The 144,179-nt window shown below is 38.0% G+C and overlaps 1 protein-coding gene and 1 long non-coding RNA gene across 6 annotated transcripts; both read left to right on the forward strand.

Moving 5' to 3' along the window:
- Nucleotides 1-3,883: 3,883 nt before the first annotated feature.
- Nucleotides 3,884-64,112, forward strand: LOC125784871 (protein NLRC3-like). Of its 5 annotated transcripts, XM_049468914.1 has the most exons (7): nucleotides 3,884-3,994; nucleotides 4,431-4,491; nucleotides 52,765-53,067; nucleotides 54,807-54,872; nucleotides 56,745-58,509; nucleotides 59,307-59,480; nucleotides 63,878-64,109. In XM_049468914.1, exons 2-7 carry the CDS (start codon nucleotides 4,446-4,448, stop codon nucleotides 64,068-64,070), a joined length of 2,547 nt encoding a protein of 848 aa, XP_049324871.1. In that variant the 5' UTR covers nucleotides 3,884-3,994; nucleotides 4,431-4,445; the 3' UTR covers nucleotides 64,071-64,109. The 5 variants fall into 5 exon arrangements, with proteins under 5 accessions (XP_049324871.1, XP_049324885.1, XP_049324878.1 ...); XM_049468928.1 differs by lacking the exons at nucleotides 3,884-3,994; nucleotides 4,431-4,491; nucleotides 52,765-53,067; ... (1 more) ...; nucleotides 56,745-58,509; nucleotides 59,307-59,480 and adding exons at nucleotides 7,993-8,055; nucleotides 9,932-11,690; nucleotides 12,537-12,710 and having other exon boundaries at nucleotides 63,878-64,112; XM_049468921.1 differs by lacking the exons at nucleotides 3,884-3,994; nucleotides 4,431-4,491; nucleotides 52,765-53,067; nucleotides 54,807-54,872 and adding an exon at nucleotides 7,993-8,055 and having other exon boundaries at nucleotides 63,878-64,110.
- Nucleotides 64,113-91,899: 27,787 nt separating this feature from the next.
- On the forward strand, nucleotides 91,900-93,721 carry LOC125785749 (uncharacterized). Its single transcript, XR_007428095.1, has 2 exons — nucleotides 91,900-92,073; nucleotides 93,501-93,721. It is a non-coding gene; the product is annotated as an uncharacterized LOC125785749 (long non-coding RNA).
- Nucleotides 93,722-144,179: the final 50,458 nt, after the last annotated feature.

Genomic DNA, 144,179 nt, shown 5'->3' on the forward strand with positions numbered 1-144,179 from the left:
AACTGGTTTTCTCTTTCTGAACAAAAGGAAAATACAGACCCTTCCTCATTCCTCAGCCCTTCTATAAAAGTGCAGCTAAAAAACAGAAGAAAATAAAGTCAATTCCAGCTGCTGGCTTTAATAGACTGTAGATAGTTCCATGGAAATGAGGTCCAGTAGAGTTATGATCCAGACTCTTCTGTACAGTGTACAGGTGGGATCCATCGATTATCCAGTATGAGTTCTGCAGCTGTAAAAGCAGACAGTAGTAGATTTCACTGCTATGATGATAAATCAAGGTTTGAAATGTTGTTTAAAGGTATAGATCTGGAGTTATCCGTAATCTTTTCTCTCTCAGTGTTGATCTATCAGAATTAAACTGTCTCCAGAACACTGAGAGTGATGGACAGAACCAGAAATAACACATAAAAATCCCTGATTCTCCTAGAAAACATAAATCACAGAGGGGAGAGATCATCAAGTGCATATAGAGTTAAATAAATCTATATCTACATCTCCAGAACACCATCTGGTGGATCAGAGTTTTAGAAGATATAAAAGTCAGACTGCAGAAATGATCAGAAAGAAGATCCTGTAAATCAGAGTCTGTATATTTGATCAGGAATCTGGATGTTCAGAGTTGAGTTGAGTTTATTTACAGAAACGTATGAGAACAGCTCAGTCTATCATAACCAGTCTGTCAGGTTCAGGAGTTCAGAATCGTTCCTTCTCTCGCTCTGACTGAATAGAACATTTAGGGTTAAACTCTCACTGGGGTAAAGGGGAGGATAAGAGTGAAAGAAGAAGAGGATAAAGGAGTGAGGAGAGGATGATATTATCAGTGTAATGGGAAAAAGGGGGGGATTTAATTAACAGAAAAAACACATTCTACAAGAGACAGTTTGTTGTAGAGAGAATCTCTCAATGGATATTTAAACTTGTGGATATTAAATATGATATTATTGGTCTGAAATTATAGCCTCTTCAATGGTGAACCATGATGTGCGAAGGCTTGGATTGAGCCACACTGCCAGTGGATGAAGGACAAAAGCTTGGGTATATAATTTAAATGATGGAAAAAGAGACCTCCTTTATTTTACTACACTGTGTAGTGGATAACTTTCCAAATGTAGAAAAAGAACTTGGATTTAAGCTCGTCTCAGATAACAACTGGTGGGGGAAGAGAGATTTTGAATTAGGGAATTAGAGAAATTAAACCAGTTAGTGTGTTTTCACACCTGTAGTCTGTTTCTCAGGTCCGAATCAGTTCATTTATTTTGGTTGTTTTCCCCATAGATTTGGTTTGTTTTCACACAGGCACAAACCTAAAAGCACAAAAATGCTCCCCAACAAACCAAACAAGTACAATGTCTTCTCTGATTGGTCAGAGCTGTCTGGACTGCACTGGCAGTGAGCAGGGAATGCTACGTATACCATGTTCACTGTAAAACAGATTAACATGGAGGGGCAGCAGAGCTGGCATTATTTACTAACTGTATTAATTATCTGGGTAATTAGTAAGCTGTTTAGCTCAAACCTTAGGGGTATATTTAATAGTCAGTTCACATTGAGATTACATTCTTACCGTGAACAGAACCGAAACCAAACCAAGATCCACCTCCTTTTGTGGGTCTAGGTTTGATTGTTTTGATCCAAATACGAGTGCAGTTACTGTTTTCACACCTATAGTTTTGTTTTGTTTGTATTTATATATTATTGTATTTATTCTTTGACCATGCTAGATACTTATCTTGATGATACAGCATTGTTTTATTTATATCTTATAAGATATAGATCATTTTTCAAGCCTCAGTTAGCACAGTCTTATATTTCTTACTGTGTTTTCTTGTTCTGTTCTGGTTGTTTGCTCTACTGTGTTGTTTTGTGTAGTTGCTACTGGCTGCTAAATTCTCTTCAGGATCAATAAAGTATCTATCTATCTCTCTACCTGTCAAAACCACAGCAAGCGCGGAAACAAAGAGTCCATTTTAACCAGATCAAATAGTGCTGGTGTAAAAATGAGACAATTTAAGATAAAATTCCATTTAAATTTTGGTCACTATATCATTTAGAGGGGAAAATATACCAGGATACTTAATGAAATTAACAACAGGGACGATGCTAGAAAGCTTTTAGTACTAGGGTCATAACTAAGAGGAAGAAATCTGAATTTATTTCAGTTCATCTTATAACCTTATAACCAGAGAAAAGCATAAAATGATCAAAAAGTGTTCAAATATGATTAATTTATCAATGAACAATGGAATATGGTCTGCAGAAAGAGATATAAAATGAGCTGTATTGTTAATTACTGTGGGGAAAATCAGTGTTGATTGATGGACAGCTTGTGCCAGAAGTTCTAGAGATGAAGTAAAGAGCAAAGGAGAAACTGTTGCTAAAATAACTGATGTTGTATTGGAATATAGAACTTTAATCATATCAATAAAATTAGACTAGACTAACATTAATAACTCTATTTGATTGAATAAAATTCTTTCACAGCATCTGAGGGAAAACTGCATTGTGGGAATGAGTCTGGATGAAGAGAACATTGTGAAACTTTACTGATGCTCCACTCATCAGTTCTTCCCTGATAAAAATGCAGCAAATCTGAAATGTGGCCACCAGGGGCGGCACTGGTCTAACAATAACTACCAGAACACAGAACACTGAACATTCATTCATTCATTGGTTCATTCATTTATCTTTAGTTTTCTGCAAAAGTTTGAGGACCCCTGGTTTAACTCTGTTTATCTCTATTTCTATTTAAAAAAATACATATTTGTTATAACAACATATTCTGGATATATGTAATTATACGTTTATGACAAAAATACGTATAAAAATGTGTATCGGTACATATATTATAAATAAGTTTTAGGATTTATTTTCATATTGTAATATATGTGGAATTCATACAAATGTTAGGCATATATACTTGATCATATATAAAAGTTTATTAAAATCTTATAAACAGCAGTGGGCAGATTTCTATCCCAGCATGCACTGCTGTCTCTCTCTGAAGCTTTCTGCTGCAGTTATTGGGTCATGTCCTTGTCCTGTCCCTTTGTCATCTTCCATGTTTTCCTCTCCTTTGTTTTTTGTCAGAGCACATGACCCCCCATGTCTCTGCATGTTCAGTTTTAGCTCCGCCCCCTCATCAGCAGTCTCAGCTGTTTCCTGTTCTCCATTTGTGTATTTAAAGCCCCTGTGTTTTAGTGTTAGGTTGTGTGGTCTTGTTTTCTGTAGTGTTGGTTTTTTCAGTGGTAATTCTAGTAGTCTGTTCTTGTATCTTGTTTTGAGTTTTGGTTTCGCATCCTCCGTGCTGCAGTTCTGACATATTGTTGTATTTACTTTTGTAATGTTGAGTTATGACTCTTACTAACTAGTAATCGAGGTTTGGTGTGTGTGATGAGTTGGTTTCATCTAGTAGTTTTTAGCTCTGTAAGTTTTACAATTATCCATAAAAGAGCATTTTAATTAATAAACATGTCTCTCTGTGTATTTTACTAACTTTATATATGTTATATTTAAAAAAGGATTAAGGTTTAGAGAAGTTCTCTTTGGAAATTCTATTTAAATGTATTTGATGCACCAAATAATTTCTAAGTAGCACAAATAAAAGAAAAAGAACACTCTATGGGCTGGACACAGTTTTCAAATAAATTATATATAGATATCATAATGTATGTGTGTGAAGTGCAGGGGTATGTATAGTGTGTGAAACAGGTCAATATTCAAGTCAGTATTCAGGTGATTGTGGTCGGGGAGGTGTCATGTGATGTGTCATATGAGGGACTGAATGGGTGATGTCTTAATGTGGTGCATTCTGGGTATTGGAGTCCGGGTCTGCACTGAAGCTTATCTTTAAAAGCTGAAGAAGTTTTATATGGAAAGTTTATGGTCAGAATGATCTAAAAGCTAAATTCTATCCTCTGTTCCAGATCTAAAAGTACAGGAGTTTAGAAGCTGAGGACTAAAAGCTCATGGACTGATACAGCTCTGCTCACAGCAGGTAAGATCATTTCATTTAATTACACTCTTTATTTTTACTCTTTCTCTCTGGATTCTACAGGATACATGAACAATGTCTTTTAATATGAACTTTCTGATCTTTATTTTTAACACTCCTCTGCTACAGTTTCAATATGTACAGTTAATATTATCCTAAACTGGAGAATTATTTTATTAAAATGTAATGAAAATTACTGTACTGTGTGATTTCTTTGTGTTTCTTTATGTTGTTTGTTTGACCTAATTCTCCTCAAACTCCCACTTCACTCCTGACCATCACTGATCCAGTAAAGCTTCTTAAAGAAGGAGCGGTTGGTGTTTTGTAGATGTTACTAATAACATTAAAACATGGGTTCTGTCCTCCTTCAGAAATCCAGGAACTTCTACATCTTTACCAGAAATCCTCCACTAAACCTGAATCTACTGTTATTCTACAGGAGCAGTCCTACAGGATGGAAGGTGATCCACAAGTGTTGGAGGACGATCCAGATCAAAAAGGTGATGTAGCAGATGCTCCTCCCCCATTTTCTTTCCTTTCTCTTTCTTTCTTGGACAAGATCATCCATTTTTAACTAATGTCTTATATAGTTTCTTATATTTAGATAAAATAAATAAATACTAATGAACAAATATTGGAAATCATAAGGTAACATGAATTAAGTTTTCTCTAGCGCTTCTTCCAGGTCCACTCTCACACATTTTGTCTAAAACATGAAAAGAAAAGTGTTTTTAAAGAAATTTGCTGACAGAGAATAATTGATTGGTAGGTGGGTAGTAACATGCTACGTTTACTTAATTACATTATATTTTTTAACACTTTTACTTGAGTATATTTGTGATGTCGGAAATCTTTTACTCCATTATATTCACCTTTGTTCCTCACGTTACACATTACAACTATAAGTAATGAGTCATTTTTAATTCAATGCACATTTTCTGTTGCTTAATTCAAACACATCTCTGAAAGCATCCTTCAGGACCTTGTACAAGTCCGTTCACCAGGAGCAACATCTGTCCTGGGCTGAACGATTTTTAATGAGCCCCGAACCCGAATGCAATGTTTAGAGAAAAGACACCTAGTTTTCCTCACGTTTACATCGTCCTCTTGTTATAACGCATAGTTCTAAGTGCTCTTCACACATCAGAGTTTACAGATCCGTCCCACATCACTCCCTACACCCTGCACTAAATCTACTCTCTGGAGAGGTCAACAACACACAGTGCTAAAGGTCACAGGGTTTTTAACAGTCATGGGTTTACAGCCCCACCCCCTGGTTCACTAAACACTGCAAGAAATTTGATACAAAAAATTCTGTCCATCTGTAATTTCAGAACGACAGCAGTATTTATAGTAATAAAGCTGCAGATTAACAGTATAACATTATTGAATTAACTATGTTAGACTAATTACAGCTTATTGTTGTCAGCAGGGCCAGGAACCACGAGAGACAAGTGCTGATTAGAAAACACAGGTTTATTATAAACACAGATCCAAAGCATCATACTAGAACGTAGTCAGTACACGGTAAAACATGCAGGTTAAACAGGGAAAGGCAAGATAGTAGTCAGAGGAGGAAACAAGGTCAGTAACAAAAATCCACAACAAAACCAGAGGGCTAGGCAAGAGAGAAAACTAAGAGCAGAAAAGGGTCGATAACAAGAATTCAAGAAAGTCAGGAAAACGCGTCATAACAGTGCTAGAAAACTAGTTAATACTCGGCGAGGAACAAAGGGAACAGAGGGCTATTTATACAGGTGCAAACAGGTGTGGGAAATGTGTAATCAGAATGTGAGAAAGGCTGAACGCTGCAGAGTCACGTGTTCAGCCGAGTCATTGTAGTCCATGGGCTGAGATTGCTGGGAAATGTAGTCTTTGGGGGGGACAATTGTCCTGAATAGGCAGACTGACAAAGTCAGGACTGACAATTATTCAGTTATTTAACAAAATAATCTTACTGATAAATATATCGACTCATCGTTTTGATAACTAGTAGCCAGCAAATACATCATATAAATCTCTTTGGGAAAGAAAAGAAACTCACTACTTGAATCGTTTTGTTAATCAATATTTTCTTACTTTTACTGAGGTGATAATTCAAATGAGCAGTTTTACTTCTACTTAAATAAAGATTATTTTGAAGTAACAGCACTTTTACATAAGTTCTGCCTTTGGCTACTACTCCACCTTTGGTTGATTCTGATTTTTGACTGTGGAAATTTTGATACACTTGGAACTCAGACTTTTGCTTTCATGTGAACACAGATCAAACCAGTCCTGTCCAGAACACCACAACCCAGAACCCCACAGCTCCCAGTGAACTGGTCCAGACCACCACAACCCAGAACCCCACAGCTCCCAGTGAACTGGTCCAGAACACCACAACCCAGAACCCCACAGCTCCCAGTGAACTGGTCCAGAACACCACAACCCAGAACCCCACAGCTCCCAGTGAACTGGTCCAGAACACCACAACCCAGAACCCCACAGCTCCCAGTGAACTGGTCCAGAACACCACAACCCAGAACCCCACAGCTCCCAGTGAACTGGTCCAGAACACCACAACCCAGAACCCCACAGCTCAGACTGGAGGGAATGTCATTGCACCTGTTCTACAAGGAAATGTGTTTCATGGCTCAGTTCATTTTCACTCTGTAGCTGAATCTCAGCATGAAGGTAAATGAAAAATAAAAAAGAAGAAAAGATAAAAAAACTTAACTGTCTTTATCAGACACTGATTGTACACAAATGCCATTTTTAGTTTCTGTATAATTTTATCACACTGAGGTCACAGTTTTATTAATATCTGTGTGATAAAAAAAATAGAATTATCATAAAGATGCAAAGCATATGAACCCTTAAACACATGCACTACTGTAGAGAGACAGAACTAATTTAACTCTTAACTTTACTCATTTCAGAGTAATACCAAGACTTTATTAATACAAGACCACACACATACACCTATCAGCCATTACATTAAAACCACTGCTAGATAAACTGAGTAACACTGATGAACTGGTTCCATTCAGTAACACAAAAATGAAAGTGTGTTAAAGAAAGTTTAAACTATATTAGATTTAACACCCTTTTCTCTTTAAAGTCAGTCTTTAGTGTGTGTGTGTAATGGAGAATGGAGGTAGTGCAGTTGAACACAATAGACAGTGAACACCAGTTGATGTGCATAAAGTGAGGATAACTGATGTCAGCCAAACAAAGTGGAAATAGAGTTATATAATTATTTAAATTCAGCAGTGCAAAATATATGTAAACAGTAGATGAATGAACTACTAGTGCAAAATAGGGTAGAACTATAAAAATAGTGTTATAGGCATCAGCAAGTCTGAGAGTGTGACCATAGATGGGGGTGTGTCCATGGTGTGGCCAGAGTTGCCAGAATGAAAAAGTGTCACAGAGTCTTCAGTTTGCTGTGCTGAGAGGAGTTGAACAGTCTTATGGCCTGAGGGACAAATTAATATGCATTATTAATCTAAGACATGCAGCTTCTCCATCAGCAGCCAGAATCTGAGAGAGAGAGAGAGCACAGTACCTAATGCTGTTTCTACATCAGCAGCCAGAGTCTGAGAGAGAGAGAGAGAGAGAGAGAGAGAGCACAGTACCTAATGCTGTTTCTACATCAGCAGCCAGAGTCTGAGAGAGAGAGAGAGCACAGTACCTAATGCTGTTTCTACATCAGCAGCCAGAGTCTGAGAGAGAGAGAGTACAGTACCTAATGCTGTTTCTACATCAGCAGCCGGAGTCTGAGAGAGAGAGAGAGTACAGTAGGTCATGCTGCTTCTCCATCAGCAGCCAGAGTCTGAGAGAGAGAGAGTACAGTAGGTCATGCTGCTTCTCCATCAGCAGCCGGAGTCTGAGAGCGAGTAGAGTAGGTTGTCCTGTTTCTATTTTAGTAATAAAGAATAGAGCTCAGTTCAGTGTTTTTGTGCTTGAATTATCTGATATTGTTTCTTATTCTGTACTGCTGTGCTCTCTCTCAGGTGGAGCAGGTGGAGGACAGGTAATGAGTGAGAGTTCAGCAGCCTCTTCTACTACACTGACTGCAGGTAAACTCATTAAATAATCGCTGTTATTCTGTGTTAATACATGAACATTATCAATGACCATGAAACATTAGCAATTAACACTGTGGTCTTCACAATATACTGAGTCTCTATAGTGATATACACTTTCACTTTGCATTTGGGGTGTAATGCAGTTTGTGAATTATCATTACATGCAAAAGATTAGCCACATTTTAATAATATAATTTTGATTGTATTAAACCTTAATCTCTTTTTCATAACATAAAAATACAAAAATATGCATTTACATTATAAAATCAATGTTTGGGCGTTTTGCAAAAATCTCAGCCTGTATCATTCCAGGTTGTATTTTAATTTTTATTTCGATTTTTTTGCTGGTTGTGTTATAAAGTTTTAGTTTTTCTTTATCTGTCCACAAAACAATTTACCCAATTTCCTAAAATGAATTGGGCCTAAAATTGTGAAATGTGAAGGCAGCTTTGTAGAACTTCAACTGACATTTGGGCATAAGTTACTTTCTTTCATTGTTTAATTCATTTAGAAAATTGTTGAGAGGGGCCCATGTTTTCAAATATTAGTACAAACCATAATTTATGAGGCTTGGAAATTGAATTCAGATGATTTGCATATGAGTGTGTGTTTAGCCCAAATCTTTACTCTTTACTCTTTAATCTGATCAGGCAATGGGACGAGCAGATGGAGGTGAGACTTCTTAGTTATAAGACGTTTCATTTGAGATTGTTTGCAGATTTTCTGCTGATAAAAATTTGAGCTATGTAGCTGCCTGGTAAAGGTATAGATTTACTGCTGCTAGAGATAGTGTGCTGGTGACCACTACTGCTTGGCTGGTATTGTGTTTTTAGGCTAATATGCCAAACCCTAGCTCACTTTACTGAACTTTTTTTACTGCTGGTAGTTCTGTAACTCTGTGTTCTGGTATAATATTAATATTAGAATTTTGTTGTATATTTTTCATTTTTGAGTGAACAGTATAGCAATCTCATATCAACAATTGCTGGCAGTTTCCACAGATAACAAGCTAGGTGGATAGTGAAAGTGAAACTGAGGGAGAAGATGGAGAAAAAAACACGTATTTTCTCCTCTGGCTCAGAACACTGTTGTTAAAAAAAAATTGTGCCAAACGTACAGTATAACATGTTGAAAATACTCTTAAAGTCTATTTCAAAGACTGAAGTCTGATACTCTTTCACATCTGAAGGCACTGAATGTACGGCAATTGAAAATATTCAGCCGAAATATTTCTCATGGTAATTCTGTTTTCCTCTGCTGCATTATACGATCTAAGTTTATTGTTATTATGTGTGTGTGTGTATTTGTTGTAAATAATCATTCAAATAATAAATACAAAATCTTTACCTATAACTCGACACTATGTGAGCATGCTTTGACAAGATAGCATGACAAGATGGTGGTAATTTATTAGGAAATGTTGAACAATGTGGCACAAAGAGACTGCATATACCAAACGATTATTTTGATTTATACTTATATTCGTCTGCAATTGTAAAACATTCTGCGTTAAGGTATTATATTTGTTGCACAGGCTACATTACAGGTTTAAAGTTTTTTATCCTGTCATGATAAACAGATTAAGAATTAAACAGTGTTCATAAGAATTGTTTTTATGTTTGAATAGCTTTAAATGAGCTTTACATTACAAAATGTGTAAATACAGGTGCTCAAGGGTGCTCATAATTTTGAAGACTTACAGTATTATAAAGTATTTCAGAACATTGTCTTTTAGTTGAGATGTTATTGAGAAACAATTGATACTGACATCGGTGTTTTTTACATTTCAATTTTTTTTCTTCAAATTGTTTGTTTACTAATGTAAAATAAAAACTGATTAAAAGCACTTTCTCTTCTCTGTCAAAAGATGAACAACACTGCATCAAGTTGAAGGACACTCTGAAATTGAACTATGAGCGTTTAATTGGGAGCTCACAGACAGGTCATCAGGAGTTCCTGGAAGATATCTACACTGATCTCGTTATAGTGCAGAATAAAAGTGGAGGAGTCATTAATGAGCATGAAGTGATGCAAATAGAGATGTCTCCCAATAAAGCTGGCAGTGAGGAAGAGTGTATAAAATGCTGTGATATTTTTAAAGTCCAGCCGGGTACAGGTCGACGGAACAGAAAAGTGATGACAATGGGAATTGCAGGAGTCGGGAAAACTGTGTCCGTCAACAAATTCATACTGGACTGGGCAGAAGGAAAGGAGAACCAGGACATTCAGTACATTTTCCCTCTGCCCTTCCGTGAACTTAATCTGAAGAAAGAGAAGGAGTTCAGTTTGATTGGACTACTGAATAACTGCTTTTTCTCCTCAAAGCCTGCACTGAAGTCTCTTCCAGAAGAAGATGGTAAAGTGCTGTTTATTTTTGATGGGCTGGATGAGTATCGTTACCCACTGGAGTTTAAAGATGGAAAGGAAGTAAAAGATGTGAATAAGACGAGTACAGTAGGCTCACTGATCACAAATCTCATCAACAGAAATTTGCTTTCCTTTTCTCTAGTCTGGGTAACTTGTCGACCAGCAGCAGCGCATCTGATTCCCCAGCAATACATCAATCTGGTGACAGAAGTACGAGGATTTAATGATGAACAGAAGAAGGAGTACTTCACCAAATACTGCAAAACAGAGGATGTAGCAGAGAAAATAAGTTCACACATAAAGAAGTTAAAGAGTCTCCACATCATGTGTCAAATCCCAGTCTTCTGCTGGATCTCTGCCACTGTGCTTCAGCCACTGATGGATAAAGAGAGTGAGAAGAACATCCCCACAACCCTGACAGAAATGTACATGAGCTTCCTACTGCAGCAGAAAAACCTGATGAAGGAGAAATACAGTCAGAAGACTGACCCTGAGCGCATCATTCTGAAGCTCGGTGAACTGGCCTTGAGTAATCTTGAGAGTGGAGAGCTGAACTTCTATGAGGATAATCTTAAGGAATGTGGGATTGATGTTACTGATGGTACAGTGTTCTCAGGAATGTGTACACAGATTTTCAGCCAGCAGAAGGGAATTTCTGAGAGGAACATTTTCAGCTTTGTGCATCTGAGTGTTCAGGAAAGCCTTGCGGCTGTATATGTGCATCACTCCCACTGCAATAAGAAGAAGAATGTTTTCAAAAAGAAAGTTTTCAACAAACTTTTGTGGATTAATAAGAAGATAACAGATCTCCATAAGAGTGCAGTGGACAGAGCTTTGCAGAGTGAAAATGGACACCTGGACCTTTTCCTCCGCTTCCTCCTCGGCCTCTCTGTGGAGGACAGTCAGAAGGTTCTGACCGAACTTCTGCCAAACCTGAAGATTAAAGCAGAGAGCGTTAGCAACACAGCTGTCTACATTAAGGAGAAACTAAAAGAGGAAATGCACTCTGAAAGAAGCCTGAATCTCCTCCACTGCCTGAGTGAACTGAAGGACAACTCACTCACAGCTGAAATCCAGAACTTCCTGAACTCAGGAACTCTCTCAAAACAGGAACTCTCATCCCCACAGTGGTCAGCTCTGATCTTTGTGCTGATGATGTCAGAGGAGACTCAGGAGAAGTTTGAACTGAAGAAATACAGTGCGTCAGAAGAAGGACTGAGGAGATTACTGCCTGTGGTGAAAAACACGCAGCGAGCTCTGTAAGTACTATTTTTTGTTAATAGATATTATTATATTATTCAGTATGATCTCTCTACATATCATTATATTTAAACATTTTTAAAATAAAATTAACTAAAAATTTTAGAGCATAAAAATTCATAACAGCAGATATACAAAGTGTAATAAAAATTATATTGAATCTGACATACCTCTATTAAAGGATATACAGAGTATCCCCAGAGGGATCTCGCTGACGAGGGATACATTTTCAAGGGATACATGATTGTTTTAAGTTTTAAAATCTTATTAGACTAGGTACACTATCCTACAAATATAATAAATAATATTCAAAGGTAGTGGTAGTAATAGTTGCAATAGTATAAATATTTGCACTGATAATTAAATTGACTAATTGGAAATTTGCCAAGAAGATGACTAATGTGTTGAGCTCATATGCTAATGAGTACAGTTACAAATAAGTTATTTTTTACTATCAAAGTTACTGATCAGGAAATAAAGTCAAAGTCAGGACTGTAAGTGGAAGTGGAAGCAAAAAACAATATAAAATCCAACAACATATTAGTACTCTATCTTGAGTACTGTATCCTATATGTTCCAGAAGAATTAATATGACTTTATAGTTGTAAATCTTATTTCTCTTATATTTCTATTAAAGAAATATTGAATTAACTTAGAGTTACTGTATTAAATATGATAAACTATTAATAATTGCTTACATAAGCAGATTATCATTGATTTAAGAAGATAATTAAATAAATAAACACTAGTCTTCAGAAGAACACTGTATTTCACAATGTAATTCTGTTTCAAGCAGACCTTTCCCACTGAGCTTGTTATAAAATCAGTTGCTCCTTGTCTTGCAGACTAGCTTCATGTAATCTTGGAGTAAGGTCATGTGAAAGTCTGAAATCAGTGCTAAAACTGGAAAACTCCTCCCTGATAGAACTGGACCTCAGTAACAATAACCTGGAGGATTCAGGAGTGGAGCTGCTCTCTGCTGGACTGAAGAGTTCACACTGTAAACTGCAGACTCTCAGGTCAGTTGGTTCTTTTTAAAATAATAAATGTGAAGATATGTGTATTCACAGCAAACAGACCTAATTAAGCTTTTAGGAGGTCAGTTTACACCAACCATTTAAAAGTGATCTTTTTGTTGGATACTAAGTCTTTTTTCACTTATGTACACAATAATGAGAATCTTTTAGAAACATAATGGTAACACTTTACTTGGATGGTCCATTTGATGATGCTCAACTGACATTCAACTAACATTCAACGGCATGTCTAATAAATGCAACTAAACTGAAAGGTGAAGGTAAATGATTCTCTATTGAATGTCAACATCCAACTCTTACCCAAACTCTAATCTTAACATTTTAGCATTGGGTTTAGAGTTAGATTAAAAGGTTAGGTTAGGGTTAAGGTTAGGGATAGGTGTAGGGTTAGATTTTAGGGTTGATTAAGGGTTAAGGTTAGGGTTAGGTGTAGGGTTATGTTCTATTTTTAATTATTTACATTCAACATAGGTTTAAGTTGCAGTTAATAGACATTCAGTTGAATGTTAGTTGAATGTCAGTTAAGCCTCAACAAAGCCATCAAATGGACCATCCAAGTAAAGTGTTACCAAAATCATTGATGAAACTGTAAATGCTCCCAATTAAATTCAATTTACATCTACTCTGTAGCAATTGTTAAAATAGATAAATATAGATAAAATAAAAAATAATACAAGAAGAACACAATAAAATAGAATAGAACAAAATAGATATCAAGATAAATACACAAAAATATGGAGAGTAGCCAGGTAGAAGCAACATGAAGTCCAGAGTGCAAGTTTGCTGTAGCAGCATGATAATGTGAATAAAGAGCAGTTGTTTTGCACTTGATGCTCCGCAGCCTCCTGCCTAAGGGGAGCGGGACAGGAAGTGCATGTGCTGGGTGGGTGGGATCCTTCCTGATGCAGGTGGCTCTTTTTTACATCTGGAGGTGTAGATGTCCCTGGTGCTGGGGAAGGCTGACTCCAACATCAGCCAGTGCTGAGGATTATGGAGAGGGAGGAGATGTTGTGAATCCTCACAGACTGCGGCCTGTTGGTCAGGAAGTCTAGGACCCAGTTGCACAGGGAAGAGCTCAGTCCAAGTGAGGAGAGTTTGGTTATCAGTGTCTGAGGAATCATGGTGTTGAAAGCAGATGTGAAGTCCACAAAGAGCATACAGACGTAGAATTCCTTCTTCTCCAGGTGGGTGAGGGCAGTGTGGACCACGGAGGAAATGACATCCTCTGTGGATCGGTTCTTCCTGTATGCGTACTGGTGTGGATCCACAGTGACGGTGGCTTTGATGTGGGTCTGAAACAGTCTTTCAAAACACTTTGTGACTATCGGAGTGAGGGCTACTGGCCGGAAGTCATTCAGACCATTCACTGCGGAGCTCTTGGGGACCGGGATGATGTTAGTAGTCTTCAAGCAAGTAGGGACAGCTGCCTGGATGAGGTAGGCGTTGAGATGTCTGCCAGGACGTCCGAGAGCTGGTCGGCACAGTCTCTTAGCACCCGTCTGGTGTTGTTGTCCTCCTTACTTCTGCTGGTGTCATGCTGAGGGGCTTTTGTGAGTCACGTGTGTGTCTGGTGCTGGTACTATACTACTATAGTAGTAGTAGTAGAAGTGATAAGCTTTGTTTGGCAATACACTAAAAGGATTATTAAAATGTTGACCTGATATCCTAATAAAAAAAGTTTTTCTTCCAAATTGACCACTGTTCAAGATCAGTAAATAAATAAAGATATGGTCCTATCTGATCAACAAGCATTAATATGACCATTGATTTTATTTAATATACCATTTTTTTCTTAAACATTATTTACTATAAGAAAGTAACAGTTTTAACCACAAAGTCTCATAGCACAACATAATTAATAATTGATCATTAACCCCAGAATATTGTAAATTTTACATTCTAAATATAAAAAATCTTGTGTAATAAGTAATTGTTTGTTTATAGTTTGTGTTAGGGAAAATAATAGGTTACCACTGGTCCTAAAAAGATGTTGATAAATATTAATGCTACATTATTTGTAAACTATTCCAGCTGAAAAGAACTGAAATGCAAACACAAAAAAACATTCAAAACAAATTTACAATTTATTTATATAAACCTGCATTAAATGGTAAACATATTTACTTCTAACTAAAATTGATTATTGTGGATTTCCATGCTTGTTTTGTCTGTAGACTGTGTTTCTGCATTTATATGTTTTAAAGCTAAACACGGTGATTGCGATGGTTGAAATGGACATCTCATACAGATTTCTTTTGTTTTTGCTTTTATGTCATACTTAAATTTTTCACATTATCAAACAAACTTTAACATTAGACATATAATCTCAGTAAATATATAAAACACTGTCGCGCCCACCACTGAAACTGTGCTATTCTCACCCACACTCAGTTATACCTGTGACTTCCAGTCACTAGACTACATGACCTAGAACGCACCAGCCTGTGACTCTCACGTGACCCCTTCAGGCAGTCACTGAGTACTAGCACCTGTGGAGCCAGGTATAAAAGACTGCTTTGAACTCAGCTTCAGTGCTGAGCATTGTTTTGGTTCGTCCAGCATTACAACATGTTTCTCTTTGCCTTTGTTTGTATCCTTGAGTATTACCGTTTTTACGGGTACCCCGACTCAGATTTTTGCCTGCCCTTTGTCTGTGTACCAAAGCCTGGACTGTTTATTGTGACCCTGGTATGTTTTCTCCTGTTGGCTCCTGGGGGCTGTTCCACGAAGCGAGCTTAAAAAAAAATTGAGTAAGCCTTGCTTGAGTTAGCCACACAAGGTTAAATGTGCAATTCCTTTTGGTTAGTTAAACTACATATTTTAGTGTATATTATTATATTATAAATTTACTGCATGAAATATTTTAGCAACCAGAAAGAAAACAGCTATTGCTGATACTGGTGGTGGCCCTACTCTTTTAATAGCCTACATTTTTGCTAATTTATATCACCTGTAAGAAAATATTGGTAAGATAGTTGTCTGTATCCATTCCCTTTTTTGCATCATTAAGTTAACCAAACATATTATTTGTATTTAGCAAATATGATCACATATATGAATTGATATCATGTGTAAAAACACTTGAATGAATCTGAACAAGAATTATGGGATAACAAATATACTTAAAAGTAACTTACTCTAAATTACCAGGCATCATTAATACGAATAAAAGTGTTTTCGTGATATAGAGTTGATGCAAATTTATCTTTGTGGAAAATAACTGCAATTAAATGCTGTATTTCATTTTACACTAACCTGAAGATTGAACCAATAAATTGCAATGTGCAGACACATTTAAAATACAGTACAATACTCAATTAAATGTATACAAACCGATAAACCTGTGGCGGAACCTTGTTCCTTGATTTGTTTCCCACCCGCAAGGCTATGACATCACACAGCTCATCCAATAGAAGTTCTGCAGCTATACTAAGCGTCAACTCTAGCCTGGTACAGAGCAGGTTTGTACAAACGTATATGTTGCTGTAGTAACTGAACATGGCTTAGTTCGAGCCTCTTTCGTGGAACCAAAATTTGATCAAAATGAGCCAGGCTCGTCTTAAAAAGCCTGGCTTACTGAGTTAGCTTACTTCATGGAACAGCCCCCTGTTCTCTGGTAGTGACCCTGCCTGTTCTGACTACTCTCTGTATTACTCATTTTGTTAATAAAGCCTTGATTTCTGCCCCACTATGACAAACCCTTTTTAAACTAGTTCATTTATTAACAAAAAAAATCTCCAGACCAGTCCAACCCTTTGTGAAAAAGTATTTACCCCCCATGAGTTACCTGTAATTAGTTACATTTTTTAGAAACCTGGGCTCATTTTCATTACTAACCACCACCAGGCCTGTAGAGTCAAGAAATCCCTTAAACAGATCCTGTCTGACAACATGAAGCAGACAAAAGATCTCTTATGTCTATTCTTAAGTAAAATCTGCTGTGCTTTCCTCATTTTGTAGACTATCTTCATGTAATCTTGGAGAAAAGACATGTAAAAATCTGGGATCAGATTTGAAGCTGGACATCTTCTCCATAACAGATCTGGACCTCAGTAACAATGACCTGCAGGATTCAGGAGTGGAGCTGCTTTCTGCTGGACTGAGGAGTTCACAATGTAAGCTGCAGATTCTCAGGTCAGTTGTTTCATTTTAAAATTATAAATGTGAAGAAATATTAATCGCTTTACCAAGATTTTTATCTATAAAAACACCAGGACTGTATTGAAAAATGTAAATAATCTACATTGTCTGCTATTAATATGGGTTGATGCAGATGCATTGTGTGCTGGAATGATTACATGGATTGTTGTGGGGAATCTCCGCCAGATGTGGCCGCAACCATGACACCTCTCCTTTACCAGCTTGAGTATCTCCTTCTCTCACCTCCCTAGCTCCCTGTGGGTGTTCTTTCTTCGCACCATTTCTCCAAATCTCTCCTTGCCTTCTTCGTAAATGATGTTACCGAAGAGGTTCAGCTTGGTGCTTGCACTGCCTTGTAGAGATTTTTTAAGGATGATGTGCAGATCTTGATCAAGACTTCTCCATGCCACTTTGTCATTGGCTTTGGGCCACTTGACCTTGGGTTGTCAGATCGGTCTCTCACTTCTTACTTGTGTCGGGGGTTCTCTGCTAGGGGTCTCTTCCTGATGCTCATTCTGTGGGGTGGGCACTAGGTGTTGTCTGTGCTCCTGCTGCTGGGAAAGGCGCTCTTCTTCTCCCTGGTCATCTGCAAGATTGGAAACAGCAGCACTTTGGTGCTCAACCGAGCTCTGTCTCCTGCTTGTCTGATCTGCTGGCACAGTGCAAGATTGATACCATGTTGTCCGTCCTGTTTGTTCTATCTTCCATCCCGCCTCTCGGTGGACCTTTGAGCAGTTTTTCTTTATTTGTGCTCGTAGTCGATTAGGGTGTTCATCTTGAAGTGGGCTTGTGGAGAGGGTAACTAGCCCGTCCACACCCAGTGCAGTCTTTCCTGCTTCCAGTCAGTCTTCCCTGACCGCCTCTAGTCTTTCCTGGATGCCAACTGACCTGTTTGCAGTGGTCACTGGAGTTTCAGCAAAACTAGATATAAGCACAGGTAAGGGCTACCTGCAGGGCATTTCCGCCTGACACACCTCCGACAGTGCCAAAGGGGGGTAGTTTCAGGGTCATCGGCCGGGAGCCACCCTTCATTGATGTTTCGCTCCATTAATCCCGGAACATCTCACGGAGGTGGAGCAACCACGGTATCCCTGCCGCCCCTGCAGCTACCCCTAGGACCCCTGTTTCCCCTACGACGTGTCCTTCCTTCTCAGCCACAGCCAGAAGCTGGCTCTTTCCGCCTCCTCTACCAAGTCCTTGGATGCCTTCTTCAGCTTTGGCCCTTTCACTCCTACGTTACTCAAGAGGCGCTGGATGGATGTTCCGATAAACCCCCTGCAGCCAACCTCCACAGGGCAGATAACGATCGACCAACCTGCCTCTCGACACTCAGCTGCCAGCTTGGTGTATTTCTCCTTCTTCCTTTCGAATGCTGCCTCCATTCCTCCCTCCCAAGGGACCGTGAGCTCTGCCAGGATCACTGTTTTGACTGAAGGGGACCACAGGATGATGTCTGGTCTCAGAGAGGTCGTGGTTATCTCTGGAGGGTCCACTCTTAAGCTTCAGTCACATCCAGGTGTTAACAGTGATCTTCTCTCCCTCTGGGTGATGTTCTGAGCCCCTCTCCCTTTTCCAACAAAATGGATCAGCTTTCGTGCTGTTGAAAGGTGGTCTTTGGCTGCTTCCAGCCGTCGTACCTCAAGGACTTCTGCCAGCTTCAGCAGGACCTGATCATGTGGCCACCTGTACCAACCCTGAGCCAGAGCTGTCTTGCAACTGGACAGGATGTGCTGAAGACTTGGGTTTGGGGCATTGCACAGATGACAGTTTTCCTCGGAGCCGTACCACCGACTCAGATTGCTGGGGCTGGGAAGGGTGTCGTAGGTGGCCCGAGTGACCTTGTACAGCTCTTCCTCACTCCTGACAATTTCTTCAATTACCAGGTCTTTTCTCTTCATTCTTGTAGCTTTTGACCAAAACTTAGGGGGAGCTGATCCCCACCCCAAGCTAGCTCTCCCTGACTGTGTCCTGCCAACAATCTCTCTGTGCATCAACCTGCTGATGGCGTGGTCAACAGCCTCTTCAGCCTTCCACTTAATTGGAAAACTTAATTGCCTACCCCTGGTTTATGGCTTTACAGAGCCAGCATGCCTGCCATAGCACTGATTACTACTACAGGTTTATGAGTCAGGGTCAGTTAAGCAGCTGCACATGGCTAAGTCTGAGTTTTACACATCTGAGCATTTTTAATAGTCAACACCATATCAAATCTCTAAACAGACAATAAACCAGCTGTAACTCACCTTTATTCTGGAGGAGAAAAAAAACATCTGGTATGCCCCTCAGTCCAGTAGCAGCACCCTGAACCCCCCACAGCTATCACAGAGAGATATTTTCATATTACTACGTTAAACTACTAATTTACACTGCTGACATCCTCATTCATGATCATTTAAATAAATGCTCAAATTATTCATGTTTATGTAGAGTATTACATATGTATACTTTTTAGAATCTGTAATGCTTCTAATAATATGCATTTTAATTTTTGGGTTAATATAGGTACATCAGACTATCAAAATGTCCTGCGAAATCAAAAAGTCTAAAAGTGCACCTGTCAGATGCAGTATTTGATCAGAAGCCTCACCAGTAGTATACAAACATGATTGTATTTTTAGTGATGTATATGATACTTAGGACTTTAAATTTATTTAATCCTAATAAAGAAAAACCTTTAGCAGTCCTCCATTTCCTCAGTATAATCTGGTGAGTGTAAAATGGATCAGATTGTGGAACTGGAGCTGTAAGAACCAACCAAGGTGATTTGGATGCAAATGCAGGCAGGCTTTATTAATCCAAAAACGTAAGATAAAATCGTAATCCAAAAATACAGGCAAAGTTCAAAACCAGGAGTAAATCACAAGGCAAAATCGTGGTCTAAGACAGGCAAGGATCAAAAAACAGAAATAACAAATCACAGAAGTAAATCGCTCGATAAGAAACTAGTGTGTCAATATCTCGCAACTAGACTCAGTAATTGTCCCAGTATATATGAAGAGTTTGGTTCCAAAACGCTATAAATTAATTTTTTTAATTTGAGTGAAAAAGGGTTTTCTTTAGCGAGAAAGTGGTAGGCTGAAAACCACCGTTTTCTGTTTCAAACTATCAAATACCATACTAAGGTTAAAATAACACAACAAAATCAAATCAAGATTTTAATATTTAAAGATTTATTTTTAAAAATAATTCGTTTTTTCGCAAAACGCAATAAATCCATGCCAAGTTTTTTTTTCAAAATGTCTTATATATCCTTTGGCATCAATAGATTTTTTTTACTGAAAATGTGCAAAATACAATAATAAATAACAGTAAATTGTACATCTGAATCTAAAAACACAAATTTTAAAACATTTCTTTTCGATGAAGTGCAAAATTTCATTAACGAACAAGACATTAAGACAATAAAATCCCCAAAATCACGTTAAATTCATGTGCTGTAGTGTAGTGTAGTGTGTTGTAGTATAGTGCATATTGTGTGTGTGTGTGTGAACTGCAGATGCAGCCGGCATTTTCCCCCTCCTGAATGCATCATTTTCTTTACCTTTTCACGTACACGAGACTCTTTTGATGGCTTTCTCTTTTTTTCAATAACTGCTGCACGAACAGGCTCCTCTATACCATCAAAACCGCTCATTTTCGCGGACTTTGAGAGTGAAAAACGAAAGTGAAAGTAGGCTACACGAAATGCCGGCCGGCTCAACAGGGCGCGTGCTATGATGTTTACATTAGATAGCTCGTGGAATGCTGCCCTGTGATTGGATGAGTGGAGACGTGGCGTTCTGCGGGAAATCAAGACTGGCGTTTGTCGCGTTTTGGAAAGAAAGAGAGAAAACAGGGCAGTATTACACGGCGGATGTGGCGTTTTGATGAAAATTGAATATTGGCTTTTCAAGAGTGGTCACATAACATTCAGATTCTGGCTCTAACTCATTTTTTTTTTAAATGGCGTTTATCGTGTTTTGGAATCAAACTCTTCATATAGTCCTAGTAATAAACTGATGTCCGACAGGTGTGTGGGAGGGGCGGAGTCAGCTTATTAGTACTCCGCTGAGGCTGATCTTAAAGGTGCAGGTGTGACAGGAGCTTTTTGTTTATAAGTGAGTGTTTTTTTATATCACGATAGTATAATACGTGTTTTAACTCATTCTTCTAGCAATAATCTGGTCATTTAATTCATATCTTTATAACTGCACTGTCCATGTCACGTCCTGGTCCTGTTCTGTTTCTGTCCTCCTTTCTGTGTTCGTGTTTATCCCTGTTTTTTTACCTCTCTCTGTGTCTGTCATTTGTCCTCTACTCCTGTGCCGTCCTCCACGTGCTTAAGTGTTTTCCCCCAGTGCCTCCTCCTTCAGTCTTTCCACCTGTGTCTCGTTTGTAGCTCTGCGCCCTGGTTACCTGTCGTCAGGTGTTTCCTGTGGTCCCTCTGTATGTATAGTCCGTGTGTTTCCGTTCTTTTTGTGGGTTCTTGTACATTTATAGGTTTTTAAAGTTTTTGCAATTTTCCGAACTGACTGACCTTCATTTCTTGAAGTAATGATGGACACTCATTTTTATTTAGTTAGCTGATTGGTTCTTGCCATAATATGAATTTTAACAGTTGTCCAATAGGGCTGTCGGCTGTGTAGTAACCTGACTTCTGCACAACACAACTGATGGTCCCAACCCCATTGATAAAGCAAGAAATTCCACTAATTAACCCTAATAAAGCACACCTGAAAACCATTTCAGGTGACTACCTCTTGAAGCTCAGAAGCAATAATCAGAGCAAAGGGTGGCTATTTTGAAGAAACTACAATATAAAACATGTTTTCAGTTATTTCACCTTTTTTGTTAAGTACATAACTCCACATGTGTTCATTCGTCGTTTTGATGCCTTCAGTGAGAATATACAATGTAAATATTCATGAAAATGAAGAAAACGCAATGAAAGAGAAGGGGTGTCCAAACTTTTGGCCTGTACTTCCTAAATCAATCATCTGAACAGACATGTAATATGTACTAAGGTTAAGACCTAATTATGTAGTAATCAGTAGCCATTTAATAACCAGCAGCTGCATTTATAAGACAAGTAAGGGGTTCCTGTGGCATTTTAATGTTTAAACTGAAAATTTTATTTATTTTTAAGGAGACTGTCCTTAGAGAAAACTTTACTTTTTTCATTCATTAGAAAAGAGAAAGAGTACAATTTCTGAGAGCTTAAGTATTCTTGCTAATTGCTTTCCAGTGCCACCAATTAAAACCCACACCACGCTAACTGCCCTTGGTCCAACCTCCGGGACAAACCATTCCATGCTCAAAGTGGGAGGGGGTCTTCACAGTAGTTTAGCTAGTTTATGATTATTGTTAAGCTTTGTACTAACAATATTTTTTGTTGGAAGGTTAAACCAGAACACTGCCAATCACTGATTGTTTGCTGTATTTTATACTTTGAGATTGTTGGATGTTCTAATAAACCTAAAATGGATTATTAATAAAATAAGACTCATTTTCAGCCATTTCTTATTGTTACATTATCATAAATGCTATGGATTTACTTTATAATAAAAAAAAACTTTCATTATGCCTATTCTTAAGTAAAATCTGCTGTGCTTTCCTCATTTTGTAGACTAGCTTCATGTAATCTTGGAGAAAAGACATGTGAAAGTCTGGGATCAGTTTTGAAGCTGGAAAACGTCTCCATAAAGGAAATAGATCTCAGTAACAATGACCTGCAGGATTCAGGAGTGGAGCTGCTTTCTGCTGGACTGAGGAGTTTACACTGTAAACTGCAGATTCTCAGGTTAGTTGGTTCATTATAAAATGATAAATGTGAAGAAATATTCAGTGCTTTACCAAGATCTTTATCTATAAAATATACACCAGGACCGTATTGAAAAGTGTACATAATCTACATCGTCCGCTATTAATATGGGTTGATGCAGATTTTTTTGTCAGATTTTGTCGTGCTGGAACGATTACATGGATTGTTGTGTGGAATCTCTGTGGAGGGTTTATGGCAGGGGTCGGCAAAAGGCGGCCCTCGGGCCAAATGTGGCCCGCAAGCATGACAAATCTGGCACATGAGGCTGTATGAACTTTTTCCTTTCTCTCTGCCGCACTCGGCTTGACTTCAGTTTCTGCCCGTTTTGGGTTCCCTATCTCCTTAAGGGTGGTTCTTCCTGGCTGCATCCCAATTCAGTAGTCGGGGCAGTGGTAGTTTATTATACAATATTATAATTCACAGGCAACATTGAAACAATTTCAGGCGAGAGGAACTCAAACCAAATTATTACAATGTGCCTGTACTCCGTCAATAACACTTCTGTTTCCAAAGTTTAAGAGGTGCATACTGGTATGGTGTGGGTTTCATGACATGATAATCTGTGTTCCTAGAGAGTAGAGTATATCAGACATTAAATACATTTGAACGTGTGATTTATCAATGGAAATTTTACAATTACTTTTTTATTTTAATTAGGATTTCTGAATGTATTTTTTACATTGAGATGCTATTTTTTCTTAGAGATTCAGCTATTATAGTGTTAATCATGTTACTCGTATCTCTCAGTCTGCCACTGTCACTCTTTCTCTCTCTGTTAATAACTTACTTTAATTTTCTTTCTCTCTAGATTATCTGGGTGTATGATCACAGAAAAAGGCTGTTCTTCTCTGTCTTCAGCTCTGAGTTCAAACCCCTCCCACCTGAAAGAGCTGCATCTGACCTACAACCACCCAGGAGAGTCTGGAGAGAAGCTGCTTTCTGCCAGACTGGAGGATCCACACTGCTCACTGGAGACACTCAGGTATGAAGAAGTACTCAGGGGGAAGATTGCTGCAGATGTTAGATAGAGTGATGAGGGTCAGTTAGAGATAAAAGAAGAGTGATCAACTGTTTAGAGAGTCCAGTGTTACCCTTTGTTAGAATGAGCTACATTTTCTCAGTTAAATTAATATAGTTTTAATAATAAAGTGCACAGTGCATATACATATGTGGTGTATTCAGCCTTTTGTTGTGGATTTTGTATTTTAAACTGAAATAATATTTTAAGCTGAAAGCAAATCATATTATCCAGCTTCAGATCAACACAGGAATAATAATAATCCAAGTTCAGGATCAGAGTTTGCCCATAGACAGAACGTAAAGATTAGAGTTCTGGACTACAGATTTCGTAGCGTGATGAACCCTCAATGTACGTTATTCATAAATCACAGTGTTTCAGGTGTTAATAAAATGGATTGAGCTCATCAGAGTTTAGAGTAAAGTGAAGTCCACATGTTTGTTGGTTAAAAGTTGAACAGTCCATGTTTCCTTTGTAGCTGGATCTTTATGGTTCAGCCTTTACTTCTTCACCTGTTCTAAACAGAGACCCTATAATTCTCCCTCACGCCCCTTGGAGGCTGGGAATAAAAGAAGAAGCTAAAGTGTGACAGCATATTGAATCTGTTATTAGATATTAAAATTTAAATCTGAGGCTCTGGTTTCCTCTAATTGTGTTAATGGTGTTATAAAGGAGTGGGTGTTTCTTCTTAAGGATTAACGTTAATTATTGTGTATCAGGAAAATCCAGAACTTCATATTCCTTCACCATGTTCACTAATATAAACCCAGAGAGAGAAACTCTGCATTTCACTCTCACACCCTGCTGATCTGTGTGTGTCTGTGTGTGTGTGTGTGTGTGTGTGTGTGTCTGTGTGTGTGTGTGTCTGTGTGTGTGTGTGTGTGTGTTTAGAATGGAACATGGAGGCGAAATAAGAATCAAACCTGGATTAAAGAAATGTAAGTTTTCTCTCACACACACACAACACTCACACACACACACACACACTACACTCACACACACACTACACACACACACTACACTCACACACACTACACTCACACACACACAACACTCACACACACACTACACACACACACAACACTCACACACACACTACACACACACACTACACTCACACACACACACACTACACTCACACACTACACTCAAACACACACACTATACGTACATTACATTACATTTCACTTTTAAATGATGGAATCAGCAAAAGCTCATCCTCTTCTAAAACTGTACAATGAGAGAGAGAATGAGTGAGAATGAGCTTCAGCTGCATCTGTCGCTGTTCAAACACAACAAACCATTCAAACGTGCAGTGTGAGTTATCCACAACGCTCTCCATTAAAATAATCACACAGTGTACGGTAGAGTTAAGATCAGACCCAAAGATTCCAGCCCGACCCATAAACTGTCATTATGAACCCGAGCCTGATTTAAACCCCACATTTCTTCATGAGTAAAAAGTTAAAACTGAGCGTTTTAAAAACTTTTTCAGGCTTTTTAAATGAGCGAAATCTGTTCAGAATTATGTAAATTAACATTACAACACTGAAGAAGCAAAGACCTATTATTAAATAACAATATTTATTAATAACATACACACACTACACACTACACACTACACACACTACACACTCACATACACACACTCACATACACACACTCACATACACACACTACACACACTACACACTCACATACACACACTACACACAGTACACACTCACATACACACACTCACATACACACACTACACACTCACACACACTACACACTCACATAAACACACTACACACTCACATACACACACTACACACTACACACTCACATACACACAGTACACACAGTACACACTCACATACACACACACATACACACTACACACAGTACACACAGTACACACTCACATACACACACTACACACACTACACACAGTACACACAGTACACACTCACATACACACACTACACACTCACATACACACACTACACACTCACATACACACACTACACACTCACATACACACACTACACACTCACATACACACACTACACACACTACACACTCACATACACACATTACACACACTACACACACTACACACTCACATACACACACTACACACAGTACACACTCACATACACACACTACACACACTACACACAGTACACACACTACACACTCATATACACACACTACACACACTACACACAGTACACACACTACACACTCACATACACACACTACACACTCACATACACACAGTACACACACTACACAGTACACACTCACATACACACAGTACACACTCACATACACACAGTACACACACTACACACTCACATACACACAGTACACACACTACACACTCACATACACACAGTACACACTCACATACACACAGTACACACTAGGGCTGCACGATATATCGTTTAAGCATCAACATAGCGATGTGCGCATGTGCAATAGTCACATGGCGGGATCTGTGATGTCACGTAAGGCAATAAAAACTCATGTTGCAGTGTTTTGATTCTTGACACAAGAAGTAGATACACAGCGTTCTGAGTGAACAGCGCCGCCTCTGGCTGCTGCTGAAAAAGGCGGGGGGATTGATGGTGAGGGGAGGTGGAGGGGGAGGGGGAGGGGGTGTAAACACGAGGTAACCGCAGGGTTCATACGGTCATGAAACCTGGAAAAGTCACGGAATTTGAAAACAGCAAATCTGAGCGGAGCTTCAGCTGCTGCACTGTAACTGTAATTCACTCAGTGAGAGAAACATGCTGATTTAATGCTGTCCGGCTTCATTCAGACTAAAGAAAGGCAGAGACGCGAGGACCCCAACTGCAGAAATGGGATATTTGTAACGTTACACAGGAGAAGCAGCACGGAGCTAGCTAGCGTTAGCTAACTAAACACGCCCCGGTGTTTACCTCCGGGAACAGCATGGTTACCCTGCAGCGCTAAAGCGCAGAAATCTCTCTGTTCCTTTAAACTGTGATACAGACTGTCCGGATTTAACTTCTCCAAAACACAGCGAGACCCCGCGCGCCCGCCGCTGCCTATAGCACTGAGACTGAGAGATATCAGAGGTGTGTTTGAAGGAGGGTTATCTTATTCAGTGTAGATCAGTTTCCATCGTGTACATTAAAAAATAAATGTTCAAATTAAAAGGAAATGACTAGTTCTGTTTTAGTTTCTGTTACAACATAACCTGAGAGCTCGATGCAACAGTGTAGTTTTCTTTACTAATATTTTAGAGTGGCTCTAAAAGTAAGTGACATTTGATTACTTTTGCTTCATTCTACTAATTGATAAGTGAGGTTTTATATTAAACGTATTACATGTTAAATAGTTCAATAGAAAAAAAAAATCTCTGTGACCAAAAAAATCTGCTTTAATATTTTATTTTTGTGCCCATTTTAAAAGGAAAAATAAATAAATTATTAGCTGGTTGCTTCTAATAGTGATTATTATACTGTAAACTGTTCAGTTCTCCTGGTGTTGGAATCAGCTCAGAGTTAACTCAGTTGTACACAATAGAGCTCTCAGGATTTAACACACATTTTATTATAGAAAATTGTCAGCATTGCTGAAAGAAATGTTTTTTTATTTAAATACATTTTAAGTAAGATATAGGCCTACTATAATCAGTTTTGACATTTTTAGTTTTATTGTTCATGTCTGCACTGATATTTTAAAGACGGTCATGGAAACTGTTGGGTTTTTTGTTTTCCTTCTTTCCAACAGTAGGTATCTCAAAAACTAGTCTTTACCAAACAAAAAGTAAGCAGACTTCAGGAACAAAGAGATGCAGGCTTTATTGCAGTGAGCACGTAACCCCTGACCGTCTGTTACCAACTAACTCGTCTCCTCGGACCTACATATCAGTGGGCTTAGTCTGTTGGTTTTACTGTCACTCTTGTGAGGGTGTCAATGATGTTCAGGTCCACACCCCAATGTAGTGCTGTTGACGTGTTGTGCAGGTACACATGAACTTTAATCAGGATGGCAATAACTTTCCTGGTTACATGATAATGTAATCTAATTGTAAACATTATGACTAGATTTTTATAGAAATCTATTATGGCATGGTTAAAAATCAGCTTTTAGAATGTGTACCTATTGTATCCTCTACCCTTCTAGTCTCAATTTAGTGTTAAAGCCAATTTCTTCACCTGTAAGACGACGAGGGCCTCTATAATAGACCAACCCCATTTTATCAGGACTGTTGAGAGGGGGACTTATGAGGAAGGTATCTTTATTTTAAGATCTGATTCTTATAAAATGTGTAAATGTTCCTAGAGGGATGTGATGAAAGGCTAAGCCCCTTAATGATAATTTTCACTTGCAGGTACCAAATGCTTTGAACTCTGCAATGAAATAATGTACATTGTTACAGGTATTCAAGAAGTAATGTAGTTTTACATGTATTTAGTTTGGAATAGTGTACATCTACCTGCATTACTATTTAAATCACTGAAGTCAATTCTTGGGACAGCATTAACCTTATTTTTTTAAAGACTGTGAGTCCTATAATGTTTATTGTGATAAACAAATAATTTAATGTGGAAACTAGCTAGTTTGACCACTCTTAACTATGACTAGGTCACTAACTTCTGAGACTCGGAGTGTGTAAGTGTGTGTCTAAGGGTGTGTGTGAGTGAATGTGTTCTTGATTGTGTATGAGTGTGTGTGTGTGAGTGTGTGTGTCGTTCGTTATTGACCCCCCCTTTTCTTAATCTAAATGCTTAATGACCCCGTGGTGATGGGTAACACTATTTTTATATATTAAAAATGCTCTTGCATATGTGTGTGGTTTATCAAGATATTTCAATACTGAATAAAGCAGTATGACTACTCTGATTATGTGTGTATGCACACCGAAAAGGATCTTTTCTATGATTTGTTGTTTTCATACTATGCCTCACTAGAGTCTTCAATCCTTACAAAATATGCGATTACGATGGATCTACTGTGCTCTCACCAACCATATTGTGGTTAGTTAGTATACAGCAGATATTCAGGGTAGTCATGTTCATAGTTTGCATAATATTCCAATACCAAATGAATTCTTAATTGTATGATCTTCAAAGTAAAAACAAATGTCCACGTGGCATATAATGGGATTACATAAATAGCAACAGCATGAATAAATCGATTTGTTAAAACACTTTAATTTAAGTCAATTACCCTATCAGATCATCATGTGGGCAATTAGAACCATATATGACCTGTCTGTAGATTGTGCTCTGTGAGTGTTTTAACACCCAGTTTACAATACATAATCATTCATCATGGTTAGTAACTGTAAATTAAGACTTGGTTAATGAACCCACTGGCACCCCAATTTAGAACTGTATTCTACTTGTATTGCTATGCTTCTCGTACATTTATATACATACATATTTTTATCTGTTTTTTTAAGGCCAAACTTATTCCTTTTTAGTTTAATTTCAGTTTCTTTTGATTGGATTTGCATTTTTACCTGGGTTTTCTAGATTTATCCTGATCATATTCCCTTACTTTATATTAACTTCTTATCTTCTTCTGTTCACAATATTAATTCTTCATTTTATGCTTATTTTCCCTTAATGGTTTTAGGTACTTATTTTCTTCTGTTGTTGCACTCAAGATGGTAAATTCATTACCGTAACTTCCAGAGATCTCATATGTCAGTAGAGTGACCGAATGTGTTCGGAATCGCTCATTCTCGATTATCAGCGGCCGCCTATTGTTTGATCCTGACGTATGAGAAATCCCTAGAAGATCACTGGTCTCTTGTACACCCTCAAGTGTTGATCATTTTTTTAAAGATATTTATGGACACTCAACACCAAACCTTATGAGTCAATACTAGTTCAATTTAAATAAACTGTCTTAAAGGCAACTGTTGAATTAAGCTCAACTTAGTCTTTATTCGATGAGCATGAGTTGAATAGTTTATTTCTATATCTTTTCATTTTATTTTAATTAACACCTATCTATAGCCTATTCATTTATCTATTGTCTTCTTATATCATTTTGGTTGGCTGTTATAAACATGGAAGACTGAGGTTTTGAGCACGTTGGACTAAAACCTCTCGCAGACAGAGAACAGGTAACATAAATAAACACACAGCTGACAACTGAACAGGAGGTGGCCAGCCCCTTTCACAATCAAGCACATTTACACTCATTGCACTCACACAGACACTGCAAGGGACTGAAGTTTACCAGGTTTTACTTTATTCTTCTCTAATCAGAATTTTTACTAATTATTATAAGTGTACGGTTATTTTTATTAGTTTAGGAGTAATTATTTTATCCTGTCTTACTTAAAATTCTCAACCTTTACCATTTAACCTCAGAGTACGCAGAAAACATTCTGAATTTTGGAGTTAAGCTGTAAATAAGGATTTTCTTATTGAAGACTTACTTTACTTACTTTGAGACTCTGTGATTGCTTATTTTAGGAGTCTTACTATGACACATTAGCTCACCCCATGTGGAGATTTGTCATTTAACATTTACTCACTTTACATATGTTTTGTCTGTTTTTTTCAAATAAGTTTATTCAGTTCAGCCACACAGATACACAGTCGACACAGACTAAGACCTCCTCCCCGGTGATGCTGCAGTCACGCCGGAGCTGGATTGGGTCCCTGTACGGGCCACCAAAAACTGTTGTTTTTTTGTTTTCCTTCTTTCCAACAGTAGGTATCTCAAAAACTAGTCTTTACCAAACAAAAAGTAAGCTGACTTCAGGAACAAAGAGATGCAGGCTTTATTGCAGTGAGCACGTAACCCCTGACCGTCTGTTACCAACTAACTCGTCTCCTCGGACAAGGAACATTTCTACAATCTTGTACAGCATAGTACGTACATACCTGGTGATTTGAATGCACAAATCTATCTTTACCTTTTGACTCTACTTCTACGTTAGGACAGACCCTTTTGTTTTTTTCCTTATAAGGACTGACCATGTTGTTTCTCCATAGTTAGATCACCTAGGTCATAGGTCAGCTTTGTTTACTCACTCGGCCGTCTCTGCTGCTTTGTGACAGCTGTGTCTGTACACCGAGAATTCTTTGTCTCTGGCAGATCTTCATACACTAGTGTATTTTTGTACATGTTTAAATTCCAACAAAACGTTTGGAAAAGTCGTGGAAATGTTTTAGTTGAAAAGCGTATGAACCCTGTAACGGCCTGAGACAGCGAGTATAAAGCTGTGCACCTCAGTTCCGCACAGTTTAGCAGTGCAGATATTTCCAGTTAAAGCTGAATTCATGCTTTTAATCCCAGAAAAATAAACGCTCTTATTTACCTTTTAAAAGGCCATTTAAATGCTTAGTTATGGCTGTTCTGCTGTTTTTCTCGGGTTTTGAGTGATTAGCTGACTCTAAAGCGCTGACTCAGCTCTCGGTCGGTCCGGTTCTTGTCAGTACTTGTGTTCTTGTGGACTCGGGAAACGTCATCAGTCGCAGCCCAAGAACTGTTCCAATTCAGAAGATCACAGTTAGCCAAGCACACAACTAATACCCGGATGTGTTCTTGCTCCGCCCACTTCATAGAGGATGCATGGAAGGTGACTTGTGTGAACTTGTCACAGCCCGATATCCCAGAATGCACCTCTCAGCAGTATCAGTGTAATGCAGGAGGAGAAGCACCTGTATGTTTTTAAAACAGTACTGCTGTGTGGTAAAATAATGTTTGAAGTTATTTTTAGGGAGAATGTAGGGCTTTAGACTTCAGATATGTGTTTATTTGTTAAGAAAGCGGCTAGGTGAAAATGTGCTCCTGTGTTTTCAGCTCCTCCCGTCCTCGGAGTACACACTCGCCATCCCAACTTCCCAAGTCCGTACTCACCAAGTACAGGAGTCCAGACTTGTGTTCTTGTGTATTGGGAAACGGTCCGGGTCTCTGTGGTGAGACAGCGTGCGGGTGGGGGCGGGGCCGGTGACATCACGGGTCCTGCATTGTGTAATATCACAATATACATCTCAGAAAACTAAAACAATACAATGTAACATTTTACATATCGTGCAGCCCTAGTACACACACTACACACACTACACACACTACACACACTACACACACACTACACACACTACACACACACTACACACACTACACACACACACACACACTCACATACACACTACACACACTACACACACACTACACACACACACACACACTACACACTCACACACACACTGCACACACACTACACACTCACATACACACTGCACACACACTACACACACTACACACTACACACACACTACACACACTACACACTCACATACACACACTACACACACACTACACACACTACACACACTACACACTCACATACACACACTAAACACAATACACACTCACATACACACACTATACACTCACATACACACACTGCACACACTCACATACACACACTATACACTCACATACACACACTACACACATACACACACACACACACTACACACTCACATACACACACTACACACACTACACACTCACATACACACACTACACACACACACTACACACTCACATACACACACTACACACACTACACACATACACACACACACACTACACACACACACACACTACACACACACACTACACACACACTACACACTCACTACACACTCACATACACACACTACACACACTACACACTCACATAAACACACTACACACTCTACACACACTACACACTCACATACACACACTACACACACACATACACACACTACACACACTACACACTCTCATACACACACTACACACACACTACACACTCACATACACACACTACACACTCTACATACACACACTACACACACTACACACTCACATACACTCTACACACTCACATACACACTCTACACACACTACACACTCACATACACACACTACACACTCACATACACACACTACACACTCACATACACACACTACACACACACTACACACTCACATACACACACTACACTCACATACACACTCACATACACACACTGCACACACTCACATACACACACTACACACTCACATACACACACTACACACACTACACACTCACATACACACACTGCACACACTCACATACACACACTACACACTCACATACACACACTACACACACTCACATACACACACTGCACACACTCACATACACACACTACACACTCACATACACACACTATACACTCACATACACACTACACACATACACACACACACTACACACACACTACACACTCACATACACACACTACACACATACACACACACACTACACACACACTACACACTCACAGACACACACTACACACTCACATACACACACTACACACACACACACACACTAACATACACACACTACACACACTACACACATACACACACTACACACACACACACACACTACACACACACTACACACACACACTACACACTCACATACACACACTACACACACTACACACTCACATAAACACAATACACACTCACCTACACACACTACACACTCACATACACACACTACACACACTACACACTCTCATACACACACTACACACACACTACACACTCACATACACACACTACACTCACATACACACACTACACACTCTACATACTCACACTACACACACTACACACTCACATACACTCTACACACTCACATACACACTCTACACACACTACACACTCACATACACACTGTACACACTCACATACACACACTACACACACTACACACTCTACACACACTACACACTCACATACACACACTACACACTCACATACACACAATACACACTCTACACACTACACACTCACATACACACACTACACACTCACCTACACACAATACACACTCACATACACACACTACACACTCACATACACACACTACACACTCTACATACACACACTACACACACTACACACTCACATACACACACTGCACACACTCACATACACACACTACACACTCACATACACACACTACACACACTGCACACACTCACATACACACACTGCACACACTCACATACACACACTACACACTCACATACACACACTACACACTCTACACACACTACACACTCACATACACACACTACACACACACTACACACACACACACACTAACATACACACACTACACACACTACACACATACACACACACACACTACACACACACTACACACACACACACTACACACTCACATACACACACTACACACTCACATAAACACACTACACACTCACCTACACACACTACACACTCACATACACACACTACACACACTACACACTCTCATACACACACTACAGACACACTACACACTCACATACACACACACACTACACACACATTAAACACACACTACACACACATCACACACACATTACACACACTACACACACTACACACTATACACACAATACACACACATTACACACACACTACACACACTACACACATTACACACTACAGACATCAAACACACATTACACACAGACGACACACATTAAACACACACATTACACACACACACAGAGTGTGTGTATGTGAGTGTGTAGTGTGTGTGTAATGTGTGTAGTGTGTGTATGTGAGTGTGTAGTGTGTGTAGTGTGTGTATGTGAGTGTGTAGTGTGTGTATGTGAGTGTGTGCAGTGTGTGTATGTGAGTGTGTAGTGTGTGTATGTGAGTGTGTGCAGTGTGTGTATGTGAGTGTGTAGTGTGTGTATGTGAGTGTAGTGTGTGTATGTGTGTAGTGTGTGTGTATGTGAGTGTGTAGTGTGTGTATGTGAGTGTGTAGTGTGTGTAGAGTGTGTATGTGAGTGTGTAGAGTGTGTATGTGAGTGTGTAGTGTGTGTATGAGTGTGTAGTGTGTGTAGTGTGTGTATGTGAGTGTGTAGTGTGTGTAGGTGAGTGTGTAGTGTGTGTATGAGTGTGTAGTGTGTGTAGTTTGTGTATGTGAGTGTGTAGTGTGTGTAGTGTGTGTATGTAAGTGTGTACAGTGTGTATGTGAGTGTGTAGTGTGTGTAGAGTGTGTATGTGAGTGTGTAGAGTGTGTATGTGAGTGTGTTGTGTGTGTATGAGTGTGTAGTGTGTGTGTGTGTGGTTTGTGTATGTGAGTGTGTAGTGTGTAGAGTGTGTAGTGTGTGTATGTGAGTGTGTAGTGTGTGTGTGTGTGTAGTGTGTGTATGTGAGTGTGTAGTGTGTGTATGTGAGTGTGTAGTGTGTATGTGAGTGTGTAGTGTGTGTATGTGAGTGTGTAGTGTGTATGTGAGTGTGTAGTGTGTGTATGAGTGTGTAGTGTGTGTAGTGTGTGTGTAGTGTGTGTATGTGAGTGTGTAGTGTGTGTGTGTGTGTGTAGTGCGTGTATGTGAGTGTGTAGTGTGTGTAGTGTGTGTAATGTGTGTGTTTGTAATGTTTGTGTAGTGTGTGTAATGTGTGTGTAATGTGTGTGTAGTGTGTGTGTAATGTGTGTGTAGTGTGTGTGTAATGTGTGTGTAGTGTGTGTGTAGTGTGTGTGTAGTCTGTGTAATGTGTGTGTAGTGTGTGTGTAGTGTGTGTAGTGTGTGTAATGTGTGTGTAGTGTGTGTAATGTGTGTGTAGTGTGTGTGTGTGTAATGTGTGTGTAGTGTGTGTAATGTGTGTAGTGAGTGTGTAATGTGTGTAATGTGTGTGTAGTGTGTGTGTAATGTGTGTGTAATGTGTGTGTAGTGTGTGTGTAATGTGTGTGTTCTTGTTTTCAGACGGCTGTGATTTCACACTGGATCTAAACACAGTAAACCCTGGTCTCTCTCTGAGTGAGGAGAACAGGAGGGTGGAGAGGAGAGAGGAGCTGCAGTCGTATCCTGATCATCCAGAGAGATTTGATAAGTGTCCACAGGTTCTGAGTAGAGAGAGAGTAACTGGTGATACTGGTGTAACTGGTGATACTGGTGATACTGGTGATACTGGTGTAACTGGTGTAACTGGTGATACTGGTGATACTGGTGTAACTGGTGTAACTGGTGTAACTGGACGCTGTTACTGGGAGGCTGAGTGGAGAGATGGAGGAGGAGGAGTTGTTGTAGCTCTGAGTTATAAAACCATCAGCAGGAAAGGAGACGGATCAGACTGTGTGTTTGGATGGAATATAAACTCCTGGAGACTGATCTGCACTGATGACGTTTACTATGTTGAACACAATAATAACAGAACTGAAATCTCCACTCCTCCCTCCGACTGTAGGAGAGTAGGAGTGTATGTGGACTGTCCCTCCGGCACTCTGTCCTTCTACAGAGTCTCCTCTGATACACACTCACACACTCTCACACACTTACACACACTCTACACCACCTTTACTCAGCCCCTCTATGCAGGGATTGGGGTTCGTTATTATGGCTCAGTGACTCTGTGTAAAATAGAATAACCCTGTGTGTGTGTGTGTGTGTGTATAGTGTGTATAGTGTGTGTAGTGTGTGTAGTGTGTGTAGTGTGTGTGTGTGTGTGTATAGTGTGTGTAGTGTGTGTGTATAGTGTGTATAGTGTGTATTGTGTGTGTGTGTAGTGTGTGTAGTGTGTGTGTATAGTGTGTGTGTAGTGTGTGTGTGTGTGTGTGTGTGTGATGTCACCATTGCTGTGGGTTAAATTTTAAACGTCACTTTTTGTTTTTTTGTTTTTCTCTTTTGCTCTTCTTAATTTTTAACCGCTTTGTTTCATCTATTCTTTATCTGTATATGATAAACTGTATTTTACATTCTTTCAATAATAAATATATATAATCACAAAAAAGTCCTTATTCCTTTATCATTCAGCACACTGTTAGTGATTATTGTAATATATATATATATATCACGATTCTCTAAATCCTCGATTCCATTTTATTTCTGATTTTAGGGTCACGATTCGATTCGATTCTCGATTTTCTTTCATTATTTTTTTTACAGCAGAGAGGCCTATGCCAGTTTTAGATTAGTCTATGGTCAGTCATTGGTTTGATTCATCAAATTTACAACATCTTATTTCAAAAGGTGGGCTTGATATAAGTGATGCAAAGTGATACAAGTGACCTGTAATACACCACATTAGGCACTAATGATCAAATTTAAATAATTTAATTAAGATATATATGTAATGCAATCTAGTGGCTTTTTTTGGTAGCAGCAGTGTGCACTATTAAAACAGCAATGTGCAACATAATAAAATAAATAATACAAAAATACAGGAACAGTCATGTACAAAATAATAGAACAATTAGAGCCTTAACAAACTGAACTCTATCCTACTATAACAGTTAAACATGAAAAATAAGACTTTAAGACTTTTTCTTTAATAAAGATATATTATTAACTTTATCTGAGAGAAAGATGCTCCTTAAGGTACCAAAACTATTAACATATTTGAGGCTAGACAAAACAGCTGTTATTTTTATATATTTTTTTAAGTTTTTCTTTAAGAAGATGAGAATGTTCACATTCTCTGGAGAAAGAGCTGCTCTTTGAGCAGTCACAATGTCCGCGGCGTCGGCTACAGTGTGCTGCACCATTAGCGTAGCTTAGAGGGAGGGATCGTCCATCCTCTTTTTCACTTCGAGGCTCGAGACCATGACATCATTTCCATCCATTTCGATGAAATATCGAAATCGTGACACCCCTAATATATATATATATATATATATATATATATATATATATATATATATATATATATATATATATTGTAATATGTACTATATATATATATATATCGTTTATGGTATGTTGATTTTCTCTGGCTGCTGTTTACTGGTGTTGAATCTGCTCGTTTAGAGAACCCACTGTACCCCTATGTATTTAATAAAGTATTTGAGTTGCAGTATTTGAGTCCTGAGTCTTTTTTTTTTACTTGATTTATACATTTTCAGGTCTGAATTTACAAATACATGCAACAATACAATGCATGAATTTTACACAATTACATAAAGAAGAAGAAATAACAAAAAGTAAATAAAATGACTGAATACAGGGATAAACACAGAACTTTCCAAACATACATGTTCTAATTTCATAGAGCTTTATAACACCTATTACAAGATTATCAACACTTAGATAAAAGTAAGCTGTTCTGTTTCTACTGAAATGTAAACAGTGATGGACCTTTTCACAGTGCATGATTCCACTCTTCTTCTGAAAGTTCTAATCCAGGTTCTTCCTTCCACACAGCTCTTAGATGCTCTGAGGTCCTGATGTTTATGAACATCATTGATGAGTAGATTAGTGATGCGAGACCCTGTGAGTGAAAGGGAACTCAGCATTATCAACACTAAAAATCACAGTTAGTAAACTTTCTGATCACTTTAAAATTTCTCTGTGCCTATTTTTTTAAACATCAGGGCTCTCTGAATTCTACTCATGAAGTGTGAAACAGCTTTAGGCTTATTAATGGTGTAAAAATAGTGATTTCTTTCCACAGGTAACTTTATGCTCCTAGCATTGTGGCCTGTTGGGAGCTTTGGCTAAAAGCGCTGTATTATTTAATTTCACACCAGAGTTCCCCTTTAGAATAAAGAAGAGTCTGAGATCCAGCCAGCAAATTGTGGGGTGATGATCTCAGAGATCTAAGAGAGTAAATCAGAGGAGATCAACCAATCACTGCTTTAGAATCAGTGTTCATTTCGTTGAGGAATAATTTTCGTCATAGTCTTCGTCAACTAAGCTGTTTTTCAAGACAAAAACGAGACGATAACTAAATAAAAACAGTATTAAAAAAATAAAAACGAGACGAAAATGTTTGTCAGGGACGAAATCCAATCAGAACTGATTTAGTTCTGTAAAAAGGTAGTGACAAGTAAGGAGGAGATCCAATCACTGCTTACTTTACACTCTAAGAAATATAAGTACAGATTTGTACTTAAAAGAGTACAAAGCTTGTCGCTGGGGCTGTACCTTATATTGAGGCACAAAAAAGTACCTTTCAGTGAAAGTCCTTTTTTGTACCCATGGTTTTTGTGGCAGTAAAGATCATAAAGATTATAAACATTATCATCAACTAAATATGGCTTAAAAACTTGATGATACAAAATTGTCTGGCTTTCAAATAAAAAATGTGCAATTTAAATATATATTGTTCATTAGTACAGTGATGCAGAATACTGAATGTACCCTTTGGCTGGTTAAATGGTACAAATTTGTACTTATTGCTGTTAGAAATGACTTTGTACTTCAGAGGGAACAAATCTGACCCTGTAAAGACCAATATTGTACCTTTGAGGGTACAATTATAAAGAGTGTACCTTCGAGTACAAAAAAGTACTCATATCGTACCTCTGTTTTTTAGAGTGTAGCGAAGGTCGAGAGGCGGGACAAGCGGGGTAGTCATCCAATCAGTACCCGTCTCTCCTGCAGCAGCGCAGTGCGGTTAAATACAAAACCCGGGAATTAACCTGTCGTTACTTATGGAGCTCGACTGGAAGTTAACTCCACAGTGTTCAGCAGGGAGAGAGAGGCTGCGTCCAGAAACCCCAAAAGTGTCTCCTTTTTCCTACCGATCCTCCTCCTCTCCTCCGTGACCCGGAAACTGATTTTGTGAGGCCATCTTGCCGCCTGTCCGAATACCGTAGGAGACGAAAGAAGCCGCTTAAAATCCACCTGTAGTAGGCTTCCAACGGAGGTTACATCAGTGTATCCTACTCCGGAAGACTTTTAAGGATTTTTAATGACATCACTGCATCCACGCCCACAGAGCACGCGAAAATGGGGAAGGCAACGCCCAAATATACGTCATAAACACATTAATTAACTAGGTTCCTTATCTAACTAAACAGCCAGTAAAGCAGTAATATAATTTATAGTTTAGATAAACTGTATGCTCAGTAAAACTATATTTATGACCCTATGTGTATCATGTTATACATATAAAAACATATATTATTTATAATATATATATATAATTTTAATTAATTCATTTATTTACTTATTTATTTTAACTTAGGGACTGATGAGGAAACTGAATCCCTCATAAGGCTGAGGTCAGACAGGGCTGCCAGAGTCAATGGTCAGAGATGCGGCCAAAAATGTGGCTGGGAGTAAACAGGATTTTATTGGAATATCTGAATTTTTGGCTGTGTGTGATAGTAATGTTCTGAAACGTGCTCAAAGTGAGCGTTGTGATTGGCTCAGTTCAACGGTAGTCAACATCCTATCAAAAAGGGATCAGCTGTCCCATTTCCCCAATTAAAGCTCCTTCCCTCCATTCCTCCTCCTCCTCTCCTCTCCTCGATTCCTCCACCTTCTTCCGGGGTAGGAGAGGAGGAGTAGGAAAGGAGGAGTAGGAGAGGAGGAGTAGCAAAAGTTTCTGGACGCAGCCAGAGAGAGAGAGAGAGAGGAGAGAGGTGATATATTTCTCCTCTGACGTCGAAAAATAAGATAACGTGTAAACCGTGTGGAGCGACTCCATCTCCGGTAAAAACACCACAAATCTTTCAGCTTCTGCAGAGTCTCACAGATCTCCATGCAGAGATCAGCGTTTTAATACTGATGTTATTTCATGAGCTGATAATGTGTTTAACTCGGCAGTGCACTAAAAGACTCCACTGCTGATCTGTAAAGCTAAAGTTACTGATACAGATTAACTCACTCATTACAGCTTTTTTCAACTGTTTACACACTAAATCTTTACTTGTCACACAATTCTCTAAACATGCCCTTCAAACACCATAACCCCACACCAAATCTGCAAAACCACACACTAATTCTCAGTGTCTGACTCAGTTTTCAATCTCCAAACACACATTTTGCAAAACTCTACACACAAGTTTCTACCTAACACACAAAGATCAAACAGGAAGTTACTTGATTTCATCTTTTAAACACAACCTATCAAAATCCCACACTAAATCACCAGGGCTTCACTCCCACCCCTCACATGTGTAAACACTCATTACTGTATTGAACACCAACGAATCATTGGCTAAGTATATGCCTATAAATAGATCAAATATCAAGATGTCTGTTTTGAACAATGAATGACAACAAAGTGAGAGCCGGGAGAGTTGGTAGAGGCAGAGGACGTCCACGAGGAGTTCGGGTTCGAGGAGGAGGAGTTGGAAGGGGAGGAAGAGGACAAAGGCAAAGAAGGGAAGCAAGGAGAGCTGTCTCAGATGACATCACATGATCAACATTGGTTGATCATGTGATCAATCATGGGTTGACCATGAGAGAGGCTGGACTGTGGGTCCGATTCACGGTGGCAGCCATAATCCAAACATTGATTTGGAAAAAATAAATATTTAGGGTTTGAAAACTGTTTGTGTGTGTTGTGAGTATTTCACCTTCTCTCTGCACTTCTGTATGGAAATAAACACAGAATCCCTGAATGAAAGAAGAGCTTTAGGTTTTGATCAACAGTGTATACACCATGAATCCAAAATGTCATATTATGATAAAGGTGTTGGCAGTGTGAGGTCAGTGCTTGCTTTTGAGATGTGTTGATGACATTTTGAATGTTGTGTGTCATTTTGCTGGAGATTTGAGGCATTTTGTGTGAGCAATTGTGGGTTTTGTGTGTAGAGTTTTGAAAAATAGACACAGAGCTTGGAAAATGTGTGTAAACAGTTGTAAAAAAACTGTAATATCATCTGTTTAATCCCACAGTGGGAAACATATAGCTAGTGTTACAGCAGGAACAGGTCAGAAAGGAAAAAGATGTAGCAAAAATAATACAATACAAAGAGTGAATATATTAAACCCAAAGGTCTGTGTCAAGTTCCTTACAGCACTTTATCAGTTTCTTACTTTAACTCATAAAGTCTCTCAGTACATCCTGAGATCATCTCTACAGGACAGTGTGTGAATGTGTGTTTAATCTCATGTATTGAATGGAGCTACAGTAGGTGTGCTGGATTAGTGTTGGATATAAAACTAGATCCTTTAAAAACTGTGTTTTTACATCTACAGCTCTGTTCAAACTATAATATATCTATTCAAATGTTTTATGACCTGATTCCTAGAACAAACTTTTAAATGTAAAATATTTATAGTCACATACCTACAAAAATAATGTACATTAAATCATATATAAATATAAATATATTTCACTTTCAAACATTAACCGTATTACTCAACTTGTTAACTTGCTCTAATCATACAGAAGATCAGATTATTATAATATTAAAAAAAAGTATTGGAACAGAAGCTGATTGGCTGTATCTTCTGTAATTTTGCTAGTATTTCCCATTTCCTTGGTCTGGAATGAGAAGGAAAGGAATGAACTCAGAGGATTTCGGCTGGAGTTTGGGGCAGTTTTGCAGGAAAAGTGTGAAACTGAAGTCCCAAAAGTTTAATCAGAAGTTCGACTACAGCAAGAAGATTTGTGAGGAGGTCTGTTGCTAACGTAGGCTTGGGACCTCTAGTGTTTGAGAATTTGGCATGAGTGATCAGGTAGTCACAGTGAATTTTCTGTGTATGATTTTTTTTTTTTATAATTTTATTTCTTATGTTTGCATTTTCTCCCCAAATTACATGGCCAATTACTCCCCCTATCACTAGTGATGCCCCAACACACCAGGAGAGTGAAGACTAGCACACGCTGAAGCCACTGAGCAGCCAGCGCGCTCGGAGGAAAGTGCACCGACTCAATTCCGATACATCAGCTCACAGATGCCCTGTGGTGCAGACATCACCCTAGGAGTGATGCTGGAGAGAGCACCATCTACTGTACCCACCCAGAGGGAGCAGGGCCAATTGTGCTCCCTCTGAGCGCCGACAGCTTGATGGCAAAGCTGCATGAGCTGGGGTTCAAACCTGCAACCTCCTGCTAATAGTGGCAGCGCTTTAGACCGCTGGACCAATTAGTCATCTGTGGCATATCAACTCTCAGAATCAGAAACGATTACATTCATTCAATTAATAAAGAATTATTAAACATGTTTAATATTAGTGCATTAGTAGTAATATGTTTGTTGTTGAAGCTAATATTCGTAGTAGTGAGTAGTATCAGTAGTTATTTTTAAACTTAATTGATTAATTTATTTATCTTTTAAAATATACAAAACAAAATCCTAATAGACATAGTTTGCTTATATGGATAAATTAAACATTATTTTACGTGTCTTTTTTAAAATAAAAATACATCTCAAATAGATGAAATTAAATAGTATATAATATTATCATTTCTTCTGAAATCCTTAATATTTTTATGTTTTCGTTGCAATACAAAATCCAAAACCTGTAATCGTGTCTTAGTGCATTACAAGTCCATTATTAATGGCTATATATGATAATTTTCGTGTTGGGTTCTTTTATATAACATTAATCGACACCACAATAATATAATAATTTATTTTTCTATTTAATAAAAACATATTTTGTAAACCAATTTACTTTAGCTAAATAATTAAAGGGTATAATTCTGGCACTAACACACAGATTACAGGTTTTGGATTTAATATTGCACTTAAATCAGTGCACTACATTTCCCGGCGGAAGGATCAGCGAGTTTGATCACTAATAATTCGGTTATTTCAGCGTTTGTAGATCAGTACTCCTCCTGGGTGTTTCTAGAAGCAGCGAGACAGGTGAGTTCAGGCGATTTTATGTGAGTATTTGGGTGAGTTCAGGTTATTTCAGGTGATTTTAGGTAATTTTATGTAAGTTTCAGTGGTTTTAAAGCAGTAGTTTATATTAGCGCTGCCCTCACGCGCTCTTTATGCGCGCTGTGATTCGGCGCGAGACGCTCTCCTGTCAGATTCCTGTCACATTAGCCTGTTAGCAGCTAACAGAGTTAGCAGTGAATTAGCCCCGTTTCTCTTAAACTGTTTAATAAACGGAGGAAACACTAATAATTTATGGGTAAGTTGATGAGATTAAAGAAGTTTAGACTAATCTAGACTAATTAAATGCTGGTTTTAGGCGCAGTTTAAGTTCAGAAGCGGGTAAATTACTGGCTGTAGCTAAACGCTGCTGAAGTTTCTGAGGAGAAAGAGCATTTATTAGCTGCTGTACCTGAATAAGAAGAGTTTTAAGTGTTTAGATTAAACTAATTACCACTATTCTCACTGTTCTTCTCACTGCTATCTGTTATTTTAATTAATTTACCCCAGTAAAGTATAGTACAGTAAGTTATCCTCCAGTTTTACCTCAGTTTAAGAGCCAGTTTAACAGATTTTTAAACTAATATTTCTCCTCCATCAGCCGGAGATTCCAGAGAGTTTACGCTGGAAACTCCTTAAACCTTCCTGCTGATTATATTTTATGGTAAATTCTGATGTAATAGTGTTTAAACTAATTAAATAATAAAATACTGTTATTCTACTGCTGGTTTTCAGTGAACAGTAAACACTGTTATTGATGGTTCTCTTCATGGACAGGCTCCTTCCCATCATTTATTTATCTGCAGAATATGTATGTTTTATTTTACTGATACAGTAATTTACAGTAATGTCTGTTACTGAAATGGCTCATGCTCTGAATTAAGTAGTTATTTCAATATTTGTGTTTTATGTTAGAAAAATGCAATATACAGCTGAGGAAAGTGTTGGTTTAATGTGCAACAAATAACACACATTTGTATTTGAGTCGGCCATAACATTAAAACCACTGTTAGGTGATGTGAATAACTTTAAATAATAAATTACCTTTACTCCTGTTGAGCGGTGGATAGTTATATTAGGCAGCGAGTGAACAGTCAGTTCTTGGGCGAGAGTAAGAATCTAAAACATTTAAAGAGAACCAAACTGTAATATCCTTTAATTTACCTCAAACATTAAACACTGACTTTTTCTTTTAATCAAATTATTATTTTGTGTCTCAGTCATAAATAATAGGCAGATATTTTTAATAATAAATAATGATATAATTATCATCTCATTTAAACTATTACATGCAGGTATTGACATAAAAATACTTATATTTAATACCATGATATTGTTCAAGTTGATGAAGATAACTATGCTTTAGTGCTGTATAATAGATAAAACTGATTTATGAGTCTTTATGAGTTATTGATTAGTTAAATGTGTTTTCTCCCTCAGATTGCAGCATTTAACATCAAGAATGAACGCATCATCCACAGTAAGTTATATATTTTTTCACATTTACACTATCAGTGTGGTGTTTGTTACATATATAAATCTTAAAACGATGTAAATAAATAATTGATCAAAAGTAAATAAATAAAACCACAGATGTAGTTAATCAGCCAGTCTTGGTTGAAAGTCTTTCTACTATTAATCGCAAAAACACCTTCAGAGCTTATAAAGAGAATATTAGTGATCACAATGTTCAGATCTATATTTCATTAGACTTAATCTTATTAAAACTGTTATTATCTCTCTGAATAAAATACGTAATAACTCGCTATATGCTCCAGTACAGCTGCACTCTTCCATATTATTAGTACCACTATCAGCATTTTCCTCAATCTATCAGTCTGAATTAATGTTGTCTCATATTCACATAGTACAATTTTTAAATCACACATCAAAGCATTCATGTAAAAATGATATTTAGAGGAATATCAGAGTGAATCTGAGGAGCTGAATAAAGTGTAATAAAAGTATTTTATTCACTGTAATCCAGCAGCCTGATACTTCATATAGTGAACATAGTGCAGCAGCTGTGTGTTAAATTAACCCTGTTTACTCTGGTAACACAAGCACCAGTTCACCTGACCCACAACTAAACTCCCACTAAACTGGATCTACTATCAAATTAAACCACGATCAGATCAACTGAAACACATTTAATTCACATTTTAATTATTTAACTATGATTTTCTTTTTCTATATCATCTATCAGCTGTGTTTTAACTGATAAAACTGAGTTCAGACTGAGCTTCGATTAGAACAAGAGTTTCCCAGAGTAAGATCAGTACCTCAACTATATACTTATATTTATAAAATGCATATATTATATATTTTAAACTTTACCATAATAATAAACTTTCTGCACAATTAACACACTTTTTGTATTGAGATATAATCTACTTTTGGTAGATGTTTAATAAAAATTAAGAATAGTGTAAATTTTACCTTTTGTATCAATCAGTAAAAATAATGTAACTATTTATTTCAACTTTACACAGTGTGATAATAAAGCTGAAATAATAAGAATTATAGATTTGTAAACTCTTCTATGTAAAATAGAGAAAGGTGCACTGTCTCTATCTAGTGTCCTTGGAATGAACTACATCTTATATAAATGCGCTTATAAAATTAAGCTTAAACATTATGACCATCTGTCTAGTGTTACTAAACATTAGGTAACTGGTTTATTCTGTCTGGTATCTGGGTGAGGTAATAATGGTACCAGTGTAAATAAGTGATTCTGGCTCTTCACTCTCTAGCTCATTATTCCACACTGATTTTGTAGCAGAAATTGTTCGCTTCTATTAAAACTGATCAGAATGTTTTCCCCCACGAAGGGGTGTGGTTTTCCCCACGATGATGTGATGTTCTCTATTTCTATTGGCTCTGAGAGAAGGAGGTGCTTAAGATTCTCCATAAAGCAATTCTACAAATGTACTTCTTCTTTTGTTCAATTTTATTTCTATAGCGATTTTACAACCGAAGTTTTTACAAAGCAGCTTTACAGAGAAAAACAGGTCCACACCTCTTATGAGCAGCATCACATAGATGCTGATTATTGTGGAAAAACTCCCTTAAATTAAGAGAAAGAAACTTTAGGAGGAACAGAGTACAGTACAGAGAGATAATGTGGAGCTATAGCTAATGTAACAGTACAGAGAGATAATGTGGAGCTATAACTAATGTAACAATACAGAGAGAAAATGTGGAGCTATAACTAATGTAACAGTACAGAGAGATAATGTAGAGCTATAGCTAATGTAACAGTACAGAGAGATAATGTGGAGCTATAACTAATGTAACAGTACAGAGAGATAATGTGGAGCTATAACTAATGTAACAGTACAGAGAGATAATGTAGAGCTATAGCTAATGTAACAGTACAGATATATAATGTGCAGCTATAACTAATGTAACAGTTAAGAGAGATAATGTAGAGCTATAGCTAATGTAACAGTACAGAGAGATAATGTGGAGCTATAGCTAATGTAACAATACAGAGAGATAATGTGGAGCTATAACTAATGTAACAGTACAGAGAGATAAAGTAGAGCTATAGCTAATGTAACAGTACAGAGAGAAAATGTGGAGCTATAGCTAATGTAACAGTACAGAGTGAAAATGTGGAGCTATAGCTAATGTAACAGTACAGAGAGAAAATGTAGAGCTATAGCTAATGTAACAGTACAGAGAGATAATGTGGAGCTATAGCTAATGTAACAGTACAGAGAGATAATGTGGAGCTATAGCTAATGTAACAGTACAGAGAGATAATGTAGAGCTATAGCTAATGTAACAGTACAGAGAGATAATGTAGAGCTATAGCTAATGTAACAGTACAGAGAGATAATGTAGAGCTATAGCTAATGTAACAGTACAGAGAGATAATGTGGAGCTATAACTAATGTAACAGTACAGAGAGATAATGTGGAGCTATAACTAATGTAACAGTACAGAGAGATAATGTGGAGCTATAGCTAATGTAACAGTACAGAGAGATAATGTGGAGCTATAGCTAATGTAACAGTACAGAGAGAAAATGTAGAGCTATAGCTAATGTAACAGTACAGAGAGATAATGTGGAGCTATAGCTAATGTAACAGTACAGAGAGATAATGTGACAGTACAGAGAGATAATGTAGAGCTATAGCTAATGTAACAGTACAGAGAGATAATGTGGAGCTATAGCTAATGTAACATTACAGAGAGATAATGTGGAGCTATAGCTAATGTAACAGTACAGAGAGATAATGTAGAGCTATAGCTAATGTAACAGTACAGAGAGATAATGTAGAGCTATAACTAATGTAACAGTACAGAGAGATAATGTAGAGCTATAACTAATGTAACAGTACAGAGAGATAATGTAGAGCTATAGCTAATGTAACATTACAGAGATATAATGTGGAGCTATAGCTAATGTAACAGTACAGAGAGATAATGTAGAGCTATAGCTAATGTAACAGTACAGAGAGATAATGTAGAGCTATAACTAATGTAACAGTACAGAGAGATAACTCAGTTACAGAGTATTAAACAATGTAGCCAACTACGCTACTTTAGGAATTGCACCCAAATATGTTAAATAGAGACAGGTTTGCTGGTACCCAAAAGAACAGCAAAGACAACAAACAAGTTTATTTAGTAAAATTCAAGCAATACCAAGTAGAAATACATTTAATATTAAAAACAACAAGCTGCTTATTGGCACTTAACAGCACCTGTAGCTCATCTAGTAAAGTAAAAAATCACAACGACAAAAAAGTCTCAAAAAATAAATAAAAACCCAACACAAACTTATACTACAATTCAACTCAGCAATAACATTTTGCTCTGGATTCACTTGAAGTTTCTGTTTCATCCTTTCCTAAATTGCACAAGTTCTGTCTGACAGCTGAGCTTTTCACAAGAATTCACTCAAATTAGAAAAAGAGAGAAAACAGCAGCTTTATTTCACCAATAAATGCAGATAGAAACCATATCAGTTTTACTGCACCCATTTAATCAACACGGATGGAAGCGCCAAAAAGAAGCTTCTCAAATGATCAGACGCCAACAATTCCCACTGAGTAATAAAACTGAAGAACTGGAATAAGCTGATCTCTACTTTTATTAAACCATTACATTAATTAACTAAACAAATCATCAACCCTCTAAACAACAGATTAATTGTCTAAAAATCTAACAATTAATACTACTAATAAAATAGTGCTTTAATAAGAAATAATACTAATAATAATTCATCCTGTCACACATGATTGTGTATATATCTATTTAAGGTTAATGTATATTTATAATAATACAATAAATCTGCTCTTAATTTTATAAAAGAAGTGCTGATTTAAGTTTGGAGCTGTAGATCTGGTTGAGTGTGGTTTCTCAGAAGTGATCATGTGACTGAAGGAAACTAAAATCCTTCATAAGCGGAAGTGAAATCGACCACAGTAGCCCTGTCCTTTGCTGAGCTGTGGGTTTTATTTCTGCACTGGTTTCCATCTTTCATAACTTCCTGTTTACAACATTTCTCCCAGGTTACAAATACAAATATTGCCATTCAGAGCATTTATTTGCAGATGCTCAAAATAATGAAAACGGTACAGTGTTTTTAAACCTTAAACAATGCAAAGTTCATATTCATATAGAAACAACAATGCTAATGTGTCTAGAGTTCAGAAATCTATATTTGGTGAAATGATCCATTTTCTTTATCACAGCTTGCATGAAGTCTTTCACACTGCTTTTGGAAAACCTTATTCAACTCCTGGCCCAAAAACACAAGCAGTTCAGCTTTGTTTGATGGCTTGTTACCATCTTACATCTTACATGATTACATTCAGAGTTTTTTAATGGGGTTCAGGTCTGGAGATTGACCATCAATTTACCTAAATATCAGTTAGCAACTGCAGGACTACATCAAGTGACCTTTTTCAATGGGAAGCAAAGAAAAGCCAGGATGAACCTCGTAAAACATCATAAGACTTGGACTATAGAGGACTGGAGTAAGATCATCTTCTCTGATGAGCCTCAAGGCTTTGCTCAAAGACCTGGCCATCAAATGTTTAGATGGAGATCTGCAGAGGTGTACCTGCACCCACTGTGAAACATGGTGGAGGATCGTGATGATCTGGAGATGCAAGGCTGGAATTGGGCAGTTTAGTCTTTGTGAATGACATGTGAATCAAGTTGCATACAAGATTATCCTGGAATAAAACTTGCTTTATTCCGTTCTAGTAATGTTTCCCAACTCTGTTTTTCCAGCAGGACAATGTTCAATTCCACACAGATCAATTAAGGTGTGGAAGAAGGACCACCAGATCAAGATCCTGTCATTACAGCACAATCTCCAGCCCTGAACCCCATTAAAAACCTCTGGAATATAATCAAGAGGAAGACGGATGATCACAAGCCATCAAACCACCAAACTGAACTACTTGAATTTTTACACCAGGAGTAAAGCAGCATAAAGTTATCCAAAAGCAGTGTGTAAGACTGGTGGAGAGCATGCTGAGACAGATGAAAGCTATAATTAAAAAACACCATTTATTGATTCTGAACTCTTCTTATTAAAATTATCATTCATTTGATAAACCACTCAACAACCGAAGCAAACAAACCACAACAATAAACTAATTATTATAATAATACTAAACATACTAAACAATTCTGCAGGGGTTTTTACCTGATGGTGGTCGTGACGATATTTGCTTTGGTACTTTGGGCGTCCCCTCCCACCGTCAGTGTGTAGTCATTCTCCACAGGCTGCTGCTGCTTCTCTTGGGATTTATATATATATATATATATATATATATATGTGTGTGTGTGAGTGTGTTATATAATAGTGAACTGCCTGGCCTCAGTGTCGAAGGAGCTACAGGAAAGTCAGCAGAATTTATACAATAAACATTTCATAGAATTTAATCAGACTTAAACGAAAAATGTAAAGAGATTTTTTTTAAACATAAAAATAATTCTCTGAACTAAATATTTCTAGTCAGCACAACTTCTAGTGGATTTCTTCAAAAGTTAAAATTTTCACAAAACACTACAAATCTATTATAGTAAATCTCCTTGTAAATTTGCGTATTCTAAACTTCACCAGTTTCCCCCACTTCACTGGATTTCTGTAGATCTGCTTCTGTAACTCTACTGTTCTCTTCTATTTCTACTCTGATCTAATACCTTCAGAGTCTCTAAAAGATACAGAACTGAATGTAGCTGTGTCTGAGTTTGAGTTGTGAAACTGTTTCCTGTTACGCAGATCTGCTTGCTCTCTTTACTCATCAGTTTTATAACGGAGCTGCACTGAAGTCTGGCTTTAAAAGCTTCCTCTACAGATCAGAAGAAGATTTATATGGAAAGTTTATGGTCAGAATGATCTAAAAGCTAAATTCTATCCTCTGTTCCAGATCTAAAAGTACAGGAGTTTAGAAGCTGAGGACTAAAAGCTCATGGACTGATACAGCTCTGCTCACAGCAGGTAAGATCATTTCATTTAATTACACTCTTTATTTTTACTCTTTCTCTCTGGATTCTACAGGATACATGAACAATGTCTTTTAATCTAAACTTTCTGATCTTTACTTTTAACACTCCTCTGCTACAGTTTCAATATGTACAGTAAATATTATCCTAAACTGGAGAATTATTTTATTAAAATGTAATGTAAAGTACTGTGTTGTCTGATTTCTTTGTGTTTCTTTATGTTGTTTGTTTGACCTAATTCTCCTCAAACTCCCACTTCACTCCTGACCATCACTGATCCAGTAAAGCTTCTTAAAGAAGGAGCGGTTGGTGTTTTGTAGATGTTACTAATAACATTAAAACATGGGTTCTGTCCTCCTTCAGAAATCCAGGAACTTCTACATCTTTACCAGAAAATCCTCCCCCATTTTCTTTCCTTTCTCTTTCTTTCTTGGACAAGATCAATCATTTTTTTAACTAATGTCTTATATAGTTTCTTATATTTAGATAAAATAAAGAAATACTGATGAACAAATATTGGAAATCATAAGGTAACATGATTTAAGTTTTCTCTAGCGCTTCTTCCAGGTCCACTCTCACACATTTTGTCCAAAACATGTAAAGAAAAGTGTTTTTAAAGAAATTTGCTGACAGAGAATAATTGATTGGTAGGTGGGTAGTAACACGCTACGTTTACTTAATTACATTATATTTTTAACACTTTTACTTGAGTACATTTGTGATGTCAGAAATCTTTTACTCCATTATATTCACCTTTGTTCCTCACGTTACACATTACAACTATAAGTAATGAGTCATTTTTAATTCAATGCACATTTTCTGTTGCTTAATTCAAACACATCTCTGAAAGCTTCCTTCAGGACCTTGTACAAGTCCGTTCACCAGGAGCAACATCTGTCCTGGGCTGAACGATTTTTAATGAGCCCCGAACCCGAATGCAATGTTTAGAGAAAAGACACCTAGTTTTCCTCACGTTTACATCGTCCTCTTGTTATAACGCATAGTTATAAGTGCTCTTCACACATCAGAGTTTACAGATCCGTCCCACATCACTCCTTACACCCTGCACTAAATCTACTCTCTGGAGAGGTCAACAACACACAGTGCTAAAGGTCACAGGGTTTTAAACAGTCATGGGTTTACAGCCCCACCCCCTGGTTCACTGAACACTGCAAGAAATTTGATACAAAAAATTCTGTCCATCTGTAATTTCGGAACAACAGCAGTATTTATAGTAATAAAGCTGCAGATTAACAGTATAACATTATTGAATTAACTATGTTAGACTAATTACAGCTTATTGCAGGTTAAACAGGGAAAGGCAAGATAGTAGTCAGAGGAGGAAACAAGGTCAGTAACAAAAAATCCACAACAAAACCAGAGGGCTAGGCAAGAGAGAAAACTAAGAGCAGAAAAGGGTCGATAACAAGAATTCAAGAAAGTCAGGAAAACGCGTCATAACAGAGCTAGAAAACTAGTTAATACTCAGCGAGGAACAAAGGGAACAGAGGGCTATTAATACAGGTGCAAACAGGTGTGGGAAATGTGTAATCAGAAGGTGAGAAAGGCTGAACGCTGCAGAGTCACGTGTTCAGCCGAGTCATTGTAGTCCATGGGCTGAGATTGCTGGGAAATGGAGTCTTTGGGGGGGACAATTGTCCTGAATAGGCAGACTGACAAAGTCAGGACTGACAATTATTCAGTTATTTAACAAAATAATCTTACTGATAAATATATCGACTCATCGTTTTGATAACTAGTAGCCAGCAAATACATCATATAAATCTCTTTGGGAAAGAAAAGAAACTCACTACTTGAATCGTTTTGTTAATCAATATTTTCTTACTTTTACTGAGGTGATAATTCAAATGAGCAGTTTTACTTTTACTTAAATAAAGATTATTTTGAAGTAATAGTACTTTTACAAAAGTTCTGCCTTTGGCTACTACTCCACCTTTGGTTGATTCTGATTTTTGACTGTGGAAATTTCGATACACTTGGAACTCAGACTTTTGCTCTCATGTGAACACAGATCAAACCAGTCCTGTCCAGAACACCACAACCCAGAACCCCACAGCTTCCAGTGAACTGGTCCAGAACACCACAACCCAGAACCCCACAGCTTCCAGTGAACTGGTCCAGAACACCACAACCCAGAACCCCACAGCTCCCAGTGAACTGGTCCAGAACACCACAACCCAGAACCCCACAGCTCCCAGTGAACTGGTCCAGAACATCACAGCTCAGACTGGAGGGAATGTCATTGCACCTGTTCTACAAGGAATTTTTTATGGCTCAGTTCATATTCACTCTGTAGCTGAATCTCAGCATGAAGGTAAATGAAAAATAAAAAAGAAGAAAAGATAAAAAAAAAACTTAACTGTCTTTATCAGACACTGATTGTACACAAATGCTATTTTTTGTTTCTGTATAATTTTATCACACTGAGGTCACAGTTTTATTAAGATCTGTGTGATAAAAAAAATAGAATTATCATAAAGATGCAAAGCATATGAACCCTTAAACACATGCACTACTGCAGAGAGACAGAACTAATTTAACTCTTAACTTTACTCATTTCAGAGTAATACCAAGACTTTATTAATACAAGACCACACACATACACCTATCAGCCATTACATTAAAACCACTGCTAGATAAACTGAGTAACACTGATGAACTGGTTCCATTCAGTAACACAAAAATGAAAGTGTGTTAAAGAAAGTTTAAACTATATTAGATTTAACACCCTTTTCTCATTAAAGTCAGTCTTTAGTGTGTGTGTGTGTAATGTCGAATGGAGGTAGTGCAGTTGAACACAATAGACAGTGAACACCAGTTGATGTGCATAAAGTGAGGATAACTGATGTCAGCCATACACAAAGTGGAAATAGAGTTATATAATTATTTAAATTCAGCAGTGCAAAATATATGTAAACAGTAGATGAATGAACTACTAGTGCAAAATAGGGTAGAACTATTAAAATAGTGTTATAGGCATCAGCAAATCTGAGAGTGTGACCATAGATGGGGGTGTGTCCATGGTGTGGCCAGAGTTGCCAGAATGAAAAAGTGTCACAGAGTCTTCAGTTTGCTGTGCTGAGAGGAGTTGAACAGTCTTATGGCCTGAGGGACAAATTAATATGCATTATTAATCTAAGACATGCAGCTTCTCCATCAGCAGCCAGAGTCTGAGAGAGAGAGAGAGCACAGTACCTAATGCTGTTTCTACATCAGCAGCCGGAGTCTGAGAGAGAGAGAGAGCACAGTACCTAATTCTGTTTCTACATCAGCAGCCAGAGTCTGAGAGAGAGAGAGCACAGTACCTAATGCTGTTTCTACATCAGCAGCCAGAGTCTGAGAGAGAGAGAGCACAGTACCTAATGCTGTTTCTACATCAGCAGCCAGAGTCTGAGAGAGAGAGAGCACAGTACCTAATGCTGTTTCTACATCAGCAGCCAGAGTCTGAGAGAGAGAGAGTACAGTAGGTCATGCTGCTTCTCCATCAGCAGCCAGAGTCTGAGAGAGAGAGTACAGTAGGTCATGCTGCTTCTCCATCAGCAGCCAGAGTCTGAGAAAGAGAGAGTACAGTAGGTCATGCTGCTTCTCCATCAGCAGCCGGAGTCTGAGAGAGAGAGTACAGTAGGTCATGCTGCTTCTCCATCAGCAGCCAGAGTCTGAGAGAGAGAGAGTACAGTAGGTCATGCTGCTTCTCCATCAGCAGCCAGAGTCTGAGAGAGAGAGAGTACAGTAGGTCATGCTGCTTCTCCATCAGCAGCCAGAGTCTGAGAGAGAGAGAGTACAGTAGGTCATGCTGCTTCTCCATCAGCAGCCAGAGTCTGAGAGAGAGAGAGTACAGTAGGTCATGCTGCTTCTCCATCAGCAGCCAGAGTCTGAGAGAGAGAGAGTACAGTAGGTCATGCTGCTTCTCCATCAGCAGCCGGAGTCTGAGAGCGAGTAGAGTAGGTTGTCCTGTTTCTATTTTAGTAATAAAGAATAGAGCTCAGTTCAGTGTTTTTGTGATTTAATTATCTGATATTGTTTCTTATTCTGTACTGCTGTGCTCTCTCTCAGGTGCAGCAGGTGGAGGACAGGTAATGAGTGAGAGTTCAGCAGCCTCTTCTACTACACTGACTGCAGGTAAACTCATTAAATAATCTCTGCTATTCTGTGTTAATACATGAACATTATCAATGACCATGAAACATTAGCAATTAACACTGTGGTCTTCCCAATATACTGAGTCTCTATATTGATATACACTTTCACTTTGCATTTGGGGTGTAATGCAGTTTGTGAATTACCGTTACATGCAAAAGATTAGCCACATTTTAATAATATAATTTTGATTGTATTAAACCTTAATCTCTTTTTCATAACATAAAAATACAAAAATATGCATTTACATTATAAAATCAATGTTTGGGCGTTTTGCAAAAATCTCAGCCTGTATCATTCCAGGTTGTAGTTTAATTTATAGTTAGATTTTTTTGCTGGTTGTGTTATAAAGTTTTAGTTTTTCTTTATCTGCCCACAAAACAATTTACCCAATTTCCTAAAACGAATTGGGCCTAAAATTGTGAAATGTGAAGGCAGCTTTGTAGAACTTCAACTGACATTTGGGCATAAGTTACTTTCTTTCATTGTTTAATTCATTTAGAAAATTGTTGAGAGGGGCCCATGTTTTCAAATATTAGTACAAACCATAATTTATGAGGCTTGGAAATTGAATTCAGATGATTTGCATATGAGTGTGTGTTTATCCCAAATCTTTACTCTTTACTCTTTAATCTGATCAGGCAATGGGACGAGCAGATGGAGGTGAGACTTCTTAGTTATAAGACGTTTCATTTGAGATTGTTGGCAGATTTTCTGCTGATAAAAAATTGAGCTATGTAGCTGCCTGGTAAAAGGTGTAGATAGTGTGCTGGTGACCACTACTGCTTGGCTGGTATTGTGTTTTTAGGCTAATATGCCTAACCCTAGCTCACTTTACTGAACTTTTTTTACTGCTGGTAGTTCTGTAACTCTCTTCTAGTATAATATTAATATTGGAATTTTGTTGTATATTTTTCATTTTTGAGTGAACAGTATAGCAATCTCATATCAACAATTGCTGGCAGTTTCCACAGATAACAAGCTAGGTGGATAGTGAAAGTGAAACTGAGGGAGAAGATGGAGGAAAAAAACATGTATTTTCTCCTCTGGCTCAGAACACTGTTGTTAAAAAAAATGTTGTGCCAAACATACAGTATAACATGTTGAAAATACTCTTAAAGTCTATTTCAAAGACTGAAGTCTGATACTCTTTCACATCTGAAGGCACTGAATGTACGGCAATTGAAAATATTCAGCCGAAATATTTCTCATGGTAATTCTGTTTTCCTCTGCTGCATTATACAATCTAAGTTTATTGTTATTATGTGTGTGTTTGTATTTGTTGTGTACTACAAAATGTAAATTATCATTCAAATAATAAATACAAAATCTTTACCTATAACTCAACACTATGTTAGCATGCTTTGACAAGATAGCATGCCCCTGGTGGTAATTTATGAGGAAATGTTGAACAATGTGGCACAAAGAGACTGCATATACCAAATGATTATTTTGATTTATACTTATATTCGTCTGCAATTGTAAAACATTCTGCATTAAGCTATTATATTTGTTGCACAGTCTACATTACAGGTTTAAAGTTTTTTATCCTGTCATGATAAACAGATTAAGAATTAAACAGTGTTCATAAGAATTGTTTTTATGTTTGAATAGCTTTAAATGAGCTTTACATTACAAAATGTGTAAATACAGGTGCTCAAGGGTGCTCATAATTTTGAAGACTTACAGTATTATAAAGTATTTCAGAACATTGTCTTTTAGTTGAGATGTTATTGAGAAACAATTGATACTGACATCAGTGTTTTTTACATTTCAATTTTTTTTCTTCAAATTGTTTGTTTACTAATGTAAAATAAAAACCGATTAAAAGCACTTTCCCTTCTCTGTCAAAAGATGAACAACACTGCATCAAGTTGAAGGACACTCTGAAATTGAACTATGAGCGTTTAATTGGGAGCTCACAGACAGGTCATCAGGAGTTCCTGGAAGATATCTACACTGATCTCGTTATAGTGCAGAATAAAAGTGGAGGAGTCATTAATGAGCATGAAGTGATGCAAATAGAGATGTCTCCCAATAAAGCTGGCAGTGAGGAAGAGTGTATAAAATGCAGTGATATTTTTAAAGTCCAGCCGGGTACAGGTAGACGGAACAGAAAAGTGATGACAATGGGAATTGCAGGAGTCGGAAAAACTGTGTCCGTCAACAAATTCATACTGGACTGGGCAGAAGGAAAGGAGAACCAGGACATTCAGTACATTTTCCCTCTACCCTTCCGTGAACTAAATCTGAAGAAAGAGAAGGAGTTCAGTTTGATTGGACTACTGAATAACTGCTTTTTCTCCTCAAAGCCTGCACTGAAGTCTCTTCCAGAAGAAGATGGTAAAGTGCTGTTTATTTTTGATGGGCTGGATGAGTATCGTTACCCACTGGAGTTTAAAGATGGAGAGGAAGTAAAAGATGTGAATAAGACGAGTACAGTGGGCTCACTGATCACAAATCTCATCAACAGAAATTTGCTTTCCTTTTCTCTAGTCTGGGTAACTTGTCGACCAGCAGCAGCGCATCTGATTCCCCAGAAATACATCAATCTGGTGACAGAAGTACGAGGATTTAATGATGAACAGAAGAAGGAGTACTTCACCAAATACTGCAAAACAGAGGATGTAGCAGAGAAAATAAGTTCACACATAAAGATGTTAAAGAGTCTCCACATCATGTGTCAAATCCCATTCTTCTGCTGGATCTCTGCCACTGTGCTTCAGCCACTGATGGATAAAGAGAGTGAGAAGAACATCCCCACAACCCTGACAGAAATGTACATGAGCTTCCTACTGCAGCAGAAAAACCTGATGAAGGAGAAATACAGTAAGAAGACTGACCCTGACCCTGAGCGCATCATTCTGAAGCTCGGTGAACTGGCCTTGAGTAATCTTGAGAGTGGAGAGCTGAACTTCTATGAGGATAATCTTAAGAAATGTGGGATTGATGTCAGTGATGGTACAGTGTTCTCAGGAGTGTGTACACAGATTTTCAGCCAGCAGAAGGGAATTTCTGAGAGGAACATTTTCAGCTTTGTGCATCTGAGTGTTCAGGAAAGCCTTGCGGCTGTATATGTGCATCACTCCCACTGCAATAAGAAGAAGAATGTTTTCAAAAAGAAAGTTCTCAACAAACTTTTGTGGATTAATAAGAAGATAACAGATCTCCATAAGAGTGCAGTGGACAGAGCTTTGCAGAGTGAAAATGGACACCTGGACCTTTTCCTCCGCTTCCTCCTCGGCCTCTCTGTGGAGGACAGTCAGAAGGTTCTGACCAAACTTCTGCCAAACCTGAAGATTAAAGCAGAGAGCGTTAGCAACACAGCTATCTACATTAAGGAGAAACTAAAAGAGGAAATGCAGGAGGAAAGAAGCCTGAATCTCCTCCACTGCCTGAGTGAACTGAAGGACAACTCACTCACAGCTGAAATCCAGAACTTCCTGAACTCAGGAACTCTCTCAAAACAGGAACTCTCATCTACACAGTGGTCAGCTCTGATCTTTGTGCTGATGATGTCAGAGGAGACTCAAGAGAAGTTTGAACTGAAGAAATACAGTGCGTCAGAAGAAGGACTGAGGAGATTACTGCCTGTGGTGAAAAACACGCAGCGAGCTCTGTAAGTACTATTTTTTGTTAATAGATATTATTATATTATTAAGTATGATCTCTCTACATATCATTATATTTAAACATTTTTAAAATAAAATTAACTAAACAATTTTAGAGCATAAAAATTCACAACAGCAGATATACAAAGTGTAATAAAAATTATATTGAATCTGACATACCTCTATTAAAGGATATACAGAGTATCCCCAGAGGGATCTCGCTGACAAGGGATACATTTTCAAGGGATACATGATTGTTTTAAGTTTTAAAATCTTATTAGACTAGGTACACTATCCTACAAATACAATAAATAATATTCAAAGGTAGTGGTAGTAATAGTTGCAATAGTATAAACATTTGCACTGATAATTAAATTGACTAATTGGAAATTTGCCAAGAAGATGACTAATGTGTTGAGCTCATATGCTAATGAGTACAGTTACAAATAAGTTATTTTTTACTATCAAAGTTACTGATCAGTAAATAAAGTCAAAGTCAGGACTGTAAGTGGAAGTGGAAGCAAAAAACAATATAAAATCCAACAACATATTAGTACTCTATCCTGAGTACTGTATCCTATATGTTCCAGAAGAATTAATATGACTTTATAGTTGTAAATCTTATTTCTCTTATATTTCTATTAAAGAAATATTGAATGAACTTAGAGTTAGAGTGATTTAAGAAGATAATTAAATAAATAAAGACTAGTCTTCAGAAGAACACTGTATTTCACAATGTAATTCTGTTTCAAGCAGACCTTTCCCACTGAGTTTGTTATAAAATCAGTTGCTCCTTGTCTTGCAGACTAGCTTCATGTAATCTTGGAGTAAGGTCATGTGAAAGTCTGAAATCAGTGCTAAAACTGGAAAACTCCTCCCTGAAAGAGCTGGATCTCAGTAACAATGACCTGCAGGATTCAGGAGTGGAGCTGCTCTCTGCTGGACTGAAGAGTTCACACTGTAAACTGCAGACTCTCAGGTCAGTTGGTTCTTTTTAAAATAATAAATGTGAAGATATGTGTATTCACAGCAAACAGACCTAATTAAGCTTTTAGGAGGTCAGTTTACACCAACCATTTAAAAGTGATCTTTTTGTTGGATACTAAGTCTTTTTTCACTTATGTACACAATAATGAGAATCTTTTAGAAACATAATGGTAACACTTTACTTGGATGGTCCATTTGATGATGCTCAACTGACATTCAACTAACATTCAACGGCATGTCTAATAAATGCAACTAAACTGAAAGGTGAAGGTAAATGATTCTCTATTGAATGTCAACATCCAACTCTTACCCAAACTCTAATCTTAACATTTTAGCATTGGGTTTAGAGTTAGATTAAAAGGTTAGGTTAGGGTTAAGGTTAGGGATAGGTGTAGGGTTAGATTTTAGGGTTGATTAAGGGTTAAGGTTAGGGTTAGGTGTAGGGTTATGTTCTATTTTTAATTATTTACATTCAACATAGGTTTAAGTTGCAGTTAATAGACATTCAGTTGAATGTTAGTTGAATGTCAGTTAAGCCTCAACAAAGCCATCAAATGGACCATCCAAGTAAAGTGTTACCAAAATAATTGATGAAAATGTAAATGCTCCCAATTAAATTCAATTTACATCTACTCTGTAGCAATTGTTAAAATAGATAAATATAGATAAAATAAAAAATAATACAAGAAGAACACAATAAAATAGAATAGAACAAAATAGATATCAAGATAAATACACAAAAATATGGAGAGTAGGCAGGTAGAAGCAACATGAAGTCCAGAGGGCAAGTTTGCTGTAGCAGCATGATAATGTGAATAAAGAGCAGTTGTTTTGCACTTGATGCTCCGCAGCCTCCTGCCTAAGGGGAGCGGGACAGGAAGTGCATGTGCTGGGTGGGTGGGATCCTTCCTGATGCAGGTGGCTCTTTTTCTACATCTGGAGGTGTAGATGTCCCTGGTGCTGGGGAAGGCTGACTCCAACAATCCTCTGTGCAGCCTTTACCACCCTCTGCTGAGCATTCCTGTCTGCAGCAGTGCAGCTTCCATGCCACACGTGTGATGCTGAAGCACACAACGCCACATCTGTAGATGGAGGTGAGGCCTGCGCTCCCGAGACCAGCTTGTCGCCGCCTCCTGAGGAAGTAGAGCCGCTGATGTACCTTCCTGGGCATGCTGGCTCCTTCTGAGGTCCACAATCATCTCCTTCATCTTATTTACATTGATGCAGAGGTTGTTCTCTCTGCGCCAATCCTCCAGGTGTTCCACCTCCTGCCTGTAGCTGGACATGCAACCACTGTCGTGTCGTCCGCAAACTTCACAATATGGCAGCCTGGATGGATAGGTGAGCAGTCATATTAGAGCAGTGTGAACAGGAGGGGGCACACAGCCACACAGCCAGGGGAGCCAGTGCTGAGGATTATGGAGAGGGAGGAGATGTTGTGAATCCTCACAGACTGCGGCCTGTTGGTCAGGAAGTCTAGGACCCAGTTGCACAGGGAAGAGCTCAGTCCAAGTGAGGAGAGTTTGGTTATCAGTGTCTGAGGAATCATGGTGTTGAAAGCAGATGTGAAGTCCACAAAGAGCATCCGAACGTAGGAATCCTTCTGCTCCAGGTGGGTGAGGGCAGTGTGGACCACGGAGGAAATGGTATCCTCTGTGGATCGGTTCTTCCTGTATGCGTACTGGTGTGGATCCACAGTGACGGTGGCTTTGATGTGGGTCTGAAACAGTCTTTCAAAACACTTTGTGACTATCGGAGTGAGGGCTACTGGCCGGAAGTCATTCAGACCATTCACTGCGGAGCTCTTGGGGACCGGGATGATGTTAGTAGTCTTCAAGCAAGTAGGGACAGCTGCCTGGATGAGGTAGGCGTTGAGATGTCTGCCAGGACGTCCGAGAGCTGGTCGGCACAGTCTCTTAGCACCCGTCCGGTGTTGTTGTCCTCCTTACTTCTGCTGGTGTCATGCTGAGGGGCTTTTGTGAGTCACGTGTGTGTCTGGTGCTGGTACTATACTACTATAGTAGTAGTAGTAGAAGTGATAAGCTTTGTTTGGCAATACACTAAAAGGATTATTAAAATGTTGACCTGATATCCTAATAAAAAAAGTTTTTCTTCCAAATTGACCACTGTTCAAGATCAGTAAATAAATAAAGATATGGTCCTATCTGATCAACAAGCATTAATATGACCATTGATTTTATTTAATATACCATTTTTTCTTAAACATTATTTACTATAAGAAAGTAACAGTTTTAACCACAAAGTCTCATAGCACAACATAATTAATAATTGATCATTAACCCCAGAATATTGTAAATTTTACATTCTAAATATAAAAAATCTTGTGTAATAAGTAATTGTTTGTTTATAGTTTGTGTTAGGGAAAATAATAGGTTACCACTGGTCCTAAAAAGATGTTGATAAATATTAATGCTACATTATTTGTAAACTATTCCAGCTGAAAAGAACTGAAATGCAAACACAAAAAAACATTCAAAACAAATTTACAATTTATTTATATAAACCTGCATTAAATGGTAAACATATTTACTTCTAACTAAAATTGATTATTGTGGATTTCCATTCTTGTTTTGTCTGTAGACTGTGTGTTTCTGCATTTATATGTTTTAAAGCTAAACACGGTGATTGCGATGGTTGAAATGGACATCTCATACAGATTTCTTTTGTTTTTGCTTTTATGTCATACTTAAATTTTTCACATTATCAAACAAACTTTAACATTAGACATATAATCTCAGTAAATATATAAAACACTGTCGCGCCCACCACTGAAACTGTGCTATTCTCACCCACACTCAGTTATACCTGTGACTTCCAGTCACTAGACTACATTACCTAGAACGCACCAGCCTGTGACTCTCACGTGACCCCTTCAGGCAGTCACTGAGTACTAGCACCTGTGGAGCCAGGTATAAAAGACTGCCTTGAACTCAGCTTCAGTGCTGAGCATTGTTTTGGTTCGTCCAGCATTACAACGTGTTTCTCTTTGCCTTTGTTTGTATCCTTGAGTATTACTGTTTTTACGGGTACCCCAACTCAGATTTTTGCCTGCCCTTTGTCTGTGTACCAAAGCCTGGACTGTTTATTGTGACCCTGGTATGTTTTCTCCTGTTGGCTCCTGGGGGCTGTTCCACGAAGCGAGCTTAAAAAAAAATTGAGTAAGCCTTGCTTGAGTTAGCCACACAAGGTTAAATGTGCAATTCCATTTGGTTAGTTAAACTACATATTTTAGTGTATATTATTATATTATAAATTTACTGCATGAAATATTTTAGCAACCAGAAAGAAAACAGCTATTGCTGATACTGGTGGTGGCCCTACTCTTTTAATAGCCTACATTTTTGCTAATTTATATCACCTGTAAGAAAATATTGGTAAGATAGTTGTCTGTATCCATTCCCTTTTTTGCGTCATTAAGTTAACCAAACATATTATTTATATTTAGCAAATATGATCACATATATGAATTGATATAATTTGTAAAAACACTTGAATGAATCTGAACAAGAATTATGGGATAACAAATATACTTAAAAGTAACTTACTCTAAATTACCAGGCATCATTAATACGAATAAAAGTGTTTTCGTGATATAGAGTTGATGCAAATTAATCTTCGTGGAAAATAACTGCAATTAAATGCTGTATTTCATTTTACACTGACCTGAAGATTGAACCAATAAATTGCAATGTGCAGACACATTTAAAATATAGTACAATACTCAATTAAATGTATACAAACCGATAAACCTGTGACGGAACCTTGTTCCTTGATTTGTTTCCCACCCGCAAGGCTATGACATCACACAGCTCATCCAATAGAAGTGCTGCAGCTATACTAAGCGTCAACTCTAGCCTGGTACAGAGCAGGTTTGTACAAACGTATATGTTGCTGTAGTAACTGAACAAGGCTTAGTTCGAGCCTCTTTCGTGGAACCAAAATTTGATCAAAATGAGCCAGGCTCGTCTTAAAAAGCCTGGCTTACTGAGTTAGCTTACTTCGTGGAACAGCCCCCTGTTCTCTGGTAGTGACCCTGCCTGTTCTGACTACTCTCTGTATTACTCATTTTGTTAATAAAGCCTTGATTTCTGCCCCACTATGACAAACCCTTTTTAAACTAGTTCATTTATTAACAAAAAAATCTCCAGACCAGTCCAACCCTTTGTGAAAAAGTATTTACCCCCCCATGAATTACCTGTAATTAGTTACATTTTTTAGAAACCTGGGCTCATTTTCATTACTAACCACCACCAGGCCTGTAGAGTCAAGAAATCCCTTAAACAGATCCTGTCTGACAACATGAAGCAGACAAAAGATCTCTTATGTCTATTCTTAAGTAAAATCTGCTGTGCTTTCCTCATTTTGTAGACTATCTTCATGTAATCTTGGAGAAAAGACATGTAAAAATCTGGGATCAGATTTGAAGCTGGACATCTTCTCCATAACAGAACTGGACCTCAGTAACAATGACCTGCAGGATTCAGGAGTGGAGCTGCTTTCTGCTGGACTGAGGAGTTCACAATGTAAGCTGCAGATTCTCAGGTCAGTTGTTTCATTTTAAAATTATAAATGTGAAGAAATATTAATCGCTTTACCAAGATTTTTATCTATAAAAACACCAGGACTGTATTGAAAAATGTAAATAATCTATATTGTCTGCTATTAATATGGGTTGATGCAGATGCATTGTGTGCTGGAATGATTACATGGATTGTTGTGGGGAATCTCCGCCAGATGTGGCCGCAACCATGACACCTCTCCTTTACCAGCTTGAGTATCTCCTTCTCTCACCTCCCTAGCTCCCTGTGGGTGTTCTTTCTTCGCACCATTTCTCCAAATCTCTCCTTGCCTTCTTCGTAAATGATGTTACCGAAGAGGTTCAGCTTGGTGCTTGCACTGCCTTGTAGAGATTTTTTAAGGATGATGTGCAGATCTTGATCAAGACTTCTCCATGCCACTTTGTCATTGGCTTTGGGCCACTTGACCTTGGGTTGTCAGATCGGTCTCTCACTTCTTACTTGTGTCGGGGGTTCTCTGCTAGGGGTCTCTTCCTGATGCTCATTCTGTGGGGTGGGCACTAGGTGCTGTCTGTGCTCCTGCTGCTGGGAAAGGCGCTCTTCTTCTCCCTGGTCATCTGCAAGATTGGAAACAGCAGCACTTTGGTGCTCAACCGAGCTCTGTCTCCTGCTTGTCTGATCTGCTGACGCAGTGCAAGATTGATACCATGTTGTCCGTCCTGTTTGTTCTATCTTCCATCCCGCCTCTCGGTGGACCTTTGAGCAGTTTTTCTTTATTTGTGCTCGTAGTCGATTAGGGTGTTCATCTTGAAGTGGGCTTGTGGAGAGGGTAACTAGCCCGTCCACACCCAGTGCAGTCTTTCCTGCTTCCAGTCAGTCTTCCCTGACCGCCTCTAGGATGCCAACTGACCTGTTTGCAGTGGTCACTGGAGTTTCAGGAAAACTAGATATAAGCACAGGTAAGGGCTACCTGCAGGGCATTTCCGCCGGACACACCTCCGACGGTGCCAAAGGGGGGTAGTTTCAGGGTCGTCGGCCGGGAGCCACCCTTCATTGATGTTTCGCTCCATTAATCCCGGAACATCTCACGGAGGTGGAGCAACCACGGTATCCCTGCCGCCCCTGCAGCTACCCCTAGGACCCCTGTTTCCCCTACGACGTGTCCTTCCTTCTCAGCCACAGCCAGAAGCTGGCTCTTTCCGCCTCCTCTACCAAGTCCTTGGATGCCTTCTTCAGCTTTGGCCCTTTCACTCCTACATTACTCAAGAGGCGCTGGATGGATGTTCCGATAAACCCCCTGCAGCCAACCTCCACAGGGCAGATAACGATCGACCAACCTGCCTCTCGACACTCAGCTGCCAGCTTGGTGTATTTCTCCTTCTTCCTTTCGAATGCTGCCTCCATTCCTCCCTCCCAAGGGACCGTGAGCTCTGCCAGGATCACTGTTTTGACTGAAGGGGACCACAGGATGATGTCTGGTCTCAGAGAGGTCGTGGTTATCTCTGGAGGGTCCACTCTTAAGCTTCAGTCACATCCAGGTGTTAACAGTGATCTTCTCTCCCTCTGGGTGATGTTCTGAGCCCCTCTCCCTTTTCCAACAAAATGGATCAGCTTTCGTGCTGTTGAAAGGTGGTCTTTGGCTGCTTCCAGCCGTCGTACCTCAAGGACTTCTGCCAGCTTCAGCAGGACCTGATCATGTGGCCACCTGTACCAACCCTGAGCCAGAGCTGTCTTGCAACTGGACAGGATGTGCTGAAGACTTGGGTTTGGGGCATTGCACAGATGACAGTTTTCCTCGGAGCCGTACCACCGACTCAGATTGCTGGGGCTGGGAAGGGTGTCGTAGGTAGCCCGAGTGACCTTGTACAGCTCTTCCTCACTCCTGACAATTTCTTCAATTACCAGGTCTTTTCTCTTCATTCTTGTAGCTTTTTTTATTTTCATGATAATTTAAATAAATGCTCAAATTATTCATGTTTATGTAGAGTATTACATATGTATACTTTTTAGAATCTGTAATGCTTCTAATAATATGCATTTTAATTTTTGGGTTAATATAGGTACATCAGACTATCAAAATGTCCTGCGAAATCAAAAAGTCTAAAAGTGCACCTGTCAGATGCAGTATTTGATCAGAAGCCTCACCAGTAGTATACAAAAATGATTGTATTTTTAGTGATGTACAGTGCCCTCCATAATTATTGGCACCCCTGGTTAAGATGTGTTCTTTAGCTTCTCATAAATTGAGTTTTGTTCAAAATAATATAGGACCACGATGGGAAAAAAAGTAAAGTCCAACCTTTAACTCAAGTAAATTTTAAGGGGGAAATAAAATCCCTGACTAAGAAATAATTATTCTTCATAAAATCACCTGTTCCACAATTATTGGCACCCCTAACAATTCTTAGGAAATAAATTTAATAAAAGTATTTCTGTCACTTCTACAGTAGTTTACGAAGTTGATCAGAGTATGTAGGAACATTTAATTAGTTATTCACAACTTCCTGTTTCCCTGGGGTATAAATATGACGTGACACAGAGGCCATTTATCTTCAACGTGGGAAAGACAAAGGAACATACCATTCAAGTGAGGCAGATGTGTGTTGACCTTCACAAGTCAGGCAATGGCTACAAGAAAATCGCTACTCGCCTACACCTGTCCATATCTACTGTCAGAGGAATTATTAAGAAGTTTAAAACAACTGGAACAGTGGTAAACAAGCCTGGACGAGGACGCAAGTTTATTTTGCCACCACGCACAGTGAGGAGGATGATAAGAGAAATAAAAAGTTCTCCAAAGCTCACTGTTACAGAATTGCAACAAATGGTAGCTTCTTTGGGTCACAAAGTCTCCAAAACAACCATCAGGCGCTATCTACATGCCAACAAGCTGTTTGGGAGGCATGCACGGAAGAAACCATTTCTCACTCACAATCATAAACGCAAACGTTTGGAGTTTGCTAAGCGGTACTGGGACTTCAACTGGGACTGTGTGCTTTGGTCAGATGAAACAAAGATAGAGCTTTTTGGCAACAAATGCTCTAAGTGGGTCTGGCGTAACACAAGAGCTGAGTATGCAGAAAAGCACCTCATGCCCACTGTGAAATACGGGGCGGGATCAGTGATGCTGTGGGCCTGTTTCTTTTCCAAAGGCCCTGGGAACCTTGTTAGGGTGCATGGCATCATGAATGCTCTAAAATACCAGGACATTTTAAAACAGAATCTGGTGGCTTCTGCCCGAAAGCTGAAGATGGGTCGTCACTGGGTCTTTCAGCAAGATAATGACCCTAAACATGTGGCCAAATCTACACAGAAATGGTTCACCGCACACAGAATCAAGCTCCTCCCATGGCCATCTCAGTCCCCAGACCTCAACCCCATTGAAAACCTGTGGGGTGAGCTGAAGAGGAGAGTGCAGAGGAGAGGACCCAGGTCGTTGGATGATTTAGAGAGAATGTGCAAAGAGGAATGGTCAAAGATCCCTCTTTCTGTATTCTCCCATCTTGTGAAACATTACAGGAGAAGATTAGGTGCTGTTTTGTTGGCAAAAGGGGGTTGTACAAAGTATTAACATCAGGGGTGCTAATAATTGTGGCACACATGATTTGATGTTAAATAATTATTTCTTAATGTGGGATTTTTTTCCTACTGAATAAATTCACTTGAGTTAAAGGTTGTATTTTACTCTTTTTTTCCTATATTATTTTGAACAAAACTCAATTTATGAGAAGCTAAAGAACACATCTTAACCAGGGGTGCCAATAATTATGGAGGGCACTGTATATGATACTTAGGACTTTAAATTTATTTAATCCTAATAAAGAAAAACCTTTAGCATTCCTCCATTTCCTCAGTATAATCTGGTGAGTGTAAAATGGATCAGATTGTGGAACTAGAGCTGTAAGAACCAACCAAGGTGATTTGGATGCAAATGCAGGCAGGCTTTATTAATCCAAAAACGTAAGATAAAATCGTAATCCAAAAATACAAAGTTCAAAACCAGGAGTAAATCACAAGGCAAAATCGTGGTCTAAGACGGGCAAGGATCAAAAAACAGAAATAACAAATCACTGAAGTAAATCGCTCGATAAGAAACTAGTGTGTCAATATCTCGCAACTAGACTCAGTAATTGTCCCAGTATATATGAAGAGTTTGGTTCCAAAACGCTATAAATCCATTTTTTTAATTTGAGTAAAAAAGGGTTTTCTTTAGCGAGAAAGTGGTAGGCTGAAAACCACGGTTTTCTGTTTCGAACTATCAAATACCATACTAAGGTTAAATAACACAACAAAATCAAATCAAGATTTTAATATTTAAAGATTTATTTTTAAAAATAATTCGTTTTTTCGCAAAACGCAATAAATCCATGCCAAGTTTTTTTTTCAAAATGTCTTATATATCCTTTGGCATCAATAATTTTTTTTTTTACTGAAAATGTGCAAAATACAATAATAAATAACAGTAAATTGTACATCTGAATCTAAAAACACAAATTTTAAAATATTTCTTTTCGATGAAGTGCAAAATTTCATTAACGAACAAGACATTAAGACAATAAAGTCCCCAAAATCACTGTGGTGGGGGATCATCACAGTAGTTTAGCTAGTTTATGATTTTTGTTAAGCTTGGTACTAACAATATTTTCTGTTGGAAGGTTAAACCAGAACACTGCCAATCACTATTTTTTTCCTGTATTTTATACTTTGAGATTGTTGGATGTTCTAATAAACCTAAAATGGATTATTAATAATATAAGACTCATTTTCAGACATTTCCTATTGTTACATTATCATAAATGCTATGGATTTACTTTATAATAAAAAAACTTTCATTATGCCTATTCTTAAGTAAAATCTGCTGTGCTTTCCTCATTTTGTAGACTAGCTTCATGTAATCTTGGAGAAAAGACATGTGAAAGTCTGGGATCAGTTTTGAAGCTGGAAAACGTCTCCATAAAGGAAATAGATCTCAGTAACAATGACCTGCAGGATTCAGGAGTGGAGCTGCTTTCTGCTGGACTGAGGAGTTTACACTGTAAACTGCAGATTCTCAGGTTAGTTGGTTCATTATAAAATGATAAATGTGAAGAAATATTCAGTGCTTTACCAAGATCTTTATCTATAAAATATACACCAGGACCGTATTGAAAAGTGTACATAATCTACATCGTCCGCTATTAATATGGGTTGATGCAGATTTTTTGTCAGATTTTGTCGTGCTGGAACGATTACATGGATTGTTGTGGGGAATCTCTGTGGAGGGTTTATGGCAGGGGTCGGCAATAGGCGGCCCTCGGGCCAAATGTGGCCCGCAAGCATGACACATCTGGCCCATAAGGCTGTATGAACTTTTTCCTTCTCTCTGCCGCACTCGGCTTGACTTCAGGCAGTGGTAGTTTATTGGACCCTGAAGACATGAGTTTGATCCTGCGTGAGGAGCCGTGTGTTCATTTATTTATATTTTCCTTTCTTCTTGGGTTTACCTGTTTAAAAAAAAAACTGCCCCCCCCCCCACCCTGCTTGCCAGTAAATGGCTTGGAAAACATCAGCCCCCTGCTGATGGCTTGGAAAACATCGCCACCACCACACGCCCTCTGCCCCCACTCGCCTTGCAAAATAACTTGCAAAATAACTGACTGGCAGCCAACCTTAACTGCCAACCCCTGGTTTATGGCTTTACAGAGCCGGCATGCCTGCAATAGCACTGATTACTACTACAGGTTTCTGAGTCAGAGTCAGTGTTAAAGCAGCTGCTGATGGCTGAGTCTTTACACACAGAGTTTTACACATCTGAGCAGGTGTGACAGGAGCTTTTTGTTTATTAGTGAGCAATTTTTTATATCACGATAGTATAATACGTGTTTTAACTCATTCTTCTAGCAATAATCTGGTAATTTAATTCATATCTTTATAACTGCACTGTCCATGTCACGTCCTGGTCCTGTTCTGTTTCTGTCCTCCTTTCTGTGTTCGTGTTTATCCCTGTTTTTTTACCTCTCTCTGTGTCTGTCATTTGTCCTCTACTCCTGTGCCGCCCTCCACGTGCTTAAGTGTTTTCCCCAGTGCCTCCTCCTTCAGTGTTTCCACCTGTGTCTCGTTTGTAGCTCTGCACCTTTGTTACCTGTTGTCAGGTGTTTCCTGTGGTCCCTCTGTATGTATAGTCCGTGTGTTTCCGTTCTTTTTGTGGGTTCTTGTACATTTATAGGTTTTTAAAGTTTTTGCAATTTTCCGGACTGACTGACCTTCATTTCTTGAAGTAATGATGGACACTCATTTTTATTTAGTTAGCTGATTGGTTCTTGCCATAATATGAATTTTAACAGTTGTCCAATAGGGCTGTCGGCTGTGTAGTAACCTGACTTCTGCACAACACAACTGATGGTCCCAACCCCATTGATAAAGCAAGAAATTCCACTAATTAACCCTAATAAGGCACACCTGAAAACCATTTCAGGTGACTACCTCTTGAAGCTCAGAAGCAATAATCAGAGCAAAGGGTGGCTATTTTGAAGAAACTAAAATATAAAACATGTTTTCAGTTATTTCACCTTTTTTTGTTAAGTACATAACTCCACATGTGTTCATTGATCGTTTTGATGCCTTCAGTGAGAATCTACAATGTAAATATTCATGAAAATGAAGAAAACGCAATGAAAGAGAAGGGGTGTCCAAACTTTTGGCCTGTACTTCCTAAATGAATCATCTGAACAGACATGTAATATGTACTAAGGTTAAGACCTAATTATGTAGTAATCAGTAGCCATTTAATAACCAGCAGCTGCATTTATAAGACAAGTAAGGGGTTCCTGTGGCATTTTAATGTTTAAACTGAAAATTTTATTTATTTTTAAGGAGACTGTCCTTAGAGAAAACTGTACTTTTTTCATTGATTAGAAAAGAGAAAGAGTACAATTTCTGAGAGCTGAAGTATTCTTGCTAATTGCTTTCAAGTGCCACCAATTAAAACCCACACCACGCTAACTGCCCTTGGTCCAACCTCCGGGACAAACCATTCCATGCTCAAAGTGGGGGGGGGGAGGGGGTCATCACAGTAGTTTAGCTATTTTATGATTATTGTTAAGCTTTGTACTAACAATATTTTTTGTTGGAAGGTTAAACCAGAACACTGCCAATCACTGATTTTTTGCTGTATTTTATACTTTGAGATTGTTGGATGTTCTAATAAACCTAAAATGGATTATTAATAATATAAGACTCATTTTCAGCCATTTCCTATTGTTACATTATCATAAATGCTATGGATTTACTTTATAATAAAAAAACTTTCATTATGCCTATTCTTAAGTAAAATCTGCTGTGCTTTCCTCATTTTGTAGACTAGCTTCATGTAATCTTGGAGAAAAGACATGTGAAAGTCTGGGATCAGTTTTGAAGCTGGAAAACGTCTCCATAAAGGAAATAGATCTCAGTAACAATGACCTGCAGGATTCAGGAGTGGAGCTGCTTTCTGCTGGACTGAGGAGTTTACACTGTAAACTGCAGATTCTCAGGTTAGTTGGTTCATTACAAAATGATAAATGTGAAGAAATATTCAGTGCTTTACCAAGATCTTTATCTATAAAATATACACCAGGACCGTATTGAAAAGTGTACATAATCTACATCGTCCGCTATTAATATGGGTTGATGCAGATTTTTTGTCAGATTTTGTCGTGCTGGAACGATTACATGGATTGTTGTGGGGAATCTCTGTGGAGGGTTTATGGCAGGGGTCGGCAATAGGCGGCCCTCGGGTCAAATGTGGCCTGCAAGCATGACACATCTGGCACATGAGGCTGTATGAACTTTTTCCTTCTCTCTGCCGCACTCGGCTTGACTTCAGTTTCTGCCCTTTTTGGGTTCCCTATCTCCTTAAGGGTGGTTCTTCCTGGCTGCATCCCAATTCAGTAGTCGGGCAGTGGTAGTTTATTGGACCCTGAAGACATGAGTTTGATCCTGCGTGAGGAGCCGTGTGTTCATTTATTTATATTTTCCTTTCTTCTTGGGTTTACCTGTTTAAAAAAAAACTGCCCCCCCACCCTGCTTGCCAGTAAATGGCTTGGAAAACATCAGCCCCCTGCTGATGGCTTGGAAAACATTGCCACCACCACACGCCCTCTCCCCCCACTCGCCTTGCAAAATAACTTGCAAAATAACTGACTGGCAGCCAACCTTAACTGCCAACCCCTGGTTTATGGCTTTACAGAGCCGGCATGCCTGCAATAGCACTGATTACTACTACAGGTTTCTGAGTCAGAGTGTTAAAGCAGCTGCAGATGGCTGAGTCTTTACACACAGAGTTTTACACATCTGAGCATTTTTTTAATAGTCAACACCATATCCAATCTGTAAACAGACAATAAACCAGCTCTAACTGAGCTTCATTCTGGAGGAGAAAAAAAATATCTGGTTTGCCCCTCAGTCCATTAGCAGCACTCTGAACCCCCACATCTATCACAGAGAGATATTTTCATATTACTACGTTAAACTACTAATTTACACTGCTGACATCCTCATTCATGATCATTTAAATAAATGCTCAGATTATTCATGTTTATATAGAGTATTACATATGTATATATTTTAGAATCTGTAATGCTTCTAATAATATGCATTTTAATTTGTAGGTTAGTATAGGTACATCAGACTATCAAAATGTCCTGCAAAATCTAAAAGTCTAAAAGTGCACCTGTCAGATGCAGTATTTGATCAGAAGCATCACCAGTAGTACACACAAATTAATGTATTTTTAGTGATGTAAATTATACTTAGGACTTTACTTTTAACTAATTCTAATAAAGAAAAACCTTTAGCATTCCTCCATTTCCTCCGTATAATCTGGTGAGTGTAAAATGGATCCGATTGTGTAACTGGAGATGTAAGAACCAACCAAGGTGATTTGGATGCAAATGCAGGCAGGCTTTATTAATCCAAAAACATGAGGCAAAATCGTAATCCAAAAATACAGGCAAAGTTCAAAACCAGGAGTAAAACACATGGCAAAATCGTAGTCTGAGGATCAAAAAACAAAAATAACAAATCACAGAAGTAAACTACTTGATAAGACACTAGTGTGGCAATATCTCGCAACTAGACTAAGTAAATGTCCCAGTATATATAGTCCTAGTAATAAACTGATGTCTGACAGGTGTGTGGGAGGGGCGGAGTCAGCTTATTAGTACTCCGCTGAGGCTGATCTTAAAGGTGCAGGTGTGACAGGAGCTTTTTGTTTATTAGTGAGCAATTTTTTATATCACGATAGTATAATACGTGTTTTAACTCATTCTTCTAGCAATAATCTGGTAATTTAATTCATATCTTTATAACTGCACTGTCCATGTCACGTCCTGGTCCTGTTCTGTTTCTGTCCTCCTTTCTGTGTTCGTGTTTATCCCTGTTTTTTTACCTCTCTCTGTGTCTGTCATTTGTCCTCTACTCCTGTGCCGTCCTCCACGTGCTTAAGTGTTTTCCCCAGTGCCTCCTCCTTCAGTGTTTCCACCTGTGTCTCGTTTGTAGCTCTGCACCTTTGTTACCTGTTGTCAGGTGTTTCCTGTGGTCCCTCTGTATGTATAGTCCGTGTGTTTCCGTTCTTTTTGTGGGTTCTTGTACATTTATAGGTTTTTAAAGTTTTTGCAATTTTCCGGACTGACTGACCTTCATTTCTTGAAGTAATGATGGACACTCATTTTTCTTTAGTTAGCTGATTGGTTCTTGCCATAATATGAATTTAAACAGTTGTCCAATAGGGCTGTCGGCTGTGTAGTAACCTGACTTCTGCACAACACAACTGATGGTCCCAACCCCATTGATAAAGCAAGAAATTCCACTAATTAACCCTAATAAGGCACACCTGAAAACCATTTCAGGTGACTACCTCTTGAAGCTCAGAAGCAATAATCAGAGCAAAGGGTGGCTATTTTGAAGGAACTACAATATAAAACATGTTTTCAGTTATTTCACCTTTTTTTGTTAAGTACATAACTCCACATGTGTTCATTCGTCGTTTTGATGCCTTCAGTGAGAATCTACAATGTAAATATTAATGAAAATGAAGAAAACACAATGAAAGAGAAGGGATGTCCAAACTTTTGGCCTGTACTTCCTAAATGAATCATCTGAACAGACATGTAATATGTACTAAGGTTAAGACCTAATTATGTAGTAATCAGTAGCCATTTAATAACCAGCAGCTGCATTTATAAGACAAGTAAGGGGTTCCTGTGGCATTTTAATGTTTAAACTGAAAATTTTATTTATTTTTAAGGAGACTGTCCTTAGAGAAAACTGTACTTTTTTCATTGAAAAGAGAAAGAGTACAATTTCTGAGAGCTTAAGTATTCTTGCTAATTGCTTTCAAGTGCCACCAATTAAAACCCACACCACGCTAACTGCCCCTGGTCCAACCTCCGGGACAAACCATTCCATGCTCAAAGTGGGGGGGGGGGGGGGGGGGGGTCATCACAGTAGTTTAGCTAGTTTATGATTATTGTTAAGCTTTGTAACAATATTTTTTGTTGGAAGGTTAAACCAGAACACTGCCAATCACTATTTTTTTCCTGTATTTTATACTTTGAGATTGTTGGATGTTCTAATAAACCTAAAATGGATTATTAATAATATAAGACTCATTTTCAGCCATTTCTTATTGTTACATTATCATAAATGCTATGGATTTACTTTATAATAAAAAAACTTTCATTATGCCTATTCTTAAGTAAAATCTGCTGTGCTTTCCTCATTTTGTAGACTAGCTTCATGTAATCTTGGAGAAAAGACATGTGAAAGTCTGGGATCAGTTTTGAAGCTGGAAAACGTCTCCATAAAGGAAATAGATCTCAGTAACAATGACCTGCAGGATTCAGGAGTGGAGCTGCTTTCTGCTGGACTGAGGAGTTTACACTGTAAACTGCAGATTCTCAGGTTAGTTGGTTCATTACAAAATGATAAATGTGAAGAAATATTCAGTGCTTTACCAAGATCTTTATCTATAAAATATACACCAGGACCATATTGAAAAGTGTACATAATCTACATCGTCCGCTATTAATATGGGTTGATGCAGATTTTTTGTCAGATTTTGTCGTGCTGGAACGATTACATGGATTGTTGTGGGGAATCTCTGTGGAGGGTTTATGGCAGGGGTCGGCAATAGGCGGCCCTCGGGCCAAATGTGGCCCGCAAGCATGACAAATCTGGCACATGAGGCTGTATGAACTTTTTCCTTTCTCTCTGCCGCACTCGGCTTGACTTCAGTTTCTGCCCGTTTTGGGTTCCCTATCTCCTTAAGGGTGGTTCTTCCTGGCTGCATCCCAATTCAGTAGTCGGGGCAGTGGTAGTTTATTATACAATATTATAATTCACAGGCAACATTGAAACAATTTCAGGCGAGAGGAACTCAAACCAAATTATTACAATGTGCCTGTACTCCGTCAATAACACTTCTGTTTCCAAAGTTTAAGAGGTGCATACTGGTATGGTGTGGGTTTCATGACATGATAATCTGTGTTCCTAGAGAGTAGAGTATATCAGACATTAAATACATTTGAACGTGTGATTTATCAATGGAAATTTTACAATTACTTTTTTATTTTAATTAGGATTTCTGAATGTATTTTTTACATTGAGATGCTATTTTTTCTTAGAGATTCAGCTATTATAGTGTTAATCATGTTACTCATATCTCTCAGTCTGCCACTGTCACTCTTTCTCTCTCTGTTAATAACTTACTCTAATTTTCTTTCTCTCTAGATTATCTGGGTGTATGATCACAGAAAAAGGCTGTTCTTCTCTGGCTTCAGCTCTGAGTTCAAACCCCTCCCACCTGAAAGAGCTGGATCTGACCTACAACCACCCAGGAGACTCAGGAGAAAAGCTTCTTTCTGCCAGACTGGAGGATGCACACTGCTCACTGGAGACACTCAGGTATGAAGAAGTACTCAGGGGGAAGATTCAGGTGTGCTGCAGATGTTAGATAGAGTGATGAGGGTCAGTTAGAGATAAAAGAAGAGTGATCAACTGTTTAGAGAGTCCAGTGTTACCCTTTGTTAGAATGAGCTACATTTTCTCAGTTAAATTAATATATTTTTAATAATAAAGTGCACAGTGCATATACAGATGTAGTGTATTCAGCCTTTTGATGTGGATTTTGTATTTTAAACTGAAATAATATTATAAGCTGAAAGCAACTCATATCATCCAGCTTCAGATCAACACAGGAATAATAATAATCCAAGTTCAGGATCAGAGTTTGCCCATAGACAGAACGTAAAGATTAGAGTTCTGGACTACAGAGTTCGTAGCGTGATGAACCCTCAATGTACGTTATTCATAAATCACAGCGTTTCAGGTGTTAATAAAATGGATTGAGCTCATCAGAGTTTAGAGTAAAGTAAAGTCCACATGTTTGTTGGTTAAAAGTTGAAGATTCCATGTTTCCTTTGTAGCTGGATCTTTATGGTTCAGCCTTTACTTCTTCACCTGTTCTAAACAGAGACCCTATAATTCTCCCTCACGCCCCCTAGAGGCTGTGAATAAAAGAAGAAGCTAAAGTGTGACAGCATATTGAATCTGTTATTAGATATTAAAATTTAAATCTGAGGCTCTGGTTTCCTCTAATTGTGTTAATGGTGTTATAAAGGAGTGGGTGTTTCTTCATAAGGATTAACGTTAATTATTGTGTATCAGGAAAATCCAGAACTTCATATTCCTTCACCATGTTCACTAATATAAACCCAGAGAGAGAAACTCTGCATTTCACTCTCACACCCTGCTGATCTGTGTGTGTGTGTGTGTGTGTGTGTGTGTGTGTGTGTGTGTGTGTCTGTGTGTGTGTCTGTGTGTGTGTCTGTGTGTGTGTCTGTGTGTGTGTCTGTGTGTGTGTCTGTGTGTGTCTGTGTGTGTGTGTGTGTGTGTTTGTGTGTGTCTGTGTGTGTCTGTGTGTGTCTGTGTGTGTCTGTGTGTGTCTGTGTGTGTGTGTGTGTGTGTGTGTGTGTTTAGAATGGAACATGGAGGCGAAATAAGAATCAAACCTGGATTAAAGAAATGTAAGTTTTCTCTCACACACACACACACACACACTACACACACACACACACACACTACACACACACACTACACTCACACACACACAACACTCACACACACACAACACTCACACACACACACTACACTCACACACACACTACACTCACACACACACTACACTCACACACACACAACACTCACACACACACACTACACTCACACACACACACGTACATTACATTACATTTCACTTTTAAATGATGGAATCAGCAAAAGCTCATCCTCTTCTTTATCTTCTACAATATTTGATGAACTCATCTTAGGTTTATTGAACTGAACTGAGTTTTATCTCTGTCTGAACTCAGTTTCTCGATGTGATTTTGTATTTCTAAAACTGTACGATTAGAGAGAGAATGAGTGAGAATGAGCTTCAGCTGCATCTGTCGCTGTTCAAATACAACAAACCATTCAAACGTGCAGTGTGAGTTATCCACAACGCTCTCCGTTAAAATAATCACACAGTGTACGCTAGAGTTAAGATCAGACCCAAAGAATCCAGCCCGACCCATAAACTGTCATTATGAACCCGAGCCTGATTTAAACCCCACATTTCTTCATGAGTAAAAAGTTAAAACTGAGCTTTAAAAACTTTTTCAGGCTTTTTAAATGAGCGAAATCTGTTCAGAATTATGTAAATTAACATTACAACACTGAAGAAGCAAATTATTATTAAATAACAATGTTTATTAATAACATACACACACTACACACTCACATACACACACTACACACTCACATACACACACTACACACACTACACACTCACATACACACAGTACACACACTACACACAGTATATACTCACATACACACACTACACACTCACATACACACTACACACACTACACACTCACATACACACACTTCACAGTACACACTCACATACACACACTACACACTCACATACACACACTACACACAGTACACACTCACATACACACACTACACACTCACATACACACACTACACACTCACATACACACACTACACACTCACATACACACACTACACACAGTACACACTCACATACACACACTACACACTCACATACACACAGTACACACTAGGGCTGCACGGTATATCGTTTAAGCATCAACATAGCGATGTGCGCATGTGCAATAGTCACATGGCGGGATCTGCGATGTCACGTAAGGCAATAAAAACTCATGTTGCAGTGTTTTGATTCTTGACACAAGAAGTAGATACACAGCGTTCTGAGTGAACAGCGCCGCCTCTCTCAACTTAGTCTTTATTCGATGAGCATGAGTTGAATAGTTTATTTCTATATCTTTTCATTTTATTTTAATTAACACCTATCTATAGCCTATTCATTTATCTATTGTCTTCTTATATCATTTTGGTTGGCTGTTATAAACATGGAAGACTGAGGTTTTGAGCACGTTGGACTAAAACCTCTCGCAGACAGAGAACAGGTAACATAAATAAACACACAGCTGACAACTGAACAGGAGGTGGCCAGCCCCTGTTCAGCCGGGGGGATTGATGGTGAGGGGAGGTGGAGGGGGAGGGGGTGTAAACACGAGGTAACCGCAGGGTTCATACGGTCACGAAACCTGGAAAAGTCACGGAATTTGAAAACAGCAAATCTGAGCGGAGCTTCAGCTGCTGCACTGTAACTGTAATTCACTCAGTGAGAGAAACATGCTGATTTAATGCTGTCCGGCTTCATTCAGACTAAAGAAAGGCAGAGACGCGAGGACCCCAACTGCAGGAATGGGATATTTGTAACGTTACACAGGAGAAGCAGCACGGAGCTAGCTAGCGTTAGCTAACTAAACACGCCCCGGTGTTTACCTCCGGGAACAGCATGGTTACCCTGCAGCACTAAAGCGCAGAAATCTCTCTGTTCCTTTAAACTGTGATACAGACTGTCCGGATTTAACTTCTCCAAAACACAGCGAGACCCCGCGCGCCCGCCGCTGCCTATAGCACTGAGACTGAGAGATATCAGAGGTGTGTTTGAAGGAGGGTTATCTTATTCAGTGTAGATCAGTTTCCATCGTGTACATTAAAAAATAAATGTTAAAATTAAAAGGAAAATGACTAGTTCTGTTTTAGTTTCTGTTACAACATAACCTGAGAGCTCGATGCAACAGTGTAGTTTTCTTTACTAATATTTTAGAGTGGCTCTAAAAGTAAGTGACATTTGTTTACTTTTGCTTCATTCTACTAATTGATAAGTGAGGTTTTATATTAAACGTATTACATGTTAAATAGTTCAATAGAAAAAAAAATCTCTATGACCAAAAAAATCTGCTTTAATATTTTATTTTTGTGCCCATTTTAAAAGGAAAAATAAATAAATTATTAGCTGGTTGCTTCTAATAGTGATTATTATACTGTAAACTGTTCAGTTCTCCTGGTGTTGGAATCAGCTCAGAGTTAATTCAGTTGTACACAATAGAGCTCTCAGGATTTAACACACATTTTATTATAGAAAATTGTCAGCATTGCTGAAAGAAATGTTTTTTTATTTAAATACATTTTAAGTAAGATATAGGCCTACTATAATCAGTTTTAACATTTTTAGTTTTATTGTTCATGTCTGCACTGATATTTTAAAGACGGTCATGAAAACTGTTGGGTTTTTTGTTTTCCTTCTTTCCAACAGTAGGTATCTCAAAAACTAGTCTTTACCAAACAAAAAGTAAGCAGAGTTCAGGAACAAAGAGATGCAGGGTTTATTGCAGTGAGCACGTAACCCCTGACCGTCTGTTACCAACTAACTCGTCTCCTCGGACCAGGAACATTTCTACAATCTTGTACAGCGTAGTACGTACATACCTGGTGATTTGAATGCACAAATCTGTCTTTACCTTTTGACTCTACTTCTACGTTAGGACAGACCCTTTTGGTTTTTTCCTTATAAGGACTGACCATGTTGTTTCTGCATAGTTAGATCACCTAGGTCATAGGTCAGCTTTGTTTACTCACTCGGCCGTCTCTGCTGCTTTGTGACAGCTGTGTCTGTACACCAAGAATTCTTTGTCTCTGGCAGATCTTCATACACTAGTGTATTTTTGTACATGTTTAAATTCCAACAAGACGTTTGGAAAAGTCGTGGAAATGTTTTAGTTGAAAAGCGTATGAACCCTGTAACGGCCTGAGACAGCGAGTATAAAGCTGTGCACCTCAGTTCTGCACAGTTTAGCAGTGCAGATATTTCCAGTTAAATTGAATTCATGCTTTTAATCCCAGAAAAATAAACGCTCTTATTTACCTTTTAAAAGGCCATTTAAATGCTTAGTTATGGTTGTTCTGCTGTTTTTCTCGGGTTTTGAGTGATTAGCTGACTCTAAAGCGCTGACTCAGCTCTCGGTCGGTCCGGTTCTTGTCAGTACTTGTGTTCTTGTGGACTCGGGAAACGTCATCAGTCGCAGCCCAAGAACTGTTCCAATTCAGTAGATCACAGTTAGCCAAGCACACAACTAATACCCGGATGTGTTCTTGCTCCTCCCACTTCATAGAGGATGCATGGAAGGTGACTTGTGTGAACTTGTCACAGCCCGATATCCCAGAATGCACCTCTCAGCAGTATCAGTGTAATGCAGGAGGAGAAGCACCTGTATGTTTTTAAAACAGTACTGCTGTGTGGTAAAATAATGTTTGAAGTTATTTTTAGGGAGAATGTAGGGCTTTAGACTTCAGATATGTGTTTATTTGTTAAGAAAGCGGCTAGGTGAAAATGTGCTCCTGTGTTTTCAGCTCCTCCCGTCCTCGGAGTACACACTCGCCATCCCAACTTCCCAAGTCCGTACTCACCAAGTACAGGAGTCCAGACTTGTGTTCTTGTGTATTGGGAAACGGTCCGGGTCTCTGTGGTGAGACAACGTGCGGGTGGGGGCGGGGCCGGTGACATCACGGGTCCTGCATTGTGTAATATCACAATATACATCTCAGAAAACTAAAACAATACAATGTAACATTTTACATATCGTGCAGCCCTAGTACACACTACACACACTACACACACACTACACACAAACACTACACACACACACTACACACACTACACACTCTACACACACTACACACACTACACACACTACACACTCTACACACACACTACACACACTACACACTCTACACACTCACATACACACACTACACACTACACACTCACATACACACACTACACACACACTACACACACACACTACACACACACTACACACACTACACACACACTACACACACTACACACTCTACACACACACTACACACTCTACACACACTACACACTTTACACACTCACACTACACACACTACACACTACACACTCTACACACTCACATAGACACACTACACACACTACACACTACACACTCACATACACACACTACACATACACACACACACACACTACACACACTGCACACTCACATACACACACTACACACTTTACACACTCACACTACACACACTACACACACACACTACACACACTACACACTCACATACACACACTACACACACACACTACACACTCACATACACACACTACACACTCTACACACTCACACTACACACACTGCACACACACTCACATACACACACTACACACTCTACACACTCACACTACACACACTGCACACACTACACACACACTACACACTCACATACACACACTACACACACACACTCCACCACTACACACTCACATACACACTACACACACACTACACAATACACACACTACACACTCACATACACACACTACACACACACTACACACTCACATACACACACTCACATACACACACTACACACTCACATACACACACTACACACTCACATACACACACTACACACTCACATACACACACTACACACTACACGCACTACACACTCACATACACACACTACACACTCACATACACACACTACACACACTACACACTCACATACACACACACTACACACACTCACATACACACTGTACACACTCACATACACTACACACTCTACACACACTACACACACACACACACACACTCACATACACACACTACACACTCACATACACACACTACACACACACACTACACACTCACATACACACTGTACACACTCACATACACTACACACTCTACACACACTACACACACACACTCACATACACACACTACACACACACTACACACTCTACACACTCACATACACACTCTACACACTCACATACACACACTACACACACTACACACTCTACACACTCACATACACACACTACACACACTACACACACACTACACACTCACATACACACACTACACACACACTACACACACTACACACTCACATACACACACTCACATACACACACTACACACTCACATACACACACTACACACTCACATACACACACACTACACACACTACACACTCACATACACACACTACACACTCACATACACACACTACACACACACTACACACTCACATACACACACTCACATACACACACTACACACTCACATACACACTACACACACTACACACTCACATACAGACACTACACACTCACATACACACACTACACACTCACATACACACACTACACACTACACGCACTACACACTCACATACACACACTACACACACTACACACTCACCTACACACACACTACACACACTCACATACACACTGTACACACTCACATACACTACACACTCTACACACACTACACACACATACACACACACACACTCACATACACACACTACACACTCACATACACACACTACACACTCACATACACACACTACACACACACACTACACACACTACACACTCACATACACACACTACACACTCACATACACTACACACACTACACACACACACACTCACATACACACACTACACACACACTACACACTCTACACACTCACATACACACACTACACACTCTACATACACACACTACACACTCACATACACACTCTACACACTCACATACACACACTACACACACTACACACTCTACACACTCACATACACACACTACACACACACTACACACTCACATACACACACTACACACACACTACACACACTACACACTCACATACACACACTACACACTCACATACACACACTACACACTCACATACACACACTACACACTCACATACACACACACTACACACACTACACACTCACATACACACACTACACACACACTACACACTCACATACACACACTCACATACACACACTACACACTCACATACACACACTACACACACTACACACTCACATACACACACTACACACTCACATACACACACTACACACTCACATACACACACTACACACTACACGCACTACACACTCACATACACACACTACACACTCACATACACACACTACACACTCACCTACACACACACTACACACTACACACACTCACATACACACTGTACACACTCACATACACTACACACTCTACACACACTACACACACATACACACACACACTCACATACACACACTACACACTCACATACACACACTACACACTCATACACACACTACACACACACACTACACACACTACACACTCACATACACACACTACACACTCACATACACTACACACTCTACACACACTACACACACACACTCACATACACACACTACACACACACTACACACTCTACACACTCACATACACACACTACACACTCTACATACACACACTACACACTCACATACACACTCTACACACACTACACACTCTACACACTCACATACACACACTACACACACACTACACACTCACATACACACACTACACACACACTACACACTCACATACACACACTACACACTCACATACACACACTACACACTCACATACACACACTACACACACTACACACTCACATACACACACTACACACTCACATACACACACTACACACTCACATACACACACTACACACGCTACACACTCACTACACACACTACACACTCACATACACACACTACACACTCACATACACACACTACACACACTACACACACACTACACACTCACATACACACACTACACACGCTACACACTCACTACACACACTACACACTCACATACACACACTACACACACTACACACTCACATACACTCACATACACACACACACTACACACTCACATACACACACTACACACTCACATACACACACTACACACTCACATACACACACTACACACTCACATACGCACACTACACACTCACATACACACTGCACACTCACATACACTTACACACTCTACAAACACTACACACTCTACACACTCTACACACTACACACACTACACACACACTACACACACTACACACTCACATACACACACTACACACTCACATACACACACTACACACTCACATACACACACTACGCACACTACAAACTCACATACACACACTACACACACTACACACTCACATACATACCACACACACACTACACACCACACACACACAAACACACACTACACACTCACATACACACACTACACACTCACATACACACACTACACACACTACACACTCACATACACACACTACACACTCACACACACTACACACTCACATACACACACTACGCACACTACACACTCACATACACACACTACACACTCACATACACACACTACACACACTACACACACACTACACACTCACATACACACACTACACACGCTACACACTCACTACACACACTACACACTCACATACACACACTACACACACTACACACTCACATACACACCACACACACAAAAACACACACACACACTACACACACATACACTACACACACACACTACACACACACCACACACACACAAACATATATACACACACACTACACACACACACTACACACTCACACACACAGACACACACTACACACTCACACACATACACACACTACACACACAAACACACACACACTCACACACACTACACACTCACACACACACACCTAAGCACTCACACACATACACACACTCACACACCTACACACACACATACCCACACACACCCACACACACTCACACACACTCACACACACACTACACACACACACTCACTACACACACACTCACACACCTACACACACACATACCCACACACACTCACACACACTCACACACACACTACACACACTCACTACACACACACACACTACACACACATACACTCACACACATACACACACTACACAAACACACTCACACACACATACACACACACACACCATGCACACTACACACACACTACACTCACACACACACCTCACACACGCAAACACTTCACTTACACGTTACACATTACACACATACAATACACACACGAGTGTGATGTGTGTAATATGTGTGTAGTGTGTGTAGTGTGTGTAATATGTGTGTAATGTGTGTGTAGTGTGTGTGTAATTTGTGTAATATTTGTGTAATGTGTTTAATGTGTAGTGTGTGCAGTGTGTCATGTGTGTATATTTTGTGTGTAATATGTGTGTAATATGTGTGTAATGTGTGTTTAGTGTGTGTAATGTGTGTTGTGTGTGTAATGTGTGTAGTGTGTATTGTGTGTAATGTGTAATGTGTGTGTAGTGTGAAATGTGTAGTGTGTGAGCAATGTGTGTAATGTGTGTAGTGTATGTGTAATGTGTCTATTATGTGTGTATATTGTGTGTATATTATGCGTGTAATGTGGGTGTAGTGTCTGTGTAGTGTGTAATGTGTGTAGTGTGTGATGTGTGTTTGTAATGTTTGTGTAATATGTTTGTAATGTGTGTGTAATGTGTGTAGTGTGTGTAATGTGTGTGTGTAATGTGTAATGTGCGTGTAGTGTGTGGTGTGTGTAGTGTTTGTAATGTGTGTAGTGTGTGTAATGTGTGTGGTGTGTGTAGTGTGTTTGTAATGTGTGTGTATGTGTGTAGTGTGTGTAATGTGTGTGTAGTGTGTTTGTAATGTGTGTAGTGTATGTAATGTGTGTGTAATTTATGTGTAGTGTGTGTAGTGTGTGTGTGTGTGTGTAATGTGTGTGTAGTATGTGTTTAGTGTGTGTAATTTGTTTAATGTGTGTAGTGCGTGTGTAGTGTGTGTGTGTAATGTTTTTGTTTGTAATGTGTGTGTGTGTGTGTGTGTAATGTGTGTGTAATGTGTGTGTAATGTGTTTGTAATGTGTAATTTGTGTGTAGTGTGCGTAATGTGTGGTGTGTGTAATGTGTGTGTAGTGTGTGTAATGTGTGTGGTGTGTGTGTGTAGTGTGTATAGTGTGTGTAATGTGTGTGTAGTGTGTGTAGTGTGTGGTGTGTGTAGTGTTTGTAATGTGTGTAATGTGTGTGTAGTGTGTTTGTAATGTGTGTAGTGTATGTAATGTGTGTGTAATTTATGTGTAGTGTGTGTAGTATGTGTGTGTAATGTGTGTGTAGTGTGTGTAATGTGTGTGTAATGTGCGTGTAGTGTGTGTAATATGTGTAGTGTGTGGTGTGTGGTTTGTGTAGTGTTTGTAGTGTTTGTAATGTGTGTAGTTTATGTAATGTGTGTGTAATTTGTGTGTAGTGTGTGTGTAGTATGTGTGTTTGTAGTATGTGTGTAGTGTGTGTAATGTGTTTAATGTGTGTAGTGTGTTTGTAAAGTTTTTGTTTGTAATGTTTGTGTGTGTGTAAATGTGTGTGTAGTGTGTGTAATGTATGTGTAATGTGTTTGTAATGTGTAATTTGTGTGTAGTGTGTTTAATTTGTGGTGTGTGTAATGTGTGTGTAGTGTGTGTAGTATGTGTGTAGTGTGTTTAATGTGTGTAGTGCATGTGTAGTGTTTGTGTAATGCATGTTTAATGTGTTTGTAATGTGTGTAATGTGTGTGTAAGTTTGTTTAGTGTGTGTGTAGTATTTGTAATGTGTGTAGTATGTGTGTGTAGTGTGTGTAGTGTGTGTGTAATGTGTGTGTAGTGTGTGTAATGTGTATTGTCTGTGTTTAGTGTGTGTAATGTGTATAGTGTGTGTAATGTGTGTGTAATGTCTGTAGTGTATGTAATGTTTGTGCAATGTTTGTGTAATCTGTGTGTAGTGTGTGTGTGTAATGTTTGTGTAGTCTGTCTGTAATGTTTGTGTAATGTGTGTGTAGTATGTTTGTGTGTATTGTGTGTAATGTGTGTGTAATGTGTGTGTAGTATGTGTTTGTAGTGTGTGTAATGTTTTTGTTTGTAATGTGTGTGTGTAGTGTGTGTGTAATGTGTGTAGTGTGTGTAATGTGTATAGTGTGTGTAATGTGTGTGTAGTGTGTGTAATGTTTGTGTAATGTGTATGTAGTGTGTGTGTTGTGTGTGTGTAGTGTGTGTGTAATTTGTGTGTAATGTGTGTGTAGTTTGTGTGTGTAGTTTGTGTAATGTGTGTGTAGTATGTGTTTGTAGTGTGTGTAATGTTTTTGTTTGTAATGTGTGTATTGTGTGTGTAATGTTTGTGTGTGAAATGTGTGTAGTGTGTGTAAAGTGTGTGTAATGTGTGTGTAGTGTGTGTAGTATGTAGTGTGTGTAATGTGTGTGTGTGTAGTTTGTGTGTGTAGTGTGTGTAATGTGTATGTAGTGTGTGTAGTATGTAATGTGTATGTATTGTGTGTAATGTTTGTGTAGTGTGTGTGTGTAAAGTGTATAGTGTGTGTAATGTGTGTGTAGTGTTTGTAATGTGTGTGTAATATGTATATAGTATATGTGTGTAATGTGTAATGTGTGTGTAGTGTGTAATGTGTGTGTAGTGTGTGTGTAGTGTGTGTAGTGTGTGTGTAGTGTGTGTGTAGTTTGTGTGTAGTATGTAATGTTTGTGTAGTGTGTGTGTAATGTGTGTGTAGTGTGTAATGTGTGTGTAGTTTGTGTGTGTAGTGTGTGTAATGTTTATAGTGTGTGTGTAATGTGTGTGTAATGTGTGTGTAGTGTGTGTAATGTGTGTAGTTTGTGTAATGTGTGTAATGTGTGTGTAGTGTGTGTATGTGAGTGTGTAGATTGTGTGTGTGTGTGTGTAGTATGTGTGTAGTGTGTGTTGTGTGTGTGTAATGTGTGTGTGTAGTGTGTGTGTAGTGTGTGTAATGTGTGTGTAATGTGTGTGTAGTGTGTGTGTAATGTGTGTGTAATGTGTGTGTGTAATGTGTGTGTGTAATGTGTGTGTGTGTGTGTAGTGTGTGTGTAGTGTGTGTAATGTGTGTGTAATGTGTGTGTAATGTGTGTGTAATGTGTGTGTAATGTGTGTGTAATATGTGTGTAATATGTGTGTAGTGTGTGTAATGTGTGTGTAATGTGTGTGTAATGTGTGTGTTCTTGTTTCCAGACGGCTGTGATTTCACACTGGATCTAAACACAGTAAACCCTCTTCTCTCTCTGAGTGAGGAGAACAGGAGGGTGGAGAGGAGGAGAGAGGAGCTGCAGTCGTATCCTGATCATCCAGAGAGATTTGATAAGTGCTGGCAGGTTCTGAGTAGAGAGAGAGTAACTGGTGATACTGGTGATACTGGTGTTACTGGTGATACTGGACGCTGTTACTGGTAGTGTGTGTGTAGTGTGTGTGTGTAATGTGTAGTGTGTGTGTATAATGTGTGTGTAGTGTGTGTAATGTGTGTGTAATGTGTGTGTAATGTGAGTGTGTAGTGTGTGTAATGTGTGTGTAGTGTGTGTAGTGTGTGTGTAGTGTGTGTGTAGTGTGTGTAGTGTGTGTGTGTGTGTGTAGTGTGTGTGTAATGTGTAAACGGATATCTCTCTCTGAGTGAGGAGAACAGGAGGGTGGAGTGGAGAGAGGAGCTGCAGTCGTATCCTGATCATCCAGAGAGATTTGATTATTATCAGCAGGTTCTGAGTAGAGAGAGAGTAACTGGTGTAACTGGTGTAACTGGTGATACTGGTGTAACTGGTGTAACTGGTGATACTGGTCTAACTGGTGTTACTGGTGTAACTGGTGATACTGGTGTAACTGGTGTAACTGGTGATACTGGTGATACTGGTGATACTGGTGATACTGGACGCTGTTACTGGGAGGCTGAGTGGAGAGGAGGGATATTTGGAGGAGGAGGAGTTGCTGTAGCTCTGAGTTATAAAACCATCAGCAGGAAAGGATGGGGATCAGACTGTGGGTTTGGAGGGAATATAAACTCCTGGAGTCTGAGCTGCTCTGATAACAGTTACTCTGTTCTTCACAATAATAACAGCACTGTTCTCTCCACTCCTCCCTCCGGCTGTAGGAGAGTAGGAGTGTATGTGGACTGTCCCTCCGGCACTCTGTCCTTCTACAGAGTCTCCTCTGATACACACTCACACACTCTCACACACTTACACACATTCTACACCACCTTTACTCAGCCCCTCTATGCAGGGATTAGGATTCGTTATTCTGGCTCCTCAGTGACTCTGTGTAAAATAGAATAACCCTGTGTGTGTGAGTGTGTGTGTGTTTCTGTGTATTGTGTGTGTGTGTGTGTGTGTGTGTGTGTGTGTGTGTGTGTGTGTGTGTATAGTGTGTGTAGTGTGTGTGTATGTGTGTATAGTGTTCGTATGTGTGTGTGTGTATAGTGTGTGTGTGTGTGTGTGTGACAGCACCATTGATGTGGGTTAAATTTTAAACGTCACTTTTTGTTTTTTTGTTTTTCTCTTTTGCTCTTCTTAATTTTTTAACCCCTTTGTTTCATCTATTCTTTATCTGTATATGATAAACTGTATTTTACATTCTTTCAATAATAAATATATATAATCACAAAAAAGTCCTTATTCCTTTATCATTCAGCACACTGCTAGTGATTATTGTAATATATATATATATATATATATATATATATATCACAATTCTCTAAATCCTCGATTCCATTTTATTTCTGATTTTAGGATCACGATTCGATTCGATTCTCGATTTTCTTTTTTTTTTTACAGCAGAGAGGCCTATGCCAGTTTTAGATTAGTCTATGGTCAGTCATTGGTTTGATTCATCAAATTTACAATATCTTATTTCAAAAGGTGGGCTTGATATAAGTGATGCAAAGTCATACAAGTGATCTGTAATACACCACATTAGGCACTAATGGTCAAATTTTAATAATTTAATTAAGATATATATGTAATGCCATCTAGTGGCTTTTTTTGGTAGCAGCAGTGTGCACTATTAAAACAGCAATGTGCAACATAATAAAATAAATAATACAAAAATACAGGAACAGTCATGTACAAAATAATAGAACAATTAGAGCCTTAACAAACTGAACTCTATCCTACTATAACAGTTAAACATGAACAATAAGATTTTAAGACTTTTTCTTTAATAAAGATATATTATTAACTTTATCTGAGAGAAATATGCTCCTTAAGGTACCAAAACTATTAACATATTTGAGGCTAGACAAAACAGCTGTTATTTTTATATATGTTTTAAGTTTTTCTTTAAGAAGATGAGAATGTTCACATTCTCTGGAGAAAGAGCTGCTCTTTGAGCAGTCACAATGTCCGCGGCGTCGGCTACAGTGTGTTGCACCATTAGCGTAGCTTAGAGGGAGGGATCGTCCATCCTCTTTTTCACTTCGAGGCTCGAGACCATGACATCATTTCCATCGTGACACCCCTAGTATATATATATATATATATATATATATATTGTAATATGTACTATATATATATCGTTTATGGTATGTTGATTTTCTCTGGCTGCTGTTTACTGGTGTTGAATCTGCTCGTTTAGAGAACCCACTGTACCCCTACGTATTTAATAAAGTATTTGAGTTGCAGTATTTGAGTCCTGAGTCTTTTTTTTTTATTTGATTTATACATTTTCAGGTCTGAATTTACAAATACATGCAACAATACAATGCATGAATTTTACACAATTACATAAAGAAGAAGAAATAACAAAAAGTAAATAAAATGACTGAATACAGGGATAAACACAGGACTTTCCAAACATACATGTTCTAATTTCATAGAGCTTTATAACACCTATTACAAGATTATCAACACTTAGATAAAAGTAAGCTGTTCTGTTTCTACTGAAATGTAAACAGTGATGGACCTTTTCACAGTGCATGATTCCACTCTTCTTCTGAAAGTTCTAATCCAGGTTCTTCCTTCCACACAGCCCTTAGATGCTCTGAGGTCCTGATGTTTATGAACATCATTGATGAGTAGATTAGTGATGCGAGACCCTGTGAGTGAAAGGGAACTCAGCATTATCAACACTAAAAATCACAGTTAGTAAACTTTCTGATCACTTTAAAATTTCTCTGTGCCTATTTTTTAAACACCAGGGCTCTCTGAATTCTACTCATGAAGTGTGAAACAGCTTTAGGCTTATTAATGGTGTAAAAATAGTGATTTCTTTCCACAGGTAACTTTATGCTCCTAGCATTGTGGCCTGTTGGGAGCTTTGGCTAAAAGCGCTGTATTATTTAATTTCACACCAGAGTTCCCCTTTAGAATAAAGAAGAGTCTGAGATCCAGCCAGCAAATTGTGGGGTGATGATCTCAGAGATCTAAGAGAGTAAATCAGAGGAGATCAACCAATCACTGCTTTAGAATCAGTGTTCATTTCGTTGAGGAATAATTTTCGTCATAGTCTTCGATAACTAAGCTTTTTTTTCAAGACAAAAACGAGACGATAACTAAATAAAAACAGTATTAAAAAAATAAAAACGAGACGAAAATGTTTGTCAGGGACGAAATCCAATCAGAACTGATTTAGTTCTGTAAAAAGGTAGTGACAAGTAAGGAGGAGATCCAATCACTGCTTACTTTAGCGCAGAGCCATAGAGAGAGAGAGTTGCGTCAACTCCGTTCACTCCAATGGACCAGTTTTTTACAGCAATGGCGGACCGTGGAGCCTGTCAATAGTTCCCGGAAGTTAGCAGCAAATACTATCAGCACAGTGAAGCTGGAGCAGGATACACCATGTGTGATCCACTTTTACAGGTTAGTACGCTTAAAAAACTTGTTTGTGTATTATCAGGACCTCAGAATCTAATTACCACGTGCATTAAAGCATTTTAGTGAATGATCCCCCTCTTAAAAAGCAGATTTAGGGGAGTAAATCTATGCCAGGACAACGCGAATACAGTTACTGGCATTTAACATTAATGACTGAGAGTCTATTAGTTGTAAATTCCTAAATATCTTAATATCTTATATATCCAGATAGACAATGCTGACCTAACTAAGTAAGTATCTTATATATCAATATCTTATACATTCAGATAGATCATGCTAAACTAACTAATTAAATATCTTATATATCCAGATAGACCATGCTAAACTAATTAAATATCCTAATATCTTATATATCCAGATAGACCATGCTAAACTAATTAAATATCTTAATATCTTATATATCCAGGTAGACCATGCTAAGCTAACTAAATATTGCAAATATCTTATATGTCCAAATAGACCATGCTAAGCTAAATAAATAAATATCTTATATATCCAGGTAGACCATGCTAACCTAACTAGCTAGGTAAATAAAGCTTAACTCTATTCATTTCAGAAAGAACTTTAAACACTAACAAGAGATAAATGCTTAATAAATACAGACTACTGTGGAAACTAAGTACTAAGTAGTACTGCAGAATTTAGCTAAATGATAGCTACCTATTGCTCAGGTAGCTAACGCTAACTAGCTATCTTACTGTTTGTCTAAGTAACTACTAATTTAACAGAGATATGATTTAAGGTGATATGACCAATATTTATTTTATATATGTTTATATATGTTTGATTAAGGCTATATTGTCAACAGTAGGGAAAACACTTTCCAATGCATGTATAATTTAAGATAGCATAATTAGTTCTGTTTAATAGTAGTGCATCTCAAAAGAAATGTTTAATATTGTTTAATTAACAGTCATCTTTTGTATTAATTATGCTTACAGTGACACATCTAACAATTTATATTTTAAGTTTTAAATGAAATATTTTAGGGATTTATTATTTCTGTTTTTTTCATGAGCTTTTAGAAAAGTAAAAGAAAAACAGTTTTGGGATATGTCTCTTTATATGTAGTGATTATAAAATTTGACAGATTTTTTTTTATTAAACTATGATAGAAAAAAAAATCATTATATTCAGGTTTTCTGAGATGCACTAGTAATAGTGTGCCAAAACAAACCCAATAAATATAAGTGTGTGTTATTGTTTGTTTTATATAAATATAAAATAAGTAAATAATGAATACAAAATATAACAACTTTAATACAATCATCTTTCTTGGCTTCATTTTATATTAAATAATAATAATAATAATAAAATGTAGGTTATGTTTCCAAAATGTTTATTTGTATTCATGTATTAAATGCAATCATGTCTCAATTTTCTTATTCTCTTCCTGCTTTTGTATTCCCCAGGGTTCATTCTTCCGAACTACACAAGTAAACCCCATTTTATGTAATATGTGCTGATTCTTTGGTTTATTTACATGTGCAATGTACTATTTTCCTTTAGTTGATTTACATGTGTTCTGTACTTTGTTTTTCTGTATGTAGCCTCTCTATATTCTGATATCAGTCTTTAAAGTTATATATCATCTCATGTTTGTTGTAAAAAATAATAAAGCTGTTGCAAATAATGTGGTTCCTCTTTCTTAATCCAAATAATTCTGCATGAAATATTCAGGTGGTGACTTAAAAATATTTGCAGATCTTTGTATCCTTTGATTTCATTATTTTTGCAGTAAACTCTTAATATCTGCAAGCCAAAACTTCTCCATCTTCTTTTGAACTTAAAATTTTACTTGTAGCAACTGTCTTTGCACAGTGTCATAAAATTAATATTAATTAACATAAAATTTTAGCCTATAAAAAGTCTCTTATGGATTACAATATTGGATTCACACAGAATAACATAAGCCTTAAATAAGTCAATATATGGTCACAATAATCCTCAATGAATTATCTATGTATAATGAAATTATATATATATATATATATATATATATATATATATATATATATATATATATATATATATATATATAATTTCATTATACATAGATAATTTATTGAGGATTATTTATATATTATTATTTATATAGTGCACCAAAATCGCAATTCTGTCTCTGTGTTTATGGGCTCAAATTGCCCACCAAGAACTTCCTGGAACTATCTGAAATCTCCATGAATCACGTGACCATCAAGGATTTTGAACTTCCGTTGTCGCGACTCTCTCTCTCTCTATGGCTCTGGTGACAAGTAAGGAGGAGATCCAATCACTGCTTACTTTCCGTCTCTCCTGCAGCAGCGCAGTGCGGTTAAATACAAAACCCGGGAATTAACCTGTCGTTACTTACGGAGCTCGACTGGAAGTTAACTCCACAGTGTTCAGCAGGGAGAGAGAGGAGAGAGAGAGAGGAGAGAGAGAGAGAGAGAGAGAGGAGAGAGAGAGAGGAGAGAGAGAGAGCGAGAGAGGAGAGAGAGAGAGAGAGAGGTGATATATTTCTCCTCTGACGTCAAAAAATAAGATAACGTGTAAACCGTGTGGAGCGACTCCATCTCCGGTAAAAACACCACTAATCTTTCAGCTTCTGCAGAGTCTCACAGATCTCCATGCAGAGATCAGCGTTTTAATACTGATGTTATTTCATGAGCTGATAGTGTGTTTAACTCGGCAGTGCACTAAAAGACTCCACTGCTGATCTGTAAAGCTAAAGTTACTGATACAGATTAACTCATTACAGCTTTTTTCAACTGTTTACACACTAAATCTTTACTTGTCACACAATTCTCTAAACATGCCCTTCAAACACCATAACCCCACACCAAATCTGCAAAACCACACACTAATTCTCAGTCTAAGACTCAGTTTTCAATTTCCAAACACACATTTTGCAAAACTCTACACACAAGTTTCTACCTAACACACAAAGATCAAACAGGAAGTTACTTGATTTCATCTTTCAAACACAACCTATCAAAATGCCACACTAAATCACCAGTGCTTCACTCCCACCCCTCACATGTGTAAACACTCATTACTGTATTGAACACCAACGAATCATTGGCTAAGCATAGGTCTATAAATAGATCAGATATCAAGATGTCTGTTTTGAACCATGAATGAAACAAAGTGAGAGCTGGGAGAGTTGGTAGAGGCAGAGGACGTCCACGAGGAGTTCGGGTTCGAGGAGGAGGAGTTGGAAGGGGAGGAAGAGGACGAGTTGGACAGGGAAGAGGACAAAGGCAAAGAAGGGAAGCAAGGAGAGCTGTCTCAGATGAGATTAGGGCTACATTAGTTGATCATGTGATCAACCATGGGTTGACCATGAGAGAGGTTGGACTGCGGGTCCAGCCAAACTTGAGTCGATTCACGGTGGCAGCCATAATCCGAACATTGATTTGGAAAAAATTTATATTTTGGGTTTGAAAACTGTTTATGTGTGTGAGTATTTCACCTTCTCTCTGCACTTCTGTATGGAAATAAACACAGAATCCCTGAATGAAAGAAGATCTTTAGGTTTTGTTCAACAGTGTGCACACCATGAATCCAAAATGTCATATTATGATAAAGGTGTTGGCAGTGTGAGGTCAGTGCTTGCTTTTGAGATGTGTTGATGACATTTTGAATGTTGTGTGTCATCTTGCTGGAGATTTGAGGCATTTTGTGTGAGCAATTGTGGGTTTTGTGTGTAGAGTTTTGAAAAATAGACACAGAGCTTGGAAAATGTGTGTAAACAGTTGTAAAAAAACTGTAATATCAGATCATCTGTTTAATCCCACAGTGGGAAACATACAGCTAGTGTTACAGCAGGAACAGGTCAGAAAGGAAAAAGATGTAGCAAAAATAAAACAATAAAAAGAGTGAATATATTAAACCCAAAAGTCTGTGTAAAGTTCCTTACAGCACTTTATCAGTTTCTTACTTTAACTCATAAAGTCTCTCAGTACATCCTGAGATCATCTCTACAGGACAGTGTGTGAATGTGTGTTTTTAATCTCATGTATTGAATGGAGCTACAGTAGGTGTGCTGGATTAGTGTTGGATATAAAACTAGATCCTTTAAAAACTGTGTTTTTACATCTACAGCTCTGTTCAAACTATAATATATCTATTCAAATGTTTTATGACCTGATTCCTAGAACAACATTTTAAATAAAATATTTATAGTCACATCCCTACAAAAATAATATACATTAAATCATATATAAATATAAATATATTTCACTTTCAAACATTAACCGTATTACTCAACTTGTTAACTTGCTCTAATCATACAGAAGATCAGATTATTATAATATTAAAAAAAAGTATTGGAACAGAAGCTGATTGGCTGTATCTTCTGTAATTTTGCTAGTATTTCCCATTTGCTTGGTCTGGAATGAGAAGGAAAGGAATGAACTCAGAGGATTTCGGCTGGAGTTTGGGGCAGTTTTGCAGGAAAAGTGTGAAACTGAAGTCCCAAAAGTTTAATCAGAAGTTCGACTACAGCAAGAAGATTTGTGAGGAGGTCTGTGGCTAACGTAGGCTTGGGACCTCTAGTGTTTGAGAATTTGGTATGAGTGATCAGGTAGTCAGGTGAATTTTCTGTGTATGATTTTTTTTTTTTTATAATTTTATTTCTTATGTTTGCATTTTCTCCCCAAATTACATGGCCAATTACTCCCCCTATCACTAGTGATGCCCCAACACACCAGGAGAGTGAAGACTAGCACATGCTGAAGCCACTGAGCAGCCAGCGCACTCGGAGGAAAGCGCACCGACTCGATTCCGATACATCAGCTCACAGACTCCCTGTGGTGCAGACATCACCCTAGGAGTGATGCTGGAGAGAGCGCCATCTACTGTACCCACCCAGAAGGCGCAGGGCCAATTGTGCTCCCTCTGAGCACCGACAGCTTGATGGCAAAGCTGCATGAGCTGGGGTTCAAACCTGCAACCTCCTGCTAATAGTGGCAGCGCTGTAGACCGCTGGACCAATTAGTCATCTGTGGCATATCAGCTCTCAGAATCAGAAACGATTACATTCATTCAATTAATAAAGAATTATTAAACATGTTTAATATTAGTGCATTAGTAGTAATATGTTTGTTGTTAAAGCTAATATTCGTAGTAGTGAGTAGTATCAGTAGTAATTTTTAAACTTAATTGATTAATTTATTTATCTTTTAAAATATACAAAACAAAATCCTAATAGACATAGTTTGCTTATATGGATAAATTAAACATTATTTTACGTGTCTTTTTTAAATAAAAAAAATCTCAAATAGATGACATTAAATAGTATATAATATTATCATTTCTTCTGAAATCCTTAATATTTTTATGTTTTCGTTGCAATACAAAATCCAAAACTTGTAATCGTGTCTTAGTGCATTACAAGTCCATTATTAATGGCTATATATGATAATTTTCGTGTTGGGTTCTTTTATATAACATTAATAATAATAATACAATAATATCACAATAATATCATTTATTTTTCTATTTAATAAAAACATATTTTGTAGACCAATTTACTTTAGCTAAATAATTAAAGGGTATAATTCTGGCACTCACACACAGATTACAGGTTTTGGATTTAATATTGCACTTAAATCAGTGCACTACATTTCCCGGCGGAAGGATCAGCGAGTTTGATGATTAATAACTCGGTTATTTCAGCGTTTGTAGATCAGTACTCCTCCTGGGTGTTTCTAGAAGCAGCGAGACAGGTGAGTTCAGGCGATTTTATGTGAGTATTTGGGTGAGTTCAGGTTATTTCAGGTGATTTTAGGTAATTTTAGGTGAGTTTCAGTGGTTTTAAAGCAGTAGTTTATATTAGCGCTGCCCTCACGCGCTCTTTATGCGCGCTGTGATTCGGCGCGAGACGCTCTCCTGTCAGATTCCTGTCACATTAGCCTGTTAGCAGCTAACAGAGTTAGCAGTGAATTAGCCCCGTTTCTCTTAAACTGTTTAATAAACGGAGGAAACACTAATAATTTATGGGTAAGTTGATGAGATTAAAGAAGTTTAGACTAATCTAGACTAATTAAATGCTGGTTTTAGGCGCAGTTTAAGTTCAGAAGCGGGTAAATTACTGGCTGTAGCTAAACGCTGCTGAAGTTTCTGAGGAGAAATAGCATTTATTAGCTGCTGTACCTGAATAAGAAGAGTTTTAAGTGTTTAGATTAAACTAATTACCACTATTCTCACTGTTCTTCTCCCTGCTATCTGTTATTTTAATTAATTTACCCCAGTAAAGTACAGTACAGTAAGTTATCCTCCAATTTTACCTCAGTTTAAGAGCCAGTTTAACAGATTTTTAAACTAATATTTATCCTCCATCAGCCGGAGATTCCAGAGAGTTTACGCTGGAAACTCCTTAAACCTTCCTGCTGATTATATTTTATGGTAAATTCTGATGTAATAGTGTTTAAACTAATTAAATAATAAAATACTGTTATTCTACTGCTGGTTTTCAGTGAACAGTAAACACTGTTATTGATGGTTCTCTTCATGGACAGGCTCCTTCCCATCATTTATTTATCTGCAGAATATATATGTTTTATTTTACTGATACAGGAATTTACAGTAAGTCTGTTACTGAAATGGCTCATGCTCTGAATTAAGTAGTTATTTTTAATATTTGTGTTTTATGTTAGAAAAATGCAATATACAGCTGAGGAAAGTGTTGGTTTATGTGCAACAAATAACACACATTTGTATTAGAGTCGGCCATAACATTAAAACCACTGTTAGGTGATGTGAATAACTTTAAATAATAAATTACCTTTACTCCTGTTGAGCGGTGGATAGTTATATTAGGCAGCGAGTGAACAGTCAGTTCTTGGGCGAGAGTAAGAATCTGATACATTTAAAGAGAACCAAGCTGTAATATCCTTTAATTTACCTCAAACATTAAACACTGACTTTTTATTTTAATCAAATTATTCTTTTGTGTCTCAGTCATAAATAATAGGCAGATATTTTTAATAATAAATAATGATTATAATTATCTCTCATTTAAACTATTACATGCAGGTATTGACATAAAAATACTTATATTTAATACCATGATATTGTTCAAGTTGATGAAGATAACTATGCTTTAGTGTATAATAGATAAAACTGATTTATGAGTCTTTATGAGTTATTGATTAGTTAAATGTGTTTTCTCCCTCAGATTGCAGCATTTAACATCAAGAATGAACGCATCATCCACAGTAAGTTATATATTTTTTTCACATTTACACTATCAGTGTAGTGTTTGTTACATATATAAATCTTAAAACGATAATGTAAATAAATAATTTATCAAAAGTAAATAAATAAAACCACAGATGTAGTTAATCAGCCAGTCTTGGTTGAAAGTCTTTCTACTGTTAATCACAAAAACACCTTCAGAGCTTATAAAGAGAATATTAGTGATCACAATGTTCAGATCTATATTTCATTAGACTTAATCTTATTAAAACTGTTATTATCTCTCTGAATAAAATACGTAATAACTCGCTATATGCTCCAGTACAGCTGCACTCTTCCATATTATTAGTCCCACTATCAGCATTTTCCTCAATCTATCAGTCTGAATTAATGTTGTCTCATATTCACATAGTACAATTTTTAAATCACACATCAAAGCATTCATGTAAAAATTATATTTAGAGGAAAATCAGAGTAAATCTGAGGAGCTTAATAAAGTGTAATAAAAGTATTTTATTCACTGTAATCCAGCAGCCTGATACTTCATATAGTGAACATAGTGCAGCAGCTGTGTGTTAAATTAACCCTGTTTACTCTGGTAACACAAGCACCAGTTCACCTGACCCACAACTAAACTCCCACTAAACCGGATCTACTATCAAATTAAACCACGATCAGATCAACTGAAACACATTTAATTCACATTTTAATTATTTAATTATGATTTTCTTTTTCTATATCATCTATCAGCTGTGCTTTAACTGATAAAACTGAGTTCAGACTGAGCTTCGATTAGAACAAGAGTTTCCCAGAGTAAGATCAGTACCTCAACTATATACTTATATTTATAAAATGCATATATTATATATTTTAAACTTTACCATAATAATAAACTTTCTGCACAATTAACACACTTTTTGTATTGAGATATAATCTACTTTTGGTAGATGTTTAATAGAAATTAAGAATAGTGTAAATTTTACCTTTTGTATCAATCAGTAAAAATAATGTAACTATTTATTTCAACTTTACACAGTGTGATAATAAAGCTGAAATAATAAGAATTATAGATGTTTAAACTCTTCTAGGTAAAATAGAGAAATCTAGTCTAAAATAGTCTCCATCTAGTGTCCTTGGGATGAACTACATCTTATATAAATGCGCTTATAAAATTAAGCTAAAACATTATGACCATCTGTCTAGTGTTACTAAACATTAGGTAACTGGTTTATTCTGTCTGGTATCTGGGTGAGGTAATAATGGTACCAGTGTAAATAAGTGATTCTGGCTCTTCACTCTCTAGCTCATTATTCCACACTGATTTTGTAGCAGAAATCAGACACTGAGGGAGTCCAATCATATTTAGATTATATAAATATCTGATCCTTTATTCAGGAGGAAGGATATGAAAATAAGCTGCTATTTACTTTTTATATTAAATATGTTTAAAAATTCGCTGACCCCCAAATTCTCATTCACTTCTATTAAAACTGAGCAGAATGTTTTCCCCCAGGAGGGGCGTGATGTGCTCTATTTCTATTGGCTCTGAGAGAAGTGCTATAACGTGTCATATTGGCACTGCTGTGATGCGGATAGTTCCATTGCTGCTCTGTTTGTAGCTGCGCTGTAAAGTCTGCATTATCGACCGTTTCAGTCACAGATGTGTAAATCTAAGCTTACTGTAAATAAACAGAAGTGCTTTACTCACCCAAATAAACAGTTTTCAGGAGAGAAATCTGTGTAGATTTTTTTAAAGAATTAAAGTTTTGTTTACTATGGCGTATAATAGATAAAACTGATTTATGAGTCTTTATGAGTTATTGATTAGTTAAATGTCAATAAATGTAAACAAAAAAACAACAAAAAAGCTTCACTTAAGCTTTTATTTTAATCATTTTCTTATTAATGAAGCTGTAGTGGATGTAATGTACAGTAATGATGCTAATAAACCATCCTCTTTTACCATTTCACCCAGAAACTTTAAAACTATCTGCACCACTTTTACACTGAAAACACAAGGTAACATTTAACTGAAGTCTGTTGAAAAAATAAATTATTTTTACAAGCAGTATTTGTCACAACATGGCTTTATTAAACAATAGGGGAACCACTTTTCCCAGACTCTGGTTAAATATGTTCCCCCTGTGTTTTCAGTGTAAAGTTTTAAAGTTACTTTGTGAAATGGTAACAGGGATATAGTTTATTAGCATCGTTACTGTACAGGGCCATCTCAAAATAGAATATCATTAAAAAAGTTACTTTATTTCAGTAATTCAGTTCAAAATGTTAAACTCATATATTACATAGATAATTTTGTGGGAAAACAAAACTGCACTGACTTTAGACTTGATAATAAAACACAGTGGATCAAAACCAGCAGATGACAGACATGTCTCTCCAAACCATCACTGATTGGTGGAAACTTCACACTAGACCTCGAGCAGTTTGGACTGTGTGTCTCTCCACTCTTCCTCCAGACTCTGATCCCTTGATTTACTTTAAATGAAATGTAAAATTTACTGATGATCAGTGATGGTTTGGAGAGTCATGTCTGTCATCTGCTGCTGTTGATCCACTGTGTTTTATTATCAAGTCTAAAGTCAGTGCAGTTTTGTTTTCACACAAAATCTTACAGCACTTCATATCTTACAGCTTCCCTCTGCTGATAACAACTTTTATGGAGATGCGGATTTCATTTTCCAGCAGGACTTGGCACACTGCCCACACTGCAGAAAGTACCAATTATATAATATTCTAATTTTCTGATCCACAGATTTTTGGGTTTCATTGGCTGTAAGCTTCATAATCATCAACCATAAAATAAATAAACGCTTAAAATAGATCACTCTGTGTTTAATACATCTATATAAGATATGAGTTTCATATTTTTAACTGAATTACTGAAATAAAGTAACTTTTCAAAGATATCATTTTTTTGGAGATGGCCCTGTACATTAAATCCACTCCAGTTTAACTCTGTTTTCTGCTGTAAAAACTGTACGTATAAAAACGATAAAAAATAAGACACATTAGTACTGCGAAAGTAGTACATGCTCTAGAACCTCAATAAAGCGGGGAACATTTCTCAAGGTGTCATTTTAGTAGCAAAGTTCATATAAAATAATACCACAGACTAACTGCTGTGCCATGTAATGATGTTTATTTATATTAGAAACAAATATTTCAAACATTACACATCTATTTACTCAATTTAGTGGGTGTGGTTAAACTAGACAATCACAACAAACCCTACTTACTGAAGTCTGAACAGAATAATGTAGCTTTATATAAACGGAATGGCAATCCACTAGATCAGCTGAACTCGGAGCGGAAAACGGAGTGAAATCTAGACATTGTATGTTTTTATTGAACATTTAAACATATTCTGGCTGTTTTTTACGCTTTAAAGTACAAACAGTACTAAAGTACAACAAAAGTAAAAAGTCGCCGACCCGAAGAAACAGAGAGAAACGAGTGCAAACGCAAACAAATTAATCCTATCCGGCCTTACACCATTCCTCCAAATCAACAGAGACAGGCCAGTACACCAGGAGACAGGCAGTACACCAGGAGACAGTCAGTACACCAGGAGACAGGCCAGTACATCAGGAGACAGGCCAGTACACCAGGAGACAGGCAGTACACCAGGAGACAGGCCAGTACACCAGGAGACAGCCCAGTACACCAGGAGACAGCCCAGTACACCAGGAGACAGGCCAGTACACCAGCAGACAGGCAGTACACCAGGAGACAGGCCAGTACACCAGGAGACAGCCCAGTACACCAGGAGACAGCCCAGTACACCAGGAGACAGCCCAGTACACCAGCAGACAGGCAGTACACCAGGAGACAGGCAGTACACCAGGAGACAGGCCAGTACACCAGGAGACAGGCCAGTACAATAGGAGACAGGACAGTACACCAGGAGACAGGCAGTACACCAGGAGAGAGGCAGTACATCAGGAGACAGGCCAGTACACCAGGAGACAGGCCAGTACACCAGGAGACAGCCCAGTACACCAGGAGACAGCCCAGTACACCAGGAGACAGGCAGTACACCAGGAGACAGGCAGTACACCAGGAGACAGGCCAGTACATCAGTTTTTACTCTGGGTTAATGGTTTATATTGTGATGTAAATCATTATTATGTTACACGTTTTCAGGATGTTTCTGGAACATTACTGTCTATCTTTTCAGGAACTTTTTAAAAACATTGTAGAACATTTATATCTAGATTTCTCTGATAACTGGCCACTAGATGGAGACTATGCTGTGTTGTTTTGTGATCATATGAAGACACACCTGAGACACACCTGAAAACATTCTAAAATCTGACTAACCAATCTGAAAGCAGTCTAACCAGCTCATGTGACACTTCCTGTAATCTGATCACACCTCAGACATACTCTTAGAAAGAGACACTGCGTTACAACACGGGAAATAGAAAGGTAGGATCAATATTTATCTTTAAATAGTTTTATTCTTATAAAATATTTTCATTTTGAGTTTAATTTTGCAATCTTGTTGAAGCTCATACATTTGAATTTTACTAGACATAAAAGGAAAACCAAAAGAAATCTGTGGGGGGCAAATACTTTTTCTTTAACACCAGTTTCAGACTCTTCACTCTGGAGAAAATGTGTAGAAACGTCTACAAGCCTCTACCCTTAACTCAACCCAATTCTCCCACTCTTACTACCAGCAGCTAGAACATCAGCCTGATGGTATGATATAGACTGGGGGGGGGGGGGAGAAGAACCCCTGCTGGGTAAAAACCCAGGGCATATAGAGCAGAAGCCCCGCCCCCAGGAGACTAAATTCTTTATGGAGGGGTAAATTATCCCAAAACAACCCCAGTTCTGTATTACTGATTAAACCAGATTACTTCAAACAGTTATTAGCAGTAAGTATTATTATATGATTGGTCATGTTCTATAATTTATACATATCTATTTCATTTCTATTCTACAGGTTCCCCTGAGAAGAGTGATCCCCTTTCCCTCCCCATCAGTGGATCCTCCCGGTGGGATAAAACAGCCTCTTAACTGGATCCATTTGGGCTCTACAGCTTTATTAAAGACAGGAACAGGAGGTCAGTAAACACAACTACACTCCCACTCACTAATGTCCCCGGGGTTATGGTGATGAGGTGAACTGTCTTTATCACATAATAATATGATATGAGTGTGATTTCTCTACATTACTCTGCTCTGAAGGTAGATGGTAGTTGTTAGCACTGTAAGTCTGTTGGGAGCTTCAGCTAAAAGTGCTGTATTTCAGAATGCTGGGGGAGAATGGAGTTGGGCTGTTTAACAAAAGTTCATACTGGTTATCATGTTTCACTACTTCCCCCCAAGTCCATTTCACTCTGCATTTCTCTTTAAATGCTGATATTTCTCTGTAGTTTTGGGAAGGAGACAGTAATGATGCTGTAGATTGGGGGTTTAGTCTTTTTAAATGAGTATATTTTAATGTGCTGAGTAAGTGTTTAATGAAGAGCTTTAGCAGGAAACAGGAGCAGCTGTGCGTGTGAGAGAGATTTAATTCATATTTCTACATAAATAAATAGTTTTTAACCTGTGAACTCGACAGTAGTGATGCTGTGTTTGCGTTGCTAAATAAAACCACTGATGCTGTTCATCACCAGCCTCTGTTATAAAGAGGAAATTAAGGAGGAAACTGGCGCTAAGCTCGGTACAATCATTAATTTTACATAAAAAAATATATGTTACAGATTAATCGCATGCTTTAGCACGTTAACATTGACAGCGATGGTTAAAACATTTAACGTTTAATGAGTTTCTCCTTTTTCTCGATTTTCTACAACAACAGCTCACACTGCTGTTATGGGGTTCAGTACTTTAACCACAGTAATGATGATTAAATGAGACTAAAATGTGCTGCAGCAGGTTTTTATCCTTCCAGAGAAAAGAACAAACATTTAAGTTATGAGACAGAAATGTAATCCAGCAGCTTTTTATCTTTCTAGTGAAAAGAACAAACATTTAAAGTGTGTTAAAGTGTGTGTATGAATAAAAGAGTGTACAGTACAGTATAACACTACAGTGTTGGATTAAGACATAAGTGAGTGTTTATTATTCCAAAATAACTTTTTTTCTGTAAATCCTGATTTTTAAAATAATTCTGATACACTTAACCTTTCTTCTGTCTGACTTACTGAAACATAAAATAGTAGAAATCTCTACTTTATCTATAAAATCTGTACTAAATCTATACTTTATATACTTATGTCTTATTATGTACGGTCTTCACTATGAGGTCATAGAGCTCAGTATAGATTAATAGATAGTCTTTATTGATCACAGTGGAAATATGTTTTCACCATCATTTATAGCCTTACAGAGAAAGACACATAAATCACTCAACACATACTCTTCTATACTGGGGTCAAATGACCATTTCCTGTAATTAAATGTAGGATTAGATTCTTCTTATCTCAGTAAAACAAGTTAAATGTGATTTTGTCTGTGGTTCAGAAAATACATGTAGAGTAACAGCATCTTACACTGTTTCTGTTACAGTGTAATAAACAGTGTAATTACAGTTAGTTATATTTGTGTAAATACATATTGTAATATTTTGCTTATGGAGTCTATAGCTGAAATGTCAGCAATGGGTGTTCAATAGATAAATTCACTAATTAGGGTTCTTGGATGTTTTTGGACGTTTATAATAATAATTGATTAATAAACATTTTTTCTGAAGTGGTATGAATGCACTTTGTCAGCAATAAATGTAGAAATAGAACTAAATGAGATTTCTCCTGAAATATGAAGATGTAGGAGGGTGGGGTTATTGGAGATCTGTCAGAAACTGTGGGAGCAGCATTCTCTTTTGTGCTGTAGTGTTTTTGATAAGCAGTGTTAAAAAGAGGGAGAGCGGGAAACTGGAACGTCTTCACATCAGTGGAGTAAACTACTGAACATCATGAACAATGTTCACCACCCTCGTCATCATCAGACAGAGGATCTGAAAACAGAAAGACAGAAGGAAATGGGGAAAAGCATCTGAACGTGATTCACGTGGTATTTATGAGCTAGAAAGTCGTATTTATGAGTTTCTAAGGTGAAGCTGAAAGCAGTATTATAATAATTGGACACTGAAGTCCTGCGTTATTCTGTTTTCTACAGTTTGCTCATATTTAGACTCTGGATCTAACATCAGTTTTCAGAAATGAACGGGGTTTTCAAAAATCTAAAATATGGTCAGAACCCTATAGGTTCTGTTCTGTGTTCAGATGTTGTGTTTTTCTCCTGAACATCACTGAATCCTCTGATTTACAAGATTTTCTAAATGAGAATATTGCTAAATACAAGCTAATATTTTCTGTGATATTTTAGCTGAAATATCTCATTATCTCCAGTGAGATTCTTAATTATCACATGAACAAGCATGATTTTCATGATCAAGGTTTCAGAATCCAGGATTGATTAGATTGTGAATAAGTTCACTTTATTATACTGAACTGATGTTATGTTATCGAGCCTGACCCAGAAAAGAAGGTCAAATCACAAACGTATTAATATCAACATTTAAAACATTTAAATGAGCTAGCAGTGTGCTAATCTCTACTCTACCTTATAGTCTAACAGACTGTACATCATACTGGCTTCCTCTTAAACTGGTTTTAATCTCTGTATGATAATGAGCTACAGCTGAATCTGATTGGACGTTGCTCTCTATGGTGATTGATGTGTTTTTGTTCTGATGGGAGTAAAATGTGCTTCAACTGGTTTTCTCTTTCTGAACAAAAGGAAAATACAGACCGTTCCTCATTCCTCAGCCCTTCTATAAAAGTGCAGCTAAAAAACAGAAGAAAATAAAGTCAATTCCAGCTGCTGGCTTTAATAGACTGTAGATAGTTCCATGGAAATGAGGTCCAGTAGAGTTATGATCCAGACTCTTCTGTACAGTGTACAGGTGGGATCCATCGATTATCCAGTATGAGTTCTGCAGCTGTAAAAGCAGACAGTAGTAGATTTCACTGCTATGATGATAAATCAAGGTTTGAAATGTTGTTTAAAGGTATAGATCTTGAGTTATCCGTAATCTTTTCTCTCTCAGTGTTGATCTATCAGAATTAAACTGTCTCCAGAACACTGAGAGTGATGGACAGAACCAGAAATAACACATAAAAATCCCTGATTCTCCTAGAAAACATAAATCACAGAGGGGAGAGATCATCAAGTGCATATAGAGTTAAATAAATCTATATCTACATCTCCAGAACACCATCTGGTGGATCAGAGTTTTAGAAGATATAAAAGTCAGACTGCAGAAATGATCAGAAAGAAGATCCTGTAAATCAGAGTCTGTATATTTGATCAGGAATCTGGATGTTCAGAGTTGAGTTGAGTTTATTTACAGAAACGTATGAGAACAGCTCAGTCTATCATAACCAGTCTGTCAGGTTCAGGAGTTCAGAATCGTTCCTTCTCTCGCTCTGACTGAATAGAACATTTAGGGTTAAGGGGAGGGATGAATATGAAAGAACATAGAGGGTTAAAGGTGTTGTTTGGATCTTTTTGAAAAAAGTATTATTTTTATATTAGTTGGATAATTAAACATGCACCGGATCAAATTGACCCGGGAACACCATTGCTGTTCCTGACAAAATGAACATAACAGGAGGGTAAAACTGCTAGTGTGGTGTTTAAAATTTGAATAAGTGGAAATATATATATATATATTTACCTACATTTAAAAACGATAGTGTAAAGAAATAATTGATCACAGATAAATAAATAAATAAAACTGCAGATGTAGTTAATCATTTATTCATGATTGAAAGTCTTTCTACTAGCAATTATAAAAACACCACCTTCTGAGCTCTTACAGAAAATATCAGACATGATCATAATATTAATTTTAGCTTATTTTTATAAGTGCATTTATATTAGATGTAGTTCATCAGAAGGACACTAGATGGAGACAGTGAGCTTTTCTCTATTGTTACCTAGAAGAACTTAAACATCTCTAATCCTTATTATTTCAGCATCATTATCACACTGTGTAAAGTTAAATTAAATATTTATATTATTTTTACTGATTGATAAAACATATATAATTCACACTATTCTCATTTTCCATTAAACTCCTACCAGAAGTAGATTATATCTCTCCAATATCATTTATTATGCTATGGATATTAAATACACAGGGTGTGTTAATAGTGCAGAATGATTATTATAGTAAAGTTTAGAATATGTAATATATGCATTATATAAGTATAAGTATATAGTTGAGGGATTGATCTTACTCTGGGAAACTCTTGTTCTAATTGAAGCTGAACTCAGTTTGATCAGTTTAAGCACAGTTGATCATAATTAAATAATTAAAATGTGAATTAAATGTGTTTCAGTTGATCTGATTGTGGTTTAATTTGATAGTAGATTCATTATCTCTCGGCTCGTCGTGTGGGCGTGTCCGTGTGGGCGTGTCCGTGTGGGCGTGTCCGTGTGGGCGTGTCCGTGTTGGTGTGTCCGTGTGGGCGTGTCCGTGATGATTTTGAATTCAAATGAAGCGACAGATGTAGTCGAGGGCAGTCAATGGGGGCGGGGCTTAGAGAGACAGGTGAGACGCAGTGAAGGAGGAAGTGAAAGTAAGTTCAGTTTCCTCCATTAGAAGAGAACAGAAGTCCGGATTCACTCGGTAAGTTCAGAACTGAAGAGAATGTAGAACAGAACCGTGTAGCTTAAAGTCAGAACCGGTTCTAAAGGTTCCTCAGATCCAGAACCGGTTCTTTAAGCTCAGCTCAGTGTCCGATTCCACTGGAAGAACCAGGATCAGCATGGAGATCTGAACCGGGCCTGGATCAGACCTGGACCTGGTCTAGATCAGACCGGCTGGAGAACAATCAGCTGTAACAGATCAATAATGCTGTAAACTGAAGAGAAATGCGCAGATATAGATCGATATTTATTGATCACAGTGTAGTTTATGCTGTTTAAAGCGCATTACTGCTTAATGTGGGCTTTGATCTGTTGGGGAGATAAAAACACGGAGCTGCTATAAAGGCGTGTTTATATGCAGTAGCGCTGTTCAACCAGCAGGGGGAGCAACGGAGCTCAAGATCACGTGGTGTGTTAGAGTTTTTAATCCTGCTGTTTTATATTATACTTAAATAACATTTATTTAATACTATTAATAGTAATATTTTAATCATTATTAATATAAATAATTAGTGTTAGTGTTTTTAATCGTGCTGTTTTATATTATACTTAAATAATGTTTATATTATTTTATATTACTAGTAATAATTAAATTATAGTAATTATAAAATCAGTAAATGACTGTAATCTAAGTTAATCTGTAATGAGGTTAAATCACACTGTTATGAAATGTTCCCTGTTTTTGTTGGTTTTGTTTGTTTATCAGGAATTGTTTAATGCAGTTCTGATATTAATGTTATTATTGTAAGAATAGTGGTTTTATTGTAATGGCTGATCTGTTCTCAGGGGTTCCAGCTGTGTGTGAATGAAGAAGAGTAAATGATGGATCCTCAGAACTCCAGCAGTGGAGGAGGAGCCTCTGTCCTAAAGTGAGTAAATTAACTGATAGATTTTATTAGTAAAGTAGTTTTTATATTTTAATGGTTGCAGCTCTGATCCTGGACCTGTGTTCCACAAATTTTACTGATTTAAATACACAGAACCGAGGTTCTCCTGAACCAGAGTCAGAACCCTGTGCTGCTTTTAAACATAGAAAATCATTTAACAAACTAGCAAAAACAAAATCTCTCACCTGCAGATTAATACAGAAATCCTGACATAGTTCAAATAATATTCCTCTCCATCAGTTATCTTTATCTCAGTTATTATAACTATAATTAATATTTAGTTTAATCAGAACTTTCAGTCCCTACTGATCAGTTCATTCTTTATAAAAAAGTATATGGTAAATAATTATATAAATATTAATAATTCAGGTGAATTCATTAAAATGAACTAATTTAATAATCTGCACATAGAGGGGATCACCAGAAAATCAGGCTTGTGTAAAATAATTATAATGATAGTGATCTTAATAACAATATATATAAAATAAAAATATGTCAAGCATGTTAACAGATGTAAACAATATAAAAGTAACATATTTGCTGGAGAAAAGAAAGATGAATCTGTGTGAAAGTTTTAGTGAGAGTATAAACCGTGTATTACGGTAGCCGTGTGCACAGCGGAGCTGGAGGAGAAAGCTGCGCTCGCTTTTACTGCAGAGAAACTGAACATGGAAAATAAACACAAGAGTTTTTGTAACTCTACAGACTGAACTCAGATCAGTGTGGTAAAAAGTAGATGAGGCTTTAATACTAAAGGAAAAAACGTGTAGTCGTAATACAAGCAGTGTTCAAAACCAGAGTAAGAATAAACCCATACATCAGAGACATAAACTCTAATAAAAGAGAAATCCTGATCCAGAAATACAGTCCAAACCACCAGAAAACACAGTAAAAACAGAGCAAAAGAGACGAAGTTCAACACGAGAAAAAAAGATACATTTACAGAAATACAATCAGAAAGAAAACGCTCAGTCTGTCGCTGGATCAACAGTGAAATACTTAAAGAAAAATAATACCAACAAATGGGTTTATATACACATACAAATTACTAACAGCTGAACTCAGTTCTAAAATTCCGGAGATGAGGAGCGTGAGAAAGTGCAGCGATTGGCTAGTTCTGAACACGTGATGTTGTCAGGTGCATGCTGGGGATTGTAGTTCTGGAGAGGCGTATGTCCATTGAACTACAGTGTTCGTATCAGGAGTGACTCTCAATAAACATCATTTATCCAGCTCTAATCAACACATTTACACCACAAACACAAACACCTACCTGTAGAACAGTGTAACATTCTGACAATACTGACCTTTCTTTTACTGAACATATAATACATCTGTTTTCAGGTTAAATCCACTATATTTAAACATTACCTCATGTATAGATCACAATTTAAAGTCTTATTAAAGAAGAAAATCAGAGGAAACAACTTTACATATTATATTATTAATCATGTTTAATTCAAAATGATATTACTGCAGGAATTTGTTGAAAACATTTGGTTGTAAACAGACCAGAAATAAAACAAATCTAAGCATTACCAAATAAAACCACTGAACTCTTGAAGAGCACCTGTAATATTATTCATTATTATTGTTTCAAGTAATAATACTGTAATAATTAGAATTAATGGGATGGCTGGTCATAAATACATATAAAACACATCCTCAATATAATCCAGACATGATGGCGGATGACTTTATGAAGTTACAGATTTGTGCAGCAGTTTTGATAAAGAATAAAATGATGTGTGTTTATTGGACGAGGGATTTTCAGAAAGCTTTGGGAAGCTTCTGGAACAGTTATGAAAAAGTTAGTGTGGAACCTGTGAATGAGTTTACTCCACACTTTACTCTCATCATGGATCATCATGAAGATCTGTTTACAGGAAGAAGAGAGGAGCATCTCCAGCCCCCAGTGGAGTGTCTATGAAGAGTGATTGGTCCATGGATCTTCCTCTAAAGTTCAGCAGTGGAGGAGGAAGCTCTGGGTCTCGGTACATCACTGCACTAAACTACTGTTCTGTTCTGAGAGTGAAGCTCTTCAGTTCCTGATCTTTATTAAAGATGTGCTGTGTGTTGGAGTTTCACTGTGTTTAATGTTAACAGAACTGAAACCCAGAGAGGAGCTTCTCCAGAACCCAGTGGAGTGTCTATGAAGAGTGACCGGTCCATGGGTACTCCTTATAACTTCAGTGATGAAGCTGTGACCTCTGACCCACAGTGAGTGAAACATCAAAGCCTCAGAGATTCAAATTTTCTCATGGTCATTAAATCACAACCCACTTTTTATAGAATATAAACCAAACAAATTTATTTTTGAAAAATACCCTCAAAAACACATTTACACATACATATGCATGCAAAGTGAATTTAAGAGCAACTACATGTATAAAAGTTACTACAGTAAAATTAAATATCAGAATAAGCCCAAAACATTTGCTATTTTACTTGTCAGCATATCTCTGTATTCAGAGAACATTAGTGAGAAACTGAGAAGGACCGTGCTGACTGCAGGTATAAAGGGAAATACAATAAATTAAATAAAACTACAAAACAAGAGGCTTTTATCTAACCTGTATTTTGTGGAAGTCAGTGAGACAGTTGGGCATGTTCCAACAGCTGTGAAGAAATCCCCACCCCCACCATGAACAGCATCTTGGGTATTTCCATTTTTCCACGTATTTCTAAGTAAAGTTAAAGTCAAGAGAAAGGTGAGTGCGCGCTCTCGAGAGGGGGGGTGCTAAATACGACACAACACCGGCAACCGAATGGTGGTTACCATGGCAGCAAGAATGCTGCACGCGTCTCTCTGTCTCTTTTTTCCAATATAAATTACGAGAACAAAATCAGAGGAGCGTTAATTATTTTACACTTAAAAAAAAACAATGTATTTATTTAATCGCTGCTCTAAACTACAGGATCAGCTACAGGGGGGAGAATTACACATATATCTGTATATACAGGTGCTGGTCAACGAATTAGAATAATTTGAAATAGTGCAATCATGAAATTCTTTGAATGCATTTTTTGTGCAGAAAGCAAATCAGGTGTTCACCGCACCTGTCCTACTCGTTAGACTAATCACAGAACTCGTTACCTGGAAAAAAATTTGCTCAGCTGAGCTTTCCAAAAGGCCCATTTAGGCCATTTAACTGTGACACTGTTGTTTTATTGAATTAGAATAATGGAGAAATCGTTTCATTGAATTAGAATAAATGCTCGAATTTTTGTTTTCTGTGAAGAGTGTTCACTGTGCAGTATAAAGCCAGGGTTGAGTAGAATTTCTAAGTTGTAAAATCAATCATGGGTAAGCAGCGCGACCTCTCAACCGGAATAGTGGCTCAAATTCAAGCCCTTCGCCAACAAGGCTTGACCCAAACTAAAATTGCTGAGCAGCTCGGCATCAGCCAGTCTTCCGTCTGCAAAGCTCTCAAGAAAAACTGCAGCAAGCGCACCAACTGTTCCGGCGTCCGAAAAACTTCTGCTCGCGACAACAAGCAGCTGAGAAAGATCACAGTCAGCAACCGGTTCAAGTCCACTTCCGAGCTCACCGACTTGTGGAACAAGCAGACCGGCGCTGACGTCTCCAGATCAACCACTTACCGTCGTCTGCGCGAACTCGGCTTCAAATCTCGCGTTCCAGCAGTAAAACCGATGCTGAACAAGAAACAAATGGAGAAACGGCTGAAGTGGGCCAAAGAACACGGCGAGTGGACTGCTGAAGACTGGCAGAAAGTGGTCTTCAGTGACGAATCACGCTTCTGCATCTCCTTCGGTGACCAAGGTCCTCGTGTCTGGCGTCGTGGTGGCGAAACCTACAACCACGAGTGCGTGAAAAGACCCGTCAAGTTTCCCCAGAGCGTTATGGTCTGGGGATGCATGTCCGCTGGAGGTGTAGGGAAACTCTGCTTCCTCAAGAAGACTGTCAATGCTGCCGTATATCAAGATGTTCTGGAAACGTTCCTGATTCCGACTGTTGAGGAACAGTTCGGCGAAGAAGACTTCATATTTCAACAGGATCTTGCACCGGCTCATGCGGCAAAGTCGACCAAAGATTGGTTCACTAAAAAACAGCTTGAAGTTTTGGCATGGCCGGCCAACTCGCCTGACCTCAATGTCATTGAAAACCTTTGGGCCATCGTCAAGCGGAAAATTCGTGTCAGAAAGCCTACTACGCTGGACCAACTGAAGCAGAACATCGCCACTGCCTGGGAAGCTGTGAGTGCGGAAACTTGCGACAAGCTGGTCAAATCGATGCCGCGGAGACTTCAGGCAGTCATACAAGCCAAGGGGGCAGCCACAAAATACTGAGAAAGTGATGATTGTAATTATAATAAAAATTATTCTAATTCAATGAAACGGTTTCTCCATTATTCTAATTCAATAAAACAACAGTGTCACAGTTAAATGGCCTAAATGGGCCTTTTGGAAAGCTCAGCTGAGCAAATTTTTTTCCAGGTAACGAGTTCTGTGATTAGTCTAACGAGTAGGACAGGTGCGGTGAACACCTGATTTGCTTTCTGCACAAAAAATGCATTCAAAGAATTTCATGATTGCACTATTTCAAATTATTCTAATTCGTTGACCAGCACCTGTAGACCGTTTCAGAGGAATATTCACGAGCACAGGAAGTGACGTCGCTGTTCCTAGGACACTTCCGTTCAGCGGTAAACAGCGTTTAAAACAGTGGACGTAACTTTTTAATTTAACATGAATTCAAACTTCACCTAATCTGAGAGTCACAAACACTGAAAATCAGGTCAAATTGTTCTTTAAACAAGTAAACTATGGAGGACCAAACATTACATAAGTATAAATAAATACACATATAACTGTAGAAAGATATAAATAAATTAATGAATAAATAAAGTAATGTTGAAATTAATAAATATATAAATAAATGCACATATACGTGAATAAATAAATAAATACATGCACAAATAATTGTATAGGTAAATAAATTAATTAATAAATACAGTTCTTATTTATAAATGTATTTATTCATTTATATGTGCATTTATTTATGTCAACATTTATTTATTTATTCATGTATTTATTTAACTATTTATTTATTTATTTATTTATTCATTTATTAATTTCAACATTTATTTATTTATTCATGTATTTATTTAACTATTTATTTATTTATTAATTTATTTATTTCAACATTTATTTATTTATATTTATGTCATTTTTGGTCCTCCATAGTAAACACGCCTGCTTTAGTTTTTCACTCTGCTGACCTGCCTGCAGTTACAGTGTCCGCTCACAACTCCTCCCTCCTTCTGATCTATAAATCATGCAGAGTTCGTGCTGGAGAGAGTCTGACTCGCTGCAACCTCACCATAGTGATGCTTCTCTACTACAGGAACAAATATTCACAACTTTTACACTGAGAAATTAATTTAATGCTCCTTCACTGCCTCCGTTTCAACAAGGTAGTGATCAGGGGTGGGTTTCCCGAAAGCTTCGTAACGCTAAGAACTTCGTTAAATCGTACTTAAGATTGATCGTTAATTAAAGAGTGTTTCCCAAACCCGTGCGTAACTAAAGTACTACGTAAACTCGATCGCAGATTAACGAGTGCTCTGACCCAGTCGTTATTCTTAACGAGCTTCTTTAGGGGATCTCGACTTGCAGTTCAGCACCTTAAACGCCAATTTTGAGGAAGAAAAATGATAATTTCCGTGTTTGAAGCAATTATATTATATTACTATTAATTATAATCAATTATATTATTATATAATTATTAATATTATTATATTATATTATATTACTATTAATTATAATCAATCAAAATCAATCATATTGCCATATAATTATATTATATTATATTATATTATATTATATTATATTATATTATTTCCCGTGTCTGCGGGTGCCCCGGTTTCCTCCCACAGTCCAAAGAAATTAGTTCAGGCTAATTAGATGTTGGATAAAAATTGCCCCTTAGGTGTGAGTGAATGTGTCTGTGTGTCTGTCTGTGTCTGTCTGCCCTGTGATGGATTGGCATCCTGTCCAGGGTGTATACTGCCTTCAGCCCGATGCCAGCTGGTATAGACTCCAGCCACCAAGCATCGACCCCCCCCCCCCCCACCCCCCCACCCCGCCCCTTAACGGATAAAGCGGTTGACGAGTGAGTAAATGAGTGAATAAGTTATATTATATTATATTATATTATATTATAATGCCAACTGTGGCTTGTAGTCTAACTGGGCAATCAAACCCACGAGTAAATTATTTAAATCCAGATTAGCGATGATAGAAGTCTTGACATTAATGCTGCAAGAAATGCAATCAGTCAATTCCTGCAGATGATGCTCACGGTCTAAGCAAAGCTGCAAAGTCACCAAGTTCATCTGGGCAAACTCTGGGGTGTGTCAGCTCGCAAATATCAGTCAAAAGTTGGACACGTCTCATTCCATGTTTTTTTTTTTTTTACATTGTCGATTAATATTAAAACCATGAAAACTAATTGACGCAAATGGAATTAGTAGACAAAAAGGTGCATGGCTTTGACAATCCCCTGACATAAACCCAACTGAGATGGTGATTTAGGATGAACTGGAGCTTCACAGTATAAAGTACAAAACATATTTCTGTTGGTTTAAAATGTAATATATATATATATGTATATATATATATATATATACATATATATATATATATACATATATATATATATATATATATATATATATATACACACACACAGGAACATATGTATTATTATATTATTTTTATAATATTAAAAATTAGAATAATAATAAATTAATATTACTATCAATATTACTATTAATAATATTAGTATAATATATATTAACAATAATAGTTTTAAAAATGTAAAAAATAAGTTTAATGTTTTAAAATAGATTAGATTTTCGAGTATTTATTTAGTCATATGTATCTTTAGGAGTATAATGTTAATTACAACACATTTCTACATTTTTAGGGTGTAATAGTGAATAAATACTGCATATTGCAATGTTGAATCGATATTTGTGGATGGATTGAGCGCGCTGTTTCGGGGGAGGAGTCAACAAAGACGTTCTTTAACCTCGTTCGTTAATTTTCACGTTGCGAAGCTCTTTGGGAAACACTCGCAGAACTGGCTCGTTCTTTACTCACGTCATTCGTTAGTTCGTTCGTTATTCGCTAAGATTGAACTTCCCTCTTAAATCCTTATCAAAAGGATCAGGAAAAGAGGTCTGATCACTTTTTACTAATTTCTGATCGTAAGTTTGCTCTGTTTTTGGGAGATTTGTGAAATATGCGCTCTCATTTTGACAGCTGTATAGTTGAAAATAGCGCCACCGGAAGTGTGGAAGGAACAGACATGTGCAGGAGCTTTATTATTGTTTTCCTCATTGAAACGGTCTATAGAGACAGTAAGGTGATCTGTGTTCTGAGATTGGTGTTTAGGTTTTTAAATACACTAAATTACTATATATCTATATTGTTTTCTGCTTTGTATACTTTTTCTTACAACCCCAATTCCAATCAATTTATGCTTTGATTTTGTGTAAAATGTAAATATAAACAGAATTCAATTATTTGAAAATCCTTTTCAACCTATATTTAACTGAATACACTAAAAAGACAATGTTCAGACTGATAAACTTTATTGTTTTTTGCAAATATTCACTCATTTTGAATTTGATGCTGCAACACGTTCCAAAGAAGTTGAGACGGGGCCCCGCCCCCACCCGCACGCTGTCTCACCACAGAGACCCGGACCGACCGAGAGCTGAGTCAGCGCTTTAGAGTCAGCTGAGCACTCAAAACCCGAGGAAAACAGCAAAACAACCATAATTAAGCATTTAAATGGCCTTTTAAAAGCTAAATAAGAGCGTTTTTCTGTGATTAAAAGCATGAATTCAGCTTTAACTGGAAATATCTGCGCTAAACTGAGGTGCACAGCTTTGGACTGGCTGTCTGAGGCGGTTACAGGGTTCATACACTTTTCATATTTTCATGATCGTACAGTCTTTAAAATATCAGTGCAGACATTAACAATAAAACAAAAAATCCAGTCCAAAACTGATTATAGTACGCCTATATCTTACTTACAATGTTTTTAAATAATAAAAAAAAACATTTCTTTCAGCAATGCTGACAATCTTCAATAATAAAATGTGTCTCTAATCCTGAGAGCTCTATTGTGTAAAACGGAATTAACTGATTTCATCAAATAACATGATATAGACTATTTAGTTTGAAACTGGGATTTCTAAACCTGCTTCCCAGAGAAAGAGAGAAAGAGATGACCATTACAGCCTAAAAATGCCTTAACACTCATAAAAACACTAATTAAAAATTAGTAACTTGGAAGAGATTCTTTTTTTGCTTTTAATATTGGCTCAAAAATAAAATATTAAAGCAGATTTTTTATTTCTGAACTATTTAACATGATTTTAGAGATCATGGACGTCGTGTCCTCTGGACCAAAGACTGAGACAAAGAAAAGGACTGTCCGGATTGTTCTCAGAGTAAAGTTCTAAAGCAGCGTCTCTGATGGTGTGGGGGTGAGTTAGTGAGTTAGAACCCATGACCTGGAGAACCTGCACATCTGTGAAGCTCCATTAATGCTGAAAGCTTCATCCAGGTTCTGGAGGAACATCTGCTGCGTCTGAGCTTCGTCTTTTTCAGGACGTCCTGCTGCTTATTTCAGCAGGACGATGCTGATCCACATTCTGCAGGAGTTACAGCAGCAGCAGCTCGGCTTCATAGTAAAAGAGTGCGGGTTCTAGATCGACCCGCCTGCAGTCTAGAACCGTCTCCCACTGAAAACCTGTGGAGCGTCATGAAGCTCAAAATACGACGCCGGAGACCCGGACTGTAGATCAGCTGAAGATCTACATCAAGAAAGAATGAGAAAGAATTCCACCTACAAAGTTCAGCTATCAGTGTCCTCAGTTCCTAAATGCTTATTGAGTGTTAAATAAAAAAGATGATGAAAGTCCAGATTGTTTGGTCTGATTGTGTGATGTATTTTTGTGTGCAACATTTGGATATGTGCACTCCTTTTCATCCTGTTTTTCCCCAGCTGGCATTTCCACATTGAATCAGCATTCAATCATTTGGTGTTGATTTTGAAAAGTGAATGAATGTTGATATGGCAATTTAACCTTTAATTAACCATAGCTCACTAAAATGAGAAAATCTTTTAGTTAACAGTGTTAACAATAAACAAACATGACTGTAGTAAAGCTGAGTATAAAGAATGTTACCCACCACTACCAATCTGATTCAACATTTAATCTCAAAAACCCAACAGTAAAACTAATAAAACATGAACATTCCCCCAGATATGGTGAAGAATTGGTGCCAAATTAAAAAGCAGTTGCTGCAAATGAAAGTAAAAACATTTTTTTATCCCTTCATCTAACCATTTTTTGAAATTGTATAGTAATGAAATGTAAAATGTTAATTCAAAAGGCAGAAGTTTGAGGATATTATGTTGGTTTAACATTACAATTGTAACGTTTGCAGAACTATTTACCATTAAATGGTAAACAACAGACATTACTTCAGCCATATTTTAACCACATTTCAACATTGAAGTCGATTATGTGCCAGCTGGGTCCTCATATGATCACACTGTTTTTTTCTGTAGGCTGTCTTCCTTAACCCATTCACTCATTCATTCTTTACAACATTCATCTTTTACAAAATCCTGTAAACACTTGGAGCTCACAGCAACGCCTCATCAACAAACAACTATAACATAGCAACATCTAGGAACAGCCTATCAGCATTCTAGGAACAGCTTAACCAACATCTGCAGTATAGCAACACCTTAGCAACCAACAACTATATTATAGCAACACCCTTAAAATGTAGATGTAACCATGTATTCTGTGCCATCATTCTGCATTTCCTTTAGGAAATGAACTTCATATATTTGATCAGTTACTGTCTGGTATTCTTTATTTGATTTCTCTTGTGTTGTTTCTAAGATGCATCCAGAAATAATAATGAGAATTCATGCTTTTGTTATTATTGTAGTTGTTATAATAAATATCAGTTGTATGTGTAGATGTGAGCTGCTATATCAGCTTATTTATTCCTGTAGATCACAGTGAGGATTTTCTATTTGTCCACAGAAAGAAGAAGAAAATAATAAACAGGGAAAAACTGGAACAAATATTTGAGGTTAGTCCTAAACCGTATATACAACTGGGATCTCCCTGATTTCTTTCATTTTTCAGTTTATTTTCAATTTAAGGTGAACATTCGTAATTGGTCTATCATAACTGTAATATTGTTAATATTAAGACCAGAGCATCTATAACTCCTCCCCTCCTCAGATTGATCTCTTTCTGATGTTCAGATTGTTCAGATCATCTGTCTCAGCACTGTAACAGCTTTAGTGATTCTGTGATGTTTGTTCTTTATCAGAAGCTGCAGCAGAAGTTTATCTCTCTAGTGAAAAACGAGCTGAACACATTCAAGAGACTCCTGAGTCCAGATTACCCAGCATGCTCTGAGAGAGAGGTGGAGGATGATCAGAGGGAGGGGGTGCTGAAGATCACACTGCATATCCTGAGGAACATGAAGCAGACAGACCTCGCCAACACACTAGAGAGCCGTAAGAGTTACCATTGGTACCAACCTGGGGCTAATGAACTTTTCAGTGCTGATTTTCAAAAACAATAAAAACTGTATTGCAGTATGTTGTAAAAACAACATAATGCCATCTTTATTATTAAATTATTAATTTATTGTATCACAGAGTCGTTCTACACAGCATATTTAATGGTTGATCTCAGCTAATTACATTTTCCTTATTGTCTTTACCTTGTAATCAGAATTGGCCCCAGCATGTCAACAAAAGCTCAAATCCAAACTGAGGGACAAATATCAGAGAATTAATGAAGGAATCTCAGCTCAGGTAAAGTCAGCACTTCTGAATGAGATCTACACAGAGCTCTACATCACAGAGGGAGGAGGTGGAGACATCAATCAGCAACATGAGGTGAAGCAGATTGAAGCTGCATCCAGGAAAAGGACAACAGAGGAAAGACCAATCAAATGTAACGATATCTTTAAACCCTTACCAGATCAGAACCGGCCCATCAGAACTGTACTGACTAAAGGAGTTGCTGGAATTGGAAAAACAGTGTCTGTGCAGAAGTTCATTCTGGACTGGACCGAAGGAAAAGTAAATCAGGATGTTCTCTTCATATTTCCACTTCCTTTTAGAGAACTGAATCTGATGAAGGAGACAAAGCTCAGTCTGGTGAATCTTCTTCAGCGCTTCTTCCCAGAAACACAAGATTTAAAACCAAGACATTATAAGAGCTACAAGACTTTGTTCATCTTTGATGGTCTGGATGAGTGTCGACTTCCTCTGGATTTCCAGAACAATGAGAACTTGGTGGATATAGAAGAGCAAACCTCAGTGGATGTTCTGCTGACGAACCTCATCAAGGGGAATCTGCTTCCCTCTGCTCTCCTCTGGATCACCTCTCGACCAGCAGCGGTCAGTCAGATCCCTCCTGAGTGTGTTGACCAGGTAACAGAAGTGCGGGGTTTCAATGATCCTCAGAAAGAGGAGTACTTCAGGAAGAAGATCAGGAATCAGGACCTGGCCAATAAAGTCTTCACACACATCAGGTCTTCAAGAAGCCTCTACATCATGTGCCACATACCGGTCTTCTGCTGGATTACAGCCACTGTTCTAGAGAGAATGCTGAGTGAAGCTGAGGGTGGAGAAACTCCCAAAACCTTGACGCAGATGTTCACACACTTCCTGATCGTTCAGATCAAACACAAGAGCCAGAAGTACAGTGGGAAAAATGACCCTGATCCTCAGCAGACTAGAAAAAGTATCCTGGCTCTGGGGAAACTGGCGTTCCAGCAGCTGGAGAAAGGAAACCTGATGTTCTATGAGGAAGATCTAAGAGAGAGTGGCATCAATATGAAAGAAGTATCAGTGTACTCAGGAGTGTGTACCCAGATCTTCAGACAGGAACGTGAGCTGCTGAACCTGGGGAAGGTCTTCAGCTTTGTACATCTGAGCATTCAGGAGTTCCTCGCTGCTTTATATGCGTTTCTCTATTTCAACACAAAGGATCGGAATATGCAAACCACAGAACAGCAAACCACTGGACTATCTGAGCTTTTCAGCAGGACATCGATAAATGGCTTCCTCAGCAGTGCCGTGGATAAAGCCTTACAGAGTGAGAGTGGACATCTGGACCTGTTCCTTCGCTTCCTTCTGGGTCTCTCACTGGAGTCTAATCAGACTCTTTTACGATTCATACTGACACAGAAAGAGAAGAGCTCTCACAGCAGTGAGGAAACAGTCAAATACATCAAGAAGAAGATTGAGGAGAACTCCTCTCCAGAGAAATCCATCAATCTGTTCCACTGTCTGAATGAACTGAATGATCACTCTCTGGTGCAGGAAGTGCAGAAATACCTGAGTGGAGGTGGTGACCGTCGTCTTCATCAGGCCAGGCTCTCTCCTGCTCAGTGGTCAGCTCTGGTGTTTGTGTTGGTGAATTCAGAAAAAGAGCTGGAGGCGTTTAACCTCAGTAAATACGATCCATCAGAGGAGTGTTTTCTGAGGCTGCTGCCAGTAGTCAAAATATCCAAAAGAGCTTTGTGAGTATTTTTATTCAGGCATTCACAGTTTTCATTAAATCACTGGTGAATATGTATTAATCACAATGTTTTATATTAGTAGATATATTAGATATTGATGAAATTATTGTTTTAGATATCAGGCAAACACCATAAACCCACCGTAACACCAACATGAGACACAGCACCAATCCAAATTCCACTTCGACAGTTTACAAAGAACAAACAGCAGTTTTATCCTCAGTGACTAAATGTCTGGCTGCTGATTTGATTATAAAGTTATTAGTTGGGAGATATTTTACTGTGAAAATGCTAAAATGCAACACTTTACTTGGAAATTGAACAAAGGCAGCATGCTGAGGTCAAGTACTCTGCATTCCACAGTTACAGTTTAATCAAGCATCTTCCGATGGTTAGCAAGATAGCTTTACAGTAATTTCAGTCTGTCAATGAGTAAGCTACTAAAGTTAGCTGTTGATTTGAGTAAACTGAGTGCTGATAAAACTGCTGATACATAATTAACCCGTTTAATCAGCTGAAAGAAACACGCATTCATGCTTTCTAGAAAACCTCAGCAGAAAACACCAAAAAGGATTACAGAGAAGTAGCTCACCTGATAACCAGTTACTGTCTTTACTGGAAAATTAATTAATTTTACAGGATTTTAAAGTACTTACAGGCCAGGTTATAATCTGTTACTCTGTGTATGTATATGTCAAATAAAAATATAATCTTTTGTTAGAGTATTCCCTCTTTTAATATCTGATAGTATAAATATTAAAAAAAACCTTATTGTTATCTAATTAATAATATCAGATAATCTATAAAGGAGGTCACTGGGAGGTCTTGCACTAATCAGATACAGAGACTAAAGTTTGGATGTATATGAGGCTTTGGGGTTGACTCATCTAGATTAAGCCTGGTTTGCTGGAATTTCTGATTTTTTTGTATAAAACACAGATCTGAATTTAATAACCAATAAATAAATGGAGGGAGAAAGTAAATGGTGGCAGGTTAAAAAAGCACCCAATAAACTTCACTCTTCGTGTCTTTTAACTCATAATCTGTCCCAGAACTTGAGCTGCCCTCACTGTAAACTGTTTTCTAATGGGTAACTCTAGCTTTCTGCATGATTACTATCTCTGTATAAAGAAACACCAGTCCATCTCCCAGGTACTGTATTTCACAGTTTCATTTTGTGTTCTATTTGTATGTCAGTTAAAATATTCTTTTAGATCATGAGACCATAAAGAATAGGGTGTGTTTGTATGTTACACCTTTATTGTGATAAATGCTATGGTATGAATAACGCTGTTATTTTCCATTTTCATTTAAGTGTATTTTTAAGTAAAATCTGTTTATTCTTATATTATAGACTAGCTTCATGTAATCTTGGAGTAAGGACGTGTGAAAGTCTGGAATCAGTTTTAAAGCTGGAAAACTCCTCACTGATAGAACTGGACCTCAGTAACAATGACCTGCAGCATTCAGGAGTGGAGCTGCTCTCTGCTGGACTAAAGAGTTCACACTGTAAACTGCAGATTCTCAGGTCAGTGTTTCTGTCGCTTTATTTTAAACAGACTAAAGGGAAATAGGAGTCACGTCTTAACTGAAAGTAATGCATAGAGTGGGTGCTGGATTGATGAGGTTATATCTCTGTATTTAGGGATTAATGTCAATATTTTTGCATAGATTTTACTGTGATTTAACAGTTGTGTCCACGCTTCCTGTCTTCTTTATTCCTGCTTAAGTTGTTTTATCCACATTTCTATCTGATCTTAACAAAACCTCAAGTAACTCTGGCTTTGTCTAAACTGCAGATAAATGTGTCCCAAATCTTGTTTTAATATAGGTGTCATTTGTGAGGCAGTGTGAATATTAAAAAAATCACACTGAACACTAAAATATGGATTTAGGCCACTTTCCCTCTGCAGTATGAGCAAAAATAATGACATAGTAGTATAATACAGGACAAATCCTGCACCTAACAACTGGGGTTATACATAGAGCTCAGCCAGGATCTACTACTCACTCAACTAACAACAATAGCCAAAACCACCACAATCTGATATTGTTAAGAAATATGATATGTTAAGAAAATCACCAAAATGTGTTATTTAAACTTTGTGTTTATTGTAAAATCTTTTGTGTTTATATCACATTTTTCAGATTAGCTTTGTGTAATCTTCAATTGAAGATGTGTGAAACTTTGGCAGCAGTTTTAAAGCTGGAAAACTCCTCCCTGAAAGAGCTGGATCTCAGTAACAATGATCTGCAGGATTCAGGAGTGGAGCTGCTCTCTGCTGGACTGGAGAGTTTAGACTGTAAACTGCAGATTCTCAGGTGAGTTGGTTCAGTTTTAAATTATAAGTGTTAAAATATGTTATTTAAAGCTTTAACGAGATACTTATATATCAAATCACACAATAGGAAGCTTCTACTCAAGGCCAGAGTACATCAGTCAATCAAATGTGAACTCTGTTGGCAGTCGTCTTTAGGATGTCCATACTAATATATTTTTTAAGTAGGCACACACTAATCACAAATGTTTTGAAGAAAATCATTAATTTACTTGCAGATGCTCTTAAATAGCTTTGCTGAACATGTCCTCTACAGTGATATGCAGGATTAATCACTCTAGCTTCCAAAAAAAAAGTTTAACCGCGTTGAAGAATATAATCTGTAGCCCGTAAGAGCATGAGCTGCATATAGATGTAGGTGACAGTAAAATTGATCAGCTGTGGAACTGGAGCTTTCTGTTTAATAGTTAATGTATATTCTGATACTATTGTATTTTATCTTGTTTCTTTACCCTTCATCCACATCTCTATAACTACACAATCCAGTACAATCAAGAAAACAGGACGAGTCCACCTACTTCCTTGCAATAATTATTGTTCTGTCTCTTGGAAAGCTTCACTTTTTAAGTCCTAATAAAACCACAGTTAGCTAGTTTTCAACCTTATATTCAGTTCTTAATCCAGCCTACTGACACTGAGCTAAAAACCAAAAGTGTATTTACATGTTTTATGTACATATATATATATATATATATATATATATATATATATATATATATATATATATATATATATGTATATATACATATATATATACATATATATGTATATATACATATATATATATATATATATATATATATATATATATATATATATATATATATAAACACATTTCTTTTTGTCATACTAACATTTTTCAGAAAAATAAAGCCTTTCATGATCAAATAAACTTTAATATCAAACAAATATAACCTATAAATATGAAAAAGCACATTTTGAATGATAATTTCATTATTTAAGGGGAAAAACTCCAAACCAATCTAGCCCTTTGTAAAAAAACAAAAAAGTATTTCCCCTCCCCCCCCATAAATTAATTGTGACTAATCACATTTTTGGAAAGCTGAGTTACATTTACCTAACCACAACCAGGCTGGATTATTGTACTATCAATTCAGAAATCCCTTAAATAGAACTGTCTAACAACATGAAGCAGATAAAAGATCTCAAAAAGCAGCACATCTTGCCCTGATCTGAAGAAGTTCAAAAACAGATAAGAAAACAAAGTCATTAATCTGAAAAAGGAGGTCCCAAAAAAACCTAGAACAACATTTAAAGAACTGCAGGTCTCACTCGCCTCAGTTAAGATCAGTGTTAATGATTCAATAATAAGAAAAAGACTGGGTGAAAATGGTCACAATGGGAGAGTTCCAAGATAAAAAAACACTGCTGACCAAAAATAACACAACGACCCGTCTCACATTTACCAACAAACATCTTAATGATCTCCATGACTTTGGGTAAATATTTTTTTGACTGAAGAGACAAAAGTTTTTTTTTTTTTTGGAAAGTCCCTTAACTTCTGGTGTAAAACTAGCACATAATTTCAGATAAAGAACATCATACTGAACGTAAAACATGGTGGTGGTAGTATGATGGTCAGAGTCTGCGTTGCTGCTTTAGGACCTGCCCAACTTGCTGTAAGAGACAATCCTGAAAGAATATCTGGCCATCTGTTCGTGACCTCAAGCTCAGATGTTTTCTGGTTCGACAGCAGGACATGGCTTTGGAGGTTTTGGAGTGGCTAAGTGGCTAAGCTGATATTAAACAGGACATTTATGCTCAAAAACCCTCCTTGACTTTATTTGTTGCCGCCAAGGGCATCCACTAAGGTATTAGATTTAGAGCAGCAAACACTTTTTCACACAGGGTTATACATGTTTTTTACATATAAAAAAGGTAAAATAAGTAATTGAATGCGACTTCTTCAAATTAGAAATCATGGAGGGGTCTGAAACTTTTATCTTAGGTGCACGTCCACTATGAGAGATATAATCTAAAAAAAAAAGTATAATTTTTTAATTAACATCTGTCAATCACCAAAAAATTCTGGGCCTCAAAGACCCGTTAGTCCGCCTCCACAAATTAAAAGCACCTGTTTGAGGTCGTTAGTTGCATAAAGACACCTGTCCACCCCACACAATCAGTAAGACTCAAATACAAAACAGGCACCAAATTTCCTTTGACTTTTCTGTACTCTGTAGTACTGAGACATTTCAGTCAGTGCTTTTTCAGTATTGAATTTTAACACCTATCCCTAATCGAAATTGACTCAGAGCTCAGTTTTAACAGCCATATCAAATCTATTATCAATTCAGCTTTATACCACCTGAAAAACAGTAAGATTTAAAGACTTTATGAAGGCAAATCTAGAAAAACTCATTCACGCCTTTATTTCTAGTAGATAAGATTACTGTAACAGCTTCCTCACTGGCCTCCCCAAACATCTGTCAGACAACTGCAGCTTATTCAGTACGCTGCTGCCAGAATACTAACCAGGACAAAGAGGCAGGGACGTGTAACTCCAGTGCTCATATCATACAATCAGCTGGAGAATAAAGTTTAAAATACTGCTCCTTTTCTATGAAGCACTAAAAAGGTTTTTACCAACGTAAATCTCTGATATGCTGGAGAAATACTGCCCTGTTAGACTCCTCAGATCAGTAGAGGCAGATCTGTTAACACTACCTAGAAACAGAACCAATGACGAGACATTATGCTGCAGTTGGAATAAACTCCCAGAAGCTGTGAGATGTTCTGCGTAGACTATAACCTCTAAAAAAACTGAGAATGTATCTATTTACCTGCGCCAAAACGTTTTATCTTTGTGCATTCTGTTAAACTCTTAGTACATGATTGTTCTTTTTTTTTTCTCCTATGTCCTCCCCAGTTTGGGAGACCAGATACCCCATCCACACTAGTAATGCCCCCAACACTAGGATTCAAACTAGCACAAATGTCCTTTTGTTTTATTTATTTATTTATTCAAATTCCTTATTAATTATTTTATTAGTTTTTGTTCTCAGTTTTCTTATAAATTCTAAGAAACTTTTTTTATAATTGTTCTGCATTGTGTGTGAAATGTTTCTGTAAAACATAGAACTGATGGCATGTATGAAAGATACAATACAAATGAACTTGTCTTGACTAGTCACCAGTTAATTGCTAGCAGCTTAATTTATAAAGTAAAATAAGGGCTTTTCACTCAGAAAAGATTATTTTTCGATACTACGTCATCACAAACGATTCGGTTCTTTAGCGTTCGATGCTTTCGATACTGTATATAGCCCAGTCACTAGCTTCAAATGAGTCAAATTAGTAGGCGCGATTTGATTCAGTTCATAAGAAAACTGATTCACACCGCAGCAGTCGGTGTGGCAGGATTCAGATAAACTTCTGAACAAATGAATCGATTCATGCGCAAGCCAGCAGAGCAGCAGCGAGTGTAGAATGGCGACGGCTAAAATAACAGATGTCTCTCGTCCGCGACTTGTGGACAAAACGGGCGCGAGGAGTGAAGTGTGGGAAAATAGTCTGAGATGTAGGCATCTGTTTTTTATTTATATTTTTATTTTTAAATAAAATAACGAAAATAACGAAAACTGAAAGTGAAACTAAACTACTTTATTTATTAGCGCTGTTTTCACTCCCGCAGTTGTACAGCGGGGGGTGTTGTGCCGATTCTGTCCGCGAAGCAGGAGTCGGATTCAGTAGCGGATTCGGCACAAGCGCCGCGGCGCCTCACGGTCCGCGGTGTTAGTTGTAAGCGCTCGCGCTAGCCGCAAAATACGACAGAAAACACTGAGGGAGCTGCAGGATTATGTGTGGGACTAGAATATGAGCACGAGGAGATAAAAGAGAACCTTTACCTGTGAGTAGCTCACATCAGAACACGCAAATCTCTCTCTCTCACTCTCGCTGTGTCTCTTTCTCTGTGTCTCTCTCTGTGTCTCTCTCTGTGTCTCTCTCTCTCACTCTCGCTGTGTCTCTTTCTCTGTGTCTCTCTCTGTCTCTCTCTGTGTCTCTCTGTGTCTCTCTCTCTCTCTCACTCTCGCTGTGTCTCTTTCTCTGGGTCTCTCTCTCGCACGTGAACTCCTCCGCATTTGACCTGCAGCACTGTGTTTAGCTGTTCTTAAAAATCATTTTAATTAAATAATAGTTCTATGCTTGTATGTTACAAAAAAAAACGGTGAACGGTTGATTAATAAAACGGAGGAGTGAGTGTTAAAATGAACATAACATTGTAATGTGCTTCTGTCTCTTTATTTTCCTTATTCAGAACTTAACTTCTGCCCGCCCGTCAGGTTCACATAGTCAGGCTACCATTACCTCTGGTTTTAGTTTTTAGGAAGTTTTTTAGATAATTATGTTATAGTTAAGGTTATAATAACGAAACTTGTTTTTTTGTTCAAATGTTTCATTTTAGAATAAAAACGTTTGCACCGATTGTTCAATGTTCAATCCAGTTCAGTCAAAAATAAACATTTTATGTTCAGATATTTTTATTGTTTTTTTTTTTCTTCCAAGTATCGTTTTGGTATCGAGAATCGTGATACTACAGTTGGTATCGGTATCGAAGTCAAAATTTTGGTATCGTGACAACCCTAGCAAGCGTATATTAGACCGGTGGAGGTAGGTACTAGAGGCTTTGTTGCGAAGTCTGCCACAAGACTGCTGTCTGAATTCCGAATTAGAGGTTGTGTGCTGAGGACAGTAGTGAAGGAGTTGTCAGATGTAGCTGAAAGATCTAGTCAGTGGTTGTGGTTCAGAAGGGCTGAGGTTACGTGGGGAAGGGAATGAGTTTGTGCTTCTACAGCAGGCTTGGAGGGGGGTGGGTCTGGGACGCCAGACTTCACTGTTGAGCCTTCTGGAGGTGTCGTGGGCCTAATTCAGCGAAACACTGACGAAGGAAGGTGCCTGCCTGAAGACCCCTGAGAAGAGCTTGCACTGAAGTTTGTGTTAGAGTTTGGATGAAGGGAATTGGTGTGGTCTTGCTGTTCTTGTAGTAATTTGTCTCATGAGTTTTTGCAGACGTCTGAGTACTTGTCAGTTGAGGCACGGACCATGAACATAGTTCGCTATGCTTCTGGATTCTTGTCGAGCCAGTATCAGACGGTAGTGGTTGCTGTGTTCTGCTCACGCAACTTATGTCATTTATTGTGTGTGATTGTGCTTAGGTAGGGTGCTGTGGTTAGTGTATTGTTGCCATAGATTAAGGAAGTGAGCTTAGATTAAGGAGGGATTCTGTTTGTTCATTGGTTATTTTTCGGTAGGTCTGTTACTTGGCAGTTGAGGCGATGAACCATGAACATAGTGTAAGGCTGTGCTTCTGGATTCTTGTCGAGCCAGTATCAGATTGTGGTGGTTTTGGCTATTGTTGTTAGTTGAGTGAGTAGTGGCTGAGCCCTATGCATAACCCCAGCTGTTAGGTGCAGGATTTGACAATTTCCTGTATTATATTACTAATTACAATATTTACAAAGTTTAAGAGGATTCATGACTAATTTTCCAGTGTTCCTAGAGACTAGAGTAGTTTGTTGTGTGTTCTGTTTAATACAGAAGTATATAATCTCTCTCTCAGTCTGCCTCTGTCACTCTTTCTCTCTCTGTTAATAACTTACTCTAATTTCCTCTCTCTTTAGATTATCTGGGTGTATGATCACAGAAAAAGGCTGTTCTTCTCTGGCTTCAGCTCTTAATTCAAACCCCTCCCACCTGAAAGAGCTGGATCTGACCTACAACCACCCAGGAGAGTCTGGAGAGAAGCTGCTTTCTGCCAGACTGGAGGATCCACACTGCTCACTGGAGACACTCAGGTATGAAGAAGTACTCAGGGGGAAGATTCAGGTGTGCTGCAGATGTTAGATAGAGTGATGAGGGTCAGTTAAAGATAAAAAAAGAGAGTCCAGTGTTACCCTGTGTTAGAATGAGCTACATTTTCTCAGTTAATATATTTTAATAATAAAGTGCACAGTGCATATACAGATGTGGTGTATTCAGCCTTTTGTTGTGAATTTTCTATTATAAACTGAAATTATTTTATAAGGTGAAAGCAACTCATATTATCCAGCTTCAGATCAACACAGGAATAATAATAATCCAAGTTCAGGATCAGAATTTGCCCATAAACAGAACATAAAGATTAGGGTTCTGGACTACAGATTTCGTAGCGTGATGAACCCTCGTTATTCATAAATTACAGCGTTTCAGGTGTTAATAAAATGGATTGAGCTCATCAGAGTTTAGAGTAAAGTAAAGTCCACATGTTTGTTGGTTAAAAGTTGAAGACTCCATGTTTCCTTTGTAGCTGGATCTTTATGGTTCAGCCTTTACTTCTTCACCTGTTCTAAACAGAGACCCTATAATTCTCCCTCACGCCCCCTAGAGGCTGGGAATAAAAGAAGAAGCTAAAGTGTGACAGCATATTGAATCTGTTATTAGATATTAAAATTTAAATCTGAGGCTCTGGTTTCCTCTAATTGTGTTAATGGTGTTATAAAGGAGTGGGTGTTTCTTCTTAAGGATTAACGTTAATTATTGTGTATCAGGAAAATCCAGAACTTCATATTCCTTCACCATGTTCACTAATATAAACCCAGAGAGAGAAACTCTGCATTTCACTCTCACACCCTGCTGATCTGTGTGTGTGTGTGTGTGTGTCTGTGTGTGTGTGTGTGTGTGTGTTTAGAATGGAACATGGAGGCGAAATAAGAATCAAACCTGGATTAAAGAAATGTAAGTTTTCTCTCACACACACTACACACACACACACACACACTACACTCACACAAACACACACACACACACACACACAACACTCACACACACTACACACACACACTACACACACACACACACACACGTACATTACATTACATTTCACTTTTAAATGATGGAATCAGCAAAAGCTCATCCTCTTCTTTATCTTCTACAATATTTGATGAACTCATCTTAGGTTTATTGAACTGAACTGAGTTTTATCTCTGTCTGAACTCAGTTTCTCGATGTGATTTTTTATTTCTAAAACTGTACGATGAGAGAGAGAATGAGTGAGAATGAGCTTCAGCTGCATCTGTCGCTGTTCAAACACAACAAACCATTCAAACGTGCAGTGTGAGTTATCCACAACGCTCTCCATTAAAATAATCACACAGTGTACACTAGAGTTAAGATCAGACCCAAAGAATCCAGCCCGACCCATAAACTGTCATTATGAACCCGAGCCTGATTTAAACCCCACATTTCTTCATGAGTAACAAGTTAAAACTGAGCGTTTAAAAAACTTTTTCAGGCTTTTTAAATGAGCGAAATCTGTTCAGAATTATGTAAATTAACATTACAACACTGAAGAAGCAAAGACCTATTATTAAATAACAATGTTTATTAATAACATACACACACTACACACACTACACACTCACATACACACACTACACACTCACATACACACACTACACACACTACACACAGTACACACTCACATACACACACTACACACTCACATACACACACTACACACTCACATACACACACTACACACACTACACACTCACATACACACACTACACACACTACACACTCACATACACACACTACACACTCACATACACACACTACACACTCACATACACACACTACACACAGTACACACTCACATACACACAGTACACACACTACACACTCACATACACACACTACACACACTACACACAGTATATACTCACATACACACACTACACACTCACATACACACAGTACACACACTACACACAGTATATACTCACATACACACACTACACACTCACATACACACACTACACACTCACATACACACACTCACATACACACACTCACATACACACACTCACATACACACAGTACACACTCACATACACACACTACACACTCACATACACACACTACACACTCACATACACACACTCACATACACACACTCACATACACACACTCACATACACACACTCACATACACACAGTACACACAGTACACACAGTACACACTCACATACACACACTACACACTCACATACACACAGTACACACACACATACACACACTACACACAGTACACACTCACATACACACAGTACACACACACTACACACTCACATACACACACTACACACTCACATACACACACTACACACTACACACACTACACACTCACATACACACACTACACACTCACATACACACAGTACACACTCACATACACACACTACACACTCACATACACACAGTACACACTCACATACACACAGTACACACTCACATACACACACTACACACACTACACACAGTACACACAGTACACACTCACATACACACACTACACACTCACATACACACACTACACACTCACATACACACACTACACACTCACATACACACAGTACACACACTACACACAGTATATACTCACATACACACAGTACACACTCACATACACACAGTACACACACTACACACTCACATACACACAGTACACACTCACATACACACAGTACACACTCACATACACACAGTACACACACTACACACTCACATACACACACTACACACTCACATACACACACTACACACTCACATACACACACTACACACAGTACACACTCACATACACACAGTACACACTCACATACACACACTACACACTCACATACACACACTCACATACACACAGTACACACACTACACACTCACATACACACAGTACACACTCACATACACACACTACACACTCACATACACACACTACACACTCACATACACACACTACACACTCACATACACACACTCACATACACACACTACACACAGTACACACTCACATACACACACTACACACATACACACACTACACACACTACACACATACACACACTACACACAGTACACACTCACATACACACAGTACACACACATACACACACTACACACAGTACACACTCACATACACACACTACACACTCACATACACACAGTACACACACTACACACTCACATACACACAGTACACACTAGGGCTGCACGATATATGGTTTAAGCATCAACATAGCGATGTGCGCATGTGCAATAGTCACATGGCGGGATCTGTGATGTCACGTAAGGCAATAAAAACTCATGTTGCAGTGTTTTGATTCTTGACACCAGAAGTAGATACACAGCGTTCTGAGTGAACAGCGCCGCCTCTGGCTGCTGCTGAAAAAGGCGGGGGGATTGATGGTGAGGGGAGGTGGAGGTGGAGGGGGAGGGGGTGTAAACACGAGGTAACCGCAGGGTTCATACGGTCACGAAACCTGGAAAAGTCACGGAATTTGAAAACAGCAAATCTGAGCGGAGCTTCAGCTGCTGCACTGTAACTGTAATTCACTCAGTGAGAGAAACATGCTGATTTAATGCTGTCCGGCTTCATTCAGACTAAAGAAAGGCAGAGACGCGAGGACCCCAACTGCAGGAATGGGATATTTGTAACGTTACACAGGAGAAGCAGCACGGAGCTAGCTAGCGTTAGCTAACTAAACACGCCCCGGTGTTTACCTCCGGGAACAGCATGGTTACCCTGCAGCGCTAAAGCGCAGAAATCTCGCTGTTCCTTTAAACTGTGATACAGACTGTCCGGATTTAACTTCTCCAAAACACAGCGAGACCCCGCGCGCCCGCCGCTGCCTATAGCACTGAGACTGAGAGATATCAGAGGTGTGTTTGAAGGAGGGTTATCTTATTCAGTGTAGATCAGTTTCCATCGTGTTCATTAAAAAATAAATGTTCAAATTAAAAGGAAAAATAAATACACACACAAACACACACACACACTACACACATACACTACACACACACACTACATACACACACACTACACACCACACACACACAAACACACTACACACACATACACTACACACACTACATACACACACATACACACACACTACACACCACACACACACAAACACACACACACACTACACACACATACACTACACACACACACTACACACACTACATACACACACACTACACACTCACACACACACACACACACACACACACACACCTACACACACAAACATATATACACAAACACACACACACACTCACACACTACACACACACTACACACTCACACATTCACACACTACACACTCACACACACCTCACACACGCAAACACTTCACTTACACGTGTTACACACATTACACACATACAATACACACACATGAGTGTGATGTGTGTAATATGTGTGTAGTGTGTGTAATATGTGTAATGTGTGTGTAGTGTGTGTGTAATGTGTGTAGTGTGTAATATGTGTGTAATGTGTGTTTGATGTGTAGTGTGTGTAATGTGTGTGCAGTGTGTGTCGTGTGTGTATATTGTGTGTGTAATATGTGTGTAATGTGTGTTTGTAGTGTGTGTAATGTGTGTGTAGTGTGTGTAATGTGTGTGTAATGTGTGTGTAATGTGTGTGTAATGTGTGTAATGTGTGTAGTGTGTGTGTAGTGTGTGTGTAATGTGTGTGTAGTGTGTGTGTAATGTGTGTGTAATGTGTGTGTAGTGTGTGTGTAATGTGTGTGTAGTGTGTGTGTAATGTGTGTGTAGTGTGTGTAATGTGTGTGTGTAGTGTGTGTGTAATGTGTGTGTAGTGTGTGTGTGTATTGTGTGTAGTGTGTGTAGTGTGTGTAATGTGTGTGTAATGTGTGTAGTGTGTGTGTGTAGTGTGTGTGTAATGTGTGTGTTCTTGTTTTCAGACGGCTGTGATTTCACACTGGATCTAAACACAGTAAACCCTGGTCTCTCTCTGAGTGAGGAGAACAGGAGGGTGGAGAGGAGAGAGGAGCTGCAGTCGTATCCTGATCATCCAGAGAGATTTGATTATTATCCGCAGGTTCTGAGCAGAGAGAGAGTAACTGGTGTAACTAGTGATACTGGTGTAACTGGTGTAACTGGTGTTACTGGTGTTACTGGTGTTACTGGTGATACTGGTGTAACTGGTGTTACTGGTGTTACTGGTGTAACTGGTGATACTGGTGATACTGGTGTAACTGGACGCTGTTACTGGGAGGCTGAGTGGAGAGATGGAGGAGGACGAGGAGCTGCTGTAGCTCTGAGTTATAAAACCATCAGCAGGAAAGGAGGAGGATTAGACTGTTGGTTTGGAGGGAATATAAACTCCTGGAGTCTGATCTGCTCTAATAACAGTTACTCTGTTCTTCACAATAATAACAGCACTGATCTCTCCACTCCTCCCTCCGACTGTAGGAGAGTAGGAGTGTATGTGGACTGTCCCTCCGGCACTCTGTCCTTCTACAGAGTCTCCTCTGATACACACTCACACACTCTCACACACTTACACACATTCTACACCACCTTTACTCAGCCCCTCTATGCAGGGATTGGGGTTTATTATGGCTCCTCAGTGACTCTGTGTAAAATAGAATAACCCTGTGTGTGTGTGTGTGTGTTTCTGTGTATTGTGTGTGTGTGTGTGTGTGTATATAGTGTGTGTAGTGTGTGTGTAGTGTGTGTGTATGTGTGTGTGTGTATAGTGTGTGTGTGTGTGTGTGTGTGTGTGTGATGGCACCATTGCTGTGGGTTAAATTTTAAACGTCACTTTTTGTTTTTTTGTTTTTCTCTTTTGCTCTTCTTAATTTTTTAACCCCTTTGTTTCATCTATTCTTTATCTGTATATGATAAACTGTATTTTACATTCTTTCAATAATAAATATATATAATCACAAAAAAGTCCTTATTCCTTTATCATTCAGCACACTGTTAGTGATTATTGTAATATATATATATATATATCATGATTCTCTAAATCCTCGATTCCATTTTATTTCTGATTTTAGGGTCACGATTCGATTTGATTCTCGATTTTCTTTGTTCTTTTTTTTTTTACAGCAGAGAGGCCTATGCCAGTTTTAGATTAGTCTATGGTCAGTCATTGGTTTGATTCATCAAATTTACAATATCTTATTTCAAAAGGTGGGCTTGATATAAGTGATGCAAAGTGATACAAGTGATCTGTAATACACCACATTAGGCACTAATGGTCAAATTTAAACAATTTAATTAAGATATATATGTAATACCATCTAGTGGCTTTTTTTGGTAGCAGCAGTGTGCACTATTAAAACAGCAATGTGCAACATAACAAAATAAATAATAAAAATACAGGAACAGTCATGTACAAAATAATAGAACAATTAGAGCCTTAACAAACTGAACTCTATCCTACTATAACAGTTAAACATGAAAAATAAGACTTTAAGACTTTTTCTTTAATAAAGATATATTATTAACTTTATCTGAGAGAAAGATGCTCCTTAAGGTACCAAAACTATTAACATATTTGAGGCTAGACAAAACAGCTGTTATTTTTATATATTTTTTAAGTTTTTCTTTAAGAAGATGAGAATGTTCATATTCTCTGGAGAAAGAGCTGCTCTTTGAGCAGTCACAATGTCCGCGGCGTCGCTACAGTGTGCTGCACCATTAGCGTAGCTTAGAGGGAGGGATCGTCCATCCTCTTTTTCACTTCGAGGCTCGAGACCATGACATCATTTCCATCGTGACACCCCTAGTATATATATATATATATATATATATATATATTGTAATATGTACTATATATATACAGTGCCCTCCATAATTATTGGCACCCCTGGTTAAGATGTGTTCTTTAGCTTCTCATAAATTGAGTTTTGTTCAAAATAATATAGGACCACGATGGGAAAAAAGAGTAAAATACAACCTTTAACTCAAGTGAATTTATTCAGTAGGAAAAAAATCCCACATTAAGAAATAATTATTTAACATCAAATCATGTGTGCCACAATTATTAGCACCCCTGATGTTAATACTTTGTACAACCCCCTTTTGCCAACAAAACAGCACCTAATCTTCTCCTGTAATGTTTCACAAGATGGGAGAATACAGAAAGAGGGATCTTTGACCATTCCTCTTTGCACATTCTCTCTAAATCATCCAACGACCTGGGTCCTCTCCTCTGCACTCTCCTCTTCAGCTCACCCCACAGGTTTTCAATGGGGTTGAGGTCTGGGGACTGAGATGGCCATGGGAGGAGCTTGATTCTGTGTGCGGTGAACCATTTCTGTGTAGATTTGGCCACATGTTTAGGGTCATTATCTTGCTGAAAGACCCAGTGACGACCCATCTTCAGCTTTCGGGCAGAAGCCACCAGATTTTGTTTTAAAATGTCCTGGTATTTTAGAGCATTCATGATGCCATGCACCCTAACAAGGTTCCCAGGGCCTTTAGAAGAGAAACAGGCCCACAGCATCACTGATCCCCCCCCGTATTTCACAGTGGGCATGAGGTGCTTTTCTGCATACTCAGCTCTTGTGTTACGCCAGACCCACTTAGAGCATTTGTTGCCAAAAAGCTCTATCTTTGTTTCATCTGACCAAAGCACACGGTCCCAGTTGAAGTCCCAGTACCGCTTAGCAAACTCCAAACGTTTGCGTTTATGATTGTGAGTGAGAAATAGTTATAGTTAGAAATAGAAATTGTGGTAAACTGAGATGCTGGCGCTGCTGTTCTCCCACTGCACACAGTCACTCAGGTTTGTGGACGGTGGAGTGGGTGGATGCTGGTGTTTCAGGGTGCCTCCATGTCTATGTTACCTTCTGGCTCTCTCCCTTTAGTTAGGCTGTTTTATTTAGATCTGCCGGAGTCATTAGCCACAGTCTGATAATGTTTTATATTCTCTGTTTTACATAAATCCAGTTAAAACTAATTCCATCTCTCTGCCTTCCTCCGAGTTACTGACTGCCCACCTGTCTGACCCGATACTGATGGATGTTGGACCCTCAGGCTCTCATGTCCCCTGTCCGGCCAGACTGATGGAAGTTTCTGAAGTCAGCTCTTCTCCATCACCCACTACAGATCAGCTGCTCATCAACTATCTCACTCTCTAAGCCATTAGTGGCACTGCTATACACCTGAATATATAAAACCTATGTGGCTGTACAAAAGACTTTTTAAAATGAATTTAAAAGCCGTTTGACCAGTGGTAGGATGGTCCCCCCTTAAATGTGAGTCTTGGTCCTCCCGAGGTTTCTTCCTCCTCCTCCAGCTCTGAGGGAGTTTTTCCTGTATTTTCTATGTTTAATGTTTTGCCTGACCTTTTTCTTTGATCATGTTTCTGTAAAGCTGCTTTGTGCCAACACCAGTTGTAAAAAGCGCTATACAAATAAATTTGATTTGATTTGATTTGATTTCTTCCGTGCATGCCTCCCAAACAGCTTGTTGGCATGTAGATAGCGCCTGATGGTTGTTTTGGAGACTTTGTGACCCCAAGAAGCTACCATTTGTTGCAATTCTGTAACAGTGAGCTTTGGAGAACTTTTTATTTCTCTTATCATCCTCCTCACTGTGCGTGGTGGCAAAATAAACTTGCGTCCTCGTCCAGGCTTGTTTACCACTGTTCCAGTTGTTTTAAACTTCTTAATAATTCCTCTGACAGTAGATATGGACAGGTGTAGGCGAGTAGCGATTTTCTTGTAGCCACTGCCTGACTTGTGAAGGTCAACACACATCTGCCTCACTTGAATGGTATGTTCCTTTGTCTTTCCCATGTTGAAGATAAATGGCCTCTGTGTCACGTCATATTTATACCCCAGGGAAACAGGAAGTTGTGAATTACTAATTAAATGTTCCTACATACTCTGATCAACTTCGTAAACTACTGTAGAAGTGACAGAAATACTTTTATTAAATTTATTTCCTAAGAATTGTTAGGGGTGCCAATAATTGTGGAACAGGTGATTTTATGAAGAATAATTATTTCTTAGTCAGGGATTTTATTTCCCCCTTAAAATTTACTTGAGTTAAAGGTTGTATTTTACTCTTTTTTTCCATCGTGGTCCTATATTATTTTGAACAAAACTCAATTTATGAGAAGCTAAAGAACACATCTTAACCAGGGGTGCCAATAATTATGGAGGGCACTGTATATCGTTTATGGTATGTTGATTTTCTCTGGCTGCTGTTTACTGGTGTTGAATCTGCTCGTTTAGAGAACCCACTGTACCCCTACGTATTTAATAAAGTATTTGAGTTGCAGTATTTGAGTCCTGAGTCTTTTTTTTACTTGATTTATACATTTTCAGGTCTGAATTTACAAATACATGCAACAATACAATGCATGAATTTTACACAATTACATAAAGAAGAAGAAATAACAAAAAGTAAATAAAATGACTGAATACAGGGATAAACACAGAACTTTCCAAACATACATGTTCTAATTTCATAGAGCTTTATAACACCTATTACAAGATTATCAACACTTAGATAAAAGTAAGCTGTTCTGTTTCTACTGAAATGTAAACAGTGATGGACCTTTTCACAGTGCATGATTCCACTCTTCTTCTGAAAGTTCTAATCCAGGTTCTTCCTTCCACACAGCTCTTAGATGCTCTGAGGTCCTGATGTTTATGAACATCATTGATGAGTAGATTAGTGATGCGAGACCCTGTGAGTGAAAGGGAACTCAGCATTATCAACACTAAAAATCACAGTTAGTAAACTTTCTGATCACTTTAAAATTTCTCTGTGCCTATTTTTTTAAACATCAGGGCTCTCTGAATTCTACTCATGAAGTGTGAAACAGCTTTAGGCTTATTAATGGTGTAAAAATAGTGATTTATTTCCACAGGTAACTTTATGCTCCTAGCATTGTGGCCTGTTGGGAGCTTTGGCTAAAAGCGCTGTATTATTTAATTTCACACCAGAGTTCCCCTTTAGAATAAAGAAGAGTCTGAGATCCAGTCAGCAAATTGTGGGGTGATGATCTCAGAGATCTAAGAGAGTAAATCAGAGGAGATCAACCAATCACTGCTTTAGAATCAGTGTTCATTTCGTTGAGGAATAATTTTCGTCATAGTCTTCGTCAACTAAGCTTTTTTTCAAGACAAAAACGAGACGATAACTAAATAAAAACAGTATTAAAAAAATAAAAACACCACTAATATGGCGTCATTTTACTGCCAAAAGTCGAGAGCGGAGTTTTTGAATGCAAGAGCCTACTTCATTCAGCGCTCACGGATTTTATTTGCTCAGGTGTAAAATATAGGTGCGCTCTCACTGATTTTATTTGCTCAGGTGTAAAATATAGGTGCGCTCTCACGGATTTTATTTGCTCAGGTGTAAAATATAGGTGCGCTCTCACTGATTTTATTTGCTCAGGTGTAAAATATAGGTGCGCTCTCACGGATTTTATTTGCTCAGGTGTAAAATATAGGTGCGCTCTCACGGATTTTATTGGCTCAGGTGTAAAATATAGGTGCGCTCTCACGGATTTTATTTGCTCAGGTGTAAAATATAGGTGCGCTCTCACGGATTTTATTTGCTCAGGTGTAAAATATAGGTGCGCTCTCACGGATTTACCATGCTCTCTCTCAGATTAACTCTCCTCTTGTAGGAATCTGCGCGCTCTCGGATATATCTTGCTCGTGTGCTATCTGGCTGTTCTTAATGTTTCGAGAGCGTCCGCGCTCGCTCAACTTCCCCCTGCGTGCTCGCGGAGCGTTCTCTGCTCGAGCGCCGAGCTTTTCACTGCAACAAAGCTGCCAAAAGTCTCCAGCCAATCAGACGTTGCAACAGCAGTTGACCAATTAAATTCCTAATACCGCTTGCTCAGCATTCTCATTGGTTGAAAAAAACGCGATGAAATCCCCCCGCCGTCCTGCCCCTTGTAACTTCTAATATATGTATTCATATTAGTTTATATGATGTTCTGTGGAATATATGTAAATATATTATGGCATTACGAATGTGAAACAGATTTAGAGACTACCTAACTAACATAGCCGATCTGCCGTGTCAGAATTAGGTTAGTTGCCTAGCTGACTTAGCCATTGTGGAAATGGATCTCTAACGCTAAGCTAGCTAGCTTAACTAGCAAGCCGTAGGCTAGATAGGCTAACCTGCCAGGTGTTAAGGAACGACGTTCTTTACCTCAGTTAAGTAGAAATTTTGGAGAGAGGACTAAGGTTAGTGTAAGAGCTAGCGAACATTAGAGAACCGAGGTTAGCAGAAATCTAGCTAAAGTTATCGGGAAAGAGAATTAATAAATGATTAATTAATAAATAAATTAATAAATTATTGGCTTAGGACAGGCTTTTCATTTTGAGTTGATTAATAATGTATAATGGAGACTGCTTAAAGTGTTCTTTCATTATTCTTTTTTGCTTCCTATATGCAATTCAGTGTGTTGTTTAACGTAATGCAACTTACATGCTATGTTGGCTCTCTTCTGCATCACAAGGGAACACAATTTAAAGAAAAAAGTGTAAAAATTAATTATATTTTTTGAGGTCCTAAAAAGTTCTTTAAAAGCATTACATTTGACTTTTAAAATAGCGCAAGAACCCCCTGCTGGTGGTGGTCTCATGTTATATCAAGACCTATGTCTGTGCAGCCTATACCAGGACATTTCAGGGTGCTTCATGCTTCCTTCTTCTGACAAGCTTTATGGAGATGTGGATTTATTTCTCCACTTGGTACCTGTCCGCGCTTCCAAACGTTCCAATTGATTTTGTATATTAATCAAATTAGAATATATTCATAATTTTCATAATAAATATTTCATTAGATCAGTTTTTATGTAATGAATCTTTATGATGAGTTTCACATTTTGAATTTAATCATGAAATAAATACATTTTTTAATTATGTTTTTATATGCTTCTGGCCTGGCCATAACTACATGTTTCTGTGTATGTGGTGAGCTTAATTAAAATAGCTATTTAAATGTTTTATACTTTAACAGACTGGATCAATAGATGACGTGACACGTCAACTGATTACTTTAATAAGTAGTCACATAACGGCCAGCAGCAGCAGCAGCAGCAGTAACAGAGCAGCAAGCAATGATCAGGTTATTTATGCTTAGGGAAGAAATATTTAGAAATCTGTAGTACCTGCACTGACTTTGCCATATTTCATTGTATCTGTATTTTTAAATATTCATTCATTTTGTCAGCCTGTATTTAAAGTAGAGATGGAAAGATTGATCAGCTAATCAATATCAATATTTCAATATTTTCACAATTTATCAGGTACGATTCAGAATTTAAGGTTTACAGGAGCACTGTGTGCCTCACTGTCAAATGAAAATGCAAAACCCTGCCCAACCATTAGATGTAACTCTGAATAACTCTATTCAGCTGTTCTTCATATGTTGCTACTCAGCTCTGTCAGTACAGAGTGTTTTTGCTGTTACTTCAGTTCATATTTGTGGAGCTAATGTGCCTTGTGGAGAAAAGGGAATAAAGAATTTAATCCCACCAACCAGAAATTACCACTCTCAGCAGTGCATCCTTTCAGCCCGTTCAGTCCATCTCTAATTTAAAGCATTATCTAAAAAATATTGTCTGTCATTTGATTGTTGGGTTTGGGGATGACATAAACCTAATTTGTTTTTAAGGTGTGTAATTTATGCAGACATTTTATCAAATTGCAGTACTATTACAGTAAAATTAAGATGTATTTTAATTAGTTGTACACTCAATACAAGTCGTTTTCTTTGTGTTGTGATTATACAGATCATTTCCAGGCTGTTTTCACAAATCTACTCCTGTAAGGGGCAAGAAAAGATTTTCTCCCTCCAAGGAGGTCAGTACCAGTGGCAAGACCGTATCACTGCAGTTTTACCTTGTTGACAAAACCATGGAACGAACACCTACATCATCTGCAGAATTGGTACTTCTCCAAGCGGGTATGAAGAGGCAAACAGACAAGCTCCCAGAAAGTGCTGATCACTCTGAGGTAAAAAAAAAAAAATTATACTACTGCTACTAATGTCATGATGAGCACAGAATTGCAGACACGTGCAGATACTGATAAAAATATATTAAGTTTATTATAAAAATAAACAGATGTAATCGTAGTCGATACAGAAAAATGGGTGATCACCAGTAAACAGAGCAATGAAGACAAAACCATACCATAAACGAGAGACAGTCCAGAGTTCATACACGAGAGATCCAATATCAGAGGTAATCCAAGAGGCAGTAGTGAAAACGCAGTCCAGGTAATACACAAGCAATCCAGTATCAGAGGCAAAGGCAATAATCGGCGTCGAGAAAACAAAAGCAAGGTCATACACGAGATAAACTGAGACAAGAGATATAGAACGCTTTGTAATGAGGAGAACCTACAATACGCGGCGTGGGTGTTTGTGTGGCGTGCACCTTTATAGTGTCAGTAATCAGTATTCGGGACTTCCTGGAGGAAGCAGGTGAGGTGTCACATGATCTGGTGAGTGCGTGATGTCAGCGGGTGGTGCATTCTGGGTAGTGTAGTTGTTGACCTGAGAACCTCCGTTAGAG

Source organism: Astyanax mexicanus, chromosome 1, assembly GCF_023375975.1.
Source record: "Astyanax mexicanus isolate ESR-SI-001 chromosome 1, AstMex3_surface, whole genome shotgun sequence".
Lineage (NCBI taxonomy): Eukaryota > Metazoa > Chordata > Actinopteri > Characiformes > Acestrorhamphidae > Astyanax > Astyanax mexicanus.

What these genes read in the sequence shown, in the direction of transcription:
- LOC125784871 (XM_049468914.1), top strand. Translation starts at nt 4,446, where the DNA reads ATGGAAGGTGATCCACAAGTGTTGGAGGACGATCCAGATCAAAAAG. An exon ending in GGACGATCCAGATCAAAAAG is followed by an intron (nt 4,492 to 52,764) that starts GTGATGTAGCAG and finishes ATGTGAACACAG; the next exon opens with ATCAAACCAGTCCTGTCCAG. An exon ending in TGTAAACTGCAGACTCTCAG is followed by an intron (nt 59,481 to 63,877) that starts GTCAGTTGGTTC and finishes CTCATTTTGTAG; the next exon opens with ACTATCTTCATGTAATCTTG.